Below are 134,292 nucleotides of genomic sequence, written 5' to 3'. Positions count from 1 at the left end.
AAATTGAAAAAATGACAGCTTTTCAATTTTCCAATATTACACCATACAAATTTGTAGCGGAAATTACATTTCACTACTTCAATTACTTTATACTTTTTTACCTCTTACGTTAATCACAATAATAAGGAATACTAATGGAACTTTAATCAGGGAAACACAATAATCAGGGTGGCAACAGATCTGGAAAATCGGTAAAAGTCGAGGAATTTCAGAGGTCAAGAAAAGTCAAGGAATTTTGTCTTTATCAACAAATGTTACTTTGAACTGTAGAACCAATGCAATGAACCTGCCAGGCATGACTGGCACATTTAATGAACCTCTAAATTTCACATTTAAAAATGTATTGAATTATCATTTCTTGTTCATGTGGGAGCAATAAGGAGATAGAGCTATCAACCATAGAAGGTGGAGTGAGGGGGGAAGGGTTGCACCCACTATGACCCCATCCGTAGTATAGCATTTTGTTGGACATTCTGAAGGAACATGGAAATACATGAAGCTTTTTATGAAACCTGATTTTTTTTCTTTTGGATGTCAGACGAACATTATTAGGCTTCATTGATGAATGCAATTTTTGTCTGATGTTGCCAGCTAGCTAATATCGAATTGAATCAAAATGCCTCACTACGACATCCAACAAAGAATGAATGCATGGCGCTCTTATGCAACTGATTTTTTTTTTGTTTGATTTGGTATGACATTTCATCGGATAAACTTTCAGGCTCCTTTTTATGCTTGCGATTTTTGTTGGACGTACCAGTTGACACATAAATTTGACATCTTCAGTTTTCTGCTACTCACATTGCAAGTCACGTCATCTTCACTGCCCTGTTAACATCAAGAGAGATGATGATTAATATATCACTGTGGGAAGTTGATGTCCAATGTTATGAAATAAAGTAATAATAAATAGTAAATATTTTAATATACCTTACTTTAGTCATTTAATCCTAAAAACATATCACTTTCCTCTGCCAGCTTAATCAAGGGGTCCCGGGTTCGATACCCGGTGGAGACACACAGTGGTTCGGATCCCACTTTAAACTGTAGGTCCAGTCCCGGTTAGTCTTACCGTTCATAAAGTGGACTTAAAACACTAAATTAATCAATCAATCAATCAATCCTCTGCCAGCTCTACTAAATTTTCACTGTTTGTCTATTTTTATTGAATTTATTAGGCTGAAGCTTTACATGAGGTGTCCAGAAAGTAAGTTCGGATTAGCCATAAATTAAAATAAGAATATCTGTAGTAATTGACATAATTTATTGTATGTATTAGTTCCAGTGACTCCTAACCTACTTTCAACCGTTGTTCAGGTATTTGTTGTAGAATGTATGGACTCCAAAGTGTGGAATCTTCTGTACAACTGCATCGCAGTAAGCACGTATGTCCTGCCAGAAATCTTTTCAGCTGAAGGAAGTGATAATGGTCGGTACGCTTACGGTCAGAACTCCTACTTGAAATGGTGCCAAAGAGCGTGCTTCTGCTCAGTTGTACTTATGATGTCCAATCTTACACCTCACACAATTGCCGGTGGATCTCTGCTGGCTTCCTCTTCTGAGCATTTTTTTTTTTTACAACTGTTTAAAACATTTTTAAAATTTAATAGTACATGAATGAAACAGTTTTGTTCCACACTTTAACATACTGCTCGTAGTTGTTATGTCCATATTTTGTTGCATTCATGATAAAGTATCGTATTTTGAAAAACAGGGTAGCTACCACATGAATAGAGTAGGGCCTGGCAACTGTAGGTTAGTTGAAGCTTCTTGAACAGCCTACATGCGAAATTTAAGACTTAACATAAATAAATATTTTAAGAAGCTAGTCAGATGTTTACTTTATATAACTAGGAACACAGTCCTTCCTTAATCATTATTCTTAGAAAATAAGTCTTTTGGCATTATGTTTAAACATTTTATTTGTTTAAAACATTTTTTGTTCTTGATTATGACACTGTTTAAACATGTTTAAAACAAAAAAAAAAAATCTTTTTAAAATACACAAATTTTGCTAACCCTGGGTTGATGGGATTTTAGGGTTTTTGGTACCGAGCAAATGCTATGTGTTTGTTTGCCATGTGTACATCAAGCAAGTCACGAATTCACCATTGCAATATCTCACTCCTGTTTACAAGAGTTAAGTTTTTGTTTGCTTTATATAGGAAAGAAGAATGGGAAATAACATATCTTCTCTAAAAACAACTAATTCACTCTAATCTCATTTAGTAGTAACTGTAAAAGTAAGCAAATATTTATTTAAACCTGCTTCCATGTGAAAAAATTCCTCTAAAACCCCCTCCATTGAATTGCAATAATGTTCCAAATTCACTAATTGCTAGTTTGAATATAAATCATAGCGAAATGAAGTGAATTTATTGTAAGCTAATATACAAGAACTATCCATACATTGAAGCTGCATGAGTGTATTATTTCTATGTACAAGTACGTGGATTTATTTTAAAATTGTCAGAGGAAAATCTGGAAATGTCAGGTAATTTCATTTCTGCTTGTCTGTAGCCACCCTGAATAATACATCCGTACCAATTGGGGTTCGAACCTGGGAGCTTTGGCTTCATACCATAAACACTTTACCACAGAGGCCAGCACTGATCCACATTTGGTAAAACCTGTCATGCTTCCTACGGTAGCAATAGCTCGACAGTTTCTGTACCAATGAGAAACGAGGGAAAAATCATCATCTATGCATTGAGGAGCAAATGGAAGCACAAAGAGAGGTGCTTACATAGACACTGTTGCTACGTTGTAGTCTTAACTCCCATTGTTTTGTTTGTGTCTGGGAGAAGCTTGTTTTGTAAGTGTGGTGTAGAGTTTGTGAATTCCTGGCTTCAGCTTCCCCCAATGCAAGGTTCATTTGGTCTGCAGTGTTAATGCTGTGTGGTTTCTGCTAGAAATGCTAATGATTGACAAGCACGGGAAACGAGACAGGTTGTATCAAATAAAGAGGGATTTAATACAGCTAAGTTCGCATAAAACAGCATCAACAAGGTTAAACTATAAAAAATAAGAAGTATAACTGCTTGCACGTATGGAAAGAAAAACATTGTTAGTGCTTACTCTCCGGAGACATAATTCTCAGTTTTCTCAAATTACTCCAGTCCATCATTAAAATGGAGTAAAAAGACAACAGGCTCAGACACCACCTCTAATAAAAAACATATATCTTTTGCATCAGAAAACGTATCATGAGCAAAACTTATTCAATATTGGAGGTACTGGATCTGCATGCCCAATTTAAAAATGGCCCTTTAAGATTGTGTATAAATTAATGATCTGTTCAATGTGTATTTTTAGTTTTTGTGTCGATTTGATTTGTTGTTTTAAATCCACTAAGGCTAATCGGGACTGAACATACAGTTTAAAGTGGAATGTTCTATGTGCCTCCACTGGGTATCGAACCCTGGACCCCTTGATTACAAGGTGATGGCGTTACCACTACACCATCGGGGAGGCTCACTTTTTGTGAAGAAAATGACGAATAACCAACATTTCTATCTGCATATAAACCGCTCTATTTTCATAATAACTAATCTTTTACCAATTTTTCCTTATTACTCTCCCCTCTAGTGAAAATACTTCTGCTATTAGAGTAAAGAGCAGATGTCTATATGACCTCCAATAAGTTCTCTCCCAGGTCATGTGGCTTTGTTCACATCATCATAACTGAATGAAGAATATTAGCATTCTCATTTAGTCAATACTTGCAGCAATATTCCAAAATATTTTGACTATTTTCGTACATGATCTCTATGATCGAATGATTTATATTTACTCATGGTATATATAATGCCTAAATATGTCTACAGGTACTCCCAAAGTTGATCATGCTGTAAAACTGTGTGATAATCCAGGAGTTCCCAAAAATTTTTGTTTCACGGTGCCCTTAGTGTTTCAAGATTTTTCCATGGTGCCCAAGTCAGAATGTAGTCCTATCTAACACTTGAAATGCTCAGTTAGCATGGTTAGGTTACTTGCCTTAAGTTAAAAAATAAATACATTGAGAAACATTTTATGTGTAAAAAGCACTAAATAAGCACATATTTGGAACCAGGGGCGGCCACTCATAAGGACGATACTGACGCCGCACTACCGTGTGTAGCCACAAGTGAACAAACATTACTTTAACATTTATATATTAGCTTTTACATTGTCGGAATTGCAAATATTCTGTTGCTTATAGATCGTTGGTTAGTCGGTTCTGTATTCATTCTTCCACGACATTTGTAAAGTTTGCACGCCATCGTGCGGGGGAATACGGAACTTTCAGAGAAATCTGGTGGGGCGCCGTCCTCCCACTTTACGAGACGTAGAGCATTCTCATGCACGGCTGCGAGTGGTAAGAGGCGAGGGAACTGGGGGAATAACATGCGTGGGATTTGTTCATGGGAGGACGGAGGGTTTGTTGTCCGAAACCCACTCCCTAGGCAAAACTGGCCCTCTCTCCGGTGAACGGTAAACAATGAAGAGTTGCCAGAAGCAATGAAGTTAACACAAGAAAGAAAATTACCAACCTTTGTAAAAAATCATTCTGTATTCCATAATCTTATTCACTTTTGACATAAGAGTAGAGCAATAAATAACGCAATTTCCAATGAAAAAAAATATCTGTAACTGAAAAAGTACACTCTTGCTTGATATTTGTTATTTATCGTCGCTTTATGCTACTTTTCAGTAATCACAACGATGAGGATGAATGATGATATAATGAAATTGATTGACGGGCACTCGCAAAGCACACCCATGCCCATTCCGTGATTCGAACCCAGGACCCCTGGCTTTGTAATGTGGTATGCTAGCCACGGAAGTCGGCTACAGGTTCTTGTTACTTGCGAACTTATCGCATGTATGCATTGTATTTTTTCTGAGTTTAGTGGAAAGTGCATTTGGATTACAATGACAGAGAACATTATTTAGATTTAATTACATTTTTTGATTAGCACGTTTCAGAAAATTCCTGATAATGTGACAAAGTTGTCGCATTTCTTTTCAAGCCGGCTGTTAAATAAATTAGGAACTCGTCATCTAAACTAAGCAATTTTCCCCTCTGTTAAGTTAAAAAATGCTACGACTAAATCTGTTAGAATTCTATTTCTTCTTCCATCTTTCGTAATCTTTGCATTAGTGTTAAATAATTATTAATTTATCATAATATGTGCAATCGTGCAAAACATGATATTCGAATATATCAATTTCTTATCACATTAGCTGTTATACATATACGAAATTCATCATTTAAACTCACATTACAAGTAGAACAAATTTTTGAGCTGTCGCCCCTCCATTTTGGTTCACCACAAGTCGCCACTGTTTGGAACAATCATATCATAACAAACAAGTGTCATTTCAGAGGAAATATTGGAACATTTTGCACCACCCCTGTAAGCCATCCACGGGTCCCCAGTGCACCGGGGTGCACACTTTGGAAACCACTGTGATAATCAATAGACGGCATTGTACTTAATAGACATAACATTATATCTCCACATAGTCAACAAGATATTTAGTATATTCAAAATATTTTATGAATGTGTTATAAACTTATAAGTAGGTCTCACAAGATGAAGACTTAAATATATTAAAATATGATGTATTAAATTACTGGAGGAGATATTAAAATATACATGTGTGGCATTCCATTATCACGCCTGGCACACACACAGACTACATTTTTGATAATAAGGTAGCTATTATTGTGATAGTTAAGCAACATTTTTCTTACAGTTTCTGTGCAATAAATTACGAAACTAAGCACTGTTGATTAAGTGTAAATACCCTTAGAATACTTCCCAGATTTATAGCTATGAGTGAACAATTTTGTGTCACTGGTGGGACATTGCATTTTTACTTAATCAGAAATTTACTTTAATTTCTGTTAATTTTGAAATGATGTAAATTATGTAAGATAAAGAGAGAGGGTAATATTCTAGTGGAATTGAGGGGAAAATGTAACATTTAAAGGAGGAAATAGTTGCTTTTGGTGTCACAGGTGGGACAATATAAAACAAAAGTAAATCAAAAAGTTAAAATAAACACACAATATGTAAAATACTTTCTAACTTAATTATGTATAATACTTGAACTTTTTATCCAAATGACAATTTTAAATTCTTTACTCATGAGATAAAATAAAGTTACAGCATTGCATTGGATATTAAAAGTTGAGATTCAGGCCTATTTTGACATGGAATGCCCCATTTGAATTTCTTCGCAAGTTTTTTTCATGTTTAGCACTTCTGTTCATTAATCAATGAAAGACATACCTGTTAATCACCACAAGTATGTCCTTTATTCCGTTTTATTTATACAATTTTTTTTAAATATAATTTCCAAGTGTTATGTACTTCTGGAAGCACTTGAATAAGCCAGATATTTGGTTGTTAAACCATCTGAAGCTAAAGCAAAAAATATACACTATTAATAGTTCAGCATTACACTTTGTCAGTTTCAGGTCACCAAGTTTAGATTGAGTGATTTCTGTTTGACTCACCTGAGGAAACAGTTTGCTGATAAGTAGGATCATTATCAGTGCTTGTGGGAACATTAACTAGAGGACTGGGAACAGGTAAACAGGTTGCGTGGCAGATGATATTTGTATTTGTACTTTTGCTGTTAAGCGTTGCTTTTCTGTCACTTATGGCTAATTGTGGTGATGAAGATGAGGGATGATTCGATGACATTGATGAAGGGACACTCACAGAGAACACACATCCCCATGCTGGGATTCAAACACACATGCTCGGCCCCGAGCCAGCATCAGATGATATATTTAGATATTTAATGGTCCATTTTTACTTGGTTAAGTCTTTTCTTCAGCAAAGACACCATGCAGAAATAAAAATCTTTTCAATGATTAACCTTTTCATACCAAGCAGAAAAACCCAATGAAATGCACAGAAACTTTCTTTCCATTCAACCATATAATGAGAGCAAGGGATCATGTCATGCGTGGAGCCCAGGGCTTGTCTTGGCCACCTGCTGGACAACCAAAGTACAGGAAATATGCAATGTTTGTTTCCTTGAATAAAAAGTCACTTACCTTTCGTGTAATAAAAGTTATCTGTATTGTTAATACATGTATGGAGCAGCATGAAAGTAGTTACAAGAGTTGTTGCAAGAAAATGAAAACCACATTTTCTGCAGCCTTTTTCATTGGCACACTGTCTTAAACTCAAGATGGCAGAAAAGACTAAATTTGCTATATTTCACTAAATTTGCTACATTTCATAACTTATTATGGATAAAAATTATGTTGGGTCGTCAATTTTATCCACTTACAAATAATTTCAGACATAGATTAACGTTTTGTTGTGAGAGTGCAATTACTAAACATCAATTGCATTCAATATGCAACACATGGAAATGTTTTGTTATGTTTTATTAGCTGCATATAGTTTGCTGCACTTTGTTAACAGGGAAATTGTGTTCTACCAAGTAGATGCTGTACACAAGAATAGTGGTGTTCAAGTTCATAATATTAAACAAATACCTGCCTGCTGCTTTCAACGTTCATTTCATTGATTAGCATGTACCACATGATCATGCACCACACTGTACACCACTCCAGAATGAAGTGCAAATGGTTCAGACACCAAATCAACGAAGTAGAATACACTGTTTTGCACTTTTAAACCAACTAGACATGTGACTGCAAACACAGTCTAACATTGCACTGAACATATAACATAAAAACAAGAGCCAATCATCAAAAGTTAATGCAATTTTTTAATTCAGAACCTCAAAATTTATAAAGAATGGCTGTTTTCATTTCTGTAAATATTTCATTGTGTATCAATGTTATTTGCAGCTGCCCACAACGTTATATCTGATTTTTTCTATTTCTGTTGTACTTTTTGGTCTCTCTGTGTGTGTGTCTCTCTCTCTCTCTCTCTCTCTCTCTCTCTCTCTCTCTCTCTCTCTCTCTCTCTCTCTCTCTCTCCCCCCCTCCCACATCCTTTGTGTTTGCTAAATTTTCCATTGTGTTTTTGGATAAACTAATATGACTAAAATGTAAGAAATGTCTATATAGGAGCAAAATACACTGAAGAAACCTTATTGAATAATAAAAATGCAATAACAAACTAATAAAATACTGAGAAATAACCATAGACCCAAAAATGGCCAAAAGAAAGTAAAATAAAAGCACTTTTCTCTCTTTAACTGAAAGGGAAGGGATTGCTAGTAATATTGTAGCATTGTCTTCAAGGACCTGGTAAAAGATGACTCTTCATCAACTTCGGGGCCTTGCTTAAATATTATATGTACAAATAAATACAAAGAGAGTTATGTGTTTATATACGTAGTTGCTACAAAGCATAAATTATAGTTGATTTTAATGAGGTACCTTCCTCTCTCTCTCTCTTTTTTTAAGTGTTACATTATTGACAGATTAAGAGTGTTTATATATATATAAATATATATATACATATTAAAAAAAGAAACAAACCAAATGAAGAAAATAATTATCTTAGTTCATAAGTACCATTTTGTAGCTTCCACCTCTATATAGCCACATCGTTCCTCAGGATTGTACAGATGTAACTGATTTATAAGCATCGTTGTTACAAAGGATACTTTGGTGGAAGTGAAGGGCAAGAGAAGATTGCTAAGGATAGACAACCCAAAGTTCTTACTGATTCGCCATATAATGTCAATCATTGCATGTGAAAAGAATTAAACAGGCATGCAAAGATTTTGCGGCACAAAATATTGTATGTGCTATGATCTGAATCAAGTGCCCTGATGTCAGATATAGTATTAGTTTTGACATATCATGGACAGATTTTGTACAATTCCACATTTTATTAATAATGATGACAAAACTGTAGTAGTATTAGAAGCACTGGCCAACATGGGTTTGGATGTCTCACAGATGACTGTTGTCTCTGAATAATTTCAGCATGCCGATTCCAAAAATGAAATCCATTTTTACCCATCACGTCTATTTTTTTCTTGTTTTTCTTCTTCAGAAAATGGCAACATATTAACTGCCTTAATTTCACAATAAAATGTGTAGTTCCATCATTTCCCAAATAGATGGCTCTCTTTAGATGATGGTAAAATATTGGTTTTCTACATTACAAATCCTCCAATTTTGAACTACCAGGTGGTTATAATTAAAGTGACGGTGTTCAGAGTGGTACAGCACGGGCTGTAATGAGAGTAGGTGTCTGAAACTTCGTAGATATGCTAATGAAGCAATGCGCTCGCGAATTATGCAAAAAAATAATTAGTTCCAATTCTCGCCACCAGGGTAAAAAATGGCGCTGTAAGCAGTCAAAACGTGGAAATTTCCGTAACTCTGACGTCAAAGTCGGTGACATTGCCTAACCATTGTGTGAGCTCCCTGGTTGTTGTTGGTGACGCTTGTTGCTTTTTCCTTTAGTAATGTTCATGTAATTCGAATAGTGAAATTGTAGCGATATTTTATTACAAAGAGTATTGTTTTCTGCGATTTATAGTGTTTTTCCTGTAACTGTACCAAGTTTTGACTGCTTACAGCGCCATTTTTTACCCTAGTGGCGAGAATTGGAACTAATTATTTTTTTGCATAATTCGCGAGCGCATTGCTTCATTAGCATATCTACAAAGTTTCAGACTGCTACTCTCATTACAGTCCGTACTGTACCACTCTGAACACCGTCACTTTAATTATAACCACCTGGTACATACATGTAGAAGAGTAAGCATTTAATCTATTTTCTACTTTCACAAGACATATTTGACTGAAAATTGTGTGGACCTTGAGTACATTTCATTTTTGAAATCCCTCATAAAAATTTCCTTCATAAAATGTCCAAAACTCAATGTTATAAAATTGTGGTTCGATTGATTTTGCTGATGTGGAGAAAAATCCTCACCTAGGTAAAAATCCAGATGTGCTGGGAAGAACCGAAATTTCCCTTGTTTAAATTTATTTTGTTGTGTTCTGTAGCAGGCTTAATGGAATGGTGAATATAAGAATTTGGTTGTGAAATTGTGAAAAATACTGACGTGTTGGGGGGGGGGGGGAAGGACTTCATTACTGTGATCAGTATTCAAAATACTTCCAGAACCACCTATTGGTTTGTAAACAATTGAATTTTCCCCTGTATAAATTTATTTTGTTGCATTTTGTAACAGGTGTAATGGAATGGCAAATATGAAAATATAGATTGTGAATAATCCTAACGTGATGGGGAAAAAAGGACTTCATTTCCGTGATCAGCATTCAAAATACTTACAGAATCACGTATTGGTTTGTAAACAACCGAAAATTCACTTCTACAAAAATTATTTTGTTATGTTCTGCAATCAAATGGCGAATATGAGAATTTTGATTGTGAAATTGTGAATAATCCTGACGTGATGGGGAAAAATGGATGTCATGTGCGTGATCAGCAATCAAAATGCTTCCAGAATCACCTATTGGTTTGTAAGTCAAAATTTCCCTTCCATAAATCTATTTTGTTGATGCTGAGTATTAATGAAAAATCAGTAAGTCAATAAATATTTCATGTCATTATTGTAAAAAATTCTTACATGATATGGGAAAACTACACAGATTTGAATTCAGCACACCAAAATTAGGTAAGAACACCTATTTACCCTTATGCCGAAAAAAAAAAAAAAATTTACAAGCCTGTGTTATGTACTTCCGTATGTTATTCCTGATGTCTACAATTCCGGAAAACCTTGAAATCCTGGAATAGCTGGGGAATTTACTTTTCTGATAAAATCATGAGAATGGTGGGAAATCCTCCCCCTTTTTTTTTTAAAAAAAAGCAAAAGTAAGACCAGGTAGAAAGTTTTAATTATTGCGCTGCGATGCCAGGGGTCCCGGGTTCGTCTCCTGGCTTGGGCATGGACGTTTGTAATGTCTATTCATGAATTTCATCATATCATAACTCATCCCCATCTTCGTAAATTAGCCAAAAGTGGCACAAGTAGCATAGTAAAATAAATCAAATCAAAGTTTATATTATTATGGACAAACTATACTGTAGTGTGATATTCTGAGTACGACTGATAGTTACAATTGAACTTGTATATTAAGTACTCTAGGAAAAGGGGTCATATTTTGACCTCTATAGAAATGTGCCACAAGTATTGGTATTTACCACTTTCTCATTGCAATTTTTTTTTAGATATTGGGTAGATAGTTATCTGGAGTAATCTATTACAAAGTTTCATTATAATTATGCATTATTTATACCATAATTGTTTGAATTTTTAGAAAAAAAATAACAATTATTTGTTGATCATTAGTCAAGACATTTCAAGTATTATGTATGAACTCACCTCTGAAATCTACTTCCTTTCTCCCACCCAACAACCACTGTTCAGTTTGTCTTCACATTATTACCTTACACTTGAAGCTAATATTGTAGAACTTGGTTTAGTGGTATTCTAAATGTGATAGTTTAGCCAAAATGAAGTGACTTTCTTCCGGACATGTTCATATATAATATTTCTTCTGGAAAAATTTGGTTCTTGGTTTGGAAAACCAGGAAAAGTGAGCCATTTTGGCCTTCATATGATGCAAGCCTGCAGAGGTTTGCTGTTTTTAGCTCTGCTCCTGATATTGGTAACTGTACTGTACCTTTTCTGGCTCATATAAATGATTGCAAAGATAATAAATAATGTCCGGCTGCCTTAGCTGAAACCATGAACAGAAGTGTGCATGTGCCAACTGGACTTGTTCACTGTCAAAATAGGGGTGATGCATGGTACCAATCACAGACCTCTAATTACAGATTGAAAACGATGCTGTCTTGCTTGAAGCCCTGCCACTTCGCTTGAGTATAGTCCTGGGGGGTAGGAATATGGCAGGTTGTTACAAGTAGAAATGTGAAGGTATGCTCGTCGCCATGATAGTATCCCCCACTTTCGAAATTTTTGGCTTCAAGTTGACCCATGTTAAAATGCTCATGTTTCTGTTCTGGTACCTGGAGATCTGTGACAGCAATGGCATTTTAGAAAAGAAGGGGTTCTGTGAAATTTTTTTTCTGTGTTAACAACAATGAAGTTTCAAACATAGTAACATCGCTGGCAAAGTAAGTAGAGATATGTTTACAAATTATGGAAGGGTTCAGAATGAAAAAAAAAAAAGCCGTCCATATACTATATCAGCAAACGGAACATGTCTGGAAAGTATTCATCATGTCTCTTTAGTTGATTAACTTGTTTGTAAACCAGAAACTTTGTTTTGCATCATTCAATTTAAATTGATTTCCTTAGCAAGTATTGTAATGAGCGCAAATTTACACAACATTAATTAAGGTGGTATTCACTAATAATATCTGCTTCACGACAAATATTCTTTGTTACAGACAATGAGATGGCAGCAATCTGATCCTCGTATTATAGAATGTGCAACAAAAAGTCACAGTTTTCTTCGATCCACTTCGAAACTGTTTATTATGGATTGGAAGAGTCATCATAAATCACAAATACACCATAGCTAGCTATAATAAAGAAAATAAGCAATTCTATATAAACAAAATATTACAGGGTAGTTTGGGGGTTGCTTTTACATACTTCCCCTCTCGCGTTTGGAATACACCTTTCCTGCTAGGTTTGTCTCCCATGGCTGCACTATACAGTGGAACCTCGATTTTACATTTTTCAGGGGACCAAACTGAAGAAATTTAAAATACAGGAAAATGTAAAATCTAGTAAAAGTTTGTAACAGATTGCTATGTTGGGACCATCAAAATTTAATATATAATGCGTGAAAATTTAAAATCTAAGAACATAAAATCACAGTTCCACTGTAGTAGCCAAATTGTCCATTTCCATTTTTGTTACTTTTACTACCATATCCTTGTTATATGGAATGGAAGTGTGTTTGTGATCAACCAGATATTTTTCTCTGCATATTCAATTCACCACCTTCATATACAGACCAAATGAATACGGTAATGAACAAGTTGCCTGTATTGCAAACACTGTGCTTTGCACTAGTCTTATTTATTTTCCATCCTTGGATGTGCTTTAGTACAAACATTGTTATTTACTCTGCACTATTCTGTTGATTTTTTAAGTGGTTTATTCTGAAAATTTGACCTGGTTTACCACAACAATTCTTATTTATTGTAAAAACTACGACTTTACAATTTACTAGTAGAAGAGAAATATTTCAGCAAGCTCTTCAGTTTCTTCACTGTGTAATCTGTGGGGAGTTTGAAACATCTCCACAGTGCAAGATTATGTTGGACACCTCAAAAGGGGTAGTGTGAACATCTCAGTTTCTAAACGAGATATTAAAGAAATGGCTCCCCTCCTAATCATGAACGTCCGCAGATTTTTTCCACAAAGGGACAAGCAAGTTATTTTTCCATGGGTCATATTGCCCCGATAATAGTGTTGCTCCCACAAAAAACACCGCTTGAATTGAAATTATCGCATTCCGGCATCCCCATTATAATAATTTATGTAAATTACTGTAATTGAAATCAAATTATACGTGTGAAATATATACTTTTAGATTGACATTCGTTTTCTAAGGGGGAAGTGTGGCCATCTATGTCCTCCTTCCAGATGTCCATTCCCCTATATTATACTTTCTCCTAGAAATTTAGTGTAGCGCAATCTTATTGCCGTTATTAACCGATATTATATTTTCAAGCTGATGAAAGTTCAAAGCAACTACGGGGAAAGGGGGTGCAGTGGACGGAAATCAATTCTGGGGGTGGGGAGCAAACATTTAAGTAAAAGAAAGCAAGGCTAGCTGAATCTAATAGTAGCAGGACTAAAGGACAATCAAAATGGTATTAGTTTTTACGTCTTTCTTGCATTATTTCTTTCAGACGGCCAAGAGAACCTGCAGTAGGGCATAGAGGGTTTGCTCACTCAATTCAAAATTTTTCCGTGAGTTGGCCATCGGCGCCAATCTAAATGAAAAATGTAAAGAGAATGCCATGGCGCCCCATGAAAGTTTTTGTGCCCTATTAAATCAATATTGTTTTCAATTTGCAAAACTTTGGATTAGAAATTTTTCTTGCTCCCTTCGCTCGTATTTTACTTCTTTACTGTACTGCATTGTGAATTACTAGAAAGAGAGAGAGAGATAAATAATAACAACTAAGAACTTCAGACTGTTGCTGCTAAACAGTTTTGTCTTAAATGCAGGAACAATTGTTCGGAGGCCGGCCCCCGTGACGGAGTGGTCCCAGGTTCGAATCCTGGCTGGGCATGGATGTTTGTGAGTGTCCATTCATTAATTTCATCATATCATCACTCATTCCCATCTTCGCAAATTAGCTAAAAGTGCCACAAGAATGAAGTAAAATAAAACAAATCAATCAATCAAATGTTCAGAGGTAATGGTGCGCGCACATTTGATACATACAAATTTGTCGGGTCCAGCACCTCCCTCCCCCCCGCTCCCCAACAAGTTTCAGGTCAGCTGTGTCCCGGATTTTCACTTATGAAATATAGCAACCCTAATCATACCAAAAGTTGAAACCCCCTCTTACGTGAACTAATATAGCAACCCTAATCATACCAAAAGTTGAAACCCCCTCTTACGTGAACTATATATACGCCCATGTGTGTGGGGTTGATAGATGAGGGTTCACACCCATTTTGCATTTCGAGGTATTTCACATAACTGTGTAATGATTTAATATGCTAAAAAATAAGAGTTATAAGTTAATCAAGTTAATCACGTTTGTTGAACATTTTTGAAAATAAATGAAAGAACCTTTTCATAAGCAATATTACCCAAAAAAGAAGATTGTTGGGAAGATAAAACGAAACGTGTTTCCGGTTATAAATTCTGCCAAGCGAAAATAATTTGTTTCCAATTACCTCAGTCCTAGCCTTGCTTTCCTGACTCCTCCAGTTGCTAAGGACTTTGGAGTCAGTGCGAACTCTGTAAATAAATTATCTGAAGGGAACGGCTAAGTGACTTTACCCTGGCAGTGTGTCTACTGGCTTAATATTGTTTCTATGGTGTATTTTCGCTTCTAGAATCTTATTCGACAGAAAAAATAGATGCTATTAAAAGAAGCTATTAAATGGGGTTGCATACATGTGGGATAGAAAAATGCCATTTTCAACGACTTGTAGCATCAAATTTTTTGGCCTTGATGTCTTCTGCACACTGTGAAAGTTGTCTGTTCACTGTTGTACGGTATAATCATGTACGTCTCTTATTTCCCCTTTATAAATAATAAAGACATGAGACGTGGAATATATTATCTGCGCAGTGGAAGTTAATTATCTTTAAGTAGGTAATTAAACTATTTAATGTAAAGATTAGTATTCATTCAACCATAATATTTGTTAACAAATCAGATACCACTGTGTATTTATGTTCAAGATAATTACAAGTAGAAAAGAAGAAAAGTTGCAGAAAAACAAACTCCGATTGACAGAATTGCGTAAATAATAATGTAATTAATTTGAGAGTTTTGGACAAATAACAATATATGTTAAAAGTACTTCAGGCAATTTTTTGCCCCCAAAATCTACCAACGATTCTGCTGTGAAGTGGATTCTCCATTTACATAATATTAATTAACCCTAAGCCATTGAGTGGCAGAATGAATATCAGTTGCAGAAAAAACCCTGATGTCGGAGAAAGAAAACAAAGTTTTTTTTATCCTTCTACTCAGTGGTGGCGAAAAGGGATCACAGACCTTGCGGTGCGGGTGGACAGCTAAATGTCCCTTATATGGTTGGTTTTGTATTGCAGTCATTGAGGAACCTTTCTTCCATAATGTAAAAAGTATAGAAAATTCCCCTCTATTCTAATTATGTGAAACATTTGTGACCGAGCCGAGGCGAAAAGGTCGGGACATGGATTAAAAGGAATGGACTGTCCCGACTAAATCGGAACGCCTGATAGCCTTGCATCAATGGCTGTAGAACTAAAATATCCCAATATTGCAGTCTGCAGACTTCTATAGCCTGCCTCTGTCCAGAAACAACCTATTCATTTGTGCAAGGACAAAATCGAAATTCATGTAAAATTAAAAAAAAACCATCAAAGTAATTTTTGTAGGTTTTTGTACGTTCAAATTAAAAATTTTCATGGCTTGAGGGGGGGGGGGCATGGCCCCATGTCCCCTCCTTTGGTACGGGTCTTGTGAGACTCATACCTGCACCGACAGACATTCCACGATATCAACGCTAATCTTCATCTTCGCGATTAGCCAAAAGTGGCAGAAAAGCGAAGTAAAATAAACGAATTCACTCGATCAATCAATGAAAACCAGAGGCCAGTTGTTGTAATCTTGAGTCTAAACGCAAGCATACTCCATTGTGTTTGTGTTCTAATCAGTTTAACCAGTTCATTTTATCCCTATTATCACGATTACCTCACAGAAGTAGAAAGGAGGGCCGTAGACCGGGAGTGCACAAACAAAAGGCTGCGTGCGCTTGATGTTAAAAATGTAGAATACCACGAGCGCACAAAATCCATGGCGATGTTGCCACGTTGTGTCAACTGTTTATGCCTAACCTAACCTAACCAGTTTTATTCGCCACATCCCAGTATTTTCATCGTTTTACGAGTACTTAAGTACTTACAAACAAAGTCATTCATTGTATTCATGAAAGTTTTGTTCTAATAAACATGTGTAATACTTCTTGATATTTGACGTTTTATGCAATTAAATGCCAGCCATTACACAATCATATATTTGGCAACGCAGCATTGGATATTGTGGCACCTTTCATATACCACGAGTGCACACTTTCATATTTTTGTGCGTAGTGGACTGTGTGGTGTCGGTCTAGTCTAATATAAAAATGTAGCATAAAGAACAAACATAAAAAAAAAATGACATCGCAGAATGATTAGGTACGTACAAGTACTCTTGCTCTTGGCTGTACAGAAGTTATTGTGTTACGTTTCCAAGTTAATGTTCTGAGGTTAACTCAAGGACTGATTATGGTATTTCAGGCTGTCATTTTTTTATTGGCCCTAAGTAATAAAACAAGGTTTATTACCAAGTTTCATTTATGACCTCCCATTCTTAGTTGTTCATGTTCCCTGGACATTTTATTGAACTTGCATATTGCACACCTTGAGATTCAGGCTACCATTACAAAGACAAGAACCTGTCTTTTAAAAAAGAAATAAACATTTTTATTTTAAAATATCAACTCCAATTGTTACGTCTCTCTTCGCCGAGGTAACAGTCTTACAGATGAAATTTCTAATGCTTAATTATTTAACAAGATGAAAGTAATATTATTTATTTATTAGTGGATAAAGTGGACTTAAATAAAACACCAACTCAATCAATCAATCAGTGCTCTGGCATCTGGACCCATGATACTTGAGTTGTGTGCTGCCCATATGTGTTTGTGATTGTCCTTTCATATATTTAATTGTATAATTCATTTTCGTCTTTGAAATTAGCCAAAAGTAGCAGAAACGAAAAGTACAATAAATCAATTCATTCTTTCATTCTGTCATCTGGTTCATCGAATCCAGGAGATCCTAGATTTGCAAGAGATTCAAGAACATAATCTTTTGAGCCATCAAATGCGTTCAACAACCACTTTCTTGCCTTATTTGTAAGTACAAACACAAACTGGGATACCATTAATAGATAGTGTGAACGCTGCCGCCAAAGTGACGCTCACACCTTTCACCAGGAGGAGTTACTTCCAAGTATTGGAGTCAAATAAAAGCAGAAAAGAAACATCTAAATCTACCCAGCCCAATAGGCTGTTGAATGGAGAAAGAAGAAAGTTTAGATGACAAAAAAATCATTCTTGTCATATTCACACTACCTAGAACTTCAGAGAAGATTACAGTTGACATGTGGTTGCGGAAAGAGGAAATGTTCATGCATATGTCGGGATCAGTCGCTGCGACGTACTGAACTGTCTCTTTGTAGTACAGATGAAGAAAAGTGTGAAGACAATGACTTACATGACAGAGACTCAGATCAGAGTGACGAGGAATTTGATAAAGTAACTATATTGGTGACATTATATTTCCCAAATGATTACAACCACTCTCAATCTTGATGACAGGTGAGCTGCTTAAATTTCAAAAGACAATGCGGAATTCACAGGCGATGTTATTACTCCTTTACTGTAATATTTATAATAATAATAATAATGATGATATTAATAATAATAATAATTAATATTTTTTAATTGTTATTTATTAACAGAAAATGCATCTGGAAAAATCTGATAAACGAACTCTAAATCAGGTTATGAACAGTATTTCATGTGCAGAACCTCCAAGGCGGACATCTTGGATTTGGGAAGACATGTATGGTCTGTGACACATTATACAGCAAAACACCTATAGTAATACATGATTGCATGCCTGAAAATGAAAGAATCATCCATACACATGTCTTCTCTTCGTGTAAAAATCCAACAAACTTACAAATGGTCAAAATTACTCCTAAAGGAGTGAAGGAGATATGGTCGTTTTGTTTGTTAATGTCTGCAGAGGCAGCCATCTTGGATATATGATGTCACACAGGCAATATGCCACAATAGTAGGCACCAACTAAATATCACAGGCAGTAATTATCCCCCTTTATATGCCAGAATGTCAAGTAAAGTGTAAAATATGCATTGAATTCTTGTAGAAAAGGGAACGAAATATTTTCACTACATATATCTTCATAACAGTGCGAGATATATAAAAAAAACTGTAAGAATCGCTTTTGTTCCTTTTTCAATTCTGAACAAAACATGTATCTATAAAATATTTTCCAAAACCACAATTAAAGTAGTTATGATGGATTTTCTTAGTTAGTTCATGAAGCGGTAGCCATCTTGGATTTATGACATCACACAGGCCTTCTGCCACAATTGCGGGCAAAACACCTGGTAGTACCACACTAGCAACATATTACCGGTAGTCATATATTCCCTTCATTAAAAAAAACGGGATTACAAATGCCCCTGGACTAATAAATAATTATGGATTTAAATAGTTTAACGAGTGTGGGTGGTTAGGCGTACCACACCTACTCTACTCTAGCATCGACGCTGAATATTGAAATGGTACTCTTCTGTATTGCTGTCATTGTTGTAACAATAATGCCTTAGCAAGCGTATTTGTTACTTAGGAGAAGATACTAAAGCGTGGAAAACTTGCATTTATGATACATTATATGCTCACCTGCTAATTGAAATGCAGGAGGTACGTACTTAGGCCATTTTTTGTAGGCATTTTTAAGATACGGTGGGATTACAATACAAGTGATTTCTTCTCTCAGCCCCGCTGACCTCCGTGGCAGAGTGGTTAATACAGCGCAATACGACACCAGGGGTCTTGGGTTCGAATCTAGGCCTAGCCATGAGTATTCTTTGTTAGTATCCCTTCATCACGTTCATTATATCATCACTCATCTTCATGTCGCGATTATCCAAAAGTGGAAGAAAAGAGACGCTAGATAAAAAAAATAAAAAATAAAATCCTCTCTTAGCCCATTGCAGATTGTCAATGCATTGTTTTAAATAGCAATATTAGCATTTCTCTAGTTCGGTACACTGCAGTGACCTGCAGTACATTTATTAACTCGGTATTTCGACCAAATACATACAGGGAGTCCATAAAATCCTGCAAAAAACTAAAACTCTATAACTTTTTAGCTCTTGCGTTTAACAATACACATTTTTTGGGTGAGAAGGGTGGAAGTTTAAAGTTTTGTTCTGGCCCCACTGCTCAGTGACGCTTGCACTGATAATCGTGTGATCATGTGACTTAAGATGGCGTCCATCCAGGAAAAGGCACAGTGTGTTCTGTGGTTTGCAGAATTAAAATCTTGTGTTTCAGTGCAGAGAAAGTACCACACAACATATGGGAAACCACCCCCAGCAAATTCAAGTATCAAGAGATGGTATGAAAAGTTCAAGGCAACGGGAAGTGTATCAGATTTGCCACGCAGTGGAAGGCCAGGATCGAGTGACGATGTGATTCAGTCAGTGCAGGACAGCGTGCTTCGGAGTCCAATGAAATCGCTGAAACGAACATCACTGGAACTGGGAATACCGAAGTCAACATTACACATGATCGTACGCAAGAAGGTGAAGGCCCGGCCCTACAAGTTCGGCAGTTTCTTAACGAACAATTTCAAGGTAGATGGTTTGGCCGAAGAGGGCCCACGCCTTGGCCTGCAAGAACACCAGACTTGAAACCTTGCGATTATTGGTTGTGGGGACATGTAAAGACCGAGGTGTATTCACAGAAACCAGCTAATATGGATGACCTAAAAGAAAAAAAAATAAGAGATATGATTCTGAATATCCCAGGAGAGCACCGTCAGCACGCAATTCTCGGTTTCACAAAAAGACTGCAACAGTGTTTGGACGTGAATGGTGCACAATTGAAGGTTTGGCGATGAACCTAACAAGCAGGAAATAAACTTTGAACCTTGCTGTAAGTACACACAAAATATTTTGGTAATAAACTTAATAGTTTTCAAGTTATAGAGTTTTAGTTTCTTGCAGGACTTTATGGACTCCCTGTATATGTAACTTTCTACTTTTGAAAAACTTCGCTAATAGTAGCTAATGAATTTATATTTATCTAACTTTTGTAGACTGTTACTGGATGCGAATACAAACTGTCTTCCGAAGCTGAAAAATTAGTAGCGCAAAGTGAGAAAGAAGATGCAGAAGTATGTAGTTGTGGATACAATTTTGATTTATTTGTGGGAATTCGGAAAATATTAATTTAGTATATACTTATTTGGCTTCGGAAAGAAATTATGGAGGTGGTGGAAGGGTTTTTAACCCATTAAAATAATTCAATTCGAACAATCCACACAATATTTGGCAAAATGCTAACATTTGCTGCCTTACAATTTATATAGTATTCACCGTCCACGGTAGAGATAATAGTAGGCAAATGATCCGTCGCTATTTTAATTTCTCTTTATTTTGTTCTTCATCCTGCATTAACATTAAGGAATGTTGATGCGACGCAGATGTTGCCTCTGTTTTTTGACGTATTTATTTCAATTCATGATCACATTGTGGAAAACAAACTGAATGAATATTGTGATGGACAGTTCACCCACTATTACTTTTGCTGTTGAGTGTACAATGTAACAATATCGAATTTTTAGGTTCTAAAAAGTGTGCTTTTAGGTCCCTAAATTACGCTCTAAAAATCCTAAAATAGGTTCGAAAAACCTTAAAATAGGTCCTAAAAATCCTAAAATAGGTCATGAAAATCTTAAGTTAGGCTCGAAAAATCATCAAGTAGGTTAACATAAAACTTAAAATAGTTCAAAATTCCTGATTAGGTATAGTCACCAGCAATGAAAATGGGACACCTATATCCTGAAATACGCACTATGTTGCATAACGTTATGTGTGTTGCCTAACACTACGGCGATGGCAGAACTTAACGTTCTTCGCCGTATAGTTGGGCAATTTTTTTTCATGTTATCCACAGTCAAACTCCGCAATTTTGTCTGTGAGGACCATCTTATATGCCGAAAATGATCTTTCAACAAAAACATAGTCAGTGGTGCAAACTTCAATGCTGAAATGTTAGTTCCCAAGGCTGAACGCCACAAAGCACCAAAGTGACGTGAAACTGAGCCAGACCACACAGATCAGACTACTTTGGATTGTAAGGTAACAGTGGCACCAGACATTTTGCTTTGTTTAGAGCTTTGATAAATTACCATGGACTTGGAGGAAGGGAAATCGACAAAGAGTACTTTTCAAACACGTTCGTCATTGAATTTTGTCGTGATAAAACAAAGCAAATACCCCTGCGTGACATAACAATCATGTAAAACCTTCAAAAATATAAAAAATCTTAAAAAAGGCTTGATTTAGGAGCGTAAACCTAAAATAGGTTCTAACAAGCAAAATAGTTTGTTTTAGGCATTATAAAACTTCATCAGTTGTTGCATTTTTTAACAAAACACTGACATAATTTATTATTTCTTACAGAGGCGTATATTCGGGGCTACCTAGGCTATCTGCGAAGCCCAGACTCGGGAAATAAAATACAGAAAAAAATATCTATCAAAAAATGTGCATAAAATTATTCATTTCAATAAGATGATGTACCTATTTCTTAGAAGTTGGAAACATTGCCCGCTTTCTTTGAATTCGCGAGACGGCTGGCCCAGCTGGCGGGCAACTCCACGTGTGTGATGGGTAAGCTTGACAGGTCTCCGATCAATGTTGCAAACCAATTTTTCCCACCATGTAATTTTCCCAGGATCGGGGAATTGTGGAGTCAAACTGTTACAGGAGAGAGAACAGGGTTGCATATGGCGACGCAAAGAACCCTCTGAACTTCCTCAACAGTCTGGGTCAATATTGCAAACCAATTTTTCCCAGCACGTAATCGTCCCAGAAATCTTGAAGCCAAATTATCGCGGGAAAGGGGAAAGTGTCATGTGGCAGGGACAAGAACATAATTGAACGCTTGCAGAGGAGTTGAAAAAGAGGTCGTTGACCTTCAAACAACTAGAGATACAGTGGGGAGTAGAAAATTGTTGGCTGAGCGGGAATGGCTTACCGAAATGACAAGGACCAGTTCTAGTCTAGATCGCGTCGAGTGGTCTTGGTGCGTGGAATTTATTAAGAGGCAGCGTGTGAATACAGTAGCGAGTGGATTGTATTTTTGTGAATGATATGTGCTGTGTGTTGTGTAGTGAACTGAAATGAGGGACATAATTAACAAGCTGTCTTCTCGGCTTACGAATGACGATAAATCCAAATCGTTGTGGATGTTTCTTTTATGTCCACTTTATGAACAGATAAGCTAATGGGGATCGGACCTACAGTTAAAGTGGTATCTAAACCACCATGCATCGAACCCGGGACCCCTTAGTTTCAAGGTAACGACGTTATTACTGCTCCAACAAGGAGTACCCGAACTTAAAATCGTGAAAATAGGTAGGTTGAAATTTTATTTTCTCGTATGTAGGCCTACATAATATTTCACAATATGGGCCTCTCATTTATGCAAATAAGAATGAAATTCTTGATATCCTTTCCTTACTGACAGTGTACATTTCCATGTTTTATTTATGAGGTATATATTTTTAATCACAGAGCCACATCACTCCAACCCGCCACCCCAAATGAGTTATAAAAACAAGAACACCCCCAGCAGCAAATTTTTGTCCATTCGAACACTATGATATGGTGCTATAGCCAAGGTTCTTAACCCAGTATACGCCACTGATTTCTTATATACCTGTAAAGAAAAAGAATAGGTTAAAAACGTAAAATCCGAGTTCTACTCATGTGATAACGTCAAGTATACCTGTATTATCATGTGACTATAAAGCAAGCACTGCCATGGAGCTGCGTGAGCGAAGGGTTTTGCGTGACAGAACCTTGCCGACTTTGAGACAGGACGAATACCCCCGACAAGGCTGAGTATATTGTACCTCCCTGTATTTGTTTTCGGCCTGCATGGTCTGGTAGAGATTTGCCTTACATTTACTTGTAGTTTCTCAATAGTTGATATTTCAATTGTTTAAATTGTTGAAATTTAATTGTTTAGTAAGAGTAGATTACTCCGGGTCATGTTGGTCACATGGTTCTTTTGGCTGGGTTACACTAGTCTCTTCTACCGACTGACCAACTGCTTGACTGGTTTACGTGGACTGACTTTTCAATACGTGTTATCCCTTCTCCAAAATGAATGGAATTTATACTTAATGAAATGAAATATTGGGAGAATTATTCTTGCATAGGGTTGTTCTAGTTGACTGTTATAAAATCAGATTGTACAGTAAATTTCTGATGGGTTTTGTTAAAAGACTGTGGTACTTATAATTATTTAGAACATAATCAAATTTGGAAGTGAAATGAAACTTTTAAATTTGGTTAACTGTAGTCTTAAAGTTGTCTAGCTACGCAGAAAAGTGAATCTCCTTCTCACCCCCTGTTTTACATATTTTGAGGAAATAAGAGGTGTAACAGCTTCTATTGGTGTGTATTAATTTTAGTATGGATGTTATCGATTTGTAATCAAAATACCCGGAATTTGATTTTCAATGTAGGCACACTTCAATGTCAAGTGCATTCAAAACTATTTGTGCTAAACTTATTTTTGTATTATTTGGCAGTATGGAAAAGGCCATTGTTTAGGACTCTATTTTATGTTGTTCAAACTTTCCTTGATCCTTGTAATATAACAACATCATCATGTATCAACTTCCTTTGTCACCTTAAGGATAGAGGCGTGTGTCCTCTCTAAATCTGCCAATGGCTACAAGCAAAGTAATGTAAAAAATATGAGCAGACTACGATGTTTTAGTGACATGGAACAGCTAAATGTCTATCTAACATGCACTGGAATGAAGTATTCATTTAGGTCATAAGGCTGGAAGTTTTTCTCCCCTTCCCCTATATTCGGGTTATATAAAAATTAATACATGTATACGTTCTCTCTTTTGCCTAACTGCATAAGGGTTATTAGGTGATTCTTGAAAGTAAGAAATTACTTGTCCTTTAAACTGGCTTTCTGGATAAAAATATAACATTAAAGAACAAGATATGTTCGTTTCGAAAATTCGGATTTTAATGTTCTTTTTATATTTTTTTATGCTAGACTCCAAATATAATTGCTGCAAGGACTAATTGCCTCAGTGTACCTGGGCAGACAGCGACAAATCAATGAAAACCTTCATCGTTCTTGCCAGTGTTCTGTCAGCAGTTGCGCCAGATTCAGTGGTGAGTGTTTGGTGATAATATTACGTACGTACAGTACTGTTCGACAAAATTTCCATGACTATTTTCATTTTTTTCTTTCTTTTTCATCATACGTGTTTTTAAGGAATAGATTTTTAGGTGCTGGTGCAGAGATTGTCAGTAGCTTGTTTGATGTTCTGTTTAAATTCCTGAAGCCCTCGTCGGATAAAAGAAGCCAAATGAATATGGTGATGGCCACTTTGCTTGGTAATACCTATGCATCCCACGGTACGTACGTACAGTACCGGAATGATAAGATAGAGTTTGTATGGTTATTATTTTATTACTGATATTGAAAATGCAAGAACTGCTTACTAGTAAATATTTTCTAAGTTTGGTGGAACAAAGTACAGTGATTAGGCTGAAACAATAATATATTTCTAAAAAGTCAACGCCAGAAAATTTTCTTGACAATATTAATATCATCTCTCTCACGTACGACATTAATACCAAGAGAGGATCACACTATAAAGAAGTCAGAATAAAGATTTGACACTGACTGCACCAATAAAAAATAAGTGGGGATGCAGAAGGAGTGTGTGATATTTTCTAGGACATTCACGTACCTCTAAATACCATATAAAATTATATATTTGAGATAAATAATTATTGATTTATATAGTTTAATGGGGACGGGGGCTGGTTAGTCGTAGTTGTTGTAGTCGTATACCTTCTGGTTAAGCTTACAATTATTATTATTATTATTGATTTGCTTTATTTTACTTTGCGTGCGTTTTGTGCCACTTTGGCTAATTTGCGAAGATGGGGATGAGTGATGACATGATGAAATTGATGAATGGACACTCACAAACATCCATGTCCATGCCGGGATTGGAGCCTGACGTCGTAGCGCGATGTGCTAACCACTCCGCCACGGGGGCCGGCGGTTAACCTTACACATTAGCGTATACAGTCTGCTACAATGCCCATACCTTCTACTTTCGTTTCGTTTATATTTATTTATTTAATTTTACTATAACTCCAATGAGCTTATTACACTCAAATACTTCTTTTTTCACGTGATAGGGAACATGATGTTGAGAAAAGAAGAGGGTATGATACCTGAAGCACGTCAGTATTTTATTGCAGATATGTGCAAGTTTCATAATTTTTATCTTAAAAATGCCTTCTCTATTGTATACAATACATTATACAATACATGATAATATGCCTCTTTATGGGTATATTATCATTATTAGTATTCTACCATGAATTACATTCTTTGTAGATGTAAATGATTTCATTCACATATTTAATTAGAACATTATCCAAAGTTGATGGAAACATGATCTCCACTTAACGTTTTAAGAAACTTAGCTATATCCTCTGAAAATTTTGGGACTACAACACTGGTTGACTGGAGTAGACCCGTACCAGCAGGATTCTTTTAGGGAGGGGCCAGATCTATAGGCGGGTCTAAAAACTCTGGAAGGCCACAGCGTATGCTGTAATGTTTTACACACCTAAACACCCCCACACACATATTATATATATATATTGATGAAGGAATTGGGAGCATGACAGTCGTTTCGCCAGTTGAACGCTCATTCACCCCACCCCAACTTCTACCGGATTCAGAGCCGAGCAACAAGAATTTTCCACTCGGCTGTTCACAGTCAGCAGACAACGACAACGGGCGTGCAGTACGAGTAGCGGCCCGGACTACAGAAAGCCAGAAGCCAAGAAGCCAGCAGAGTCCGGAGCAGTGATACCAAAAGCAGGGAAATTTCCCTCGGCACAGGGAAATTTGAGGGTGAAAAGGGAAAAGGGAAATTTAATGGAAAATAGCTAAAAAACAGGGAAATTTAAACTCACATTTTCGTTTCATTCTTTTAAAAAGTTCGAAAATATTTTTTTCAGCGTGTACTTTTTCCAAATGAATAGTTAGCAACAGTGACACTTTTCAGTAAGCTTTCTTTCTTCCTGTTATAGATTACCTTGACCGGTCAGTCTTATATTTGTCGCCTTTCCTAGAAAAGCCTCAAGGCACGAGCCGCGCTGCACCTAGAAAGAATTTGGGACGGGATTTTCATTTTTTACTTGTTCCATCCATCATTTCAGAACGTGTCCTAGTGGCTGTGTGTGTGACTTTGTGTGTCCTGTGTCTTTGCAAGGAGGATGGAAGAGGTTACTGATGGGAAGCTACGTACATGCAACTCCCAAAAAGGTTAGAAAACGTCGTGGGGATTTATCTGCGGATGAAAAGATATCTGGGAAACATGTGAAAAAAATTCGTATTGAGTGGCTGCTCATTACTTCACACTTATATGATTTTTCATAAATATTTAATAATAATAATAATAATAATAATAATAATAATAATAATAATAATAATAATAATAATAAAGTTTGTTCCTCAGGCAAAACAGGCGTCAAAAGAAAAATATTAACAGCAGGCCCCTAGCTAAGCTTTGACAATGGGTGTTGAAAGTCCGACAATCATTGCGTCGCAGACGAATTTTTTTTTTGGGGGGGGGATTTTTTCAATACATTAGTGTTTTATTTTAAAATTCAAATGTTTATTTTAGGATAATTATATTATGAAACTATGATCAGTTTCTAGTATTTTATTCAATGGGGGGTTTGAACCCACTAAACCCCCTTATATACGGTCCTGATTAACAGTTATAGTAACACAAAGATACAGCTTCAGATGTGTTTTGAAAATCGAGGGAAATTTAGGTCGAAAAAGGGAAATTTTACACTGGTAAAAGGGAAATCCTGCATTCGGAGATTGGCAACACTGGTCCGGAGAATTAGCGTTCCGACGACAAAGCCGCCGAATCTCCAGCCGCCTCTTATCGGCGTCAGTATCTACGCTAGCGATTTCTCCAGCGTCTCCCGCCATCTCCAGGGCACCCGTCTCTGTCCAACCGTCGCCGACGCCAGAAGCCGAGGGCCAGAATATCACGCAAGGGGGTGAGTAGCGTTCAACGACTAAGGCTGCCAACATCCTTCATCCACACCATTCAGGGTAGAGGTGGTTCAGGGAGACCCAAATTGAAACCTTACTTATTTAACTGAGCTACGTCCCTGCGTGACTCGATCCCATACCATACCTGACGTCACGCTACCATATATTATGGGGGAAGAGTGTAGAGGCATAGAGAAATTACTGGAGAAACATTTCGTTTGAGATACATTGATGCTATATAATATTTTGATGACATATGCATCTTTACAGACAATATTCATGTACTCTATCAATCCTGGCAAGCAAGAATAAAATTTAATTTCCCTGACCTTTCCAGGTTTTGAACGCTTTTATTAAAAGAGAAAAATCCTGCGTTTTTAATGACCTTCTCACTTCTAGCCTGGTTTTCCTGACTTCTATAGGTACTCCACGTTTTTCAGGTCAGTGGGAATCCTGTAAATGAATTATCTGAAGGGAACTGTAAGATAAGTGGCTTCACCCTGATAGTGTCTCTGCTGGCATAATATTGTTTCCATGGTGTATTTTCGCTTTTAGAATCTTATTCGACAGTGAAACTAAATGCCAGTGGCAACCAAGAAGCTATTAAATGCGGTTTCATACCATTTTCAACGGCTCCTAGCATGGCATTTTTTGGCCTTTGTGTCCTCTACCTCTACACACTGTGAAAGTTATCGGTGATGTACGATCACACCCCTGTGTATTTATGTTGAAGACAGTTTCAAGTAGAAAAGAAGAAAAGTTGCAGTAAAATAAATTTCGATTGACAGAATCTCTTAATAATATTGTATTTTATTTCTCGAGTGTCTTGGAAAAATAACGGAATGTGTTAGAAGTACTTGAGGTAAATTTTTTGCAACAAAACTCTAGCAACACATCTGCTGTGAAGTGGATGCTCCTATCTACATTACATTCATTTATCCCAAGCCATTCTATGACTGGCAAAATCGACAAAAGTTGCAGAGAAACCCTGATGTTGCGGAAAGACGACAAAGTGGTGGCGTTATGCTTCTGATTAGTTGTAGCAAACAGGGACCACAGACCTTACGGTACGGGTGCAGAACTGAATGTCCCCATTATGTGGTTGGTTTCGTACCGTGTCATTGAGGATCCCTTGTTCAATAATGTAAAGAGTATACAAAACTCTCCTCTAGGAAAATTAATGTCAAACATTAATGACACTGTAATCAAAGAAACCACTCAGTAATCAAGGGGGTTTCTATTTGTTTGTCGAGTGTCGAACAACTACTTTGAGTCATAAAAAAATTCAAAACAATTTTAACATTGTGCAAAGTATTCTATGAATGTCTTAGATAACCAGTACAATGTCTATAGTGACGCAAGAGTCTTTCTTTGAAGTAGTGTCCGGACAGAGATCAAAAACGTTGGGACATGAATTAAAAGGAATGGACTGTACCGACTGAATACTAAATATGGCGGACTGCAAACTTCTGGGGCCTGCCTCTCCCCAGAAAAAAAAAACATTCATTTGCGCAAGGACAAAATATAAATTATTGCAAAACATGAAAAATCAACATTATTTTCGTAGGTTTCTGAAGGTTCACATTAAAATAAGTCATAGATCGAGGGGGAGGGGCATGGCTCCCTTTGGTATGGACCTGGACTGGAGAGCGTTCCACACCTGCTCCTGTTCGGCCATCGACAGTGACACCATTGAAATGGTGCTCTTCTGTATTGTTGTCATTGTTGTGACAACAATGTGTTATCAAGAGGATTTGTTACTTAGGAGAAAAGACTAAAGGCTGGAAAGTTTGCATTCATAATTCACTACATTCATTGCTCACTTGCTAATTGAAATGCAAGAACTACGTATTAAGGCCATTTTATTTTGTAAGCATTTCTAAAGCCTGAATCACACGGAAATGGATTTTCTGTAGGAATGCTCTAGTTGGCGCTGGACTGACAACCCATTTGCTAGTTTTCGCCTCACACGAAACTTGTTACACCGTACTTGTCGATAGTCTTTTGTTCCCATAATGGCGGCCGCGTGAGATGTAAACAATGTATCACTTCACACTTTTAAAAGACGATAACTATTCAACCGAGAGGAATGGTTTTAGGTAGAGAAGAATGGCGCTGAAAAAATACATACTTTACAACGTTTACTTTACACGTATGGAAGAATATTTTAGCTTTTTCAATTGTAAACACCGTGCACTTACCATAGACGGTGTAACTTGACGTGCCTTTGTAATTGGAACAGCTAACCGAAATGATCCATGAAATGCTTTGGTGTAAAACTGTAAAGTACTATCTGTTATAAGATTTTTGGAAGCATTTACGTATCATTTAAGCTTTAGTCTAAAGCCGGCTTAGTGGACGTGGACGAGCAATTTGAAGAATGTTGTAGGAGAATTACTGCTTTGTGCTTTTATTAAAAAAGGAAAAGAATGGACTAGAAATTGGCTCGAAACAAAATATGGTAATCAATGCGTACCGAACAAGCTTTTTAACTCGGAATTGCATTATTTAGGGGTGTGCGGGACAGAATTTTTTGTCGGGACGGTATCGGGACGGGAAAGTTTTTTAATCCCGACATTCGGGCCGGGAAAAATTCGCCATTTCCCGAAAAAGTCGGGAAATTTTCGGGACAGAAAATCTCGAATTCTACACGTTATTTTCAACTTAAGTGATTGTTTTTGCACTTCTGGAATAAAGACAAACAAATTCCGATTAGTTCCAGACACTTGCAATGCAGAAAACGTCGAAAATGAACAACTTTTTAAAATGACCATTCGGTATTTCCCGACTGCTTGGGATCCCCAAAGGCCGGGAAGTCAATTCCCGAAGTCGGGATCGGGACGGGAGTTCTTTTATCCCGATCCCGGTCCCGACTTTTCGGGATTCATTTTCAGCTAATCATATTTGTCACGTACACATCTCATCGCTTTGCATAAATACCTAAATATTAAGGAACTGAACACGAATGCACTGCACGTCATCTTTTTACTTTTTTTAATCGAGAAACGTAGAAACTATAACATAAACAGCCAGCACTCGGAAACCACAGACAAAAAACGCTCCTTTGCAAACTCACAGATTATCTTCACATGGCCAAACTTTGCTCTGATTGGCTGTTCCACAGAATCCAGTCGAGGAAAGCTAGTAGCAATTAGAACATGTCCTATTCCTCCAAACCAGTCAAGCAGTCAGCCAGGCGGCCATGATTTCTACCTAGAAAGTTTGTTCAGCGCCAACTAGGGCATTCCTACTAGAAATCCAGTTCCGTGTGATAGGGGCTTTAGATACGTTGAGATTGAAATACAAGTGTTTTTCTCTCTTTAACTTATTGCTGATTGTCAGTGTATTGTTTTATATAATATAATGTCAACATTTCTCTATTTCCGTGCACTGCAGTGACAAATACATTTTTTACCTCAGCATTTCCACAAAACATGTGTAATTTACTAAAACTGGTAATTGTAATACATTTTGTATCTGTTTTGTAGTTCGATACTGGATGCGAATACGAACTGTCTTTAGAAGCACAGAAGTCAGTACTGCAGTGCGAGAAAGAAGATCCAGAAGTAAGTAGTTGTGATGTTCGGTTGCGGAAATGAAGTCATGAAGGAGGTGAAAGAGTTAAAGGTTATCGCTCACTGAGACGCCGGAAACACGCCACCCAGAACCTCCGTCGAAAATTCTGTGCGCCTTTCCGAGGATAGTCCGCCCATGTACCGCGCCGCCACGCGCCGAACCGTGGAACATTTTCCATGTTCGGCTACAGCGGGGACGAGCTTGACACTTGCCGGAGCTAAACGAAGAGACGCGGAATTACACGAGAGGGCATGTGGAGGCGCGCCAACGGAAATTTTCTACACTAGAAAACTGCAGACTTCTGGCACGGAAATTCCGAGCTTCGGTTCCCCACGTTTCCCTGTAGTGGGTGTTACACCATTTGATTTCAATAGAAGCAGACACCAGAAGTTCTGTTGCCGCATTTCTCCGCGCCTCAGTGGGTGTTAAGCTTAAGCTTTATTCAGGACAGTGTAAAACAGTGGAAAATACCAGGTTCGCGCGAACACTAAGTATCCTCAGAAGTGAGAAAGAAATACAATTTCTTTATTAGCACTATGATCAAGATCATATTATCTGTGTCGAGAATAATTATTACTATTTCTTCTTGGAAGTACTGGTAACAAGGTCCTACTTAGAGGGTGGGTCCAGATACCCTGAAATAGTTGCCAAGTTATAAATTAAATTTAGCGAAATACTTTTAAGTACTTCTCCTTTAATAATATGCAGTTTGTTATTGTTTGCTTCTAACATACTTAACGTGAAAATAATGAATTTTGGAATAAATCGGTTTTGTACTGGCGGTATCTAAGACACTATGAATAAATCGGAGATTGCACTTTTAGTCAGCTGCAGCTGCATAGTTTCATGAAACTATTAGCATTTTTTTGCTATAGGTGCTATAAGTTTTAAATTTCTCTATCAATTTTGCTATTTTGACATTAAAACAATTTTTAATACTAATTTTAATAGTCGTAATTAGAAAAAACTGTATTATGAATGTATAATTTTAGCTTATTTTTCTATCTTTACTCCAACCGTTTATCTTAAGTAATAATAATAATAATAAATAGTTACAACGTATTGTTAATATTATTCTGCGAGCACCCCATTCGAAATATATTTCCTGATACGTGCATGGCTGATACATAATTTACAACTAGTAATATCAAACTTTAATAAACACCGTAACATCAATTCAGTAGGAATATCCCGTATTCTCCATGTAGACAAGGAAGATAAATATACTTTAGAATTAAACTTATTGAAAATTAAATATAGATATCATTGAAATTTTATTCACTTGGGGAATTTCCTAGAATCTGAGTATGGGGGAACAATTTTTAGGAGGGTGTAATGATAGTTTTGGCACCAAAATGACTATAGGGTCTACATCAAATCTTCGTGAGAAACTGTAGCGAGTATCGTAAAAAATGGGGTTGTGGAAATCAATACGTGGGCTAAAATGTACAAGTTTGGTTGGAAAACTTATTTTTTATGAATGCTGATGCGATTTGTGTATTTATAATAGACAATCCAAGTGACTGCCATTTATTACCCACATGTAGGGAATAAAGTTCTCCATGCGATATTTTCACTGCACTATTATTATTCAGCTTAAGACACGAATAAATATAAACTTCTGAAATACATGAAACTAGATGCTCAACTCTATCACAAGTTTGTTTTTATATCACACATTGACTCTTTGTTGGCTGTTACTGCTTTTGTGCTTAGGTGACACCGTTCCCCATTACTTTGCTTTTGTTCGTGCATTCGTATGAAACTATTATTTTTTAACCAAAATATAAAATCAAGGATAATTGACACTTATATTTTCTTTCTTCTTCGTCCACTCAAAAAACGATACACCAAACTGCAAACAAGTGAATATTTAGTCATACATGCTTTGTTTTATTTTTCAGTGTGCCGTACAGTGTATCTTGAGAATGGGTAATGCTGTAAGTATATACAGATATGTAGGTACATTTATACAGATTTATGGATAACATTGTGATGATGATGGGATGCCTCGGTACATCTGGACATGTTGTACCCTTCAGTATGTAGGCTACAGGGGATGACCCTGCGAGGTCATCACAATTATTTAGTTTCTGAGTGTTATTTCTCCATGATAATTGCTAGAGGCACATATTTTTGGTAAATAAAAAGGCAAAATTTCGGTACAAAAAGTGAGTCAATTTCGGGTTCAAAAGCGGTAAATAAAATAAAATATCGGTGTTATAGCGGTGAAAAAATGGATGAAAAGTGGTATATAAAAAGACATATTGGTTTTAAAATTGTGAAAATAATCCTAAATTTGATTTAAAAACTAAACTTATTCCACAGAATTAACATTTCACTTCTAATAGCACATTTATGTAGTTATCAGAGTATTAAGTTTATTTATGTGTAAAGGGGTCCATTTTTGCTTCTCCAATATTAACAGCAGAATTAATCAATTTTCCGGGAATTGCATAACTCTCAGGATAATTCAGACCTCGGAAGGTGTCGCGTCGGTGAATAAACCCTGAATTTCGTGTTTAAGAGTTAATTTCGCTTTTTGCAGTTCATTTCGCATTATTTCGTGACAAAATATGGTCACAAAATGCACCTCACACCTTTCAAAAACATGAAAAATTAACACTACAATGTGTTTTTTCAAATTTAGTTTTTTCGTCAAAAACGAAATATGCATGCCCCTAATAATTGCTAATTCTGTCAACGTTATTTGTGTTAACCATTTATTGTAAATGGTGTTATGATCTATTGATCAGGTACTGTGTGGTAGCATATTATGCTGAGTTGTATTGTTAATCAGGCCCTGCGTGGTCGCAAAGAATATGTAATGTTAATCTTATAATTGTATATTAACGTTTAGCACACGTTTATAGTATTATAATATGTATTTATCGTTTGTGCCTTGAGCACGTAGTTCAATCTACTGCCGTAGAGATGGCCTTGCCTGCTCCATCACGGTTCCACGTAGTTCGCGTAAACGGCGCTAGAGGCGCTACTCTGAACCGAGGTTGCCGGTTGACTTAGATCGGGCGCCAATCACCCCCGCGAGGCCCTTTGGGGGCGTTTTTTTTATTTATTTCTTTTTTTTATTTGTTTGTATTTTCTTCAGTTGGCTTTCAGGTCTGCTCACGATAAGATCTTACCTAAAATCCTTACCTGAGAATTAAAATGGAGGTGGGTGTCAAAGCCCCTCGAGAAATGTTTATAATGGAGGTTTTAAAGGAACCTGCACAGGGCATACAAAACATATTAGAAACGTAAGGAAATACTAAGAAACTTTCTCATATACTGGAGTGAAAAAAGCCTGCTCTTTTCGCAGAGCTCAAAACATTACTTAAAACACTCTCGCCGTCTCCAAACATAGATGGTAAACGCTGGGAAGACTAACGCTTTTCCTGAATAAATTAAAATCGACACGTTCGAAGATGTGCCGAACATTTAAACCGACATTAAGCGATATGTGAGACGGCTATATCCGATTGGAAGCCGAATTAAGATGACGTCATCTCTGTGGGAGGGACGGGACGAAGAGGGTTTTCTTTAGTGAACTTCAAAAAGACTTCTATTTTGCTGCAGCAGCACACTCAGTTGTCGAGGATCAGAGGCAAATAATGTGCGGAGGAGCTCGTAGCTAAAAATATTTAGATGTTCATTTTATAAACTCGAATTACTGAAAGGTTCGAATGTAAAAATCTCTAGCCAGAAATGACTGTGTTTAGATGAATTGAGGACTAAACGTGGTAAACGTTGTAAGTGCCAAAAGCGAATGTGTAGGGAAATCGCATCGTTCCTCACATCAGCCCGTAAGAACGTGCACACTAGTGACCTCTTTACACGCCCTTTGAACTACTTAGAGGGCTACCAGCCACATTTCACGTTTACCACATTATAAAGCATGGCGCATTTCACAGTTTAACGTGGAAAACGGTGTTTGAATTATTGTGGCACTTACAGCGTTTACCAATTTTAGTCTTCAATTCATGAAGTCTAGTCATGAAGTCACTTTTCTCTGAGGCACTGGCGTCCTACAAACTCTCAATAAACTATTAACAAACTGTTATATCGAACCCCTCTCCCCATTGACTCACGGATCTCTTGAACCTTTCGAAGGCCTATAAAAAGGTTCTTGGACCGTATTTAAATTCATCTGGAAAAAGGGTTATTGGACTGTATTGTAATTCATTCGGAAAAATGGTTTTTGGACCGTATTTAAATTCATCCGGAAAGAGGGTTCTTGGACCGTATTTAAATTCATCCGGAAAGAGGGTTCTTGGACCGTATTTAAATTCATCCGGAAAAAAAGGTTCCTGGACTGTATTTAAAATTATCAGGAAGAAAGGTTCCTGTACCGAATTCAAATATTTTAGACATAAAAAAGGTTCTCTACGGTCTACCTGGGTTATAGATGTGGGAAAAATTTACCTTTGACTTTCTTTCCTCAATTAAATGGGACAATATAATCAACTCGTTATTCTTCCTATTCATAACTGAGTTCGAATTATTTTATTCGTTTTCACTGAATCTTGTTGTAATAATGAGAAAGCAATTTTTGAGGCCATTTTACTAGCAGCTAAGATTTCTAAATTAGTTTTGAAACATATTCATTTTGACTTACTTTTCTACATAGTTGGATGTGGAAGGCTGCCCCGTACAAGACAAATATCGCGAGATGCAGCGAAACTCAATTAGAAATGACGCCATTCTTCCCATAGCGGAGGGTTTTTCTAAATACTGCTTTCGTACCGTGAAGAGAGGTAAGTACAAGATAACAAAATTTACGATTACTAATAGGATAAGGCATAACTTGCATACTTACATCAATTCTTTCAAACTGAATCCGAATTATTGGAAAAGGGTGAATCCCAGGTCATATACTTATCTTCATGTTGCAGTTGAAATCGGATTATTCAGGCCATCATTAATTAACGTGTTTCGACTTTCATGAATTTCTTTTATGAAGAATGTAAACGCTTGAGTTATTCTACAACCATTCATTTTTTTTCCGTTTATGTGCTTTTTGTAGTTCTATAAATTAATATGTTCCTAGAGTAAATTTACAATAAATACTTCAATAATCGCCCAAGTAAAATTCTAGCTTCCGTCCGACCCCAATGCAGTGTACAGTCAGAGAAAGAATTACCTGGGCCACGGGACCTAGAATTTCGTAACGTCTTAAAGCCTGTTGTTTATGCAACCTAAATAACAAAACATTCGCTTAAGTTTGCCTGGTGGATATGAGTTCTCGGGAAGGATTGAGCATTGATAGCATGAGTCACATGACTCATGCCCCAGCCACAACAAACAGCTGGGTGCTACGTAGCCTCAAAAGGAATATTTCAGCAACTGTTTTTTTTTTAACAAGAGCTACTCCTAAGGAAATATTCTTTCGAGTAATACTAGAGTCATTGTCAAAATGGTTCACTGAAATGATGGTTTTCATCACAGACCACACGCCACACGTTAATTGCTTAAGTCTAGTTTATGCACTGGACCTACAGATTAAAGTGGGATCCGAAACCAAATGTTCCTCTATCTGGTATTGAATTCGGAAGCCTTTGATTGCATGTCGAAGACGTTACCACTACGCCATCGGAGAGGCAATGGAACGCCTTAAGAAAGAGACGAGTGAAACCATATTTGTCGTAAACTTTAAAAATAAGACAATATTTTGTGGTCACAGGTTCGAATCATGGGAGAGGCATAGATTTTTTGTTCCATCGTCCATTTCACGAGTTTATAATTCTTCCTCACCGACACGGTTAACACGAGTGGTAGAAAAAAAAGCGAAGTAAAATAAATGAAATAGAAATAAAGGCAAAAGTGAAACAAATTCTATCCATAATATTCTGCATTCACTTCAGTCGTATTCACGGAATGCTACCTTGAAAGAGAGTCGTGGTCTCTAACTTGTCTTTTCCCCTTCCTTTGTGTTCTCGATTCCCTCTGTCACGATTGGTTTAAAAGTAATTAATGCAACGTTAATTAAACAATGCAAACAACGAAACAGTGCACAATCAATTGCACAAAACAACATTCCAATTGTTTTCGAATCGGAAAACAATTGAGATGCTGTAAAATGAAGCAAGATGCAGTAATAAAGTGGGAATTTCGTACTGTATAGAATTAAGTCGGTGAAGATGTGAAGATGTTTGATTGGTTGCTTGTTATTTAGTGTCGCTATCCTTTCACGTTTGGCAAATAGCGACGATGAAGATGAGTAATGAGTGATGATATGATGACATTGATTAAAGGACACTCACCAAGAACACCCATGGTCAAGGCCTTATTCGAACCAAGGGCCCATGCTGTCGTAGCGCGCTGTGCTAACCACTCGCTATGGAGGTCGGTTAGGAGCGGACATTTTACCATATTTTTTGTGCGCAATTGGCATCAATCAATGGAGTGACTAGGCATATTATATTATTAATATATTCATATAATATCACGTCATATTATTCGGCACGAAGTAACATCAGACATATTCAATCTTACATTTTTGCCTTTCAACTAATTCTTCGACTTCAGGTTAATCACATCAATAAGATAAATTATGAAACAAATGATAATGAATGTGGGATATTGACAGTTATTACGAATTACCTGTCACAAGCAACATTAAGCAGACTCGGTGGGCAAGCTCATTAAGTGGTTGACATTCGGTCTCGTCAACAAAGTTTCCGGGTTTGAGTACCGTCCTTGTCACGGGAGTTTGAGTATTTCGCCATTATTTTCACGTTTGGTCACTCGTCCACAACTGGGAAGAAAAGTTATGTTACGTAACAAAATAATAAAAATAAACATGATCGAAGAGTACTTATTTCATCTCTCACGAAATCTCCTACAAAACCGGGATATGAAATATATGTATCTTCACATACGTCTTCGATTTCTATATTTAACTAGTCGAGACCGACAACGGGAGGGCAATTTTCAATTCGAGAAACCGAGAGTCGGAGACACTGTAAAGTCTTGTTTCTTTCTTGACATCTCCCTATTTGAGTCGTTGTTCTGTTTGTTATTGGCTTTGTATTGGCAATTTTGTCATTATTCTTCCCCTGTAGGTAAACCATTACGACGATTTATGATGAAATAAAGCAGATAAAAGGGCAAGAACAAGAAAGTCATGCCTGCCCGGGACTTCAACCCAGAACCTTACGTAACGAGATTTGAAATTCTGGACAAGGCATCCGTGTTTCGCTTGATCTTCTCTTTCCTCTACTTCTGTTATTTTATCATACATGTATAATTAAAATGGATCTGGGAAAATATGTTGCGATCCATAATTGTGTTGGTTAGATGCTACAGATGTGAACTCCAACATGGAATAAATTATCATTTTTTTGTTTCGTATGTGGTTGAACATGACATTTTCTTACACTGTGAAAATTATTATTTTAGTTTTTGTTTTGTGCACAGATAAGTTAATCAGACTGGACCTTCAGTTTAAAATGGGATACGAACCACTACATGCCTCCACCCTGTATCAAACCCGGGATCCCTTGATTACAAGGTGAGGACGTTATCATTACGCCATCGAGGAGGCCCCGTGACAAAATTATTTTCACTCTATCTATACAATATTTTTTTTTCAACATTTAGATTTTCATTTTCTTCTATCTTTTCGTTAACTACTCTTATACGACTCTTTTTGCGTCTTCGAATTTCTTCTTGTTTCAGGAAAAAAAATAATACATGCAGGCTGTATAACCCCATCCCTCCCCGTGCAAATAGATAGAAAGCTCACTCTCGAGAACTAATTTATAAATAAGGTAACCATTAGGAAACTATTCGAACGTTAACTGATATAACTGCAGATGAAAAAATACTTACAGACTCTAACGAAATATCTATTCTTGTATAAGCTCACAGACAACAGGTATCTGGTGAGTCATTCACTCTTGCTAACTACGAGCGAAGGTCACTGAACCAAAGGGTGGCAAACAGGCGTCTGCTCTACGAAACTAGGGTTAGCAGACGAGGCTACGTGTTTCTGTTATCAATGACGTACGAAATAAGAAGGAACACACCTTTCATATCAAACTAGACGTATGTTTTGGTCCCGTCATTGCATGAACACTTTCTCGTCGTGGCCTTGAAGGCCTACGTAAAGGCTTCTCTGCAAGAAGAATATCTTCCCATTGAGAAGAGGAAAAGTGTGTGTGTATCGAGGTCCTTCAACTTTCGTATTCTTGTTCATTTCAGAACGCGTGCTGTATCGACGACTTAATCCAGTCTATCCGTTGTAGGTTTTAGGCTCTGTTTCTATTCGGTAATTTTACATTGTCTTCCTGCTTATGTTATTCCCGACGAAGGATCTGGATTCGATAATCTGGTCAATGACGGGATTGTGTTGGTTGGTTGATTTGGTGTCTTAAATCCTCCTTACGCACAGTGAGACTAATCGGGAATGCACCTACAGTGGGATCCGAACCACTATGTGCCTACACATTACTTTGTTACTAGATATTTGCATGCTAAGATGTAGGAAGTGCTACATTTTCATTGTGTGGAATTGATAGTTATTTTGGATACGAAGAATCGGACAATGAAGTAGTGGGAAAAGGATCACCTCACATGTTTGAATTATACCCCCCCCCCACCACACACACAGGATATCGGCCGTGGTTTTATAACGAAATATAACATAGATGAATTGTGTTAAGAAAAACTGGAGCCTATTTACATCCCTACGGAACTTGGAAGAAAGTCCACGTAGTGCAACCTTGTGCTTTGCACCAAGTCATGAAGGCGTGTAGGGCGTGTGGAGTTAGGGCCCCAAAGTTTCTTCTTACGGCCGAAGGTGGGGATAATATAATCAGCAACACGCCCCTGGCCGCCTTACCCCCCCAAGTTTCCTACAGGTACCCACTTTATACGACGCTGGTTGGGCACCGGAGCCACTTGAACAGGTGGACAAAATTCCAATTCTCCCCAGTCGGGGATCGAACTCAGATCTCTCGCATGGTAATCAAACGCCCTAACGACCGAGCTACGGCGGCACATATAGTTTATAGTAGCATTTGTAATTAAGGCAATAATTATTTTAGCGTTTCGTTCAACGTTTTTAGGCGAATCATATTCGGAGATACAACGTGTAGCTCTTGTCGGTTCTGCGACCTGGCTTGAGAAAAGGCGATTTTCTGACGAACAACATTCTACCTGACAAGTCACGTGACTTTCCTACATTTCCTGTGCCTGTTGGCTATTGCATGAAAGACTAGTTGCTCTTGAGACAGACAGAATCACCCGATCACCTAAAGGTGCAATGTGTGTTGCCTACCTTTCCGGCATTATTTACTGACAAAAAGACTTATGGGGAAGAACTTTTTCCACCACTGTACATCTCATTTTAGTTCGGGTTTTAGTGCTTCGTGAAAGAAACTGACATCTCATCCTTAACGGTGACAAATAACGATTTGACGTTTGCTAAAATTAACGTACACGAACTTTATAACACGTCAATAGATTTGAAATTCTGCAAAGGTGCCTTAAACTTGAAAGAAGACCAATGAGAGTTACTTTAATCGTGTTCACTAAATTAATTGGCAAGCAAGAGTACTCTTGATGAATAGATTCTCTCGAATTTTCAAGCAGGTGACTGACTTCTGGTAAGGTTTGCGAGTTTTCGAGACCTAAAGTCACTCTCATTTTCTGTGTAGGAACACTTCGACTGACGTTCACTCTTGAAAGCTTGGAAACAGTTCCATAACTCACTTCAACCCTGAAAATGAGAGTGACGTTGGCTCTCGGAAACTCGGAAACCGTTGCATACCTCACTTCTTCCCTGAAGATGAAAGTGATGTTAGCTCTCGAAAACACGGAAACCTTTCCATAACCCACTTCTACCCTGAAGATGAGAGTGAAGTTAACTCTCGGAAGCTCTGAAACCGTTGCATAACTCACTTTACCCTGAATACGAGAGTGACATTAGCTCCCGAAAGCTCGGAAACCTTTCCAGAAATCACTTCCACGCTACAAATCAGAACGAGGTAAGCTCTCGAAGACTTGGAAATATATCCAGAACTCACTTCTGCCTTGAAGATGAGAGAGACGTTATCCCTCAGAAGTTCTGAAACCGTTCCATAACTCACTTCTACCCTGAAGATGAGAGTGACGTTAGCTATCGAAAGCTTTGAAACTTTCCAGAACTCACTTCTACCTTAAAGATGAGAATTACGTTAGCTCTTGACAGCTCGAAAACCTTTCCAGAATTCACTTATACAATGAAGATGAGAGTTACGTTAGCTCTGGAAAGCTCGTAAACCTTTCCATAACTCACTTCTTCCCTGAAGATGAGAGTGACGTTACCTCTCGGAAGCTCTGAAACCATTCCATAACTCACTTCTACCCTGAAGATGAGAGTGACGTTAGCTATCGAAAGCTTTGAAACCTTCCAGAACTCACTTCTACCCTAAAGATGAGAGTTACGTTAGCTCTTGACAGCTCGAAAACCTTTCCAGAATTCACTTACACAATGAAGATGAGAGTTACGTTAGCTCTCGAAGGCTAGGACCCACCTGGTCGATAGCCAGTGAGAATCAATCATCATTCGTCACCAAGAAAGCTTCAAGACTTTATAATAGTATTCATACTTATTTATAATTGCGAAAATTGGTTAATACAGAAAAAATATGAGAGATTTAAATAAGTCGTGGAACTAATTAAAGGGACGCGACAATCTAGTCGGTAGGACGCCTGGCTGACACAAAGGAATTTTTACCTTAGGCAGCTCTGAGGCTCGTGCAACCTCTTCTTGTCGGCGGAAACTGAAGACTGGCTAAGGTTGCAGGAGCGTGGTGCTGTTTACAGTATCCACTTCGGCTGAGATAGAGAATGTGTTTGCGGTGCCATCATATATAGCAGAATAAAATATAAAGATACTCGTAAACGAGTAAAAACACTTATAAATAGAGCATACAATGTGTATATAAGGGAAACCGCGGAAAGTATCAAGAATAACAGTAGACTGTTTTGGAATTACGTAAAAAATAAAAAGGGTAGAAATATGATTTCAAACCAAGGTATGATGTACGGTAATACAATATTGCAAACGAATCAAGAAATAGTAAATAGCTTTGCTTCTTACTTTGAATCTGTTTATACTGATTATCAAAGTGCATATGACATAACTGAGGAAGTTGAACTACAGGTATCCAATCCACTTTCAAATAATTGAATTACCGAAAAGAAATATTGGGATGCGATAAAAAAAATGAAACCAAAAAAGACCAGTGGGCCAGACGGAATTCCTCCCTATGTAATCAAAGCTTGTGGTATTCAAAACACCTATATGTCTGATATATAATTTAATAATAAAGACGCAGAATTTTCCGAAGTTGTGGAAATTAACAAGAATCTCTCATATTTTAAAAACAAGTGAAAATACAAAAATAGAGAATTATAGGCTAATAGCCATATGTGCACCAGCAAGAGGTTTGGAACAAATCTTGTATTCAATAATATTTAAACATTTTAAAAGTTACATACACAATAGTCAACATGGTTTCTATCCCTGTAGGTCTACCACAACAAATTTAGTAAATTTTGTGCAAAATGTTTTCGATGCAATTTACTGTAGATCAATGGTGCATACAATTTATATCGACTTTGCCAAAGCCTTTGACAAAATTAACCACAACATTATTTTGCGAAAGTTATCAAGTTTTGGTTTAACGACTAATTTCCTAAATCTAATGAAATCATATCTGCAAGGAAGGAAACAATATGTATCGTACAAACAATCTGCATCTGCTGAGTATGTAGTGAATTCAGGTGTTCCCGAAGGATCAAATCTTGGACCCCTGTTATTCAGCTTGTTTGTGAATGATTTTCCGTCTCATGTTAAGAACTCTAAATGTCTTATGTACGCAAGCGATATAAAACTATACAAACAAGTTGGCAACATAGAGGATTCGTTAAAACTTCAAACAGACTTAGATATGTTATATGAATGGAGTTGTGTGAACGATCTTAGTTTTAATATAAACAAATGTTGTTTCATGCAGTTCACTAATAAGAGGTTTACTTCTCAATCTACTTACTCTATTAATGGTCAAGTACGTACTTCCACAGGCAGATATAGTTAAAAACCTTGGTGTTCATTTAGATTCTGACCTGACCTTTAAACAACATGTGCAACGCGTATAAAATGCTACGTTTTGTTATAAGAAGTACGAATAACTTTAGAGATATTGACTGTATTAAAACCATATATAAAGTATAGTGAGAAGTAAACTTGAGTATGTGTCTATTATATGATCCCCTATTTATAAATCCTATGAAAATAGTCTCGAACGAATTCAGAAAAGATTTCTAAGATATTTATATTTTAAAAAATATAATAGGTCACCACAAATGACAACGCCCTACAAAGACCTACTTCAGGAATTCAATTTCGAAACTCTTAGTAATATGCGAAAATTGTTAGATCAATTGTTCCTGTACAAAACAGTAAATGGCATATTAGATAATAGTTTATTTCTTGGACAACTTCAGTTTAATATAAGGAAGAATAATTTAAGTTGTAGAAATATTTTCATCCCTAAAATTCCAAAAACCCAAAAATTTAAGAGCTGCCCGATTAATAGAATTTGTGATATGTATAATGAAATTATGATTAATAATCATTCCATATATTTTTCAATGACATTTTTGACTTACAGGAAAACTTTAGAGTCAATTCTGAAAGTTCGAATATGTGATAGTTAATGCATAATAACTGTATTTATTTATACTCAAGATTATAGGATTATTATTTTTTCTTAATTTTATTTATAAACTGTTCTGTATGTTTTATGTAATGAATACAATTTGTGACTGGATTGCATATGTATCTATTGTAATTGTAGTTGTATTGTAATTTTGTAATTAGTATTATTATAATGATGTATGCCTTCTGTAATTGGAGGATATAGTACCTCTGTTGAAGGTAATAATAAATAAATAAATAAGTAAATAAATATACAAGACTCAGGTTCACTTGACGTCTTATACCAACATTACAATTAGCATATTTACGATATTGTTTTTTTCAGGCGACATGACCTGCTGTGAATATACCAATGCATATTATGCCTGTGAGAAGGAGCAAATGACAGAGGTAAGATTTTATGTGTGTGTGTGGTACGTATATCTGAGAAACAAGCGCGTTTCAGCCTTCGTTGTGTTAAGCCTACTTTGTGCACAAATTGGTTAATATGGAGCCTAGAAGATGCTATGGGCCTCTATCTGCGGTGCTAAAAAGGCTGAAAACGTCAAAAGACTGATCTTATGTTTTGAGGAATACATCTATTTGAATGATCTAGTAGTTCGAAAAGTAGGCCCTGTAATTTTATTTATTTAAAGTACGAATAATAACTCTTTGATTGTTAGAAAACTTGCCTTACACTTTCTTTGTGATGATGCAGAAGGTTTTCGAGGTTTTGTTCTTTATTTTTGAAAATAATAACATAACCAAGTTAGCGACTCGTGAAACTGTAAAATAAAATTTGGCTCCTCCCGTTATATTAAAGTAGTTATTATTATAAGTCAAAAAGTGTTTCCTGTAATATTTGCTTAGAATTGAAAGACTTATCAAACCGGGTACCAATGGATCCATTTACCGTTTTAAATTCTGAAGGTAGTACCCTCAGTACACCCTACTAGGACGTCACATAGTTACCTTCAAAATACCTTCCCACTAATCCCATTCGTTTCTATTAAATGACGATAATAGTTTTTGCAGTTGGTATTGCATGGAAACTAAAGGGCTACTATAAATGATTCATTCGATTTCAAAACACTGTATTTTCCAAAGTATTGCACATACAGATATGAATGATACATGAAAATAACTGTAAACTCACCAACTTTTCCTCACATTCTACAAATGTTCTATGTGTAGCCCCCTGGCCACACCACACACATCCAAGCGGTAGTCGAGTTCCACCATACATTTTGTAGCAATCCAGTATCCTTAAACTGCCTATACCACCACAAAATGCTCTGTTTACATGGTGGTTCTTTTCTGTACTCTCTTCTGAATGAACGCTGCACTGCAATAACAGATGTACATCTCGCATATTCCAACACACAAAATATCTTTTCTGAGTTTGACGCCATTTTGTACAGGCTCTGCACTCGTGCTGCCAACTGGTGTGTCACGATGCAAACTTGGTGAGTTTACAGTTATTTTCATGTATCATTCATATCTGTATGTGCAATACTTTGGAAAATACAGTGTTTTGAAATCGAACGAATCATTTATAGCAGTCCTGTATTAGCCAGTTACGAAGCTACATACAGACTCGTCGTGTATATCAATTCCGAGGCTCGACTACCCTTTGAGGGCCAAGCCTATCAAGCAGATTGTCATTGGGTAACGAGTGGCCAACGCATCGAGTCCCGTCTTCGCTGTCAACTGGCTTTCTAAACTAGAGTTCGCTACTTTGAGTCTGCACGGCGCTGTGATGAAGGTGAATCAATAATATTTACATCCAGTGTGCGAATTAACGGGGAGAGGGGCCTGCCAGGTATTTTCCCCAAACAGACAATTCCTTAATGTCGGTTGTGCACTTGAAACTTTCAAGCTGAGATTCGGCTGCAAATTTAGTCTATTATAAAATTCGAACGAGTATTTTATTTCAAAACAAATTTAAAAAAGGAGAAGAGTGTCAGTGACAAAATCAGCCCTATTTTCCTGTTGAGTTTTTAAGCTATGCAGTCTGAAGCAATGAAGTCTGCTCTACACACCTGCAGCAGAAATGTTGTCCTGTATGTTTTCTCAATATTTCTCTTCCGAGCTGATTGCGTACCCTCGTACGACAGTTTGAGAACCATTGCTCTAAGGTACTTAGAACCGCAAGGCAATAGTTTAGTTACTTGCTGGTAACATACAAACAAAGTTGCACACCTCTCCAGAAAAACTACCCCAAAAAATGAAATGACAAATACGCCACTGAGTGAGCAGCCCCCACAAAGCAAAAATCTTAATTCGTACAGTGTTTATATCAATCAAATGAAATGCCTTTTCTTGAATTCGATTAACAATAAGTTCACTTCACAAATGAAATTACCATGATAATTAATGGTAGGCACTTAAATTTAGGGTGATGTGGGGAACATGACCATTGCAAGTTGTAGAAAATATCTAAGTCCATTCTCGTACATCATAAATAATAAAATGTTCATAGTTAAGTAAACAGTATGAATTCTTAGTTTGTGCTACAATGTGAATATATCATTACATACGAGGGTCACTATTTATATTTTGAGCCTAACAATGAAAAAACAGGAATTTGGCATTGAAAACTGCTTTATTGTTTTTCGAAGTATTCTCCTTTATGGTCAATACACTTTTGCATTCGTTCGAACCATTTGTCAAAGCAGTTTTTGCAATCTTCTTGAGACACCTCCATAATATGGTTTTTGAACGCATCAACGGCGTCTTCCGCCGACGAAAATCGTTGTCCACGCAATTTATTCTTGACATTCGGGAACAAGAAGAAGTCAGGACTGTACGGCGGATCACCCATCAATTCGATTTTTTGACTGTTCATAAAATTGGTTGTTAGACGAGATGTGTGACAGCTGGCATTGTCTTGATGAAGAATGATCCGACGGCGTTTGTTTGTTTTCCATATTTGAACGAAGACCTCTGGCAAACAAATTGTTGTGTACCATTCAGAGTTGACCGTTCTACGTACCTCTAAAGGCACAGTTGCCACATGACCAGTTTTCCCGAAAAAACAGGCGACCATTTGTTTCGATGTGCTTCGAGCGCGAACAACTTTTGTTGGATTGGGTTCATCTTGAAACACCCATACAGTCGACTGCTGTTTACGTTCCGGCTCATATGCATATATCCATGATTCGTCACCTGTTACAATCTTATATACGTCTTTTGAAGCACCACGATTGTATTTATAGAGCATTTGTTTGCACCAATTGACGCAAGCGTCTTTTTCAGTTTTTGTCAAATTGTGTGGGATCCAACGAGAACATACCTTTTTCACAGCTAAATGATCATGTAATATTTTATATATGCTGGTGGAACTAATGCCTATGGTTGCCTCAATCTCACAGTATGTCACATGACGATCTTGCAGTATTAGGTTTTGCACAGCATCAATGTTTTCTTGAACAACAACTGATTTTGGACGACCTTCGCGAATCTCGTCGGTGAGCGAATGGCGGCCGCGATTAAATTCGTTATACCAGCGTTTCACAGTGGCAAAGGATGGGGCTTCATCGCCAAATGTGGAAGTAAGTTGATCGATACACTCTTGTCTTGATAATCCACGTCGAAAATCGTAAAAAATCATCGCTCGAAAATGTTCACGAGTTAATTCCATTTTATTGTTGTCGCGTAATCTCCAAGGCAACATAAACAACACAAATGAAGCTATTGACAAAACATTTGAAGTACGTTATGGTCAATAATGTCAGACGATTCCGTACAAACGTCATTTCGCGCCTAACTTCAATCAGTGTTGCCAAGGCTCAAAATATAAATAGTGACCCTCGTATATACATACATAATAAATGATTTTAATTTAATTTATTGTAAAATTTCAGACGTGCAAACCAGACAATAACTATTACTAAGCATATCGTGATATTTAAATGTAAGTATAGAATTGATATTTCTTGATATAGAAGTGGTAAAACTTTGCTGGTCTAGATTATTATCCGAAGAGGTTCAATCATAATGTCATAAGTAAAGCAGGCATGTATCCAAGGGGAGCTTAAGGGGCTCGAGGCCCCCGTCGAAAGCTTTCGGTTTACACTAGATAAAATAAAGTTTTTGGTTTCTTGTGGTGTGAAATAAAATAATGTGACGATAATTTAAGGAGAGAAATAATTATCAAGGCAAGACGGAGAATGTTCTGTAACCCTGTTATTGATAATCCCACGTATCCAAGGTGGGATACACGGGGCTCGACCACCCCTGAGGAAATTTTTCTGTTTGCGCTAGATAAAATTAGCTTTTTGGCTTCTTGAATAATCTGACGATAATTTGAGAAAAATAATTATCGAGATAAGACGGAGAATGTTGTATAACCCTGTTATTGTTAATAGCGCGTATCCAAGGTGGAGATCAGGTGCCTCGAGCCCCCCCCCCCTTTTCAGGAAAATTTTCAGTTTACACTAGATAAAATTAGGTTTTCGGCTTCTTGAATAATGTGATGATAATTTGAGATAAATAATTATCGAGACAAGACGGAGAATGTTCTATAACCTTTTTATTATTAATAGCACGTATCAAAGGTGGGAATCAGAGTGCTGGAGCCCCCTCATGAAATTTTTCAGTTTACACTACATAATATTTGTTTTTTTTTCTTGAATAATGTGACGATAATTTAAGGAGAGAAATTATTATCGAGGCAAGACGGAGAAAGTTCTATAACCCTGTTGTTGATAATATTGCACGAAAACTTTTCTTGCGATTTCGGTGTTGTCGCAGCACTATGTAAAGACTTGTCAGCATTTGGAAGCTGCAAACGTAGCGCCACACGTAGGGCGATTCATTGTAATTTTTTAATCTCTGGAAGACGCGAGAGAGAACGTTCTTGAATAAGAGAATGAGTCGAACTACTGACAATATTAACAAATCGTTTTATCTGCGAAACGTTCTAGAATATAATGAAGATATAAATATGTAGATTCAATTTCCTGGTTGATCTGTACAACAGAATCGGTTAGTGAGACTTCAAATGTAGGTGTGAAAGTTCATATAGTTGATTAGTGATCATTCAGTGTCTATTGGTAGCTTTATAAGATCTAGTGATTCGAGAATGAAAAGGACTAAATACCGTAAAGTTAAGAAGTTTATTACCATAGCACTTGTCTAGTCTTTCGGCGGGCGCCCTACATGCTGGCAAGGGAAGCGGGAAGCGACCAATCCAGCGTGATAAGAAACGATGCAGCCACTAGAACGAGGTTCAGGTAGTACTTTTTTTCCGGATCGTTGTGTCTCTCCGCACCATTCCTGTTGTCTGGTTTGTCTTTGGGCGTTATCCCGCTCCCCACTTCCCTTGCCAGAACTAGGACCGGGCGCCGTAACAGTGGAAAAGAACTGTAGTTCCAGTTCGGGTTCAAAGCTGAAGACATTGACGACAGCGGAACTTCCGGAGCCTCAGTGTAGTGCTAGTTCGGGTCGAGGGCCGAAGAGATCGAAGGTCTCTCTCTCTAAAGTGAATATTTCAGTAGTACCGGGTATTGGAGAGATTTATTAAAACAGATCAACTGAAAATCAAAGTTTTGAGTGATGACTTGGTTGTGCCCGGTCCAAATTTCGTGTATGCAATCCGAGAATTTCATGGCCTAAAAAAATAATTTTGTTTAAGCCTACTGGGTTCGACACACACTCAAACACTTAACTACCATAAAGAGACAGCCGAAAATGTTATGAATGTCGAGAAGTGAAAGCGAGAAGATGTTGCATATGTAGACATTTTAGCTAAAATTGCAGGCTCTACCGGACCCCGTGCCATTGCTCTACCAACTGAGCCACCGAGCCACCCTTGACTTCGACTGATTTTTTGCTAAAACGTCTTCATAGTACATGTCCTGTGAATGTCACACCATAAGATGTTGCCTGTTTAATTAACAAGCACAGAAAATAAAGGAGAAAGAAGAAAACTGAGGGGCATTTCCACTGGTTGAGGATACATTTTTTTCAGTGGTCAATATGAGCTACCGCTTCGAGGCGACGATGACACTGGCCTACTAAGGAAGATTTCACACCATTTCGCCTGAGTATTTCACAAGTCGAAAGTAATTTTGTGCAGCCGTTTGTGTCCCTACGGTGTGAAACGTTGCTGTTGATTGGCTCATTCCAAACGACATGTATCGCGTGTCCCTTCAGTCTGAAATCTTCCTAAGTGTTGAATATCCAAGTCACAATGATGGGAAATTAAAGCTTTGTTAAGATTAGATGTGAAGGCAGACGACAACACTCTAAAGGATCATATCCAAATCTGCAGGAAGAACGCATCTTACTTCAGTCTCCAATACGAAATGATAAAAACTTATGGTGAGCTGATTTTTAAAAAAATATCCGAAATAAAGAGTTGCATTCCTAGGATTTTCGGAGGGGAGAGGGGTTACGCATACTATTTTTGGTGGTGAGTCCTCATTTTGCCATCTTTTCCTGTTTTTGACGTTCTTTTTTTTTTTTTTTTTTTAAGGAATACTGGGTCAAATGACATTATGACCCCACCAACCCTCCCTTGGGCACGTCACTGGAGATAAATGAGTAAGCATTTGATCATATTGGGAGACGAAACATTAGTTGTGTTAAGAACGGAAGGGTTTTCACTGTGCTTTAATTGTTTCGCGATCCAGCTGTATTCGAGAACACTTTCTTTGTTTCGTGTTGATATATGACAAGACTGCGGAAGCTGTGACAGACAATTTTGAACACTTGCGATTGCTTAGGCCTGAAATATGAACAATTTGGTGGGTTTCGGTTTTTATAAGAGATACAAACATGGGAGGACAAGACACATTAGTGGTGTTCAAATCGAGAGAAATATGGGAGAGCTGTCTGCGTCCACTTCGCAGTCCACTCTTTGAATCTCGCGTTGTCGAGTTGATTGTCCATCCCGTGCATGTGTAACAGCTTTGTAAAAACACTCAATGACTGACACCGTAAATGTTTTGATGCCTGATGATAAGAAATGGACAAACATACTGAGATGGTTCCGGCACCCAATGTTAATGCATGGAAACAGAGGAGTCGAGTGGTAAAAAATGTTCCGATTTCACGTTCTGATTAAAATGATAGCCTTAAGCAGTGGCGACGATTTATGAGATAGTTAGCTGCTCCCCATTTTTTTGCTTCCACGCTATGGCCTCTTAAAGCTAAGCCTAGTCTACCAAGAGAAAGTAAACTTTCGTTGCACCCCCCCCCCTCCATCCCCGTTTTGGAACCCAATCGCCACCACTGGCCTTAAACATACAATTGTGTGGTTCTATCTATACGCCTTAAAAATATGAGCCTCTCTCGTAGGTATATATCTCTGAAAGCAGTTTTTCAATATTTATTGTTGTTCACGAAATATTTCCGGTGGTACTTTTAGGTGCCTCACCCGATATATATACAGTGCGTCCATTTCGATCTGCAGCCGAGAGATCTGGAGAAGCGTGGCGGGCGGCGCTGACGGAGATGCCGACATTTGCGGCCTGTAATGCCCGCTTATTTTTATAGACATATGCAGACATTTATATAAATATTGCAAAACGAGCACTAACCTGTGTTATAACACGCAAAAGTTCTTCTGTAATTCATCCAAGTTCTGCTCTTATGTACACAAATAAATACGCTATAGAAACGATGTTAAGAGCCACAGATAATAAAGCATTTTAATCATAGTTTTGACCAGTAACGTCCTGTTTAAGTTTATATCCTTGAAAGAGTTTTGTGGCCATGGGAATCGTTTGGAGGTTTCGAATGTGCAACACTGTATCAGGATTACACTGCAGACGAAACCGATAAAAGTGAATGGTTTTCGTGAGCTTCCTTGCAATCCGAAATATACGAGCTCGAGTTTTTTGTTCCTTCGCGACTAGATGAAGACAGAGTTGTAAATATAGTGGCGAGCAATGTAAACCAAGAGCGTGTTAATTTCGTACTGTGCGCAAGAGTGTTATTCTTGGTTACTTGCAGTTACTTGTTTGTGATAGTGTAGTGTGTATGTGTGACGTGTCAGTGAGACGATTGGAATGCCAGCCGCAAGATTCACGTTAGAACAAAGATTTTTTATGTATGACACGTACGTGAAAACAAACTCGTGTCGAGACGTGTGTAGGTAATTTGTACAGAAATTCCCATGCGTTTCAACTCCACACAGAGATACGGTTAGACATCTTGTCCTTAAATTACGAGAAACTGTATCGTTAAATTTTAAAACACCTAAGCAAAAACGACGGATTCTAACCGAAGCAAAACTCGATGATATTGGTGCAGCGTTAGAACGTTCTCCAAACAAACCTCTACGCCGTGTTTCACAAGAGGTGGGCGTGTCAAAATCATCGGCACATACAGTCACTAAGCTACTAAAATTAAAACCATACTCTTATAACACAGGTTAGTGCTCGTTTTGCAATATTTATATAAATGTCTGCATATGTCCATAAAAATAAGCGGGCATTTCAGGCCGCAAATGTCGGCATCTCCGTCAGCGCCGCCCGCCACGCTTCTCCCGATCTCTCGGCTGCAGATCGAAATGGACGCACGGTATATATATACATATGTGTCTGTGTCTTCCTGTCTGTCTGTAAGAGTGTGTGTGTGTGTGTCTGTGTGTATTTGTGACCCTGTGTAGAGAAACATCAAGGCCTAACATTTCTCTTCATAAATCTTTGCTAGTTAATAGCTTGCCTCGGTTATACAAGCGCTCAAGAAACATATTTGATCACTTTTGTACTCAACCATGCATAACAGATTCATTGTTGTCACTGAAATTTATTTTATCTGTTCGATAAAGTGGTGTCAGTACTCTACGGAAATGGGACCATGCTAGCAGAGAAGCCAACAGGATGAAACCCTGACATTAACCATTTCGCTCAATTCATGCATTTTTTAAAGGTATTTATAAATAGTAAAAATATTTCGAGAACACTTTGCACACTATATCCAGTCTTCAGTACGAGGATCAACACAACGCCAAGTTTGAAGAACATTTTCGTTACCAAAGGAGTTTTCTTGAAGTCTGGCAGATTGAGAACTGAAAAGGTGGAGGGCGAAAGATTTGTGAAATAATGAGGATGTGGAATAGCCTCCCAACCAAGATCCTGGATAGCATCTTTTTGTTATGTCAGTGGAATATGAGCGTGCATTATCGTGTTGCAGCAGCAGTTCCTTAGGCCAGTCAACAAGGGGGTCCAATAAAGAAAACAAATCGGGAAAGCTGGAACAAATTTTATTATCTTCGTAAAAGTGTTCTTAACGACATATTAATTTTGAACTCCTCTACCTTCCCTGCTTTGGCTGCCATCTTTGAAAAATGGCGCCTAAATTCAGTTTTTTTTGCAAATATCTCACTTGAAAAGCATTTTACAGCAAAATTGGTTATTAGTGGGGAGGCAAATGGTAATATATTTGCCTTCCGTGGGATTTTTGTGGTACAATAATGGGAGTTAGTTTTTCTGAAAGGTATTGGCACAAGGAAAACGAATATGGATGTTGTCAATCCCAAAAATTGTGCAGGGGGGGTGGGAGGGGGGATTCAAAATGGCCAACAACTCGTTTCACCGAAACAGCAATATCTTCATTATTTATACGACTACAACAAATTTTCAAAGCTTTAAATACTTCTTGATGCAGTTTATACAATTACTAAAATAATGTGAATAATATAAATGAACCTGTTAGCCTCTTACGGATTGCTTAATATAGCTCTTCTGGTTTCCATTGAAGGTTTACTTTCTGTTACAGAGTATAAAATATATTTTGGAATGAAAGAAAATATTCATTGTGTAGCTTTCATTATTTTATTTAATTTAATTACGCCATCATCATAAATTTTAGATACAAGAACAGAAAAACTCCATGGCATCATATTGATGTATTTGTTTGTTACCGAAAACACAATGAAATGAATTATATATTATAATAATAATCTGTTTCAGAAGATCATTACTACAAAATGTTTGAAAACAGGAGGTCATCCAAATGAAAATAATGTAAAATAATAATTACACTTATTAATCAGTTTCACTGTCTTCATATGAACTATTATTCCCATTCCGGTTAAAACAGTTATTTACATCATTGTCGGGTCCATACATTCACACATGTCGGTGCATGGAAAGGCATGACGTCTGCATTTACATACAAGTGTTGAACATCTACTCTTTTTGCATGAACATTTCACTAGCTCCAGAATGGCCTGTGGGGCAGGTTACATCGTGGTCATCTGGGGTACAAATGTACCGTTTTGTCTTTCCCATCCATAACCAGCATCTGGCTGTGGAATCTTCAGGTTCGCAACAACATCACTTCGCCATACCATGGCTTGATAATGTGCTCTCAATATAGCATAGCGAAGAGCTGACTGTGTTGGTGGCATTTTCTCTGATTCGGCAATTTTCTTTTGAAACAAGTTAAACTGGACAGCTCCAACATCCGATTTTGCAGAGTTTGCCATGTAAAGTTTACAAACAAAAAGTTCTAACGCATCAAAAATACCATTAGATGGTGTTGCATGCAATCCCAAGTTTGCAAAAGCTTGCAAAATATGACTGACACTATTAATGTCTTCTTCGCTAGCAATATCTTCTGTTGTAGCATGTAATATCTTTGCTACGAGCCATGACTTCATTTCCTTAACACCTAGATTGTCTTTCATTGATGAAAAATTAGTATATGTTGGAGATTTTGGGGTTGGTTTTGTTGGCATACTGCATTATTTCAATAATGTCACGCTGGCTGGAATTTCTGTTAGGGCTCTATTGTTTGATGATTTGATCAAGTGTATAGCTGGTGAATTATCATCTGATCCTTTCTGTTGATAAACGGCAAGGGCAGTTGCATGTGTGGTATTCTTCCCATCTAGTGTATCCTCCATGAAATCCACGTTATCCACTGCGAAGAAAATATATCTGCCGGCGCATACACTCCCTGGTTATTTCTGATATCATCTATTATCGTCTCAGCTATTTGTGTTTCACATCGTCGAAGTCGATCGTATCCAATTGACAGACCACAGCCATGCAAAAGCTCAATGACCTTCTTGTTCCTTACAGATTGGTGAACTGATAATCCTACAGCTACTTGCTGAGGCATTACACGTGTAGACTGAATATTTGTAGTTGTTGTACATTTCACTTGTCTCTCATTATATGTCATGGATATTGCAGTTTGTGATATGCTCATGACAGCCTTGTTAACACTTGATTGCTTGCGTTCTGAAGACATATGTTCAACAGTACCACAAATAAGCCATCTGAAAAAAGAATACACTTCTCGTGGCACATGTTCTTCTGTTGCTTCTAATGATCCTGTGAATTCCCACTTCTTAATGTTCATTATAGACTTACGAAGATAACTAGCAGCATCATACAAACTCCTCATAGTCAAGTCCAAATCTTCATCATCATTCTGTGATGTCATAGCAATATCTCGTGCATGCTTCATACTAACATTTCAGGTTGATTTCTTTGTGATGGACGGTGAAATTCAATATCTGTAACATTTTTCTGCAGCAATTTCTTAATTTTTTCCTTGTTATAGATGGATAAGCGACATTATTCATAACACCAGTGGCGTCTCGTCCCTTGGGGCTTCCGGGGCTTAGCCCCTAACGAAAAACGGACGTATTGACGTAATTTTCAATCACCCTCGTACATAACTATCATACAATCTTTTAAAAGGCGATTTTTACCGACGTAAGTTCATTGTCAGCAGCAATGGATACGACAGGGCTCCTAGCGGCATTGACGTCAGTTATCATCTCGGGGCTCGTCGCAGAGGAAGGCGTGGTCTACGCTACACGTTACAGTGAAGATCACGTGCTAGAAGAAAGAGCGAAGGGAGGAGTGCAATGGGTTTGGATGTTGATTCGGGGCTACTTCCGTGGCGTCGCGTTCGTTCGATCCCGCGTGTTGTAGTGTAGCGTTGTGGTGGCTTTTATTCGCTATGAACAAAGTGGATTTCTTGTTGGCAACACCATTTCAGACATTGAGTGACCAAGAAAAACTTGTTGTTAAACAATTTGGTCCTGACCATCCGAGTGTTACATTAATACAAAAACACAAAAACACAAATAGGCATATATTAAATAGAATTATCGATTGCTTAAAATTCTGTGGTTGACCTGAACTTGCTCTACGAGGACATAACGAAAGAGAACAATCTTTAAACAGAGGCATCTTCCTAGATTTAGTAAATGAGATTGCTAAGCTAGATAACAGTTTGCATGAACATTTAGAGGAATCCAAAGTAAATAAATACACATCAGCCTTGATACAAAATGAGTTGTGTTAACAAAACAGCATGCGCTATTGAGTGCTGCGATATAATTAATCATCAAGCCGAAGAGAGATTTGGGGCAACTGAACATTTGGAGTGTTTCAATTTAGTTGACCCTGCAAAATTCAATGACTGGAGGAAGTCTGATTTTCTCGATGATTCGTGCCAAATATTATCGCTTCATAGAAGAGGGAAAACTAAAGAGTGAACTTCGTGTTCTTTATTGTAGTGAAGAGTTTAAAAACATAAACTCTATCAGTAGATTGCATTCATTTTTTATTTAAAATTATTTAGAGGATACCTTTTCAGAAACAGTAAAAATGACAAACATAGTTTTAACAACTCCAGTGGCAACAGCTGAATCTGAACGATGTTTCAGCACATTGAAGCGTATTAAAACCTGCTTAAGAAATGCAATGGGACAAGACAGACTCAATGCCATGGCAGTGATTACAATAGAGGAAGAATACATTGCAAACATAGAGGGCTTCAATGAAAAAATAATTACAAAATTTGCTAAACAGAAGAACAGGAGAGCATAGTTCTTGTTTAAATGAGAACCAACGTTCGTAGAAAGGTACGTTTCACAGCAATACCTGTTTCTTTTGTAATTCATGTGAATGGTCATTATATTTTAAATCCTTTAAAAAAATAAGTCCAATTTTGTAGTTTAGAAGAAGATAAATGCCTGTTTTTTTGTAATTCATATGAATTATTATTACCTTTTAAATATTTTTTAAAAAAATAAGTCCAGTTTTGTAGTCTAGAAGAAGAAAAATACCTATTTTTTGTAATTCATTTGAATTGTCATTATATTTTAAATTCTTTAAAAAATAAGCCCCGGCCAAATTTGAGGCCACGAGACGACACTGCATAACACGAATGTTTTCATAAGTGGTTTGCACATCAACCATACTCAAGGAACCAGTCTTTAAACACTCTTGAATCATACAGATGAATTCAATTTCTGATGCAGCTTCAGGGGCTGTAGAGATATTGGGTGCACTGGTATCAGGACATCGTAGTACACGTGTCACATTATTTGCCCAGCATGGCAAATCGTATCTAATGTCGATAGCATGACCATCTTCAGGGTTGATTGCTGTATTGAGCTTTATCTGGAGGGCTTCATTTCCACTTTTAGCAATAGCATCACTCAGGCTTTTTTGAGCATGATCAACCGACAGCTTCCTGAGGGAATTTGCACGTATCTGACCACCATTACAGAAGAAGCATTCATCTCTGTTGAATGGAATGCAATGCGAACGTGTTAGTCTTGGTGTGCTGCTTTCCGCCACAGTTGGTGTTTGCTGATGTTGGCTTTCATAGCGCTTTTTCATACGCTCCAATTTTCCCTTGTGAGTGACATCTTGATAAGAACTTCTATGCCATGATCCGCTGTTGTCTGCCAGCATGGCAGCAGTCATTCCAAGTAGACGAATATTAGATGATACATACTTCACGTTTTCGTATTCAGCATTCTCTTGCACACTTTGTAAAACCTTTTCATGTGTGGTGGGGTTTGTGATTAGTCCTTCGGTTAATTTCTGTTGACATGTTATACAGAGTGCATAGTTGATTTCCATTTTTAGCCTCGTTTCTGGTTCACTGAGATCCACTGAAAAATATTTTTTTTTGTATTTAATTATGCATAACATGAGCTTGTTAAAGCTTTTTTTAAAATAAATATATAGCGTTACCGCTAGTTTTTACACAATTCATATTATTCCTAATAATCGTAGAAACTGCATCAAGAAGTATTTAAAGCTTTGAAAATTTGTTGTAGTCGTATAAATGATGAAGATATTGCTGTTTCGGTGAAACGAGTTGTTGGCCATTTTGAATCCCCCCTCCCACCCCCCTGCACAATTTTTGGGACTGGCAACATCCATATTCGTTTTCCCTGTGCCAATACCTTTCAGAAAAACTAACTCCCATTATTGTACCACAAAAATCCCACGGGAAACTACATGCTCCATCTACATAAAATTCTCTACACAAAATGTTCTATGTATTTTTCTTCTAGGATGTGCCGTTTAGGTGCTAGAGGAGAGAGAAATTTCACCCTTTTCCTCCCCTACCCCATTTTGCAAGAGTACATCCCATGGAAACCTCTCTTGCATGATGTTTTGTAGCATTTCCCTTCTATAAAACTGGAATTATTACATTATGTTTTTTTATAAAGAATGTAATTTATGGGTTCAACTGGTTTTTATCTTTGCACACAGTAGTTTATAGGAAATATTTAGCGTCACCTATGTTATAGGATGTGCTTGGTCTCAAAGAGAAGATAACCCCAATTAAATATGTTGACTTTATCCAAAAAAGTTATTTCACAACAAAACGATGAAAAAGTTATGGTCCGGGATCTGGTCAGATATGACGACTGAACAGATGGTGAAGCGCTCCATGAAGAGTTGTGTGGAATGGCAGAGGAATGACTAAAGCCCCTATCACACGGAACTGGATATCTAGTTGGAACGCCCTGGTTGGTGATGAACTGACTCTCTAGGTAGAAATCATGGCCGCCTGGCTGACTGCTTGACTGGTTTTGAGGAATAGGACATGTTCTAATTGCTACTAACTTTCTTAAACTAGATTCTGTGGAACAGCCAATCAGAGCAAAGTTTGGCCATGTGAAAGATAATCTGTGAGTTCGCAAAGCAGCGTCTTTTGTCTGTGGTTTCCGAGTGCATACAGCACGAAAGGTATGTTTACAATTGAAAAAGCTAAAATATTCTTCCATACGTGTATAGTAAACATTGTAAAGTATGTATTTAATCAGCGCCATTCTTCTCTACCTAAAACAATTTCGTACGAAGCGATATTCCTCTCGGTTGAATAGTTATCGTCGTTTAAAAGTGTGAAGTGATGCGTTGTTTAATGTATCTAATGTGTTTATGTTTGTCTAGTGTAGTAGTTCCTCCATTCATATTGGGGGTTTGGCGTAGAGCTGACAACTCTGCACTGTAAAAAAAATGTCAAGAAACAACAATATAAAGCTATGGATGTTCCCAAGGTAAAATATTCCGGAGGTAAAATAGTCCCCCGTTCGGATCTCCGGGTGGGGACTACTTTGGGAGGTCCCTGGACTAAGGATAAGATCTACATTAGGAATAAGGATATTAAATTAGGCACCTGGAATGTTCTGAGCTTTTACCGGCCTGGGACATTTCAGTGTACAGTTAATGAGATAGTTAAGTATAAATTAGATGTAGTAGCTGTCCAGGAAGTTACGTGACCAGGATAAGGGAATTGTAAAACTAAAAATTATACTTTTTTCTATGGTGGTACTGAAAATCATAATTTTGGAACAGGCTTTTTCATAAATAATAGAATTATCTCGGCTCTTAAAACAGTAGAATTTATTAATGATAGGATATCATATGCAGTTTTACAGGGTAGGTGGTGTAAAATTATTTTAATAAACATACATGCACCAACGGAAGATAAGGATGATAATACTAACGATGATTTTTATACAGAGTTAGAACAGGTCTTTGATAAATTTTCTCAGCATGATATGAAAATTCTGTTAGGTGACTGTAATGCACAGATTGGCAAAGAAGAGACATTTAAAACCACGATTGGTAAAGAAAGTCTTCATGAATTAAGTAATGATAATGGTATAAGATTGATTACTTTTGCAACCTCAAAGAATTTAATTGTGAAAAGTACCACTTTTAAACATAAAGATATCCATAAATATACCTGGTCTTCTCCAGATGGTAAAACTCATAATCAAATAGATCATATTGTCATTGATAAGAGAAGGCATACTAGTATAATTGACGTTCGTACACATAGAGGTGCTGACTGTGTCAGTGACCATTATTTAGTAATTGCTAAATTAAGAGAAAGACTCGCAGTGATAAATCATAAGCAACAAAATCTAAAAGTTCTAAAATTTAATACAGGAAAATTTACTGATGAAAGAATTAAGAAAGATTACCAAATTAAACAGTTAAATAGATTTGATGTTTTGCAGGATTTAAATGATGATGAAAATATAAATGAAACAGACGTAAATAAGAATTGGGAGCACATACGTAATGCAATAGAATCAGCAGATAAAGAAAGTATAGGATACCATAAACCGAGAGAAAGTAAGCCATGGTTTGATAATGAAAGTCATAATCTAATAGAAATAAGAAATCAGGCTAGACTTAGGTGGTTAAATAACTCTGATGATACAAATCTAAGCAATTATAATAGAATAAAGCGAGATGTTAACCGCACGTTTAGAAGTAAAAAAAGAGATTACTTGAAAAGCAAAATTAACGAAATTGAAACAAACAGCAAAAACAAAAATATCAGAGATTTATATAAAGGTGTAAATGAGTTTAGAAAGGGGTGGCAACCTAAAGTAAACTTGATAAAAGATAAGGACGGTGATTTTCTAGCTGACCCAAGCAATATTCTAAATAGATGGAAGAACTACTTTAATGACCTTTTAAATGTCCATGTAGGAGATAAATCAGAAGTAAATGAAGTCCACACAGCAGAACCTTTAGTTCCAGAACCTAACTTGACTGAAGTTAAAGATGCTATTAAAAGACTAAAGAATAACAAAGCACCTGGCATTGATTTAATACCAGCTGAGTTAATTAAATATGGTGGAAATTCGTTAATATGTCAAATTCATAAATTAATTTGTTTAATATGGAATAAAGAAGAAATCCCTCAACAGTGGAAAGAATCCATAATTGTTGCTGTGTTTAAAAAATGTGATAAAATGAACTGCAATAATTACCGTGGAATTTCTGTACTCTTAACAACATATAAAATATTGTCTAACATTCTTTTAACAAGACTAACCCCATATGCTAATGAAATTATAGGTGCTTATCAACGTGGATTTATACGTAACAGATCAACTACAGATCACATTTTTCACATCAGAGAGACACTTGAAAAAAAGTGGAAATATAATCAAAATGTCCATCAGCTATTCATTGATTTCAAAAAAGCCTATGATTCGGTCAAAAGAGATAAATTATATAATATATTAGTAGAGTTTGGAATACCTAAGAAGCTTGTTAGTATCATAAAAGTATGCACCAGTGAAACAGAAAGTAAAATTCGTGTGGGTATTAATGTGTCTGACAAATTTACAATTCATGATGGGTGATGATGCATTATCTCCATTGCTTCTTAATTTTGCCTTAGAATATGCTGTTAGGAAGGTCAAAGAAACTAACGAAGGACTAAAATTAAATGGTGTGACTCAGTTGTTAGCATATGCATATGATGTAGACTTATTAGGGGATGATATAAATACAATTAAGAATAATGCTAAAATATTTTTCAAAACTGCTAAAGAGATAGGTTTGGAAGTTAACAAAGAGAAAACTAAATATATGCTTACAGGCCGAAACCAAGTGTTTGGTAATAATCAAAATCTAATTATTGATAACAACTCGTTTGAACCAGTTTCCAAATTCAAATACTGAGGAGTAATATTAACAAATGAAAATTATATTAAAGAGGAAATAAAAAGTAGGCTTAATTCAGGAAATGCATGTTACTTCTCTCTTCATAAACTTTTGTCTTCTCGTTTAATATCTAAGAAACTAAAAGTTAAAATACACAAAACAGTAATTTTGCCTGTAGTATTATATGGATGTGAAACTTGGTCCCTTACATTGAAAGAGGAACATAAATTGAGAGTATTCGAAAATAAGATCCTTAGGAAAATCTTTGGACCTAAAAGGGATGAGGAGACAGGTGAGTGGAGAAGGTTACGTAATTTAGAACTACATAATTTGTATTCATGTCCAGATATTATTTGAATAATTAAATCAAGAAGACTTAGGTGGGCAGGCCATGTGGCACGAATGGGAGAGGAAAGAGGAGTTTACAGGATTCTTGTTGGGAAACCTGATGTTAAGAGACCTGTAGGAAGGCCAAGACGAAGATGGAGGGACAACGTTGAGATGTACCTAAGGGAAATCGGTAGGGATGGAAAAGAGTATATAGAACTTGCTCAAGATAGGGAAAGATGGAAGGCCTGTGTTGCTGCAGCCATGAACCTTCGGGTTTAAGAAGGCTAGAGAGTTAGTTAGTTAGATACGTTGTTTACATCTCGCGCGGCCGCCATTATGGGAACGAAAGACTATCGACAAGTATGGTGTAACAAGTACCGTGTGAAGCGAAAAGTAGCAAATGGGTGGCCAGTCCTACTGGATATCCAGTTCCGTGTTATTCAGGCTTGACTCAGTGCTAACTAAGTGGATTCTTGGCATGTCTACTAGTTTACAGATCAAATGGAAGAGCAGCATGTCGATGTACGAAAGTCTTGTATATCAATGGATAAGCAAGACTTACAGTTCTTTTGTCGGTGATTCTCATCTCAACCACCATTCACTGATTTTGATGGTATTGAGATAGAGGAATAACAAGGGATAAGGAACTAAATTCTTTTGCCCGTTTTCCGTGATGAAGTAGAGATGCGGAAGAAGTCATCTCTTTATGATCCTTTGTTACAACTCTCATAAAGTTAAGAAGTTGGAGATGCTATTTACATCATGGATGGAGAATTCTTGATTCACAGCGAAACAATAGTTCATTTGTCAACAGTGAGAAATATTTGATACGATTCTAGATATGTGCATTAACTACGAAGAGAAACACTGCAAGAAAAATACCATCATCGTCCTTGGTGAATAGCGTGCGAATGTGACAGAAAAGAATACGAAAGCTGCTGAACGCGCTCGTTGACTAATATTCTCTTCTAGAGAGTTCAAATTTGATGAAACCATGCCTGAGACAACAAGCCAAAGCACATTGAATTCAAATGAGAGGAACAAGGTCCAGCTCATCACATTGCGGAAGGATCAAATAGGCTGACGAAGATGCACGCACGAACATCATCAACACTGCTATTGAATCATTGCTCTGAGTCAATCTGTGAAAATTGTAGGTGAAGATGTTGAATTTTCTCTATCCTCACTGCGTTAGTTGGGTCAAAATCAAACATATGTCTACTTCTTGAAGCAAGGAAAAGCGGACATAGAAACAAAGTGTACACACCTAATTCCATGAAATACACGGAGAACGTATTACGTTCAGTGAGGCTAATACTGCTTCAGCGTTTTTCACGCACGGAAAACTTTTTTTTTTAATTATTGGGAAAACAATCAGGAAATATAAGAAGCTGCACTGCAATGGCGTTCTCAAAATCTGACAGTGTTCTAGAAGATGAAAGGAACTTTCAGAACTAAGAGACAAGCTGGACGTGTCACTTGTCGCTTGTGTGTCGCTCTGAATGGGCAGTTTTCTCAATACCGTGCATCGTGTCGCCTCGTCTGCTGAGTTAGGTCCACTTTATTTACTGTAAGGCTAATCAGGACTGGTCCTACAGCTTAAAAATAGGATCTGAACCACTGTGCCTCCACTGAGTATCGAACCCGGGACCTCTTGATTACGAGGTAACGACGTTAACACCAAGTCATCGGAGAGGCCCTCGCTTCGCCTTTCTTCGCGCATGCACATTGCATGTTTTGCTTTAGACTAAAGTGACCCGTGTCGATTCCAGCTTCGGTGTGAAATCATCATGTCGAATGTAGCCTGTCGCCTGCCGCTTGTCGCTTCAGTCTGAAAGCTCCGAAGAACTGTGATGATCTTGTTGATATTCATTTCATAATTCTTTCTGGTAGAAGTCAGGAGATAAAAGTATAAGAAAATGGTTTTGGTTAATAACAATAGTAGAAATGCAGTCATTATGTACATTTGTTTTATGGGAAATATTTCAAAATTATTGTTAAATTATATACAGATATTATAACTTGAAAATACATTTTTCAAGAAACGTTATTCGAGTATTTAGAACAGGTAAACTAGACCTTGAATTTTTAGGTTCTAAAAAGTATTCCTTCAGTTTCCTAAAATAGGTTCTAAATATCCTAAAATAGGTTCTAAAAATCCTAAAATAGGTCCTAAATATCTTAAGTTAGGCTCAAAAAAATCCTGAAGTAGGTTCAAAAAACTTAAAATAGTTCAATATTTCTGGAAAATACTGATTAGGTATAGTCACCGGCAATGAAAATCGTATATCTATATCCTGAAATACGCACTAGCTTGTATAACGTTATGTGTTTTGCCTAACCCTACGGCGATGGCAGAACTTACCATTGGAAATTTGCTATTAAAATCCACTCTTCGCCGTATAGTTAGGCAACAATCTTTTTTCATGTTATCCAATGTCAAAATCCGCAATTTTGTCTGTGAGGATCATCTTATATGCTGAAAATAATCTGTCAACAAAAACATAGTCAGTGGTGTAAAATTCAATGCTGAAATGTTAGTTTGCAAGGCGCGAATGCCACAAATCACCGAAGTGACGCGAAAGTGAGCAAGACCACACAGATCAGACAACTTGGTATTGTACAGGTAACAGTGGCACCAGACATTTGGTAAAAAAATTGTCATCATCATCATTTTTGTGTAGAAAGTCAACAGCAAACTCATACCTTTGGATGTATCAGTAGGTTTCACTTCATGTAACAGTTGCAATTTGTGGCGCGCAACTTTAGTCTTTTACGAACAACATCATACACTGTACCTTTAGGCACTCCTAATTGTAGACTACGTCTGGCCAATGACTTCTTCGGGCTCCGAACACACGAAACACGGATCTGTTCAACAAATTCTTCGGAAGTTCTCGGTCTACCTGGTGATTTACCTTTTAAAACACTACCGGTTTCCTTGAAAGACTTTAGCCAATGACGGATAGTTTTTGCTGTAGGTGGTTCACCACCATACTGACGTCTAAAATTACGTTGCACTGTTATAACTGACTCAGTTTTCACAAACCAAATAACACACTGCGCTTTCTGTTGCGGAGTACACATTGTTGCTGAGTTGCTCTGCACTACACGAACGCCGGAACTGAACTGAGGGAACAAAGGGAAAAACACAGCACTGGTCCCGTCTCAAGGTCAAGCAGACCTACCAACTGCAAGGGTGCCAAACTTGGAGAGTTGATGAATCAAACACCACAAACCACGTCTTTTTCAAACACCCTGTGTTAAAAACGTTAAAAAAGGCTTGATTTATGCGCATAAACCTAAAATAGGTTCTAACAAGCAAAATAGGTTTTTTAAGGCCCTATAAAACTTCATGAGTTGTTGCATTTTTGAACGAAACGCTGACATAACTTATTATTTCTTATATACCTGTAAAGGAAAATATAGGTTAAAACCTAAAAACCGAGGCCTAGTAATAACATAATAACCTGTGGCTCAACAGCCCTAAAAGGGCCTTAGCCTATCTACTGACTGCCAGTCTCCCTCCACAATCCTACCTAGGGGTGTGTAGTTCTCTAACTGGTAACGGAGTGATGTGGAGTCAGCACGTCAAACCCTCAGCCGTTATAGGAGATTTCCCAGATTTGCGCTACTTACTCGTAGCTCCCCAATTGCCTCACGATAGTGGGTTGCCACCGGTCCTCTGCACAGGCCGAAAACCTATAAACAGTGAACCAAGGAGTAGCGCCTTAGACCGCACGGCCAAGGAGGAGGACATTTAGAATAGGTACACTTCTAGTTTAATAGGAAATGAGGACGTCAAGTTATCGTACAAAAAGATGTTTCCTTGAGTTTCGGTCTTGCAAAATACGATGGAGGGGAAAAGATGTAATTTCTTGCTCCTCTAGCACCTAAATGGCACATCCTAGAAGAAAAATGTACAGAACATTTTGTGTAGAGAATTTTATGTAGATTAATTGTTGTCATAACCTATTTTGCTGTAAAATGCTTTTCAAGCGAGATATTTGCAAAGAACTGATTTTGGGAGCCATTTTCCAAAGATGGCGGCCAAAGCAGGGGTGGTAGAGGGGTGCAAAATTAATATGTCGTTAAGAACACATTTACGAAGATAATAAAATTTGTTCCAGCTTTCCCTGATTTTTTTCCTTATTGGGCCTTAAAGGCATCCGTTGTTGACAGGCCTATCTGGCCTACTCGCTGATTTGCGTTGTTTTCACTTAAATCGTGCAGTATCCTGAACCTTACGCATGGAATACAAATGTCGCACCATGGTTGAATGGTCACAGTAATAATTACTACAATAATATATTTCAGTTACATTCGCAGATTGATAAAATTGAATAGTTTTGTTAAGGTGACCTAAAATTTGTAGCTTGCTCCTAAAATGTTATATTTTTAAAATTTTAAGTTGTAATAGGTCCGCCAGTACTTTTATTTGAGTTTGATTGATTGGTTTGGTTCATTTTACATCGTTTTTCTGCCACTTTTGGCTAATCACGAAGATGAGGATGAGTGATGATATGATGAAATTCATGAAGGGGATAATCACAAAGAACAGCCATGTCAGGCCGGAATTTGAATCCGTACCCTGACGTCGTAGCTTGCTGTGCTAACCACTACACTACAGTGTACTTAGGGAATATGCAATCTTCTCTGTCTTTAGCAAGATGCAGTGACTTAAGGCGAGGAGGGACAATTACGCACTAGTTGTGCATTTATTTCAATATCGTCGGATTGGGCACTGCTATTTAATAAAGTGTTTAGTATGCGAGAGAGTATGAATTTCTCTCCACGTTGCAAGTGGAAACTGTTTCTCAAGTTTAGTAAGCTAGACACGATGTTTGAAATATATGATTAATAAGTATTTACAAAATCCCATGTATTCCTTATGGGAAATCAACTTCAACTTCAAGTTACGGCTAATCAAATGGGAGTTTCGACTTTTCCTTCTACTATGACATAGTTCAACGTGTCTTTTTTCCGTACATGTACTTTTCTACGTCATTGGATGTTTGATATTCCCGAGAGAACGAATAAAATAATGGTCCCATCATCCTAATGTATTTCTCCTTACCTCATACGGCCATCGTGTCAGTGTTGCCAAACCTGATGTGCATAAAAGAGCTACATTTCACCATTAATACAGCTAAAGATGACTTTAAAGGAGCTAGATTAACGAAGGCTGCATAAAGTGCCTCCTAGGGTAATTTTAGGTGTCAGAGGGGCTATTACCGTTAGCTTTAGAGTGATGGCAATTTATTGTTAGTTTTCACCGCCTAGATTTAGCGGCATCACCTATTTCAATAATCCAATGATGTTCATATGAAATCGAAAATAAAGGATTCCCTGATAACAATATTGTCATCTTCACCTTATGCACGGCGCAATATATATAAAAATACCTGGGGAGGAAAGAGGCGGTGGGTGACGCAGCCTATATATGAATATCACGTCACGTGCAAAATGTACACTCATGGCAAAGGTTGGTCTTTATGGGCCGGAGCCAGTGGTGGCATCATGGTGGGGCAGAGGGCGGGTGCCACAGTTCACAGTCAAACGAGTGCACGAAAGAGCCAGATCTGGCTCCAAAAGAGCGAAGTTGTCAACAGTGATCGGCAGCTGTCCCAGCGAGAAAGATCTAGGGGAAATTGTCCCTCCTCGCCTTAAAACATATATACTGGTGATCAACTCCTTATCAAGTACATAAAAATTAAAATACAGTGAGAACTTAAGATCAATATCCAAATTGGTAAAAGCTGATATTTGTATTAAGAACAATCTTCAAAGCATCAAACTATAATGGCCAAGCCATTGATAAAAGCTGAGGCTGTTATGGGACACTCAGTACACACAAAGGTGGACAATACACAGAATAAGGGACAACCACCCTACAGGTATGCTGGCTGTGGTTCGAAAACTTTTTCACGGTGAAAAATCGCTACGGACTTAACCCCAATATATTAAATTTTCATGTCATCCATTCTGTCTAAAAAAAAAATGGCCTGCAAGAATGCAGTTACCGGCGTACAACGTGGAAGAGATGTTGATATTTGAATGCCTTATCAAAATGCTATCTTTTACACTCAAATATTATATTTGTCTTAATAATGATTATAATCTAATGACAATATAATCTTGCAAACTTCTTCCACAATTTATATGTCTGTTCTTAATACATTTAAAACTTTATAATATATATCAGTACATCTTACATGTATGTAGAATATTCGAACAATTAATGTGCACAGCTTTTATTTATTTCAGATGGGTTCAATATCTCTGTGCTCTCGTTAAGTTTCTTTTTCACTCCGAAGTAAGCAACTTCATTGTGGTTGCAAGATTTATGTTATGTATTCCCTGGTAAATAAAAAAATGAATTTTCTGTAAAACGCTTTCCGTTAAATATACTGCTTCAAGCATATCAACCTTCGCACAATATTTACATACAAAAAGTGGTCAGTAACAGAATCGACTTGTTGTTTTGAGTTGTTGTTTTTTAAGTCCACTTTATGCACAGATAGATTAATCAGGACTGGATCTACAGTTTATAGTGGGCTACGAACCACTATGCTGTGTGTCTCCACCGGGTATCGAACCCGAGATTCCTTGATTATGAGGTATCGAAGTTACCAAAACGCCATCTGAGAAGACAATAACATTGGCTGTGGGTACCTGGTTCGATACTCGTGGAGGCACATTGCACAGTGGTTTAGATCCCACCTTAAACTGCAGGTTCAGTTCCGATAAGCCTATCTGTGCGTGAAGTGGACTTAAAAACCAAACTCAAACGATGCAAATGCATCATATACGTTAAGCAACACATGCGATGATAAATACATTATCTGAAGGAAAATGTTAAGATCAGTTACTTCGCCTTGTAGCATCTCTGTTGCCATGGTAACTATTGTTTCAATGCCATAATGTAGATGGCTGTGGATGCGGGTGCAGGATTTTTACTTCCTGGTGCACATCACATCCTGTCGCCTCCGTCTCCTTGAATGCTCTGACCTCTATAGAAGATTTCCACCGGAAGCGGAGATGGCAAAGGACGCCGGAACTGGCTACTATATAAGCGAAGGGTTCCCTGAAGCTGGCCCCTTCTGTTGCTTGTATTAGATCTGTACATCAGGGATTGTAGCTGCCAGTCACCGCCAGAAAGCAGAGGTAAGTGTGCTGCCGCATTCCTGGACCACCTACTAGTTTAGCCTTTGTAAACAGTCTAACTCAGTGGTATTCGAACTGTGCGGCGTGCCTCCACAGAACTTCCGAAAAAAAATCTGATAGTTTAAGTGTGTTAATAAAAATATATAAATATATTCTTTTGGTTGTCGCTCGGTATGTCAACTTTCCTGTGTTTGGACTGAGATCGGAGCTGCACACGTACCTTGTAGAAGAAAAACATGCAAATGCTGAAAACTTCATTGATAGTGCATTTGTACAGAAATTGACATACCTTTCTGATATTTTCCACAAACTGAATGTATCTGAGCAAGGTACAGGGGAATCCTGCAGACAAGGTGTCAGCCTTCAAAAAAAGTTGCTGCTTTGTAAGAGAAAGGTTAAACAGTGAACATATTTGCTAGAGGAAACATGACTACAATTCTGTTTGCCTGTTTTAAACATCTAATATCCAGCTATTCTTATTGCCTATATTAATTTCTTGTTTTCGGATAATCGTGAACATGAGGATAAAAGCTGGCAACATAAAATTGATGAATGAACAATCACGAACACACATGGACAACGCAGAACACAAATCCCACAGAAGATTATACTGGCTGTGAACCAGGACGCCAGAGCCTATGAGAATGCAATCCAATCTGTAGTGCGTGGGAAGAAAAGCTGACATTCGGTTATTTGGGTGTCTCTAGAAAGAGTTTGATTAAGATTAAACCCTTTAATCAAACTATTCTAGCACAATTAAACAAATCGTAAACCTGACCTGTTCTGTATACCATACCTGTATAGGTAGGTTTCATGTGATGTCAGGATGCGTAAAGCCGCCATGTTTGCGGCCAAATTTGTTTGTCGTGTGCAAGGAAATATTGTGAAATAATGTGACAGTCTGTTTGAAACATCGAATACCGGACAATAGCCCCGTCTAGTTCGCTGCACTTTTTGAAACTAGGTGTAGTGCAGGTTAGTGGTGGCGATTAAAAGGGGTGTGGGTGGCAGTTGCCCCCTCCCTACTTTTTGCCACTTTTGCCCCTGCACTATGCTACTAAAAAAACTTTTCTTCTACTAAGGGAAAGTAAACTGTCCTGCCCCCCCCCCCCAGTTTGGGAACCCGCCGCCACTGGTGCAGGTGTATCCCGGTGTCAAGCTGGTGCAAGAAAATGATGTTCAACCAAGCTCATGAATAACAGCGTTCAGGTTCATAAGATTTAACAAATGCGTGTCTTCTGCTTTAAACTTTAATTTCATTATTTAGCATGCACGTACGTGATCATACACCACACATTTCACTGCTCGAGAACGTAGTGCAAACGGTGCAGGCACCAAATACACTACTTGACATCAAATCAACGAAGTAGAACAGTCGGTGTTGAACCGTGTAACCAACTAGACGCGCCAGTGGAGAGCCGAAAAGTGCAGCGATCTAGACGGGGCTATTGTCAAGGGGCTATTGTACTATCGTAAACCAGGTTACAAGAACTAGCCACCATAATGGCTGCTCGAAACCACAATTCAGCAGTTTGTGACGTAGATGAAACGCACCTCTATGCATAGCCCTGAAAGTATGTGGGTGGAGGGGGTTTTCCTTTCGGGGGTTTCCCAAGTTTTTATTTCTTTCTTCAGAAAGTGTCACCCCTTAAAACCTCAAAATAAAATGTGACTAAGATAGTCCCAAAATATGTTCCAATTATTTCTTATGTTCATATTACACTATGTGAAGTAGATACTCCTACTCATATTCATCAATCTTAAACCATTCTCTGCCTAGTAAAATCTATACTAGTTACACAAAACAACTGACGTTTGAGACAGAAGACGAGATTTTGTGGACTTCTACTCAGTGGTTGTAATAAGGGCCACGCAGAGAGACGGAGGTCAAAGAGCTTTGCAGTCATTAAGGAACTTAGGTTCCATAATGTAAAGAGCATACAAAATTCTCCTCTATTAAAACTAACCTAAAACATTAATGCAATTGTAATCGAAGAAATCATTCATACCTAAATCAAGGGATTTCTATTTGTTTGTCCACTGTCAAAAGAACGTTTTTGACCAGTTACAAAACATAAATTCGAACAAGGCACACAATATTTTGCAAAATGATCTACGTCCAAGAAAGACTCCGAGACCTATGTTTTGGAGTAGGTACAAACATTCTCTACCCTACGATTTCCACAATTTGTAAAGTCAACGGCAAATATAATGTAGGGAAATTGACCACCGCTATTTTCATTTCTACATCCTGTGCCTTTGTAAGGAATGAAATTGGGTTGATGCTATGCAGATGTTGCCTCTGTTTATTGAAGTTTTTTTTTAAAAAATTCGCGACAACAGACTGAAAAGTATGAAGGACAAATTAGCCCACTGTTACTTTTACCGTTGAATGCACAGTGTAATAATATTGTTATTATGGTGTCATTTGTTAGACTTTCCTGGCCTATTAATGTGGTTTTGGTATCTTATTAGATTCTTTTTATTAAAAATCTAGCGTACTGGAAACTACAGGATAAATTTATGAAACTCGATTTAAATAGGATCCCCTTTTTCAGTTCTGCAGGGGTACCCAAAATCGGTATCTCAGGTGTGTAGTAATCGTAGTGTTAACGTTAGAGACCTGTAAAGCAAACCCGAATTTGATTTTGATTTTTGATGTTCGAACACTTCAATGTTAATATAATTAACACTAAAGTAGCTAACCAAACCAGTTTATTTACAATTAAAAGCACTTTACATGTAACATTTCTAACCTCTATCAGGGTCTTCCTGATAGATACCTCAAAGTCAAGTGGATTCAGGATGGATTAAAGAATTTGTGCTAAACTTGTTTTGTATTCTTTGACAGTCTGCAAAAATATATTATTGTAGTACTCTGATTTATGTCCCTCGAACGTTTCTCCCATATGAGATAACAGTACCACCACTTCTCATACTTCGTCGCCTCATAAAGAGAGGGTGGGAGGTGGAGGCACATGCCCTCGCTGAATCGGCCAATTGCTACTCACATGGGAATTATTAACAATAAGTCACTTCATTGACATTGAACAGCTAAATGTCTATATAACATGCACTGGAGTCAAGTATTATTCATTTACACCATAACACAGAAAGCTTCCTGAATACAGGTAGTATGAAAATAGATTCAGCTTTTAATATTATTTTTGCACTTCTTTATTCTAGGCTCCATACATAGTTGCTACGTTGACTAATTTCTGCATTCTATCTTGGCCGGCGGCAGACATCGACAGAAAACAATGAAAACTTTCATCGTTCTTGCCTGCGTTCTGTCAACTGTTGTGGCATATTCAATGGTGAGTATTGTGGTCCCCGTGGCGGAGTGGTTAACACATCGCGCTACGACGTCACGGGTCCCGGGTTCGAAGGTAAATTGTCCATGACTGTTTTCATTAATTTTTCTCATGCAATTCCGTTTTTTTAAGGAACAGATTTTTAGGAGTGTTGGTGCAGAGATTGTCAGTTGTTTGATGTTTTGTTTAAATTCTTGAATCCCTTACCGGAAAAAAAAAGAAATATGATAATGGACACTTTTCTTGTTAATACTTATGCATCCCACTCTAAGTACGTACAGTACGAGAACGAAAGTATATTTTATTTGTTTATTATTTTAATTTCGTATTGAAAATAGAATAACTGCTCACTACTACGTAAGATTTTCTAAGATTTGTGGAATAAATTACAGTGCTTACGTAGTAAGTATAATATATAATCCTTATCCCTCTCGGCTTCGAATTCTCGGCACTGTTCATCACGATAATATTATTTTGTGTTCAGGTGCAGAACCACAAATGGTCGAACACCAGCAGAGGTTTCTAGAGCTTCGCACGCAGTTCCCTAGTTTTAACGAGTTTTATACGAATGGGTCCAAAGCAGTCGTATCCGTTGCCTAAAGGCAGTGGACCTTTCTGATCTCCATGCTCTGCAGAAAACCCTTGTCTGCATTGATTCGACCAACGTGATTCAGACACTGGAATCGCCGAATTACCAGCATCCGGCAGTGCAGCTAATCTTTCGACGGCTCATGCCTTTATCTGTCAGTGCTGATGTTAGCTTCTGCTGGGTCCCTAGTCAGGTTGGCATACAGGGGAACGAAGCAGCCGATGCTGCCGCCAAGTCTGCTGATGCAGATGGCGACGTTCTCGTCAACCTTTTGCCAGCTAGCGACCTGCAAAATGTGTTTCGTTGTTTCCTTCTTGACAATTGGCAGGAAAAGCGGGATGTGATAACGAGGACACAGCAGCTTCACGATTTTAAGTACACAATAGATACATGACAATCCTCGTCCCTTCCATCCCGTTGAGAGGAAGTTATCACCTGACTGCGTATTGGACACAGTCGTCTCACCCATGGTCATTTTCTGCACGGGCTGGATCCTCCAATGTGTTGTGTTTGTAATATTGTTTTAAGTATTTGGCATATTCTTGTTGAATGTGCCGATATTACTTTCCTCAGGCAGACTTTTAATTTTTCCAACTGTTTTTCATCTCTCTTTGGAGATGACGACAGTGTGTTATAAAATGTTCTTAGCTTTATCCAAGGAGCTGGTCTCTTCCACTCTCTGTGTGGAAGATTTTAGTATATTCTTACTTTTTAATTTTAACTTTTATCAAGGGGCTTTTTACAGAGGATAAAGAGGGGGGGACCCCCGAAAGTTGCCCAGCCTCCACCTGCATACAATCACAGGTACGCGCTTGCTGTCCTGGTACGTCACGGACACTGCCGGCTTGTAACAATTCCATTGAAAGTCAATGTATTCATTAAAAGCCGGCAGTGTCCGTGACTTACATGGAATTTACACCAGGACGTCGTATCATTTGAATTTCGGTTCCACCGTCTTACTCTCTCTCATTTCTTAATTATTTCCAAATGGACATTACATGTATGCACTACATAGTTGTTCGGAGTTCCAGAACAACGATGTTGGTTGCGCAAACAATACAATTTATATAATTTATACAGTTAAACTTGCAACACTTTTCATTGATGATGAAACGAAGCTTTTTACACCAATTGTGCTAAATTTTTAATTAAGAGTTTTAGATAATGGGATATTTCACCGCAGTGGCGTGGCGTGGGATTTTTAAAAGTGTTACCGGTTATCAGTAGGACATTTAAGGGAGGAGCCGTAAGACTTGGGCGCCTCCCCACCTCATGCCCCCCCTTCCCCAATGTCTTCCAAGTAGATCATATAATATTAATCTGGTACGTCTGCAATTCAATACTAGATTTTGGTAAAGTTATTAATCAGGAAAAAAAATGTTGACATAAGGACTGAAGTGAAATATCAAACATTGGTTGTTGACACAATAATACGTAATTTGATACTTACAGAAACATCGAAGGCTACTTATAGAGCAGATCAATCCGACGAATCTTCTTTGAAAATAGTTATATGATGCTGTGGTCTCGGGTTCGAATCCTGGCTTGGGTATGGACGTTTGTGATGTTTATTCATCAATTTCATGATATCATCACTCATCCCCATCTTCGCAAATTAGCCAAAAGTGGCACAAGCGAAGCAAAATCAATCAAATCAAATCAAAAAGTTCTATGATGCTGTCATAAAGTGAAGTTTTTCATTTGAATTTGAATTTTTGGGTGCGTCATGGTCATGGTCCATGTTATCCACACCTGAATTCCACACTTTTTTTTTACCCGAAAATAGAGTACATGGCCAACAAAACAGTTTCGACAACTGCGCACATCCACATAACCACGGATAGTCGTTATACCACGAAACATTGAAATGTCGGTCATATCCAGCAGACGACTTGGTTTTGAAATCGTTCAAAATAGGCTTTGGCCTTTGGCCGACCCAATTTGAGCGACAAGAGACACGTGGTGCACGAGTCGCTTGGAAGCGAACTTTCCGTAGTCAATGCAACCTTTCGAACAGAAGACACACGAAAAGCTGCACGTGTCTCTTGTAGCCTCGGTCCGTTGTTCACAGATGCGGGGTGAATGTTTCCCTTCAGACTGAAGAGGATTGTGTCGCTTGTCGCTTGGGTCTGAATTATACGTGTCGCTTGTCGCTTCGGTGTGAAATTTCCACAAGATAGCTTTCAGGTTGAAGCGACAGGCGACACAGGGTTTTCGCACCAAAGCAACAAGGGACACTATCCTTTAGGGAGATTTCAGACCGGAGCGACAAGCGACACGCGACACATGTTGCTTTGGAACGAGCAAAACAACAGCAACGTTTCACAGCGTATGAGCATGGCAGGCCGCACAAACCTGCGTTCGATTGGTGAAATCCTGAAGCGACACGTGTTACGGGTCGCGTGTCGCTTCGATGTGAAATCTCCCTTAGTCTATAAGCAAGCTTTCACTGTGAATTCACTACCAACAGGCAGAGGCGACTCAAGGCAAGCTATTAAAAAACGGCCCAGTCCGAACGACACGCAAGCGACAAAGCAACACGAGCCGCTTGCCGGTCTAGTCGCTTCCGTTCCGAAGGTTGCATTTATTACTGTCGCTTATTACTCCTATGACTTCAGGCAATTTTATGTTCGTTACGTCAAAGCAGAGTATCTAATTGCACTAGCTTTTTAGAGCCGCGGTGGTGTAGTCGTTAGGCGTGAGACCCGGGTTCGAATCCCGGAGTGGGTGAATAAAGGTCGGAATTATTCCACATTGTCCCCGCATAAAGCAGCTTCGGGGCTCAACAGCCTCATATCAATGGGTGCATGGGGCAATCCTGGAGGGCAAAAGCGGCCAGAGTGTGATGCTGATCACTTCGCCTCCAAAATGACTTTTCCCCCACATCCCGTAAATGTGCCTTCATGGCACTGTGTTATATGCACTTGGAACTTTACCTTTACCTAGGTTTTTGGTGCTAAATCTTAGTGGTTTGCAACCAGCACTCGAGGCTGCTGTGAGAAGAGCGTCGCAAATGAAAGAAGGGTCTGTTTGGGCGAGAAATTTTATGATTATTGTCGCCAGTATACAATTATGAGGAAATTTCAGTAGGAAGATACAAGGACACGAGGCTAAAGTCTGGGCAAATTCGTTACGGACAACGTGTGACGAATTAGAATTTTCCGAGGGGTAATCTTACAGATCTCTTTCATATAATAGAAGCTGATTTGGGTTTCCAAAGAAAATGCTTTATTCCGAATAAATAAATATTTGCAATTGATTAGTTATTTTGTTTATATTTTTTCGAGACTTTCGAGACGAGACGAGACTTTTCAGAAGCCGTCTCGTCCCGTCTCGTGTTTCGTCTCGTTTTCGAGACGAGACAGATGCTCAGTCTCGTCCCGTCTCGAATTTTAAAAAAGCCTGTCCCGTCTCGTGGGCAACACTAAGTGAAATTGAAGTGATTGTCGCTAGATGTCACTGGTACGTTTCAAGTATTATTCAACAAGAGACGAACAAGCTTTAAATGCAGAGACGTTTTGTTTTATTTAAATTAATTGATATGTTTCTTGCCTAAATGCTGAAAATAATACTATGTAAAACATTGATATATAATTTGAAATTAATTTTATATGTAACTCTCAAAAGTCCTAATTTGCATGGTGTGGCCATGGCATCTCGTGGTTGTCTGAATAGCCAAGATATGTATTGCTACATCTGCGGTGAATTTGTTCCTCGGGTACAGAGACAGGAAATTACATATTTTGTAAGAAGAGCTTATTACGCATACTTTAAAATGAAACTAGGAGATCAAGATAAATCGTGGGCCCCACACAAGGTATGTAGATCATGTGTGGAATCTTTACGAAACTGGAGCACAGGAAAGCGGCCAACTATGCCATTTGCAATACCTATGGTGTGGAGGGAGCCTCAGGATCACAGCAATGGTTGTTACTTCTGTTCCTGTGAAATTGTAGGTCGAAATAATAGAAACAAGAAGAGGATAGTGTATCCCAATATTCCCTCTGCAATGAGACCTGTGTTGCACGGTCCAGACAGGCCTGTACCGATACCTCCATCAAGTCTTGAGTGTGTAAGTGATCCTGGTTCACTAAGTGATTTAGTGGAAGGAAGTGAAATGGAAGATGACATTTATGACCCCCTCACGGATCTCGTGACCCTATACCGTTCACTCAAAGCGAACTCAATGATTTAGTTAGAGACCTAAATTTATGTAAAGAATCAGCTGAGCTTCTTGGTTCCAGACTTAACGAAAAAAACTTGCTGGCTCGTGGAACAACATTTTCCTGGTACAGACACCGAGAAAAAGAGTTTGTGCCTTATTTCTCGAAACAAGATTCTCTCGTGTTTTGTTTTGATGTGTCCGGTTTGCTGACTAAGTTAAATTTTCCTTGTCTTTGAACTGATTGGAGGCTATTCATTGACTCGAATAAAACAAGTTTAAAATTTGTTCTGTTATATAATGGAATATGTAATATTGCTCATTCTGTGTCACTAAAAGAAACCTACAGCAATATGCAACTTGTTCTTAATAAAATTAAATATGAGGACCATGGTTGGTTGGTGTGTGGTGATCTTAAAGTTTTGAGCATTTTACTTGGACTACAATGTGGATATACGAAAATGCCATGTTACATCTGTGAATGGGATAGTAGGGCACGATATTACCACTGGGAAAGAAAAGAATGGCCAATACGGAAAACGTTGAACCCGGGTTCAAAGAACATCGTACAACAACATTTAGTCAGTTCTGAGAAAGTTGTACTTCCTCCTCTTCATATCAAATTAGGGCTGATTAAACAATCTGTGAAGGCACTTAACAAGGAAGGACAATGTTTCCAGTTCATATGCAACAAATTTCCATCCCTGTCGTACGGCAAAGTGAAAGAAGGTGTTTTTGTTAGACCAGACATTAGGAAATTAATGAATGATAAAGACTTCGAGGAAACAATGACTGTAGCTGAAAGAGATGCTTGGATAGTATTTAAAAGTGTAGTGTTGAACTTCTTGGGGAACCACAAAAGTCCTGATTACAGAGAAGTTGTTGAGAATATGTTACTTAAATTTCAAGAGCTGGGTTGCAACATGAATCTCAAATTACATTTTTTGCATTCACACCTTGATAACTTTTCACAAAATCTTTGTGAATTAAGTGAGGAACAGGGCGAACGGTTCCATCAGGACATGAAGGATATGTAGAAAAGGTATCAAGGACATTGGAGTGTTAGCATGATGGCTGACTACTGTTGGGCATTGTACAGATAAACGCCAGAAGAAAATCACAAGAAAGTTAGAAAAGCTTACAGAAGAAAGCGTGCTAAACAGAACTGAAAAATATGTATTGTGTAATGATTTTCTTGTGTGTATATTATATACTGCTATATGTCATTTTCTATATTATATGGGTCCTTTGTGTCTGTCTATATTCATTTTAAAATAAACATGTTGATGCGTTTAGTGTGATAAGCTACTTATTCTGATTGAAGAAAAGAAAAATTATAATAAAAATGTATGCAATATTGGACAAAGCCCAAATTTTAAAATTTGGTTTGTAATAAAACCTTTGCGTGATAGAGAAAAACGAATTTCATGTTCGTGATCAGCATGACACAAATAATAAAGTACACCTATTAAACAAAAAACAACATTAAATTGAATTTAATTTGCGGCCCTGTGTTATATATATACTGCACAAAACTTGTAACCAAACTTACGGTGAAGGTAATTCAAGTTATATCTAACATACTATCCATCTATATACTTCTAATAAACTTGCTATCCATCAATGTTCATTTGTTTTCTCAACAATAAAATTAAGGAAACATATGTTATATTCTTTTGACAGATACAGCCCATAATGTTCTACGGTATATTTTTAGTATATATTATTGTGCACAAGAATCATTTTTAAACAACATGAGCCACACTCTTAGTTATCTTCTTGTAGTCAATTCCCCTCACAAAATTTATCTTCCGTAAGGTATGGACAGTTGATACGAGTCATATTTTACGTGACGTCACTACTTGACAAATATGACATTAAGGTAACATTTTCAACGTCTGCTTCCAAGTTCAATTACAGGCATGGCTAACACAACAGTATTACATGTATAAACATTTCGTTAAAATAACCATGATCTATCGAATTTTGAGTACTAATTAAATAAGTTATTCATGTTGAGTTGAGGTTTTAAGTCCACTTTATGCACAGTATGGCTAATCGGGACTGGACCTACAGTTTAAAGTGGGACCCGAACCACTTGTGCCTCCACCGGGTATCGAACCCGGGACAATGCAATGACGCTACCACTGCGCCATGGGGGAGGCCTAAATAAGTTGTTCATGACTGTTTATGTTGTATCTTGACAAAATCTTATGTAGATGTATGTCACTCTTGTCTGATGCATATTTTCTAACTAGGAATTTAATCATATGTGATGGTGATTATTTTGAGGATAATAAAAATGTACGAAGGCACTAAAAACTCTCAACTAAGCACCGAAAGATACAAAGTGCAAGTCATTTTAATTGTTATTATTTTCTTGGGCACCATGTGTCGCCTCAGTCGAATATGACCGTGTACATTTTTAATCTAGCATTGCAACATCTGCGCTTACATTAACCAGTGCGATTCATAAAAAATCGAAACATATGCAGGAGATTTGTTGTTATTTTAGATATCAAGATTAAATATTTTCAAATTAAGTTTGCAATTAGAAAAATATTTAAAGAAAGTATGTGAATATCAAATTTAATTGTTGTATGTAGAAGTCGTAAAAGCCATGAGGGAAAATTGGCGGATTTCTAGCTCCTGGACGGAAACAGACGTTGCTAGGGAGTATGAAACGGGCATTTTCACCCTTTGAAGAAGGCTAAGTGAGCGTCTCGTGCTCTCGTCGACGTGGTTCGCTTATTTGAAAAGTTTTCAACGTAATGTTATGTGTGTTTGGACTCTAATATGGTACAAATATTGTCTATTTCCTTAATAATAAACTAAGTAAGTAATAACTGTTTCAAGCTTAGTTAGTTGGATGTTTTGTATAAACGAATTCAATAGCGACACTAAATCGGAATAGCAATATTTTAAGTATCTTGTCATTTCCGCATTTTTAAACGTAATCGAATTCCTACCTCTCCTTAGTAATAAATTCTGCCGCTCATATTTTGAAATTCGAAAAGTCTAGCATAATTCACTTACACTAGTTTTCAAGGTTAAAATAAACTTTCACCAAGTTCCCTAGCAACGTCCGTTTCCATTGTCGACAACAAACACGGCAAGCTCTAAAGAATTGCTTGTCATTATACCCCCAAAACATTTATTTGAAACGAGCACGATGTTGATATTCTCGCATTGAGTATACCAATATACATATACGTAATTGTATCTGGACTGAATCTTCTTCTTATGTAGATGTCACCCTTGTTTGAGGCACCTTTCCAAAACCAGGAGTTGATTTATCTGTGTGTGATCTGTGAGAAATATAATGTATCTCGACAATTAAGAATTGAAGCAAACAATGTATGCAAAAGAAATGCCCGTGGGAACGGTTGCTACGGACGTGAAAAAAGGGAAGGGCCGATTGAGCTATTTTTGAATTTTCTCGGCCTTTTGGGACAATTTCATGGGGGGTCGTAATCGGGCATTTTTCGCCTCCGGGGCTTCCTTCATGGAGAACATTTATGTCAGTGAGTCAGTGGGATTGGGGCTATATATATATTGGATATGTTACTCAGGAGAAGAGACTGAAGCTTGGGAACTATGCATTTATAACTCATTCCAATACACACCTGCTAAATGAAGTAACCAGGTACGTATTTAGGCTATTTTATTTCGTTAACAATTCTAAGATACGTTGGCATTGCAATACAGATTGTCAGTGCATTGTTTTATGAACATCTCTCTACTTCAGTACAATGCAGTGACCTGTACATTTATTAACTCGGCATTTGCAAAATTTCGATAATAGTAATAAATTTGCATTTATCTTCTTTGTAGTATGATGATGGATGCACATACGATCTGACTGACCATGCAAAACAGTTAGTAAATCAGTGTGAGAAAGAGAGTCCAAATGTAAGTATTTGTGTACGCATTTTTAAAATTATTTGTGTGAATACAAAAATATATTAATATCCGATATGTTTGGGACACAGAAATTATGATGCGGGAGACGGGATTAGTGTAGGACAGCCGAAAATACAAGGTTCTCTCGAATACCATCAAAAATGAAAAATTAGGCAATAGCTGTTAATCATTCGGAAAAATGTAAGTATTACACCATTTCTTTTACAGCTCATACGAAGATCATATCACCTCTTTCGGGGACATGTATTGCTATTTCTGCTTGGAAGTGCTGGTGACAAGGACGTATTTACGTGGGGGTTCCATAGAATCGAATCACCTGCAATTGTTGCCAAGCTATACAATTAAATAAGCGAAACACTTATTTCAATAATGTTATGTTTATTTGCTTCCGACATACTTAACGTGAAAACAATACTTCGACTGGAATAAATCGGTTTTACACTGACAGTATCTGAAGAAAACGGATGCATACATTGATTGCACTTTCATCTAATAACTCTGAAAGTATTAATTTAGCGGGCATCGTGAAAATTAGTGTTTGTAAATAAATGAATGGGCTAATAAAGTATAAGCTTGGTTGGAAAACGTGCAATTTTTCATGAATGCTGATGACATTTGTGTATTTCTAATAGACAATCTAAGTGACTGTCATTCAATACCCGCACGTAGGGAATAACGATCTCAATGAAATATTTTCACTGTACAATCATTGTTCAGGTTAATGCAGGAGTAATTATAGAATACTCAAATACATGAAACTAGGTGATCAACTGTATCACATGCTTGCTTTGTATCACACACTGACTCTTTCTGGCTAGCTGGCTTAGGTGGCACCACCGTGTGAATTAAGCTTTTTGCTTAGGGAGGTAGATTTTTATGTGTATGCAAATTTTGTATAGGCTATGTTACCAGCCAGTAAATTAAACTATTGCCTTTCGGTTCTAAGTACCTTACTTATGATAACATGTACATGTTATCATATGACCATATGTATATATGTACAGTCATGTTCAAAAAATCTGTCGCATGGTTTTTTTCTAAGTCCAACGTCTTACGAAATTACGTTGGTAGCTCTGAAACAAGGAAGTGTTGTGAAATATACGATCCTCCAATCAGAGTGAAGTTCGATTCGGAGGAGCAGGAGGCGTGACTCACGGTCTTGTCCACAGGAAGTTCAACCAATGCAGCATTTCCAAATATGAGATAACGTCCCCATTGGTTAAAGATTGTTCCACTAATGCGAATCGGCAGAAAGATTGCGCAAAAGTTTACTTTGTCGTTTTAATTGCCTTTAATCGTTTCAAATTAGTATTAAATTGTCCCAATTATAGTTCACGAGCTTAATATAATGTATTCATGTATGTGTTTGACAATCATATATATCACTCAATAGAACAATTTTCACATTGTTTTCACTACGTGAGATGACATTTCATTTACATTTACGATAAAATAGTGGTTTGGGTGTAATAACAGTTTTCATAAATTAATTTAGAGATGCATTTTTATTTGTTGAGTTAATGATTAGGTTAATTCGTTATTTCTCGCGAAAAGAGGGAACCACAGCTGAAAGAAAATACACAACTTGTATTATTGAGGTCACGAGTTTGTTTTAACATCACTTTTTGCACACATAGGCTAATCACGACTCGGGATACATTTAAATTGGAATCTGAAACCTTATGCGATCTGACTGGAACTCGGAAAAGGACACACTGATTACAAGACGTCGATACATTACCACTTGGTCTGGCGAAAGCCAATAATAATGTGGGGTTGTGGGAGTGGGAGAGGGGTGACGGAAAGTATAAAATAAATAGTATTTTTGGGGGTATTTTATGTTATATTTATACACATACAAACCTAAGAAAATATTTATTTTGATACATGTGTGTGTGGGGGGGGGGTGGGGAAAGGGGAAAAGAGAGGGACAGAGAGATATTTTGAGAGATGAGACGAAGAGGTGATTGTGGAAAATGTTTTATTTGACGTTCAGTAATAAAAACAATCAAATCATTGATTATTAACTTATAAATACCATATTTTATGTAAATTTGTTTGAAAAATGGGGGCGGGGAGCTGTTTGTTTTACGTTCAGTGCAGGATAACAAGTGGAGACACATAGTGGTTCGTATCTCACTTTAAACTGTAGGTCCAGGCCCCATTAGGCTATCTGTGTATAACGTGGATTTAGAATTCAGTAGAAAATAACGTCGATCTAGTATTTTGGATTTTAGATGCGTTGAGACCACTAAAATTTCCAATTCTTACAATAAGAAACCTGTCCTCATATTACCATTTTGAAAGAGAGAGAGAGTTAATTGTATAATCTTTCGTTGTTATAGTTTCAAAGAAGACTAATTCAAATAGTAACAATGGGAACGAATAAAGCTTACGAAAAGTTTTTGCCACCGTGGGGATTTGAACCTACGACCATTAGAGTGACAACCCAGTGCGATAACCACTGCCCCACGATTTCGTTCCTTCTTACGGCATGATTATGAGTTAAGACCAATTCGTTCAATATGCATTAGAAATATAATCCCCACCCGCCTCTTGATAAACAACATACCCAAACACTCCTTTGTAGCAAATGAAATAAAGGTGGTATGAATGTCACAAAACATTTAAGCAAAATCTACTATATTTACGACGCAATCGTTTTACATGGAGAGGCTACAGCTTCGAGAATTGAGGTTGTGGTTTGACTGTAATTGTAGGATACCCCATAGGTATAGATAAGCCAAGGCTCTAGTGTGCACTAGATTGGTTCATTTGTAGTGACGTGCTCAGGAATTTGTAAAGAGGTATGTGAATATAAAAATGTGTTAATGCTTATTTTTTAAACAGTGAACTCATAATTTAATACCTCTCTGTCCATCTCATTATCTCACTTAGGAACTAATTAGTATTGCAGGAGTGATACTGAAAAGAAATCTCACGTGACAATGACGAGAAATTAGATTTACGGAAGGAATAGTTTTCATATTTTAAAACCTCGAAGGGCCATGGGCTATCTCCCGACTGTCAGTCTCCCTTCCACAATCCAACCTAGAGTTATCTTCAACTGGCAACGAGGTGACGTTGGTCAGCACGTCGAACCCTCAGCCGTTATAGAAGATATCTGAAACCAGGTTACACCAGTCACTCGTAGCTCCCCAATTTCCTCACGATGGTGGGTTGCCACCGGTCCTATACAGATAACAGGCCGAGAACCCAGGACGACTCGAATCCATGCCGTCTCGCTGCAGTCGGAGTCCAAAGCACAGAGTCTTAGACCGCACCGTTACGGAGGAGGAGAGTTTTCATATTTTGTTTCTTATAAATGTCGACAATACATTAAATATATTATGCACCAAAAATTAGTGTCAAAAAATAGCCGGTTCTATAAGAGATTCGAACCTTCGATCTTCACTCAACTAGGCCGCTATTTTTAACAATTTCCCATTTTCTCACTCAATAACCTTCGTTGAACGTTTGTCTTAAGAGCCGTTAGCAATCTTGTAAACCTTATTAACCTATCTGCTGTCTATCACAAATGTATTTTACAACCTGGAGTAGATTTTGATGTCTGCAATTTAGACCTTGACTTTCGTGGTAAGTAATTCTCTACCGTCTACTATAATAAATAAATCAAAGTCTACATATCTCATATTTTGTAAATGCGAAATGTCATGGTTAAATGTTACAAACTATTTCTTATTCCACCGTTAGTTCCAGATTTAGCCACAGCATTCCGGAAACCACCGTGAAACGTGTTTCCCACACTTCCAAGGTCAGGTGAACCCTTGTCAGTTGTATTGGATGCCAGGGACTGCGAACCGAATTTGAACTCGAACTGAAACATGCTCCAGTTCGACTTATAGTTCGCACTCGAACCTGAACTGAAATGTTTCGCTACATTCTGGTGCACCATAACCCTCCGTGTACTTTCAGTTTCAGTTCAGTTCCGGAATGAAACCTCATTGTGAACACTTTCGGTTCGCATCCGAACCTGAACTGAAATGTTTCGCTATATTCCGGTGCACCATAACCCTCCGTGTACTTTCAGTTTCAGTTCAGTTCCGGAATGAAACTTCATTGTGAACACTTTCGGTTCGCACCCGAACCTGAACTGAAATGTTTTGCTACATTCTGGTGCACCATAACCCTCCGTGTACTTTCAGTTTCAGTTCAGCTCCGGAATGAAACTTCATTGTAAACACTTTTGGTTCGCACCCGAACCTGAACTGAAATGTTTCGCTACATTCTGGTGCACCATAACCCTCCGTGTACTTTCAGTTTCAGTTCAGTTCCGGAATGAAACTTCATTGTGAACACTTTCGGTTCGCACCCGAACCTGAACTGAAATGTTTTGCTACATTCTGGTGCACCATAACCCTCCGTGTACTTTCAGTTTCAGTTCAGCTCCGGAATGAAACTTCATTGTAAACACTTTCGGTTCGCACCCGAACCTGAACTGAAATGTTTTGCTACATTCTGGTGCACCATAACCCTCCGTGTACTTTCAGTTTCAGTTCAGCTCCGGAATGAAACTTCATTGTAAACACTTTTGGTTCGCACCCGAACCTGAACTGAAATGTTTTGCTACATTCTGGTGCACCATAACCCTCCGTGTACTTTCAGTTTCAGTTCAGTTCCGGAATGAAACTTCATTGTGAACACTTTCGGTTCGCACCCGAACCTGAACTGAAATGTTTTGCTACATTCTGGTGCACCATAACCCTCCGTGTACTTTCAGTTTCAGTTCAGTTCCGGAATGAAACTTCATTGTAAACACTTTCGGTTCGCACCCGAACCTGAACTGAAATGTTTTGCTACATTCTGGTGCACCATAACCCTCCGTGTAGTTTCAGCTTCAGTTCAGTTCCGAAATGAAACCTTGTTGTGAACATTTCCGGTGCTCACCCGAACCTGAACTGAAATGTTTCGCTACATTCTGGGGCACCATAACCGTCCTTGTACTTTCAGTTTAAGTTTTGTTTCGGAATAAAACTTCGTAGTGAACAATTTTGTATTTTGGGGGCTGCCAGATCCGAATATTTGGAAATAGATAAGATCCGAAATGCCATTAAGGCAGGTTTCTCAATTTTTTTTGCCTGAGAGACCCCCTTGACATAATTAAATATTTCTGTGTACCCCCTGAATTCTCAATATTTTATATACTTAAAAATTGTATGAAATAAGTGTGAAAAAGAACACCAAACACGAACTCATTGCTTCCAATACGCTACATAATAATATGGATACGTAGTTTTTACTTCTGAGTGGCAATATGTTTGTAATTCGTATATCTTGGTCGTGTTTGGTGTCATTTTTCATATTTTATAGCCCAGATTTCAATTATAACAAAATAAATGTAATATTGTTACAACATAAAAGAATAACATTGTTGATTCAAATAGTCAGTATGTGACTCACTAGTCACTACGTCCGTCCGGTCCAGTTTCTATTGCGTCACCACGTGTAGGAAGGGAACAGGAAGTATGTAAGGTTTTCCAACAGTGCCTTACATCGCATTGCATTCCCGTTCCCAACCAATCACGTGGCCTCCTACCCGACTGCCATGCCAACAAACTGTTTAAATCCAGGTACTATAAATAACCCTGTTCATACAAGATATTAGTCAAATCCACATTGGAATCGTGTTTTTCACCACAGCTGCAGCGCAATTCAAGAAACAATTCTCATATCGGCATTGTCCAAGAGTGGTGGTCATTGGTTCTGCGGTCACGAAAGAAGTTTGATCGACACACTGTCGGCTTAAACCACAATACATTTTCTTTCAAAGGGTAACTGGGGAAGGCAAGTGCAATGCGCATTTTCCCCACTTTTCATTGTAGTTACTCTTGGGAGGGCGCATTTTTCCCACTTTTATTGCGAGAGCTCACTTTTCCCGGGCGCATTTTTCCCGACACCGGTGGTTTTGGCTGCACCAGCCACCCAGGTAAGCGTGGAGCGGTTGTTCTCAAGTGTGAAGTTTGTAATGTCAGATTTGAGGTACAACCTTTCCTCTCCAACACTTGATGATCTCATGGTCTTGCGGACGAATGCTTTATTCCAAAAGCGTTCTGATCAGCACTTGCCAGCCTTAAACCAAGATGAAAATTCTTTCAGTTCCTCTATTAGCTCCAGTAGTGTTTACGAGTTCGTCGAGGAGGAAGGTGAATAGTCATTGTCTTTCATGCTCACATGTTTGCTGTCGTTTTTCATAATTCTCGTTTGGAAAGACATTTAAAAGATTAACATTGTAAGATTTATGTATGACCTAATTTCCTTTTTTATTCAAAATTTAAATAATAGCTGTTAAAGTGCAAATGTTACATACGAGGAGGAGAAACTCGTACTACAAAATTATGACATGTATCATTTACAATCAACCAAAGTTTGTGAAGCATATTTTTAAGTGCTTTTTCTTTAATCCATGGTTATTTGTAGGTGTGAAAATATCCATTGAGGATAGATGCTTATTGCGTTTTTCATAAATTAACAGTTCATACACTATTTTAATTTTCTATTTTCAGGAATTCAGAAAACCAAACCATAGGAAAATCTAATGTGTATTAATCTTATTGATGTAGTTTTGCGCGAAAATGGACACACTTATGAAGCTAGCCACAGCTCACATAGAATTGTATCTGTTTTATTAACTACAATTTGGTTGCTGTACTGTGATGACATACGCTACTTTCATAAATGTATTTGTTTAACTACAATTTGGTTATTGTGCTGTGATGTCATACGGTACTTTCAGAAATGTATGTTTGATTAACTACAATTTGGTTACTGTAATGAAGATACGTAACTTTTTTCACAGTTAATTTTCATCCCATTGTTTGATGCCATTTTGAACTGAATCAACTGAGGTAAAAGTGACGCGGCGGATTCATATAAACTTTCGTTTTCATTTCACAGATAATTACAAAAAAGTACAATTGTCAGTACAATGTGAGATACAGTTCTTAAATGAAGAAAATGTAAAAGTTACTCAGTATTTTTCTCGATCTCAAACATAGCAAAACGCGCCCAGATTCTTAACATTTGGGTCTGGAAACGGTTTAAGTTTGAGAACTGAAACTGAACTGAAAACTTTCATTCCGGACCAAACTGGAAGTGAAAGTTCAGACCATCCAATTACAGTTCTGGTAGATATACTCCGGTTTAGTTCCAATTTTAGTTCGAGAACTAAAAATGAACAGAAGGGTTTCATTCCGGGCCGAACTAGAAGTACAACCTCAGATCATTCTAGTTACGGTTCGGACATATATATACTCCGGTTTCATTCCAGTTTCAGTTCGAGAACTGAAAGTGAACCGAAAGGTTTCATTCTGCGCCGAACTGAAACTAAAACCCCAGATCATTTCAGTTACGGTTCGGATAGATATATTCTGGTTTCATTCCAGTTTCAGTTTAAGAACTGAAAGTGAACCGAAATGTTTTATTTCGGGCCGAACTGAAACTAAAACCCCAGATCATTCCAGTTCTGGTTCGGACATATATACTCCGGTTTCATTCCAGTTTCAGTTCGAGAACTGAAAGTGAACTGCAATGTTTCATTCCGAGCCGAACTGAAACTGAAACTGAAAGTAGGTTTCAACTGCAGTCCCTGTTGGATGCCTGTGAACATGTTACTTCATACGTCATGGTATTGTGGTGGATTTCTTACCCTTCCCCTTTTATCTTGAACGGTAGTAATCCCCGACTGGGCACGACGAATCAATCACAGAAAAGCAGACTGTCTAGTAAATCGCATGCCATGTATTATTTCGATCTCCTAGGTTTTGGAAAGTGAAATAAAAAAAAAAGTATGTAACATTAATTCATAATGGTTGACTTCTTTGGGTATTATTTCATGACTCTTTTCTACTTACTCCAATGAAACTTTTGTCTACTGTTTTCAGTAGATCAATAGGTGTTTTGAAACATCTACTGTGTTCAGATTTTCAAAAAGATATAAATACCAAAATAATAAGGGGTATGAAATTAATATCTACAGCCAAAATATTAAACTTAACATATTATACACTATACTGAATAAATTAATTTCACTTGCAGTTTCTCTACTGTACTGGTTTCAGTAGATCAATAGGTGTTTTGAAACATCTATGTTAAGATTTTTTAAAATTTGAATTACAATTTGTGTGCCTGAAAACTTAGGGTATTTTACACCCGTCAAGCTATACGGGGTCCAGACCCTTATCATGACAAAAATAAAAGCGTGTCTGAAAACTAAAATATCCTTACCTGGGTTAAAAGCTGAGCCTGTAAAGCGACAGACAGTCAGCACAAACAAGGACAACACACACGCAGTCCTACAAAGATTATACTAACAGTAGGTCCAGTCACCAGAGCCTCGTTAGTCTGCAAAATGCAGTTCAGGGTGTACTACATGGAAGTGAGGTTGGTTTAAATTTTAAATAGATATAAAAACAAATTGTTAGTGAGGAGGAATAAAAAGTTATATTTACAGCTAACATGCTGAGCTAAACACACTGCAAGGGTGTAAGGGATGACCTTCCACGAAGTATGTACACCCAATTGTTGCTTCCACGTAGTACACCCTGGACTTCAGTTTGCAGACGAACGAGGTTCTGGCGACTGGCCCCATGGCCAGTATAATTTTCTATGTTGTCCTGTGTTTGGTCTTTGTGGGTGCTGAGTGCCTCTTTACAACCTCAGCTTTTAACCGAATTCAGAATATTTTAATATGTCAGTTACAACACGACGTTACAGTTATGTTATTTAGTTCTGGTAAGGGGCTGGACCCCGTATAAAGTGACAGGTGCAAATAGCCTAAGTGTTGACGCACCCAAAATTTTGAATTCATATTCAAATTCAAACACACTACATGCAATATTACATGTAGTACTGAAGAGAATATTTCACTTGTAGTTCCTCAACTGTAATTACACATTAGGCCTACTGAAAGTGTTCAGTAGGAAATAATTGATTTTGAGTAGATTTCCGAGAGACACAGTAGAGTACTACAATTGATAACAGTAGAGTACTACAATTGATAACAGTAGATTCTGTCTACTGTAAACAGTAGAAATTACGTAGGTTTATAACGACGATGAGAATGAAACAGAGGTAAAAACAATGATAATGAAATGCAGAAGTGTCCTGGAGCAAACAGGAACGTAGAATGTCTGGCAGCGAGACGCAAGAGTTGATCAAGCGATTGTAGCGTCAAATTTAGCTTAGAGCTCATAATTCATATTTCTACATGATCTCAACATACAAGTTACATACAATGAGAGAATTGAATTGAGTTTACATCTTACGTGATATGAGTTGAAACTATTGTTGCACATTGAACTGTGAAGTGAATCAATATTAAATTCGATTAACTAGTGAATGGTGATGTGCTGAGATTTTGTAACGAGATATGCCAAATGGCTGACAGTATAATAACTTATGGACACATTGATATAATATATTTGAACAATCTTACAACGTGCGATTTTGCATGAAATTTTATTACTTGAATCTACACCACTTCATGGCAAAGGCTACAAGGCATTTTATGGGTTGTAAAATTCTGTGTTCGATTCACCGTTCGGTTAACTCTGCGATCTTAATTTCTTATTAAACCGAAAAATTATTTATTGCATTTTACTTATTACGAAAATTCGTATATTATTTGCTTTGCGAAATGTAGAGAATATATTGTTTTTCATGCTTTTTACAAGAATACAACTATGCATGGTGAACAAAAAATAATGTAAAATAAATACTATTCACAAAAGGATGTCAATAGTATTTATTTGTTTTGTTTCTTGATAATTTTCCCTAAAATAAAAATGTATAACTTTCGCTGTACATGACATTTCGTCGAATATGACACATGGATCATTTTTATGCAAATCCTAGTAAAATGATGAGAAATTCAAAAACATATTCTGAAAAATTATTTTCAAAAATAACATTGAAAAATCATTAGAAAGGAGTGTTATTTTTTTAAAAAAAATATATAACATTTTTATTTCTTTAAATTATTAATTAAATACAATACTTAGTTGCTATATATAATAATAATAGGGGTAATCGAAAAGAAGTCAAACCTAGAATCTTCGGCGTGTGATACTGATAGCCTATCACCGAACCACTTTAACATCTTAAAAAAAAATGAAGTTTCTTTCTCGGAAATTACTGGTTAGTGCACACTGGAATCTTGCCATACGAATTTCTACCCAACCACTACAAGAAGCCACGTCACAACCTCAATTTTCGAAGCTGTAGCCTCTCCATGTAAAACGATTGCGTCGTAAATATAATAGATTTTGCTTAAATGTTTTGTGACATTCTTACCACCTTTATTTCATTTGCTACAAAGGAGCGTTTGGGTGTGTTGTTTATCAAGAGGCGGGTGGGGATTATATTTCTAATGCATTTTGAACGAATTGGTCTTAACTCATAATCATGCCGTAAGAAGGAACGAACTCGTGGGGTAGTGGTTATCGCACTGGGTTATCACTCTAATGGTCGTAGGTTCAAATCCCCACGGTGGCAAAAACTTTTCGTAAGCTTTATTCGTTCCCATTGTTACTATTTGAATTAGTCTTCTTTGAAACTAACAACGAAAGATTATACAATTAACTCTCTCTCTTTCAAAATGGTAATATGAGGACAGGTTTCTTATTGTAAGAATTGGAAATTTTAGTGGTCTCAACGCATCTAAAATCCAAAATACTAGATCGACGTTATTTTCTACTGAATTCTAAATCCACGTTATACACAGATAGCCTAATGGGGCCTGGACCTACAGTTTAAAGTGAGATACGAACCACTATGTGTCTCCACTTGTTATCCTGCACTGAACGTAAAACAAACAGCTCCCCGCCCCCATTTTTCAAACAAATTTACATAAAATATGGTATTTATAAGTTAATAATCAATGATTTGATTGTTTTTATTACTGAACGTCAAATAAAACATTTTCCACAATCACCTCTTCGTCTCATCTCTCAAAATATCTCTCTGTCCCTCTCTTTTCCCCTTTCCCCACCCCCCCCACACACACATGTATCAAAATAAATATTTTCTTAGGTTTGTATGTGTATAAATATAACATAAAATACCCCCAAAAATACTATTTATTTTATACTTTCCGTCACCCCTCTCCCACTCCCACAACCCCTCATTATTATTGGCTTTCGCCAGACCAAGTGGTAATGTATCGACGTCTTGTAATCAGTGTGTCCTTTTCCGAGTTCCAGTCAGATCGCATAAGGTTTCAGATTCCAATTTAAATGTATCCCGAGTCGTGATTAGCCTATGTGTGCAAAAAGTGATGTTAAAACAAACTCGTGACCTCAATAATACAAGTTGTGTATTTTCTTTCAGCTGTGGTTCCCTCTTTTCGCGAGAAATAACGAATTAACCTAATCATCAATGTGAAAATTGTTCGATTGAGTGATATATATGATTGTCAAACACATACATGAATACATTATATTAAGCTCGTGAACTATAATTGGGACAATTTAATACTAATTTGAAACGATTAAAGGCAATTAAAACGACAAAGTAAACTTTTGCGCAATCTTTCTGCCGATTCGCATTAGTGGAACAATCTTTAACCAATGGGGACGTTATCTCATATTTGGAAATGCTGCATTGGTTGAACTTCCTGTGGACAAGACCGTGAGTCACGCCTCCTGTTCCTCCGAATCGAACTTCACTCTGATTGGAGGATCGTATATTTCACAACACTTCCTTGTTTCAGAGCTACCAACATAATTTCGTAAGACGTTGGACTTAGAAAAAATCCATGCGACAGATTTTTTGAACATGACTGTACACATACGTATCACATGTACATGTTATTATAACATTTTACTACATTGAACACTTTGGTTTGGTTTGAGTTGGTGTTTTAAGTCCGCTTTATGCACAGTAAGGCTAATCGCCTCCACCGGGTATCGAACCCGAGACCCCTTGATTACAAGGCGGCGACGCTACCACTGAGAGGCCCTTACATTGAACTCTTCAATACATGCAAAATATCAGCGCTGTGCAATGAAAACTCAAGTGGAAAGCAGCCTGCTCTTGCCTCTGATCGGCGAAGTTGATTATTTAAGAATGCCACAAGGCTGCATGCTTTTCGGCAGGAAATATTTGATGACTACAATGGGCAGTCCGCCTCCATCAGCATTCAGGGGGATGAGCTTGATGCCCTGGTGACTATAAATACATAACAGGCCGTCAGTTTCCTCCGAATTTTGGTTCCCTCATGTCTTCTTTCGTGCTCAATATTATTACTTATTATTAATTACTTACTATTACTTACAATATAATCCAATAATACAATGTAATACAATCATGGCCGTAGGCAGGAAACATTTTCGGGGGGGGGGCATTCATAATTGTTCCCATGGGCGTCTCCAGAAATTTGAATAATATAAATAATAACAATAATTATACAATAATACATTAAAATTTCATAATAATAAAACAATTTCATTCCATAATAATAATAATTTTTATTATTGCTATATCCTTGACGGGGCTTACTCAATCCAGCAGATGAGTGAATATCCAGCACAAGTTGTTTTTACGTTGCATACAGTGTGTACTGAAATGTACAATTATTATACATTGTTATTAACTTTTAGATACCTTCAAGGAAAAGCTTTAAAAGTTAGATGGAGATTTTAGTTATGAAATTTTTGGAATTTTGAAAAGAGTGGAACCAGTTATTCTTTTTAAAAAGTTAGCCTGGTGGATGGATTGTAATCTCAATCACTAACGTAATGCACTACAAAACTGAAGATCCTAGGTTTGAACTCCTATCAAGGGTGATTTCCGACTTTAACGGACAGGGAATTTAAGTTGGAAAGGGAATTTTGGAACAATCAATCATAAGGTGATTTTCAGTCTATATTCCTTGTGACGCAGGAACAACACTGGAAAGAGGACAGCAGAAGTGAAATTGGAGGGAACGCAGGTGGGCTGCGGTTCCGAGAATAAATTCTGTTTCATTCAAGTTTCAGAATTCCAAATGTATGAAAATTCTAGCTCAATCGTTTCAACATTGTCTCCTTGTATTTTTGTGATGCTTCGAAGAAAAATTCGAAAATGAGTTACAGATTTTGGTTTCTGAACTTCCATTAATCCAACATGTCAGAAGTTTCGGGGTGGGGGGTTGAACCCTAACCCCCCCTCTAAATACGGCCATGAATACAATGATATAATATGAAAACATAATATAATATATATGGTATAGGATGTTAAAGTTGCATATTTACAATTTGTTCTGGTATTCAGAAAAGACCATGAGATGAACATTTAGACTGGATAATTAGTGGACAGGAATGTTTTTTTTCAATTGTGTTTCTTCCACAGTTAAGAAATGGTGTTACCATATGCTTTTCATTTCATTTTCTTTGAGTGTGATATAAACATCCTTGGCAGGGACAAAAATAATTTTTGCACGGAATATTGTTTTTGGGAGGGATCCAGGCATCCCTCCCCTCCCGTTAATTCGCACAGTGAGTGACACCATTTCCCATTACTTAGTTTTTGTTGGCGCATTCATTTAAAATTTTATTTTTCAACCATAATATAAAATAAAGGATTATTAATATTTATATTTTCTCTCTTGTTCTTCACGTAAGAAAACGCATACATAAAAATGCAAATGAGTGTATATTTAGTCATATTATTTGTTTTTCAGTGTACGTTAGAATGCATCCTCAAAGAGAGCGACGCTGTAAGTATATCCAGATACATACATTTATACAGATTTATTTGAAAATATGTTTTAACCACAGACTGAGGGGGAAACCCCATTGACCGATTGAAAATACAATTCCGAGTCGCAGGAAAAATAAATCAATAAATAGGTTAAAACTTTCAAGTAAATTGGCAACGTGTTAAATTTGTTTTTCGTACATAATGCAATTTTGAAATGTTCAAGGTAGCTAAGAAACGAGTTCTATTGTGGACTTCAAACAGACTTCTATTTTTGCTGCAATACGAGCCTCAGTTGCTGAGGGTCAGGGGCAAATAATGTGCGGGAGGGCCATAACCAAAAACGTTCCGAGATGTTCATTTTATATACTCGAATTACTGAAGTTCGAATTTGCAATATGTTCCTGTGTTGAAATATTGTGTTAAACGTAGCATTTCACCTTAAATTACAAACGTGAATCTCTGGAACGAGTGAACGAAAATAAATCTCAGTGCAAATAGTTACTCGAGAGGGATCGGCCAATGAGTGGCTGCAGTTACCAGCCTCTTAAAACAGCACCCAATGATTTACTCCTCCATTTCTCTACCGTTATGCGTGGGATTGCTCCACATATTCCCTAGACAGAGTGTACCTAAACATCTCCAGCCAAAATCCACCCTAAGTGGTTGCGGTAGTGGGAAATACAGGGGAAACCAACGAAATTGTTACATAGAATCATAAAGTCTAGAAAAATGAGAGACTTTAGTTTCTCAGTTCAATGCACTAGACTTTTACAAACTCTCGATAAACTATTAATATAGCATTATTTTAATCTAACCCCTACCCCCACTGACGCAAGGGAACTCTTGAATTTTCCGATGGACGGTTCTGTTGAGGGCGTTGAGCGATCATTTCACGACCATGCCACCGAAGGTATCGAGTTGGAGTCCAGATTTTAGCACGAACTCACCTATTCTCATTGTCTGAATCCTACCCCAGGAATCTACTGCGGAAGCGAACGAAAACAAATACTCTGCGCAAGTAGTGACTAGAGAGTGGACGCGTGAGAGGGGAAGTGAGTGCGTGGAGGGCAATGCGCACTGCTTTGCTCCGCCAATTCGCTTTCTCCCCTTCTCTACCATCATGCGTGGCGTTGCTCAACAGACTCCCGGGACTGCGATTACATAATTTTCATAGGAATACAGACGACTTAATATAAGAACATGTAACGAACCTGAGAGTTTAAGGTTTTATATTTGTAATACGTTAAGATTTTTAAAATGTTTCTTACCTCAAATAATGTGCAAGTTGTCACAGACAACTATAGTTAGATTTATACAGTTGTGTATGGAACTGGTATAGATGTTCATAAATACGTCATAATCTGTTCGTGTTGACGTCACTTTCTCATGTCAGCAGAGGAAGTGAACTAACCTGAATGTTTCTCACCTGACGACAGACGGAGTTTGAAAAACAATTGAAGGTGAAAAATAATAAGAACTTGGAAACGGATAGAATTGAAGTATAGATTTTGGTTTTTCGAGTTTTCTTCTTGCCGATAAGTTGAAAGTAAACAATTAATTATGTTCTTTGACTTTCGCTTTATGTGAGGGAATATACCAACGTTAGTAGTGAATGTTCTAGTGTTGTACTGGTAAGTGATTATGAAATATACGCGTTTATAAAACTGCGTTTTAACTTTGAAAACAGTGTTGTGTTTTCTTTTCTACCCAGCAAGCCCTGATGATTTGCAGATTCTCATGTTCCCGACTAAAGGAGTAGCGGAGTAACTTTCTGACGACTGGTGTCCAACTGGAGTACGTTGCATAGTTATTTTGGCATACCAACGCGGGGCTCGAGTGCATAGTTATTTTGGTACAATCGTAAGGGCTTGAGTGCAAAGTTATTTGTAGCAATTAAAACGTGATACCCGATTTAGTGCATACTGAAAGTGTTCGGCCATAGAATTCACGAAGGTGATATTGAAAGTCCTTGGAATTCACGAAGGTAAAAGTGTGATAGTGAAGTGAAGATATTAACTGGTAAGAGCCATAGACGGTGTAGTAGAATGGAGAAAGACGGGACAGGAATGAATCTGCGAAGCAGAGGAAGAACGACAATGGATGCAGAAACCAAGTTTGGATGCTGTGATGATCTCACCAATGACAGGGAATTCTTCCAGTGTTGCCAATGTTTGCAGAGGTTTCATAGTAGTTGTGATGGGCAGGAAGTAACGTTGGCATCAAATAAAGAGATGCGATGCAAATCATGCTTGTCATCACCAGAAACAGAACCAGAACCGAACGTTCCTACCAAACCCTCATCAGATCACTGGCTACTTGATTGGTTGATGAAAGATAAAGCAGAGCGAAACCAGAAAGAAAAGGAGGATGAAGACCGTAGACAGAAGGATGAGGAGCGTAGACAGAAGGATGAGGAGCGTAGACAGAAGGAAAGGATAGAGGAGGAGAAACAGCGTAAGAAAGAGATGGCTCAGATAGAGAAAGTTCGAAAGAAGGAGATGATGGAGTTTAAGCTCATAGTTGAGTCTATAGAAGAAAAGAGAAGGAAAGAGAAAGAGGATGAAGAAGAAAAGAGAAGGAAAGAGAAAGAGGAGGAAGAGAAAAGGAGAAAGAAGGAAAAAGAAGAGGAAGAAGAAAAGAGAAGGAAAGAGAAAGAGGAGGAAGAGGAAAGGAGAAAGAAGGAAAAAGAAGAGGAAGATGAAAAGAGAAGGAAAGAGAAAGAGGAGGAAGAGGAAAGGAGAAAGAAGGAAAAAGAAGAGGAAGAAGTTAAGAGAAGGAAAGAGAAAGAGGAGGAAGAGAGAAAGAGAAAAGAAGACTTAGATATTTTCCATGCATTGATTGAAAACCAGGAAGAAAGGAGGATACAGGAAGATATAAAACTGAGGTCAGAGTTACAGGCTCTATTCTCTCAACATAAACTTGAACAGGTAGAGAACATCAGGGGAGAGATAGAAAAACTTAGCATTAAAGTCACTGAAAAGGTGGACGAAAAGGTAAAGGAAATTGTGGAAGAGCAGCTAGAGTTCTTAACAGTTCGGCAAGGACGGATAGAGAAGGAACAGGAGCAATTGAAGAAGAATATGGAAACCTGCCTTGAAATTGTCCAGTCTGGAAGAGAATCTGAATGTGACCCTCCACAGAGAGTTCAAGAATTAAAGAGTTCTGTAGAGTCTTTTAATGTAGCACTACAAACCTTTGGTGAACGAACAGAACTCATAGAAAATATAGTGCAAGGACAGAAAGTTGAAATAAAGGAAGCTGGAGAAAAGGTTAATTTTCTCCATGAGAAGGCTAAAAAGATGGAAGTATCTCTTCGCCAAGAAATTCAGGAACAAACAGTTACAATTATAAGTAGGGTCAGTGAACTGCAGGAAAAGATCCATAATTTACAGATTCGACCAGAAACCTCTTCTGATATAGTGCCTGATCCAATCCGAGGACTGAACCCAGAAGCTACTGCCTATGAACCTCCTGTTGTACTTCCAAACCCATTCTTCCCCGGTAATACCACAACTTCTGATAGATGCAAGAGGCCTAGAGAAAAGGATAGTAATGACGGTTTTTCTCCTCGACGCAGAACAGAGTTTAAGATGCCCAGAATGGCTGATATCGCGAACATTCCGAAGTTTAAAGGCGATATTGAAGCTCAATCTGCCGAACGATATCTGCGTGAATTAAATGTCAGTTTTGACTTAATGCAAGTGCCTCAGCACTATAGATTGGAATTATTACCTCGGGTTTTCACCGGCAAGGCTGAGCATTGGTTAGCTGGTAATATGGACAACTTTGTGAATTATGCTGATTTCTGCGCACGCTTTAAGGATGAATTTGCATCAGAAAAGGCAAAACAAAGACAACTAGCGGCTGTGAGGAACCGAAGGTATTCTCGCCTGGTCCACGACAACTTAGAGAGTTTTGCCTGGAGTGTCTACGCAGCGTACAGAAACCTAGCTGACAATTTTAATGAGAGTGAAGTTCTTAATTTGATCATTGGACAGTTGCCGTACCGCATTCGGAATCTTTGTCTGGCGCACGCTCCACGAAGTGTGGATGAATTGACACACTTCTTAAAGGACTTCGATATTTATGATGACCCTGATGCCTGGAAGAATAAAGAAGACCCTAAGAATAAAGAGGCTGCAGGCAATAAAAGTTTTAAGATCCGGAATATCCAGACGGATTCAGAGAGTCGAGGAGGAAATTTCTCACGACCTCGAAGATTCAACAGAGGATTAGGCAGGAGAGGTTTCAACCAAGATCAAAACCAAAGACAGAGCAATTTCTACAGGCCTCGTCCAGAACAAGAGCAGAATTCTCCAGACAGATGGCGTTACGAAGAACGACGTAGCCGTAGTCCGCTCAGACGGTACTCTCCACCACGTAGAGGAGACAATTGTGGTTCCTTCTCACCAAGACATGACGTTGCCTCAGAGCGGGAAGAAGCAGTGGAGACTACTAGAGAGTTTCTGCACAACCAGCGATCTCAATCAAGTCAAACAAACGTCGACCTTTTCTAAGTGCCTCCTCTTCGTTTAGGCAAGTGAACTCGACGGGACGTAAAATACAAGGATAATACGTAAATTATTTTTGCTGACCGAAAATGTATCTTCAGACAGTCAAGTGCAAACAAATTCCGTATGTGAAACTGGTGTATTTTCCGGAAGACTCAAGAAGATAGTGCTAGGTGGTAGACAAGTAGAACATGATATTAGTGGCATAAATTTTAGCACTAAAGCATTCATTTAAGAAGGTTTTGGTTCTGACTTCCTCTGGCGAATGCTTTTTATAAAAACTGCACCAGGCAGAAATAAGTATTAAGAAAAATGCAGTTGATGTGTTGTTTGTTACCACTCCTGATCAAATGAAGGAGGATTTTCCAGATATATATTTAGTGCGGTACATCCGAGAGGTCCAAGATGAGGATAGAATCGGGATGTATAAATCCGTAGACCTCTCAGAGAAGGTCCATATAGTAAATATTTGGATAGATTCCTATAAGCAGGCGTTATTATATTGCTGGTGTGGAATTTAAAGGCATTATTCTAGAAGCACAGAAGCAAGAAGAGTGTTGAGTTTGATGTGCTATAGGAAAGTACTGATACAGTTCATTGCTTATCGAACCCTATACCGTTTTCTACAAAGTCTTTCTGGAGAAGAAACTAGATATATGGAATCCTGCTGTTATATTAAACCATCATGGAATAAATCATCGCCTGAATTCACTGTTTATTGGCTGATTAACTATCCTGGATTGTATTCTGTTTTGGATACTACAAACTACGTTCCTTCTGAGTTGTTGTCGAATGAAGAGAAGCATTGGTTGGAGAAGTTGACTTAGTGTCAAGATAATTTCTGTATTTAAAGTTTCATTGTGGATTGAAAATTTTTTCAGAACATGTAAATAACAATTTCTTCAAAAATTTTCCCCGGACGAGGGGCAATTGTAACGAACCTGAGAGTTTAAGGTTTTATATTTGTAATACGTTAAGATTTTTAAAATGTTTCTTACCTCAAATAATGTGCAAGTTGTCACAGACAACTATAGTTAGATTTATACAGTTGTGTATGGAACTGGTATAGATGTTCATAAATACGTCATAATCTGTTCGTGTTGACGTCACTTTCTCATGTCAGCAGAGGAAGTGAACTAACCTGAATGTTTCTCACCTGACGACAGACGGAGTTTGAAAAACAATTGAAGGTGAAAAATAATAAGAACTTGGAAACGGATAGAATTGAAGTATAGATTTTGGTTTTTCGAGTTTTCTTCTTGCCGATAAGTTGAAAGTAAACAATTAATTATGTTCTTTGACTTTCGCTTTATGTGAGGGAATATACCAACGTTAGTAGTGAATGTTCTAGTGTTGTACTGGTAAGTGATTATGAAATATACGCGTTTATAAAACTGCGTTTTAACTTTGAAAACAGTGTTGTGTTTTCTTTTCTACCCAGCAAGCCCTGATGATTTGCAGATTCTCATGTTCCCGACTAAAGGAGTAGCGGAGTAACTTTCTGACGACTGGTGTCCAACTGGAGTACGTTGCAAACAACGCAGGCACAAATTACTGCAACAATCCAAATAATAGTACATTTTAATTACTTGCAAACAGTAAAAGTGTAATCTTTTCTATTTGTTTTCTGTTTAAGAATCTATTCATGGTCTCTAAAATTATCTACATGTGTGAATTCTACTTCTTCTTATTGTTGGTCTACTTTTTGCTCAGACAGGCCTAATCGGAATTGAAAGTACAGTTCGAACTGAAATCCTAACCACTGTGCAATGCGTCTTTGTCGGGAATTGAATTAATGAACCCTTCTGCCACATGTGGGAAAAGCAAAGCGACTGCGGAACAAAGCCGCTGCTTCCCCGTGCACTGTGTGGCAACGTCAACCGGAGTGCGTTGCCTAGTTTGAGCGTCAGACCGACCGACTTTTGTGTCATCTCCGACCTTACGAGCAAATACTGTCAGTTTGTACAGGGTAAGTCAAAATGATGGACCCGATTACAGAAATTTATTCTGTGAAATCTAATAAACATATGTTATTGTGAGACATGCGCTTCGAAAGGTTAACTTTCAAAGTTTAGTTTCCACACAGTGTTTCCACTTTCTACCGCTAGGAGCCAGCAGCGAGCAGGAAAATTGCGTTGACTGGAGAACAGAGATCTTTCTGTGTGTTTGATTATCATGTGAACAAGTCTGTGATTAGTGTGCAACGGCATTTCCGTACCAAATATCGGAGGAAACTACCTACGGGGAAGGCCATTCGTAAGTGGTATGAACATTTCAGAGATTCGGGCTGCATCTGTAAATGAAAATCGACTGGGGAAGAGACAGTGGAACGAGTGCGCACATGTTTCGTGCGGAGTCCACAGAAGTCCACCTACCGGGCAGCGAGAGAACTTCAACTTCCAACAGAAAACTGTCTGGCGGGTTCTGAGGAAATGTTTACAAATGAAACCCTACTTGCAACTAGTTCAAGCCTTAAAAGACACTGATTATGCTTTGCGCGTGTCCTTCTGTGCTGATTTCCTCGCATTAATGGAAACAGATGGGTTCTCTGAGAGGTTAATTTACAGTGATGAAGCAACTTTTCACCTTTCAGGGAAAGTGAATAGACACAACGTAAGGATTTGGGGAACTGCTAACCCCCATGAATTTGTGGAACACGAACGCGATTCTCCCAAAGTGAATGCCTTTTGTGCCATTTCCCATGAAAAGATTTATGGGCCCTTTATCTTCCATGAACGTACTGTGACAGGACTTGTTTTCCTTGATATGCTGCAACTATTGCTCCTTCCACATCTTGCAGAGGATAGCGCAGATTTCATTCTCCAATTGGATGGTGCCCCTGCGCATTTCCATGGCAGCGTTCGGGACCACCTCAATGGGGCATTGGAACAACCTTGGATAGGCCGTGCATCTCCGGAGGATCGACCTCTCCTTCATTGGCCACCTCGTTTCCCCGACTTGACCCCATGTGATTTCTTCAATGTGGGTTTTTTGTCAAGGATCATGTTTACGTACCACCACTTCCAACAACAGTGGATGACCTGCATGCCTGCATCACAGCAGCCATTGCTGATATTGACCGTAATATGTTACACAAGGTTTGACACGAGATAGACTATTGGCTTGACGTGTGCCGTGTTACGCGAGGTGCTCGCATAGAACACTTGTGATTTGTTTGAAAAAAAACTTTGACAGTTTACCTTTCTTAGCACATGTCTCACAATAACATTTGTTTATTATATTTCACAGAAGAAATGTCTGAAATCGGGTCCATCATTTTGACTTACCCTGTATAACAGAATACAAATACCAAGTCTTCAATTCTACAAAGTGACATTTAATTCACTTAAACGTCCAAACACACGGGGTTGTGCTCTGACATGGCAACAGCGCGAACTTCTGTAACCCGTCTAATTTCATGGCTGTGCATTTAAGCAATTAGAAGAGTCCGGTCTTGTAGTCAGGGTGAGGATGTGAGGAAACTTTTCCGTTGACTTTATTTTCTTAATAATCTAGGGCTATATAATTACCTAGCTATTTTTCATTAATAATAAAGTTCTAATTATTTTTTACATCACTAATGAATTTTGTTGTAATATGTTAATGACAGAGCAATTTACTAGCAGTCAAATTTTCTAAGTTAATATATGGTTTATTATATGTTTCTTTCTACATAGTTGGGTCCCCCGGATTATTGTGTTGATAAAGACAAATATTTGGAGATGCAGAAAAAATTCATTGGAAACGCTGAAACCCTTCAGCTGGTGAATCTCCTTTCTTGAGTATGTTATACTTATAGGAATCAAGGTAAGGAGTATTTTAGTACAGAAGATTATTATTTTACGTTACTAGGATGAAAAGGTAAAATTTGCACACTTATTTCAATTCTTTCCAAATTTGTACAAATATTCGAAAAAGTTAAATCCTAGGTCATGTATTGAGAGGCGCAACCACGAATTTTTGTCTGAGGGGCAAGTACTAGGATAAACGTGTCAATAATAATAATAATAAATCATTATTATTATTATTATTATTATTATTATTATTATTATTAGTAGTAGTAGTAGTAGTAGTAAGTAGTGTTATCAAAGACGTTATTATACTCGTAAATCACACAAAAAGAGGATAGAAGTTTATGCTAAAACATTTGTGTGGGAAACAAACGATTTAATTAGTTTTTCAACACGTTCAAATTCACATTGCTTAATAATGGAAAACAAGCACACAAATTGCGATTTTAAAAGACAGAAAATACATGACTAATACAATAATTATTGTACGTACATATATATACTTTCATGTACAACATATGTACACATGTACGCGATGTAAAATAAGAAAATACATATGCAACATGTTAACACAAAATTGTGAACGTATTCAATTTTTTTTAATAGATATAGCTATATAACATATTATTGAAATTGATTACATAATCAATTCATCCACCACATAACAAATCAACAGCAAAAATGGCATAAAGTGTCTCTGAAAATGTTCGCGCTCCTTTTCCTCAAAACAATTGTTCATGAATTTAAGACAAAACTGTTCAGCAGCAACAGTCTAAAGTACAGTTGTCTTAGTTACTTCTCTCTCTGGTAATTTACAATGCATTACAGAAATGAGACACACTGCGAGCGAAGCGAGGAAGAAATTTTTTGGAAATTGAAAACAACCTTGAACTAATAGGGTGCAAATAATCTTGAATTAATAGGGCGCTGTGGCATTCTCCTTTACATTTTTTTTCATTTAGATCGTTCGGCACCCAGGGCCGACGCTCGCCGCCCCCTAACTACGGCTCTGAGACCGTACGAAAAGCAGATATTGCGAGCAAGGCCGGTTAGAAAATTTTAGGAGACGTGTTTTCATTTGTAGAAATTTGAAATCAAAGGGTGGGGGAAGGTGCGTTTGTCGCTCTATACTCTCGTGCAGGTGTCCTTGGACGTCTGGAAAAAATGTAAGAAATACGTGGAAACTAATTTTATCTTGAGTATCATTCTGGTCTGCTACTCTTGCATTCTGCTAGTCTTGCTTTTCGTTAGTTCAATGTTTACCCCACCCTCTTGCCCCCCAGAATTGACTTCCGTCCAAGGTTGGGGGCAGAAATGCCCCCTGCCCCTGTGGTTGCGCCACTGCATGTATTTCTCTTCATATCGCAGTTTTAAGTCGATTTTTCAGTCAATCATTAATAAACTTGTTTCGAGTTGCATGCATTTTTATGGAGATTGAAAACGCTCCAGTTCTTCAACCTTTCTACTTTCGGTCCATGTTCTTCATATAGTTCAATAAACTACAGTACAGTAACATGTTTCTAAAGTAAATTTTAAATAAATACTTCGATAAGCGCCAAAGTAAAATTCTAGCTTCCGTGCAACCCCAATGCAGTGCACATGTCTCACTTTAGTTCGGGTTGTTGCGCTTCGTAAAGGAAACTATTTTCTTCCTTATTTTAACGGCTAGGAATAATAAATATGGGCTCACTAAAATCGACGTATTCATATTTTGTAAGGTGAAAGAACATAACAGTGTTTTTAAACTTGAAAAAACAAGAGATTGATTGATTGATTGATTTGTTTTAGGTCTACTTTATGCACACTAAGGCTAATCGGGACTGTACCTACAGTTTAAAGTGGGATCCGAACCACTGTGACAAGTGAAAAAGCAAGAGACTATGATGATTTACGTTAATCGTATTCATGAATCAATAAGCAAGAATACTTTTATACATTTACAATTATGTAAGTTCGTTAATACAAGTTTTACAATATTTAATAAATGAATATCCTCATGTTGGAGTGGCAATGAGGGACTGGATGCGACAAAGTAGTAGTTATGTATGTACACCATAATTATTATGAGCTAATCAATGAAGCTGCCGTAGGGATCCAAATATGGAATTTCAGAGACGGTTTTTAAGGTATCCTAATTTTAGAAAAATTGTTTTTGCAACAAAAGTCACAAAAATCAAAGACTCCAAAATAACTGTCAGAAAACTGTTTTGTAATACTTTACAAATTAGATTCATGCATAATAATGTAAATCATAAATAAGCAATTAATAATAACGTAAAGTAGACGTTGAACTTCTTCAGCTATGTCATCTTGTTTTTTACATAACTATAGCTAATTGGCATTGAAGTGGATTCTTCAAACAAATTTCTGTTTATGGAAATCATTTCATGAAACTGTACACGCGACAATTCAGAACGTTGAGTCATAAGAATCACAGTGTATCTATTTCAAATGTATTTCCCTCGTCTGTGCAGAGTGAGTTTGTGGGCGGAAACACGCGTTCCATTGATGCATTGGTGCCGGGAAGAGCGAGGTGGAATTCTACTACAGAAGTCGGAAACCTCTATTACTATCTCCGTGCTAAATTCCCAAAATCCTGTATCTACTTCTATTCCAGTAAGGAACCGGAATCACTGTGTTCCGCTTGCCAGTTAGGCCATTCTTATGCAAAAACTTTCTCGATTTTATACTGTTCTGAGACTTGTTCATCGTCGGTACTAATGTCTGAAAAATTACAAATGATACTCAATGATGTTTCAGCTTCATTCGAAGTTATTTCCATTTTATTTAAACATAATAATTGGGTCGAAAACTTTTTGTATATATGCATCTCATGCCTTATGATTTTTTAAAAAATGTAATGTAATAGTGTGTGATGTCAGATCTCCCATCACAGTCTTCAGAAAACACCACACTGCACTTCGATCACACCACGGAATCATAACTTTCTTTACACCTTTTAGTAAACGGAAATTCACTTCGAAGTCTATCGTTACATTTACACTTAATGAATTAAGCTGTTATCTTACAATATCGAAGCTTCGGACTGAACAGATAAGCACTAAGTGGTTACAGTGAGCAGCTTATTTTACAATTGAAGAGAATCGTAGCTGAAATTCAGAAAAGAGAAGGATATAAATAATGGTTGTCTACAAGTGCAGGACCTTCTTGCAATTGATAACTGATTAATTATTGAGCGGGAACAACAGTTCAATGTACAGTTAGATTATTTTGTAAAATGAGCATTCTAAAACTGCGACCATGCATTTCAAGTATTGTCTTCAAAGTATAGTTCTAATCATTTCTGCTTTCCCATAAGGTTTCGGAACATTAGCGTGTATCGAAGAAACTTTTTCGATACAGATGATATCATTGAGGGATTGTACCCAAAAGGTCCAGTGTCAACCTCAGTTAATGCAAACAAATGTGACAGTTCTAAATAAATCATGGAAGTAATTAATGGGGCGCAACAATATAGTCCATAGCGTGCCTGACTGTTACATATGATAACATCACAAGTTTCAAATTTGTTACTATTATTAAGCACGGTAAACTGGTAGCTATGACCAAGCTTAGCAACTATGTTGTACCTTGTTTACACTGATAAGCCTTGTTTCCATGTTAATAAACCATTAAAATGCTGACCAAGGCAAACATTTTTAGTATAAAATATATATACATAAAAAAGTAACGTTTCCACCCTCTAACAGGGTTCATTTATTTATTGTGAATATACGTTTTGATGTATATATTTTTTATACTATAAAAGTTTGCCTTGGTCAGCATTTTAATGTTTTATGGACCTTGCTTGTGTTCGTTTTATGTGTCTAAAATGTAATTCGACTTTGATTATGTAAGTTAGGGGGCAGTTCCTCCTCCAATTTTTGTCTCTCTTGCCCCCGCACTATATTAAACCTTATCTCCCAAGGGAAAGTAAAGTGAACCCAATCGACGCCACTGGCTGAATATGTATAGTTCTACTCTTCATATGTATATTTCTGTTTGTCACGAAAATAAAGACGTAACAAAAATGGCGACGAAGATGAAATACGAACCAACGCGCCCAATAATTTAAGACTGTTTGCCACGAAGGTATTTCTAACTGTACACAGTATAATCCTGTACGTCTCTTATTTCCCCTTTATAAATAATAAAGAAGTGAGACGTGTATTATATTATTGGCGCAGTGGAAGTTAAGTATCATTCAGTAGGTAATTAAACTATTTAATGTAAAGCTTAATATTCATTCAATCATAATATTTATTAGCAAATCAGATTATACTTTCCACATTCATATATGTATCAGTTTATTCAACAACAATAACCATGTATAATCTCCCCATTAAATTGTAACAGCTCGTCCAATTAAATCGTCAAAAGTCAGTACGTAACGGCTATATGAGACCACAGCAACCCCGCCCAAAACTTCCTCAGCCTACATGACCCGCAGCAATCTACCCTTAAAAATTAAATATCTTCTTTAGCATTTTCAAAAGGTAGACATAACTATATAAACGTTAGGCAAATTACATCAGACCATGCAGGCCCAAAAAGGGTGATACACGGATAGCCTATACAGTATACTCAGCATGTGCCCAGTTAAGTCCTACGTCTCCCCCAGTCAATGTTGCCACAATCTGAGGACATAATTTCCCTTTCCAAGGTGCAAAATTTCCCATTTTGGACTATTTTTCCCTTCACCTAAACAAATATAATAATAATAATAATAATAATAATAATTATTATTATTATTTGCAGAGGTAGTAGCAGCAGCAGCAGTAGTAGTAGTAAAATTTCCGTTGGTCCATATTCGTATGAATAAAAAATGTTACACAAATTTTTCACATATATGTCAGCTTCATCGCTTTCCAGGTTTGAATCATGGTCATGAATGCATTAAATCGTTAATTATCATCGTTACAATTATCCGAAGATACAGAAAAGCGACGCACAATAAACTTAAAAGAAATATGAATAGATAGAGACTTATATTCAAGAGAGCAGAAATGAGAAGGAACAGAAAAAAATAAGAATGTGAATGTGAAACTGGAACTTAACATAAACTGTAATAATGTAGAGCCAGAAGTCTTAAAATTTCCCTGAAATTGTGATATATTTAATCGAAATTCCCTTTTCCTGTTTGGCTAAAATTTCGGTCCGAATTTCCCTTCAAAAGGGAAATTTCCCTTTATGTGGTAACACTGCCCCCAGTCTGCAAGATTCCACAGATCAAGTTTTTTTTTAGTTTTTTTTTTATAAAATATTTATTGGTTGTGGACAAAATCCATGCACCAGTTAACAATTTATCAATTGGTATTATATACATGTATGCACATAATATTTACTCACAATTATTCCTTTCATAATAAATAGTTTCCAAATTTCATTACACTTTTACAGAATTATATTAGACTTATTAAGATATTTTGTAAGAATATAGATTACCGAGGATGAAGGTGAAGTCAGTAAACAAGGCAGTGTCAGTGGCGCTTGATGTCCACTCCTGTACAATTCCTGTAAAAATGGTTCTCTGTAAGTTTCATAAAGTTTGCATTGAAATATAATGTGGTTTGGAGTTGCAGTATATTCATTGCACAAACAAACTGGTGAAGTCACTAAATTCTTCTTGTACAGGTGATCTGCGGCGATAGTGTGATTTAACCTGCAGCGCATTATAGTTGTGAGGGAACTCCGGGAGAGTTGAATCTGTTTAAACCAACATTCCTTTGGAATTCTTTCTTGTATAGAATAGTAGGCCTTACCGCATTGAGTGCCAGTATTTGTCCACAAGTTTTGCCAGTCAGTAAATAGTATTTTTCTAGTGTGTGATTCCAAAACTACGGACGGAATCTTTATTGAAAGCGGTCGTTGGATTGTTTGATTCGCTGCATATTTTGCCAAAGTATCTGCTATATTATTCCCTTCTATTAAAGAATGTCCAGGTGTCCAAATAAAGTTGATATCATATCCCAATCTCGTTAATTTCAGTGTGAGTATTCTTATGTTAACAATGTACCATTCCGTATGACATGACCATGATGCAAACTGTAAAGAATTTAGCACAGAGGCTGAATCGGTTGCAATTAGAACTGAATTTAACTTCTTCTTTTGTACATAAAGCAATGCCTGTCGTATTGCAAAAGCTTCTGCAGTGTATATTGACAGATACGATGGCAAAGGAAAAATTTTGAATTCTGCAGAATTATCACAGTAAAATGCTGCTCCTGTTTTTCCAGACGTTGATTTTGAAGCATCTGTATATATGTGATATTCACATTGTAATTTTGAATGTATGTAGTCTTGATATATATTATTTGAAATTGTAGGGATTGTCTTCCTGAAAACTCTACTTGGGTAGGCAGGAAAATGAATTCTCATGGGAGATATCATATTAAAGTAGTCTGTCATGAAGCATGGTGCATTAGGTAAACGAATAATATTAGCTTGAAATTTATTAATGTCCTTATAAGCATAATATAGTATAGGTAATCTGGATTTATATTTCGCTGTACGTCTGTTGAGCATCAAAGAGTCTAACAATTGAAGTTTTGGTATGATCGGAGATGTCGTGTTGGCAATTTTCTTAAGTAAAATTTGCTCGCAAGATATTTAACTCTAAGTTTGTATGGTGGATCTCCCACTTCTACGAAAGTTGCTTGTTTTGGAGTTCCTTTCCAAAGGCCATAAATTGTGGATAAACTGCTATATTGGATAGAAGATAGCGTGTTAAAAGCCCAACTTAAATTATCATTGTACATAAAGGAACCACACTCTAGTCTTGAGTTTAGCATCTGTTTATGGATCTGATGTAATAATTTAGGATCAGCACCCCACTTTTTCTTAACTGTCAACATTTTTATTATGTTAAACACTTGAGATCCCTTACATTGTGCCAGTTCTACTTGTGACTTTCATTTAAGTTTTTCATCTAATATAAGTCCCAAAAATTTATGACTTCTTTGTTGACTAATAGTTTTTCCGTTTATATTTATTGATATGCATGAATGAGATCTCTTCTTATTAAAAACTACCACCGAAGACTTATCTGGATTTACTTCAATTCCATTGATATCACACCATGATGATAATTCATCCAGAGATTTTTGAATTTTTTGAGCCCCTTCTTGAATATTTTTACTACTAGTGTATATAACAATATCATCTGCATATTGTAATAGACGAGTGTGTTGAAGAATTTTTGAGCCTAAATCTGCCGTGTACATATTAAATAGCATAGGACTCAGCACTGCGCCTTGTGGTAGACCTTTATGTGTATAACGTGCGGTGGATAACTGTCCTCCATATCGAATGTACAACTTACGTGCCAATAATAATCCAATAATACTTTTTATAAAATTACGTGGAACGTTCATTTTCTCCAATTTTTGTAACAGTATATTTGGAAGGACAGAATCATAGCCGCTACTTAGATCGAGAAAAACTACGATACAAAATTCTCGCCGTATGAAAGATAGCCATATATCTAAAATTAGTGTCGCTAATACATCTACTGTTCCAGTTCCTTTCCTAAATCCCATCTGATGTTTCGGTAATTTCTGATTATATTCGACCCACCATGTGAGTCTGTTGAGTATTAAATGTTCATATAATTTAGCAAGGCATGATGACATTGCAATAGGTCTATAGTTCGTATGTATTCCTGATTGTTTACCTGGTTTTAATATGGGTATTATCACCACTTCTTTCCACTGTGATGGAATTTCTCCACTATTCCATATTGAATTGTATGTATTTAGTAAAATTTCATATCCATTCAAAGGCCAGTGTTGAATACATTCGTATGTAATACCATCTAAACCCGGAGACGTTTTCTTTCGTTTATGAACAACATATTCTAATTCATCCATAGTGAATAGTGATTCTAACGTGGATGTTTCTGGATATTTCATAGAGTTTAACAATTGACAAAGATTAGTTTCAACCGTATCTGGTGTCAACTTGAGGTGAAATTCTTTTATCCAGGCTGAATTGATATCTCCTCCAAAATAATGACAAGTATTATTATTGGACATACTTCTTATTATTTTCCAAGTCACTGAAATAGAAGAATCTTTAGTTAATGTAGAGCAAAATGACTTCCAAAAGTATGATTTTGATTTCTTTAGGAACCTCTGAGTTTTTGCTGCAATTTCTTTATATCTAATAAAATGATTGATGGTAGGATTCTCCTTATAATTTATGTATGCTTTTTGTCGTTCGTTTACCCATTTCTGGCAATCCGTTGTCCACCATGGAGTCACTTTTTTTCTAGATCCAAAATTAGATACTGTTGCATTTATTTGTTCTTGTCGAATGAGAGACACCAATGTGTCATACGATACTTCTTGTTTCAACAATTCATTCTTTATTGCATTGTTTACATTTCCGGAGAATTTCTGCCATTCAACCCTTCTTGATATATATTGACTATTGTTTTGTTCAGAGCGCATAGTAAACCACGTTATATTTTTATTATGTTGAAAGGTTATCATAATTGGCATGTGATTACTATTGTAACACTTCTCTAATACACTCCAATGGATTTTTGAAGCTATATCATTTGAGGTAATAGTTATGTCTGGAGCACTCGGCTGTTCATTAGGTCTTGAGATTATTGTAGGTGTTCCGTCGTTGAGTAATACAGCTGAGGAATCTTGCAAGTAATTATACAAATCTTTACCTGATCGATCAGTTAGAGAACAGCCCCACATAGGGTGGTGTGCATTAATGTCCCCTGCCAGCACAAATGAAGTGTTTGGTGGAAGCTGCCCAACGATATTCTGCCACACTGTAACAGGGAGGTGCACTGTGGGAGGGTAGTAAATTGATACATAAGACGTATCAGCAATCCGAACACCTGTAATCTGAATTTGACTGTTTATATTTTGAAACAAAATAATGTCATACTGTATATTTCTTTTAACACCTATAGCTGAACCACCGTATCCATCTAAACGATCATCTCTTATCCAATTGTAACCTTTAAACTTCAATGTTGAGTCAGTTTTCAACCACGTTTCTTGTATAAGAAGGACATCTGCAGAAAAATAAGATAAAATATGTTGTAAATTATGTCTATTAGGAATTAAACTTCGTATATTCCATTGTAATATTTTCAAGACTTTGTCTGGCATGCTGCTTGTTGAAATAAGTATTGCAAAATACTTGTAGCAATGCAAGTCCAGTCCTGGTTAACGTTCAATGTCGAAGTCCCTGCTAGGCTACATAATTGTTCTATAAATAATGAAAAATTATTTAGGAATTTTGTAGAATTTTGTTCTTGTGCCCGATTTGGCTGGATAGCTTGAGCCGCTTCTGCAAGAACAAATAAATTATTTTGTTGGCATGTTGTCGACAAATCCGGAGCATTGTCTTTTCGAGATCCTGACAAAGAATAATCAGGGCTTGTCATTCTCTTTTTATATTCAGTTTGTCCAAATGGTTTCAATGTTTGAGAAGATTTCTGGCGTTTTCCTTGAAAAGACTCAGTCTCTTCCAAATATTTTCCAGTTTTCTTTGAACTGTACAATGGCCTTTTATTAGATACACTGTATTGATCTTGTATTATATTATTATGATATGAGGTGCTACTCGAATTGTTAGATATCGAAGCATATGTAAATGGCATTACTGTCTTTTCTATTTCCTGAACATGTCCAGTAGATATCTGTTCATATCCATACATATAATTAATTTTTGGGACTTTCTTCATAGCTTCGTTAAACGTAACATTCTGAACTGTCATAATTTTGATTATTTCCTTTTGGCGTTGTTTTTCAGGACAGTTTTTGTCAATTGCAGTGTGCTCCTGATTACAATGGAAACACTTGATCTTATTTGTGCAAGAGGACGATTCGTGATTCTCACCACAGCGTTTGCATTTTAATTTACTTTTGCAATTAGCCCTGAAGTGCCCATAATAAAAACAATTAGTGCACTGTTTAATCAAGGGAATGTACCTATCAATATCAACCTTTTTGTTAAACAGTGTGACATATTGTGGTAAGGATTGCGATTCGAATGTTACAATTACCGTTCGAGTTGGAACAGCAACGCGAGTACCCTCCTCGTACTTATACTTCACAATGCGTTTTACCTTTATTACTTTGGCTGTTGATGAATTTATATTTTGCAAAATTTCATCTTCACTTATTGACTGATGTACATCTTTCATAATTCCCATTCTTCGTACTCGGTGTGATGGAACAAAACCTTCCCAATTATTCTGTAACAGTAATGGATTCGAAAGGAAATCATTTGCATAATTAGATGTCGTAAATGTAAGTCTAGCTAAATTTTTCCCAAGGCTATCTATCTCTTTCAAACCTCTAATATTTTCTTTGCTGACTATTTGACCTAATTTTAAAATATGAAGTTGACCAATGTTTCATTTGCCATTTCCACCTGAGGCATCCTGATGTTTAGATTTCACAAATATTTCATACGGACCTAAATGATTACTTCTGTACTTCAATACCTGTTGCTCATAAACTTTTTTGGAACTTGATATACTAATTTGTTGGGTGTAATCTATATTATTACACTGAGAATTCAACTTCTTAACTTCTTCTACAGAAGTTATGATTTCCACGTTGCTGGAAAGTTCCATGGCACTAATGTCCGTGTCCATGTTGGATTCAGCTGGTTTTGTACCAGCAAATTTGGCTTTACGGCCTTTAGATTTCTTCATGAATTAATGTTCACATTGTCGCACATATATTTAGAACGACACTAATATTCAAACAGTAAACTATAAAGTCTCAAGTTCTAACTTAGAACACAAAATTATCTTTGCAACAAATCACTTACACAATCACATCTGTAACCACAGACTCAATCCCAGATCAAGGTTCTGCCACGCCAAACTCCTCGCTCACCCAGCGCAGAAGCCTAGCCAATGGCAGGCCCTATTTTAGTCACATGTATATTGCGTCTTCAATACGTGACCAATGAGCGATTGTACACTATGGGCTTACAACAGGCAGCTCTAGGGTTAGCACAGACTCTGCTTTCCAGTGGATATTGGGGTCGGCTCTGGTAGCAGGAGCGTGGTGCTAATCACATGGCCTCCACTACGACTAAGATCGAGGATAAGTTTGCTGTATCTTCCTTGCTAGCCTATTGTTAATATAAACATTCATTATAATTTATTATCCTTTATTTTTCAGTTAATTGGGACTGCTGTGAAAATGCCAATGCATATTATGACTGTGAGAGGTTCCATTTGGAAGAGGTAAGATTTTGTGCACATCTTATGGGAAACGAGCTCATTTCAGCGTTTCTTGTTTTAAACCCACTTTATGCACAGATGGGCTAATCCCGTATCTTACATAACCGATAGAAATATATTGAACACCCCTCCTAGGATCTACAGGAATTGCCAGGATGTCTTTCTCAACCTAACCTAAAACTACACATAATCGCATCTTTTGCACTTAACAAGTTTGCTACCACACCTCCACCACCCAAAGGAGAGAACGCCATAATGTTTGAGGAAAATGTAGACATGAATTAAGTTGGAACAAAAGGATGTACAATCTCACAATGAACATTTCAACAAAATATACAGATTTTCTCTAAACTCTGAAACTATTCACAAAAACCATATCGTAGATATTTCACAAACATCAAAACGTCTGAGCATCATTTTCTGCTTAATTTACATATTTTGTTTATTTCATGTCGCTTTTATACCTTTTTAATGAAATTACAATGTGATCAAAAATGGTAGGTTACTGGAATTTGGGGTTATGGAGTAACATAGTCGTAAAACAAAAAAAAACTTCGGAAATGATTGACGTCTATTTTTGTAATTCTGTACTATTATTTCAAAATTTCGGAGATTCCTTAGGTAAAGATATTTCTTGACAATTCGAATCCATGAATACAATCACAATTTATTTAAAAAATATAAATAATATAATAAAATGGTCACACAAGTCAACAGTATGTATTCTTATTTTATGCTTCAATGTGAATTTATCATTACACAGTTGATATATGTAAACCAAAAATAATTTATTTTATTTTGTTGTAAAATTTCAGCTATGCAAAAATGATCTTTAAATGTGAGTAAAATTTGTTCTTCATTGATATAGGAGTGGAAATATTTTGCTGGTGTAAATTACTAACAAATGACATCAATTATAATAATAATGAATAAAATGTAGGTCATTAATAAGAATGCAAAGAACGTCTTCAGTTAATCAATAATTTACTACAAAGTAACATTTCTGAGAATGCAAAGCTGCAAAAGAATAACTTTATTCGTAATTAAAATATGGAAGAATCAAGTTCCCTTTTCTTTCAATTGCTCTTAGCGCCGTTGAGTTGGTTCCACTCAATTAATTACTCTAGACTCTCGCTAATCTGGCCATTCCTTGCACATATGGATGCCGGATTCGCGGAAGTGCCGGATTATTGAGAGGGTCGGAAATTACGTACTACTATGTAATTTAAACAGATAGGTACTATACAGGTTGTACTTTATTAAATCCAAAGACACTGTACACTCATTTACATAGAAAATTTAGTCGTTCAGTGTGTACATATACAGTAGTATCACTCACTATGAAACATGTCACGAATTTTTAGTTGTCGCAATGATGATACGCGACGGCGGCATGCTTTATCACGCAAACGCTTTACAAACATTACATCGGTACTGCATGTATCTGGTTGTTGCATAATGTACTCCAGGAAGATGTCTGCAGCTTCCGCACAAGCAGTGTGATAAATCTTCATGCTCTCCCCTCCTGTGTCCTCTTCTTCATCACTTTCATCATTAGTACTTTCCTGCACGCTTTTGATTATTTCTTCATCTGTTAAAGTTTGGTCTATCTCACAGTTTTTCTCATTCAGCCACTTAGCAACATCCTCTTCATCAATTTCTCCTCCTACCGGAAGCTTGTGTAACATATCAATGTACATATTGTCAGCAATTGATGATTCCGAATTGACTGGCTCGTCGCTGTCGCTCAGTACTGGCTCCAACTCTGCATCAATGCATGGCCACACTTTTCTCCAGCTCTTCATTATGGTTGCGTTCTCCACTTTATCCCATGCTTCTTTTGTTTGGAAAACAACGTCACGTAAGTTGATTGCTTTCCACACCTTCAACGTAACTTTGGTAGAGTCGTTTTCACATTCGTTCAGCAAGGAAACAAGAAGTGCATGTCGATAATGACGTTTAATTGATTCCAAAATCCCTTGGTCCATGGACTGTATCAGGGCTGTCACATTTGGTGGAAGAAAGAGTGCTTCTATACCATCGGACTTTAGAGTCACATCAGAAGGATGACTGGGAGCATTGTCAATTATAAGGATGGCTTTCAGTGGAAGTTTTTTCTTATTCAGTTCTTTTCTCACAGCTAGTAGAAATGTTTGGTGGAACCACCGAGAGAATATTTCTCTGTCCATCCACGCTTTCTTCTGGGCACAATATTGCACTGGTAGTGTATTTCTGTCGCTGTGTTGAAAACAACATGGATTTTGGGATTTCCCAATCACTATGAGCGGTAGTTTATGACTCCCATTTGCGTTTCAACACGCCATTATGGTTACACGCTGTTTCTGTTGTTTGTACCCACGAGCTTCCTTCTCGTTCTTGGCAGCTAATGTTTTTGAAGGAAGCATCTTGTAAAAGAGGCCGGTTTCATCAGCGTTGTACAAGGCATCTGCAGTTAAATGTTCTTCCTCTACTATCTTCCGTATCTTCTTTACAAACTCTTCTGCATATTTTTCTTTAGCTGAGCGACTTTCCCCGGTGACTGTCAGCTGCCGCACGTCATGTCGTTTTTTCCAATTTGATATCCAACCCTCGCTTGCTGCGAACAAGTTACTGCCACCAAGTTGTTTGTTAAATGCAACCGCTTTTTTCTTTATTATCGGGCCACTGACTGGAATTCCTTTACTTCTTTGTTGTATGAACCATCTATAAACAGCTATGTCCAGTTCTTCATTGTCACTCTTTCGCATAACCTAACGTTTCCCCAACTCGCTATCCATTTGGGATGCGTACTGTCGAATAACTTCTTCTTTCTTCTTGATGTCATAAATAGTTGCTCGTCCAACACGGTACTCAATAGCAATGGCTTTCTGTGAAGAGCCTCGGTTCAACGTATCTAAAATTTCGAGTTTCTGCTTGAGGTCAAGCGTAACGTGTTTCCTTTTAGAAGCCATAGTATGTACTGAACTTTTCTGTAAGAAAGTCGCAATTTGAAATACTGTACGTATGTATAGCATTGTTTAACATTTTTAACTAACAACATTGTTGAACACGATAATTCATTGTTGTGCTCGTCATTTCTGCTTGAGTGACTACAGGCCGGATGTGGGCCGGACTACTGAGAGGGCGGACTATTGAGGGCTGGATTAGCGAGTCTAGTGTATATGAAGAATACGACTTCTACACAGTACGCCTTAATATCGTAACAGAGAAGTCATTCGAGTTTTATCATTGTGAAGGTTTAGAAGAATAACTACGTAGAAACATGAACGCGTTATTAGAACTGCGTAGTGATTACATGTGGTACATGTATATCACACGTGTATATGAATTTGTGTTTAAGTTCACTTTATGCACAGATTTGTTAATCGAGCATGGAATCCATCTATCAATATTACATAGAGTACATGCATGTTGTGGACAGAACAAGGGAGACATTATAACAATCATAAATTTAGAAGCCATTATTGAAACTCAGTCAGACATGAAGCCAATGCCGACAAACTAAATGCCAGAGCACCTCGAGGTTAAAACAAACAACATTCCTGAATCACTTCCGCGTTCGGTGGCTGTCCGGCAGCGCCGCTTTTAATTATTATAATGATTAATTCTAGTTATACTCACACTTTCAACTGTTGTTAAGGCGACAATACCATGAAAGTGAGCCTTAAATTCGTAGCTCGTTAAGTTCAAAAATGTTATATTTTGAAAGGATTATATTGTAATGGGTGCTTTAGTACTTAGGCTATTTGGGACCTTCTTTCCCTTTAACAAAACACAGTGAATTAAAATAACACATAGCTGGTGAAGATGCTATCCTTAGCAAGTACTTACAAATTAAGATACAGCGTACACCTAAAGTTATTCTTATTAATAATAAAATTGAAAACATTGAAGGCATCGATAAAAGCTGAGGTTGTTAAGAAGCACTCACTGAGTAGAAGTACGGACAATACGCACAACAACGCACACACTCACAGAGAGTTATGCTAGTTGTCGGCCTGCAAGAATGAAGTTACCGGCGTTTACTACGTGAAGAAGAGTACCTCGGCAAAAGGTCATTTTTACTTTGCAAATAGTATATTTGTCTTAATAGTGATTAGGATCTACTGACGATATAATCTTTCAAAGCATTTGCACAATTTGTAGGTCTGTTATAATAACATTTAAAACATTAAAAAATAGAACAATAGGTATTGATGTATGTCGAATAGACAAACAATTAATTTGTATATATATTTTTTTTTATTTCAGATGAGCTCAACAATTTTCTGCTCTAGTTTCTTTTTCACTCCGAAGTAAGCTACTTCATTGTGATTGCACCTTTTATGTTATGTATGCCCTGGCAAATAAAAAATGAATTAATTGGATTATCTGTAAAGTGTCTTCCGTTAATGATACCTGTTTCAAGCACGACTACCTTCGCACATCATTTACACGTAAGAAATCTCCAATAATGAAATCGGAAAAGCCAACAAGATGAATTTATAAAAGACAAAGTTTTGTTTTCCAAAATTACCTATTGGGTTGTCATTTGCACAGCATATCAAATCGAATAATAACTTGTCTCTATTATGGTAGGTTTATTTTTTATACTGTTAAAAAGAAGAAGACAACTTGCACGTTGTCAGGGGAAAATTCTGTTGTTGATTGGGAAATATTTGGGTAAAATATTGTTTACGGTTAATAAAAACATATGCTATAATTACGAAGACATTGTACACTTCACTCTACACGGTTTATCATATTTTCAATACTCATCATTTATGGCGCATTCTGTAGGATCGTTTTTCAAGTTTTGATCTAGCTAAAGAAGTGCCGAGTACAGTAACGTTATTGCGTGAGAGAAGATAATTGCTTCGAAATTATGTATCAGCAGACAACAATGTCAAGATTTTGCGGAATTTATTTGAATGTACGGTAGGATTTGTCAATTGAGAACATTGCTACATGATTAGAAGAATACACGACACGACAGGAAATGGACTTGAAGGCAGGTTTGTCACGAAGTTCATCGCCGATTATGTACCTTACAATTTGTCCTGTAAATTTCGAAGATTATTATTATTATTATTCTCAAATTATTTGGTATCGTGTTGTGTATGTGAATTCTGTGCAGAGATTTTGCTCATTGAATCAACTTAGTTCTTATTAACAACACAACATTAACTATTTGTTCAATTTGTGACAAGTACTGTGATTTTCTACTATTTGTTATGTTCTGTGATTAGATTGCATTAACTAACGAATGAAGAAAGTACATAAAATTCTTCAGGAAACTATTACTACTTCGTCATTAGGTCGAATATTGTTTGCTTGTAAACTGATAAAGAAGATTGGTATTAAGAGCTCACTGCTAATCCAGAATAATGTCACAATTAAAGCATTCCACCGAATGACGATGTATGGCACATTTAAGTGAATGCGAGAACAACGGATACAACCTGTTGTATGATACTTGTCTACAGTAGAAAAAACATAAAACATTATGCAAACACAGTATCAATCTTTAGGCAACATCCGACCATATGACTGGCCATCTTGGAGCCTGTAGCCGCAGGACCGCAGCATGATTCTACTGGTAACGCAGCACATTCCCAAATGTACCATACAGCGTTATTCTGTGGAATGCTTCAATTATATATCGTAACAGGTTCCCCTGATTAGAGAAAAGTAGCAAGCCAAAAGCAATAACCTCCTTCGTCGGCCGTTACTCTCTCAAGCATTCAAAGAATGCTAGGTCAGTATCAAATCAATCTTCCTGATTGATTGGAAATAAGTTGCTGATCAACTGGTATTAGGGAGCAATAACCAGGTGGTGGAAGAAAGGATAAGTGAGAGTGTAACGGGGGACGTGGGGTCTTTTGCTTTGAATCGAGGAACGAGAAACATCAGGGAGCTTGTTTTGATTTGATTTGTTTTTTTTTAAGTCCACTTTATGCACAGTAAGGCTAATCGGGACTGGACCTACAGTTTATAGTGGGATCCGAACCACTTGTGCCTCCGCCGGGTATCGAACCCGGGACCCCTTGATTGCAAGGCGACGACGCTACCACTGCGCCATCGGGGAGGCCCTATCAGGGAGCTTGAGCGAGCCTGCATAGTGCAATTCTAAGAGTCTTCTCCGAGGAACTCTTCATCATCGAATAGATAGGTAATATCCTTCTCTAACCATGTTGATCTAAACTAGAAGATATAAACCCAAATTCTTAGTGTTGTGCAATTTCATGTGTGAAAAGTAACCTTTCGCCCATTACCATCAAGTTATCTACAAAGGGCGAGTGCTCACCAGTGAGGATGAATGAATGACAAAGCTACATCACCCAAGCATAATGGTTAAGATTCTTGGTAAGATCCCACGAACCTTGCAGTTCGTTACGTGGTAGAGGTGCTGGGATTTTCATTTACTTCACCAGGAAGTAAATGAAAATTGAAAGGATAGGCTCATCACAGTTCGTTACGTGGATGGAGGTGCTGGAATTTTCATTCATTTCAATTTGAAATAAATAAAAATTATGAATCAAGAACCAGGATTTCAGCCATATATATTTTTTTTTATTTATTTACGCTTGCTCAGTTACGCTTAATCAGGACAAGAACGGATGAAACTCATTATGAAAATAATAAAATCATTAACTGTTTACGTACGCATTTAAAATAGAGAATTCATAAGACGGCACGCGTTTTCTTTTTAAAGCTAAAGGTCAGGGAAAATTATTCTTACTATGATAAATGTAGAGTTCTAGCTCAGAAGATGAACTAAATGAAACTCTTAACCAAATAATTAGATTGGCCGAAAGAACTGTAAATTTTAATTTAGTTCAAAGCGGTCCTAGCGGAAGCTCCACGCTTATAAGTAAACGCAGCCCAATAAATACCAGACAACGCACCAAACTTTTTGAACAGCAATTTTATAATAACAAATATAACTCACCTCCAATTGCGTCTCCCGGGATCAGCCCTGAGACAGGAACCTCAGATCGTAATTTATCCCCAAACCCAATTAGAAACATGGTACACTTTGTTCACCCTATGATGCTAGAAAGTATGCAATTTCAGGATGTAGCAGGCGAAGATATTTCTACATTTTTGGACAAATTTGAGAGCCTTAGCCATTTTAAGTGGCTGGGACAACGCAAGGAAATTAGAAATGTTACCAGCTTTGTTGGGTGGACCAGCTTTAAGATGACATGAAGTTTGGTCTCAAGTACAGGAAAATCAAAATAGGACTTATGACATTGTAAAGACCAAACTTCGCGAGGAATTCACTGGGTCGTTAGACAAACTCCAATTAGAGGAGCAAATTAGATACAGACTACATCGTGAGAACGAGCCAGTTTATAATTATGTTAGAGACAAACAACCATTGCTTGTAAAATTAGATCCTAATATGCCGATGCATAAGTGGCCGCGGTGGCACAGTCGGTAACGCGTCTGACTACCATGCTCAAGGTCCCGGGTTCGATCCCCGGCCGGTTCAAATCCGGGAACTTTTCTAACGATGGAAGCGGCCCCGGCGCCCACCCAGCGTCGAATAACATGGGTACCTGGGGGAAACCCTGGGGGGTAAAGGCGGTCAGGGGCGTGATGCTGATCACATCACCCCCACTCACGACCGGATCAAGAAAGTGTGGGGCGTTACCCCACACCCCCTATACGCCTTCATGGCGTGGTGCTAAGCACAGGGAAACACTTTACCTTTTACCTTTATAAGCAGATAAAACATATAAGTCAGGGTTTGTTACCTGATTACATAAGGCAAACATATAACAAGGGTTATGGATCAGTGCCCGAATTGCTTACAGATTTAAAAGCGTTCGAGAAGGCTCAATATTTAATGAGGCAACGTAAACTGCAAGAAATTGCATGCGAAGCTCAGAAGGAGAGTTTATTTTTTCCTTCCGGCGGAACATGCATGCCACAGCAGTATATCAACTTTCAAGGGTTGATTGCTGGAAATCGCGATTCAGCATATGCACAGGGTAATCTCGATTTGAATGCCAGAGTCACGTCCTTGCAAGATGAAGTCGAGCAGTTAAAATCAATTCAAACAAAAACATCGAACCCATAAGTCCAGGCTCAAGAAACCGGACTAGAAGCACAATTAGCTAGCCTTACCTTGAAATTAAATGAAGTTATTGAAAAACAGGAAAAGCAAACGAGCACTGATTCAGAACGCCATAACCAAAATAGAGATAATACAAATAGAGGTGAATTTCAAAGAAACAATTATGACCGGGGGTATACCGGAGTAATTACAGAAGAACAAATTACTATAGACGACCAAGAAATTACAGGTCGAACTTTGAAAATCGGGACAGATATTACAACCAACGCACACAGGGGCATTGGCGCGGACAACATCCGCGCGGATTTTCGTCTTCCTCGCCGCGAGGCGGAGGAGAGCAGAGCGAGCGGCGTGAAACGCAGCGCTGCAGGGTGTGTGATTATCCAAATCACATAGAAGATACGTGCTTGCAAAATAGGGACAATTTAAACCAATCGTAACTACGCATTAGAGAGACGAATGCGTAGTGGCCAATAGCAAACAAATAACGGTCTCTACTTTTCCCCAACAAGATTTAATATACATAAATGTACGTGTAAGTGGGCAGAATCGAAGATTTCTTGTGGACAGTGGATCGGAAATCAGTGTTTGCAGTGATAAGGGTATACCTCCAGAGGCAAAACATTTCAAAATGTCCGCAGCCATAAGGGGGTGTCAAATCATCATCTCGCCATAAAAGAAATTGAAATGGTCACAATTTTAAAAATGCTTTTCGCGTTGTTCCAAATATTGAACACGGGACCATACTGGGCAATGATTTTTTAAGGAGCCAAAAGGCAACATTAGATTTTAATGAAAATCGGCTCACTTTACGGCGATTTGGAACGCCTCCGCGAAACCAGATTAGAACTGAACACAAGAAAATCTTCGATGTGTCTGTAAAAGTTGCGAATCTGATGAGGACTGCTCTAGTGCCGGAATATATCACTTCTAAGAAAATTAGACTCAAACCCAGGACTCACTTGTGTGTACCAGTAGAACTTGTAAATTCAAATGACAAGAAATTAAGCTTTCTAGAACCAGATTTGCAATTACAGGCAAAAACAGGGTTATTAGTGCCCAGAGCTGTCATGAATACAGAATCACCTTTCATTTGGATCACGAATCCTAATAATTATAATGTCATAATCAAAAAAGGGGCACGCATTGGTACAGCTGAAATTGGGAAAGCCCCAATTCAAGTGAGGAAAGAAATGATGAAAGTGCTCAGGTTAATGTAGTCAGAGAATCCGGAACCGAACCCAGTAGAATGCCAGACATAAGTAAACTGGATATAAATCCAGCACTGGAGCCTCATTAGAAGCAGAAACTTTTGAAATTATTAGAAAAGTACATAAATGTTTTTGCGTAGTCAGATCAGGAAATCGGACGGGCCACAAATTACACCCATAAAATAAGACTTAAACACGATTCTGAATTTCATATTCCAGCATACCCAATTCCGGTACACTTGCGTTCAGAAATAAATGAACAAATATACACTCTTTTGGAAAATGGCGTTATAAGTCCGGCTACGTCACCTTTTAACTCTCCCATCACACTTGTCGAGAAGAAGAACGGAAAATATAGAATGGTGCAGGACCTTATGGTTCTTAATGCAAGGTCTGTGTTCGATGCCATAGCGTTACCGAATATTTCCGAAATTCCTCACAATATGGATGGCAAACGGTATTACTGTACGGCAGATTGAAAATCGGGCTACTTTCAGATACCATTATCGGACGATTCCAAGCAGTATACCGCTTTCACTATACCATCCAAAGGAAAATTTGTCATGAACTTTTGTCAAATGGGTCACGTTACGTCACCAGCGGCCATGACGAGATGTGTACAACTCGCGTGCTCCGGATTAGATACAAGTAATTTCGCTTTTTATGTAGATGACTTATTTACATTTTCTAGCACGTTTGAAGAAATGCTGACTACTCTAGAACAAATGTTCATTTGCTTACAGAAGGCAGGTTTAAAGTTAAATAACGAGAAGTGTAGTTTTGCTACAGCGAGGTAGTAGCGCTTGCCACAATGTGGGATGCCAGGGATATCGAATTTCAGATAAGATAATATCATCAATAAAAAACTACAGGACTCCAACTACTACCAAGAAAATTTGAATGTTCCTTGCACTATGTTCATACGTAAGGAAATACATCAAACATTTTTCAGACATCGCTATGCCCTTACAGAAATTTGTCGGCAAAGGCAAAAAGTTCACGTGGGGCCCGGAACAACAAGCAGCTTTTGAAAAACTAAAAGACGCATTAATTTCAGCTCCTGTCCTACTTTCTTACAGTGCGGAAAAGAATGCCAAAGTGTTTACGGATGCGAGTTCACATGCGGTCAGTGTCGTGCTCATGCAGCCTAATGCACAAGGAGAATACCAGCCAGTCTGCTATTGTAGCAGAGTACTTAGTGAAAGTGAGAAAAAAACTAAGTGTCATCGAACAAGAATTGACAGCAATTTTTTACGCTTTCAAATCCTTTCGTTTCTTTTTGATAGGATCTCACTTCGATCTTTACACGGACAACCAAGCTATAACATACATTAAATCAACTACAAATCTCAGTTCAAAATTAATTAGGTAGAATATTATACTGGAAGAGTTTTCATTTACTTCTATCCACGTGAAGACAACGCAGAACATAGCGGACCCAATAAGCAGAGAGTGTGGAACCAGGCCTGAAGAAAACGACACCGAAGAACAGCCGCTTGAACCCAGGACCCTAATACTTTGGGACGACACTATAGATGTGGCCAAACACCAGCGCGAGGACTTCTTTTTCGGCCCACTAATCAGTTTTGGATGACCAGGAAAATGGGGAGGGGAACGAACCCCCCTCTCAGTTCAAAGACAAGCCTATCTTCATTTATTGAAAGACGGACTATTGTACAGACAGCACAGACTAGGTGGCAGTACAAAGAAGCTCTTGTGTATCCCAAAATCATTGCGAGACCAAATCATCGAAACCATGCACAGTTCGCCAATTGGACGAGCACACTTAGCTTTTAGAAAAACATACAGCACCGCTCTAGGACGAGTGTATTTTACGGATATGAGGCGATTCATCCAAAATAAGATAAGAGAATGCATCACTTGTCAGCAAAATAAACGAATCACGGGATTGCCATATGGAGAATTGTGTACATTTTCGCCACAAAGGCCATTCCAGCGCATTGCAATAGACTTCTCAGGACCTTTTTCAGCATCGGGAGAATTACGCCACCGTTATATTATCGCCGCCACAGATTTCGGCACCCGATACATGATAGCGAAGGCTGTAGCCGATACATCAGCTAGTACAGCAGTAGGATTTTTTATACGACGAAATAATACTACGCTATGGTACTGTAAGTGAGATATATACGGACAGAGGATCCGGTTTCACCTCAAAACTATTCCAGGAATTAAATGACAAATTGGGTATAAAGGTCAAGATTGTCCCTGTTGCACAGCATAATTTATTAGGCCTACAGGAGGTAAATAATGGCGCTTTACAAAGTATGATGAAGCACTATGTTAGCACAAATCACACGAATTGGTCGGACTACTTACAACAAAGTGTATACAGCTATAACGTCACGAAAAATCAAAACTAGCGTTTTTCTCCATTCTACTTGTTGCACGGCTTTGAATCAAGATTACCATGGGAACAGGCTTTACATAACAACATCCCATGCTAGAACGTAGCAAACGAAGTTCAATTTCGAGTACTGGAAAAAGCCAGAACAGCAGCAGCCGAAAATCTACAGAAGAGACACCAGAATCTTAAAAAAATACTTTGACAGGAAAAGGAAAAATATCCATTTCGCTCCAGGAGACAAGGTGTTGATATACGATGCCAACCAAAGAATCGGGACAGCTAAGTGCTTCAGTGGCCTTTTCAAGGGACCAGGGACGATCCTTGAACAGGAAAATCCCAATATATAAAGGACCCAGTTTAAAAATAAACGAGGCAAAACCATTATTGACTCTGTAGCGATTCAACGCCTAAAGAAGTATTACCCCCCGGATGACGGATCAGGCGAAGAGAACGAGAACGTTGAAGAAGAAGAGGAAGAAGAGACTATACAGGAAGAAGCAGGTCACTAAGATAAGAAGAATAACGTTCAAACAACAGATCTCAAATTATAACATCAAAAGTGCTTAAAATATTGTCTTTTGTACGGCTTTAATTTATTAAAAAGTAATCAAATTACTTAAAATGCTATGAAATACACTCCCAGCGGTACAAAAATACCAGCATAAGATTATGTCACAAAATCTCTAGTCTACAGGAAAAGAGGAAAGAAGAAGAAGCGCCAAGGTATTTATAATATATTTTCCATGGAAAACAAGAATACGAGAAAGAAGCGACAATAATCGCAGGCGTACATAACACGAATTTTCGATTTTGGATGACGATCCAAAAATCGAAAAGTTAACATTTTGCTATTGGCAAAATGATGAAGTTTAAACCACTATTGGTTTTAGTTATAATTTTACAACCGACATAGTATGCTAAGCATATCTAAAATGACAAGAGAGAACACATTCTCCATTTTTTGTGACATTAGTAATCATCGCATAATTATAGAATAATTTTTCTTTTACTTTTCAGATGGGCGAGCTCAAATAAGTTTTTCACCTCTCCATAAACCTGTACCAATTCCTCGTAAACATCAAACTGTAAAGTTTAAGTACAAAGCAAGGAGGCTGTAATATTAACATTTAATTAATAGGGAAACAGCTCAGTTACCAAGTAACAATGCAGATTTTAGGATTTTTATTAATCATAAATTGTTTTCTCTTAGATGTTAAAGCCTTATCTTTCCTAGATTTGTTAAAAGAATCTTTTAAATATCCCCATAATATCTTGACGGGATTAATTTTAGCCGTTTTCATCTTTTGCCTCATTTTATTTATGATAACATGCTATTTTCATAGCAAAAGCACCAGACATGTTTTAACAAAGAAAGAAAGTAACGAAGACATATTTAACCAACCTAAATAATGACCTATCTTTAGTAGAACATTTGTACGACAACGTAGATACAACTCTGGATCATTCAGCCCATTTTATGTCAATGTACCTCCTCCCCCTTCTTTTGTACAGTCAGGACAAAAAGAAAACTGGCCGGAAATAACGGCGATTATTAGAAATTCAGATCAATTCATATCGAAAATAGTAGCGAACCCAGTTTGTCACCCCTTGTACAGTGCAACGAAGAAGTTTTAGTAAGGGAATCCAACCCCAGCGCCTGTGTACAATACACGCAAACCACTTCACTTCTCATCCCCCCTCCCCAAGCAAGCAAGATAGCAAGTGTCCAAGTACCTATCTCAAGCCAGGAACCACCCGTTTCACACGATGAAATCCCAAGTAATCCTTGTAACATAGAGAATAGCATTAACCCTCGAGTACTCGCGCGGCATCCCGTAACACGGATACTCGCGCGGGTGACAGTTGTCACCTATAAGGTATTTTATTTATTTCAAAAAGAATAATTATAGTATGGTGGATTTTTTTGTTTTGTTATATTTACAATCTATTCTAGGGACACTTAAAATATTTTTTGAATTATTTTTGTATGAAACAGGTGTTGTAAAGAAAAAAATACCAAATCGTTCTTTAACAAAATTTTTGCATGGAAAAAATTTCTTAAAATTTAGGCTACCGTAACTTTTTTTTAATGCAGGGTAACATTGTAAAACTCCTTGCTCATCTGAAAGACTGCTTTATTGAGAATCCATAAACATATATATTAACATAATTTGGCCTTTATTACAGGGCAAAATAAATCGCTAAATACCCTGCATTTTACATATAGAAAGAGTATAGTCACAACAATGTTTGTTACTCGTAATAATTTTTTATGCATATTGTAGGTTGAAAATTTCAATGACAAAGAATTGATGAATGATCACTACAGATATGACGTCCAAATTTTTCACAATGTTTTCTGGTTGTTTTGTCTCTCGCCCTCCCACACAGATAGAAGCGACTTCTACTGTTACCTTGTTGTCTGCGCTCAGGCTGAGGAGTATCTTCGATTACAAGAAGGGCCTTTCCTCTTCTCTTCAGATGTGCAGGGATGAAAGGAAGCTGGATGAGACTCTCAACTGCACAATCACTTAATTCTCGTCTTAGGAGATGGCCTCTCAAACTGCAGTGTTTTGATTTCACGTTATATCATGTCCCAGGAGTTTCGAATAATATTGCTGATACGTTGAGCAGATTTCCGCCTTGTACTTCTTATTCTGCACTTGATGATAAATTATATATCAATCAAGTAATTGTGGAAGATTAACAAGATGATACTTCTTCTATTTGGTTAAAAGCTCAACGAGCGGATGAAAAATGCAATAATATAATTTCTCACCTGGAAGATAGTACAACTGATAAAGACTTCTCAAAGTATTTTCTTCACAACAAAATTCTGTTTTATAAACCCAATTCAGATGAAATTTGTAAACTTGTAGTGCCACGTGAGTTTATACCTTTGGTATTGCACAAAATGCATGATTTAAATGGACATTTTGGTTATCAGAAGGTTTTAGCAGCTTGTAGAAGGGCATATTTTTGGCCGTACATGAGAAAATCAATTAGAAATTACCTGAAAGATTGCTTAGAAAGTGCACGAACAAAGATTGTAGGTCGGCCGTTGCGGAGAGATGAATATCACGTCGTTTCTCACCAACCACACGATTTCCTCTCTATTGATTTAATCGGAAAATTACCAAGATCACGTACATATGAATATCTCCTCACAATTGTAGACGTTATGTCAAAGTTTGTTATGATTTATCCGTTAAGAAAAGCGACTGCCAGGGAAATTATCAATCGTTTTGAAGAACAATATTTTAAACATTGCCCTGTATGCAATGTATTATTATCAGATTGTGGAAGCCAATTTACATCAAATCAGTGGAAAGCCTACATGGATTCAAGGAAAATTAAGCATATTACTACCACTACATACAATCCGAAATCTAATCCTATTGAGAGGTACAATAAGGAGATTGTTAGATTACTGCTATTATTCTGCAATGATAATCACACCAGTTGGTATCCAAAAATAAATTATATTATTCAGTTATTAAATCATTCATGCTCTTCAGTTACCGGGTTATCTCCTAGTGAACTTTTCTTACATGAAGATATGAAGGACTCAATATTTGAAGAAATCAGCTGGCCAGAACAAATTAAATCTTTGCCATGGAAACGCAAATTGTTTTTAGCAGAAATCAGGACTAGACAATCTAGAAGAAGTAGGAAGATTAAGAATGCATTGAACTCGATCAAACTTCAAACAGAGGAATCAACTCTTGTCTGAGAATTAAATTTATGAGAGTAGATACTTGAAAAATGAAACCATTCTGTTTATTATTTTGTACAATTGAATGTTGTATTATGTTCTGATTTGTTATTACCTGTTAGGCACAAATCTGTTTATGTGCACGTTGTTGTAGAATGTCAGATAATATTGTCCATTTGTAACTTTGTTGTAGTTATGTTGATACACATCTGACTGATTTATAAATGAAAACTCCTCCTCGTTGTTTCGTAGTTTTCATTTTCCCGGAGGAGGGGAATGTTGTGACGGTCCTGTGAATCCGCACAATATAATTATATGTTTATTGAAATTATTAATTCCATATTATAAAAATCACTTTATATTAACGTTTAAAAAATGTATAATTATTACTTTGTACAACGTTAATTATGTTTTATGTTATTCATTGCACTATACGCTGTATAAACGAGATATTTGGAATTCTAACGTTGCTATAGCAACGAGAATCAATAGTCATTATGTGGTAATGTGTGTGACAAAAATGGAAATATAGGTAATAGTGAACTTATTGCTCAGTTATTTCACTAATATATAGACCCATAGAAGTTGTATCTTCACCTTCGCGTTTTAGTTTCAAATAATTATGAACGAAATGTAATCGTGCAAGTGATTGACTTGTGAACGTCACAATTTCAACAAGTTTGTAGATAATTCTGCAGCTGTTCATAAAAACAGACGTATTTCATTAGTTTCTTGCTGTGGTTCATTTTCCATTTTCAGCAAGAAAAGTATTCACACTCTTTGCATACGCTGCGTATATAAGGGGGTGGGGGGTGGGTGAGGGAGAAGTTGCTTAATAGTCTCACTTAGAAATTTATTGCAGAGGAATCTTATAACTGTTCTTAAACAACATTATGCTATTATAGAAATAAAAATAAATACTCTTTTCATACCGACGAGAGTTCCAAGTAACTACGTAGGGGAAGGGTAGTGTATTACTTCCTATGTAATTGGTGCAACGAGCTACATGACATTCGTTCAAACTTATATGTTTGAACAACAATGTGTTCAAACTATTTGGTTTAAACTAGGCAGCAACTACTCAACAACTGAGTCCCAACAATCTTGAGACGTGCTAAATGTCATTTGTTCGAATTTATTTGTTTTAAAAAAATTTGCCTGATAGCGTCGGTAACGCGTGCAGATAACTGGGAATGAAATTTCTATACCTTAAGATTCCGAATAGAAAATACTTAATTTACAAATAACAACATCCACTTTCCATAATAACGACTCTAACCCAATTTACAAACACATGCGGAATTCCCCCCTCTGAAAAGTAAGGATTAAACATTCAAGCATTGTCACGAATAACCACATACAGATGAAAGAAAATGTTAAAAAGCACAAATATAAACACTAAGAAACAATGAACCCATTTATTGAGTTGAATAGTTACACAAGTTTCATGCTTATGAGAGCATTATCAGTAAGCTGATCTGAGAGTAATTGAACAGAACTTTTCAACCTTACTGTAGCATATATTGTTTTTATTGTCAAGGAGTGTATCTCCTTATTGAACTATGATAGGTGAATCAACTGTTTATACGTTGATCGTGAAAATTACCATATATGGTCATGTGACCTTCAAGAACTTGTCAATACCAAATGCACACCATGCAATACGTATCTGCGAAAATATATTCATATGGTATATGTGATCAACGAGAAATTAACAATATCAAATAGACATCAAACCAAACAATTCTGTGACGTATAACGACCAATATTTATCATGGCCAAATTACCACTTTATATTTTATCAAATGTCAAACGCGTTTCGCTCAAGATGTTGAGAATTCAAATTTCAGACATCAATGGCGTCCATTTACATCGCGCTCATCCACGCGGTGCAAATAATGATTTGTTCGTTATCCAAAGAACCACACTGACCACACGCTAGCATGCTTCGAAATACATTCACAGACGGGTAGATCTACCAACAAGCGTCGAAACATGAGCTCATGCAATACTAAAAGTACATATTCAGCTTACCTCCCTTGTGATATCACGAGGCAAAATCCGCTCCTCATTCCACTTATTTAGTTTCAGCATTCCAAGTCCAGCTCGCCTTCCCAATGATCCGTGTTTATCCCAAACTTTGGCTCAACGTTTCCAGCCCTGAGGCTAAGTAAAATTATCGTGCAACTCAGGCGTCCACGCCGAAATTTGCAGATTTTGGTCACCGATTATTCATTCCGATGCCGTTTGTTCAGCGTCCATTCCGCCGGAATCCTTCCCCTCTTTTTTCTTCTTCTTTTAGTCCTCGTTCCCCCATCCTTTTGTGCAGAGCACGATTGTCTTTAGCAAATCAACAATTTACTTGATTAAGAAACCACACGTTAACAAATATGCGTATGCGTTAATACTTATTGAAATAGACTTTTTGCTGTCAACTATACGATGGCACCTAGACCAAAACGCTGTAAATTTTATAATTTTCTGCCATTACTGCGAATTGCCCATGCGTGCAGTGGCCGACACTTCAAAATGTCCCTGTGCATAAGCAAACCGGAAATCAAACAAAGGAATTTACAATGTAAATACGTACACCGGCCAGAGCCATCTAGCGACTCTTCGCGTAAGTACGAAAGCAACAAAGTTTTTATACTGCATTGACATTCCACCTATCGTGAATTCTTTGCACTAGAAGAGTTCCTCGTCTTAGGACGTGAGTTGGGCTACTTTACCCCAGCAAACACACACGAAACTCAAGTTACCAGCATGCCTTATGACAGCTCGTCATATTGGACTCTCCCATTAGCAAATTTCTTATTAACACCTCCACATATTTTATACTTTAGTTGTATTATCTGTATGTCTCTGCAGAATAAATTGTCCATATATTGCACATGAATAAATTATGTGTAGTTGTTTTGAATTTGCGGTACTAAACCACGTATATACGTAAATTAGTCTTTGAACGACAGAGATGGAAAATAAAGCGCCAGCAGAGAACAATGGTGACATTGAAGTTGAAATTCATCTAATAAAGTGATTTTAGGTGCGTCGGGACACACACGACCCTGTTTTGTTCCCATCAATGTAATGAAAACAGTGAGATAGAATGAGGGCTTTATTTCGTCAGCTAAACTTTTATCAAGGACCTCCCCATAATCGGAGGATCTGAGCACACCTAAAATTCCTTATACAGAAATAGTGTTACATTACATAGTGTTATTTGTCGTATATCCAGAAAGTTGATTGATTGATTGATTTGCTTTATTTTACTTCGCTTTTTGTGCCACTTTTTGCCAATTTGCGAAGATGGGGATGAGTGATGAATTGATGATATGATGAAATTGATGAATGGACATTCACAGACATCCGCGCCCAACCCGGAATTCGAACCCGGGACCCCTGGCGTCGTAGCGCGATGTGCTTCACCACTTCCCCACGATGGCCGGCCCCAGAAAGTTGAAAGTGAATGAAATTTTTATGGTGTGTTTTGTATGGTCATTATCAATAGTAAGTCTGTCATATTATTTCACTAAATAATGTCTTTGGAAAAGAAAAAAAAAACATATAATTAATGTATTTTATTTTACATAAGACCTGTGCCTAAAAGTACTTTTGTATATGATGACACAGAACTATCTTATGGTGTGATTTATCTTTGGGTCTGACTGTAATATATATATATATGCAATTGGTGAAAAAATAACGCAGTAAAGTATTAAGTAAATATATTTTATCCCCCTACTTACAAATCATGAAAGGAGTCAAATTCGAAATTAAATTGAATGGACGTTCAAAATGTTTAAAAATAGCACTATTTCCATAACAGATCATCAAGTATTTTTTACCATTGACCCTCAGAAATATCTTAAACTGACAATGAACGTTCATCGAACTTATTTATGATCGACAGCTAAAAAGTCATTCATTTGCGTGACTGGTTGATAATCCACCACCAGATAGAATTTACACAATATTTACCTAAAAACTTTGGGTAAAGTCACCTTCATACTAATAAAAATCCCTTGGTAATGGACTTTCGTGTTCTCACAAAAAAAGGTTATAGTTTGGCACAATTTTTCTTTCGCGGGCAAACCTTTTGTAAAGGTGTACTTCAGTCTGTGCAATCAGCCCTTCCCATTTGTGAACAATATACTGGGGAAATCCACCGTCCTTCACTGTTGTCATTGCAGTACAACCCCATCGTGATTTAGTATTAGGATATCGCGTAGTGAAGAACTGTTTACAAGCATCGCCCAAACCATTATTTCTTTCCCTGCCTTCTTTTTTCTTTTCCTAGCTCTCGGCATGCGATTTTCTTGCCACTTGAGGAAGGGAAGAAGACTGGCCGATTGTGAAAGAAAAAAGGGACGGGAGAGGAGGGGGGTTCATGAGGGGCGCGAGCGGTACAGAGGGGGGAAACGGCTAGCTCGACCAGCTTAGAAAAATCGAAGTTAAAATTTACATACATTGCTCTGTACGTCGAAAGGCTACAGACATTCTAAAGAAAATTTTTTAAGCCAAGACAACGACTTATGATCTGAATATAAGTTGAAATCAGTTCCTTTAAGATATATAGCAAATTTCTCCAGAGCAAATAATATAGCTAAACATTCCAATTCGTGTGTACTATATGTAATCTCTGCTCCTCTAAGAGAACGACTGCCATAT

General features: G+C 37.4%; 2 long non-coding RNA genes across 2 annotated transcripts; both read left to right on the top strand.

The window, feature by feature from the left end:
* Nucleotides 1-33,068: 33,068 nt before the first annotated feature.
* LOC145991090 (uncharacterized) lies at nt 33,069-68,239 on the top strand. The gene is made up of 5 exons (XR_014442006.1): nt 33,069-33,099; nt 35,787-35,913; nt 44,194-44,258; nt 47,714-47,763; nt 68,147-68,239. It is a non-coding gene; the product is annotated as an uncharacterized LOC145991090 (long non-coding RNA).
* Nucleotides 68,240-72,236: 3,997 nt separating this feature from the next.
* LOC145991082 (uncharacterized) lies at nt 72,237-115,159 on the top strand. Its single transcript, XR_014442005.1, has 6 exons — nt 72,237-72,363; nt 80,946-81,023; nt 94,714-94,749; nt 102,922-103,051; nt 114,204-114,268; nt 115,081-115,159. It is a non-coding gene; the product is annotated as an uncharacterized LOC145991082 (long non-coding RNA).
* Nucleotides 115,160-134,292: the final 19,133 nt, after the last annotated feature.

This window comes from Lepisma saccharinum, chromosome 1, assembly GCF_977018435.1.
Source record: "Lepisma saccharinum chromosome 1, izLepSacc3.1, whole genome shotgun sequence".
NCBI classification, from domain to species: domain Eukaryota; kingdom Metazoa; phylum Arthropoda; class Insecta; order Zygentoma; family Lepismatidae; genus Lepisma; species Lepisma saccharinum.
The sequence above is the reverse complement of the archived record's forward strand: the minus strand, read 5'-3'. Positions and strand labels throughout refer to the sequence as shown.